This window comes from Eutrigla gurnardus, assembly GCF_963514095.1.
Source record: "Eutrigla gurnardus genome assembly, chromosome: 9".
In the NCBI taxonomy this organism is placed as follows: Eukaryota; Metazoa; Chordata; class Actinopteri; order Perciformes; family Triglidae; genus Eutrigla; species Eutrigla gurnardus.
Window position 1 is genome coordinate 17,629,105 of NC_139923.1, and position 120,824 is coordinate 17,749,928.

Sequence of the window (120,824 nt, forward strand, 5' to 3'; positions counted from 1 at the left end):
TTTCTAAAAAAGGGTGGGTTAGGGCAGATGTTCAATGTATGCCCTATAATAAAGTGGGCGTGCGGCTCTGATTTGGCTTTTATTTTTTATGAATGAGAGTAGGAGACATCCAGTCTCTGTGGGATACAGAATGAGCCAGCCTCTTCTGACAAATTGAAAATCACAGTGCCAGTTTGTATTGTGTGACTCATCCAGGATCCTGAGAGAAGAATGCATGGATAAAAGTGTTCCCTTTGTGGGGAAATTGCAAATTGCTCTGCCGTTGCTCTTTATGTGGATGACAAATTGGAGTGCAACTGAATGGAGCCAGATTTTTGCAAATACATAAATGTTTCCGGAGATCAGAAGATTTACAGAGACATTCAGAACAATCTGCAGTTTAACACTGAGAAACGCGTTCAACAAAAGACAATCGAGTAGCTGTACTAATCCGTTACTTGTGTAAATACAGACATTGTTTTCTCTTCATTTTTTATGTGTCTGTCCGGTTTAAAGTGCCGCATGCATGTGCATGAAATATCTCTTTGTAGTTGTCTGTTTCCTGTGCTTTGAAGTGGATGTGATGTACTCCACAGTGACACGGGGGCCTTGCAGACAAAAAAAGGGAAATGAGAGTTTGCTGGGAATCTGTAGGAAGCTCTCGGTCGTCACAGAGTCTGGGGTCGCCGGAGGATCTGGGCTCGGGCAGCAGAACGACTGGAGACTGTTTATGGGACATTTAATAGATTGAAGCAGCTTACAAGACAATTAAAATTCAACATGAGGGGCTCACTGTGCCAGCAGGCGTGTCGTATCAACCGGCTTTATGGGTGCTGTGGTGTCTGTGATGGTGCATTCCTCACAGTAGGATGTGATTTAAGGCACAGCAGCAGAGAGTAAACCCACGGTTGGGACGCTGCACTGCATGTGCCCTTGTTCTGCCTCATCCTCACTTTGACTGCAGCACATAAAACAAAAGTGTAGCCACAGTCGCTCCTTCTATGATCACCTGACCACAAAATCAAATTATCATGGTGCATGCTGGTTATGTGACCTCCATCTGCATTTTCTGTTGGACGGATTTCCACCCAGTTGTTTAAACGGCCTGGGCAGCGTTTTCCGCTCTGTAAGCATCTCACAGTGCTTTTTTCCCCCCACATGTGACCTGTTCACCATGCAGATATGTGTTATTTAATCCAGCATGTCCTCATGTATTGAGGCAGACGAGAAGGAGTTTGGCTATGCTTGTTTTTTGGGTGGGTGGGTGGGTGGGTGGGTGTCTCCCAAACGCATGTGATCACGTTTGTTGCGAGAGGGTTCGTGACTCACTGGCTCCAGGCTCAGGATCCTCGTCTGGCCTCTGACAGTGTTCCTAATCCCTCCCTCTCAGGCAGTCACACAGAGGTCCTGTGAGTCACGCCTTTACCGTCACCACGTCCAACGAAGAAGAAAAAAAGATGCAGATAAAACACAGTCTGCATGTCAATTGCATCTTCAACGCGGCCAATTTTGCTTGTTAAAGGATTTTTGCCTACTTGATGGTTGAAAGGCTGCAGTTTAGACAAATACAGGAAATAATGACTAACTAGTCAATTAATAATTAATTATTAGTAATTCGTTGTAATTTATCACTTACTCACTTACAATTGAGAGACCTCTCATCGACTGAATTTGAGTGGCGGAAAGTAGATTTGCTCCAATACTAAGTCGGCCTCCTGTATTCAAGAGCATGTTTGAGATTTGTATAGACTTGAGCAGCTCTTCATACTTGCTATACGCTATAGTTACTATATTTCTCTGATTAAAAACATACATATGCTACTAAACATATGATCCATTTATACATCACGATGTGTAAAGCAGTTTAAACTAGAACATATAAGGGACCATATGGTCCCTTATATGTGGCTATTTGGATTTTATTTGGATATATTTGGATATTTCTACGATTATTTTGGTATTGCTATTTTTACTGAAGAAAATTCAAGAAGTACTTCCTCCATCACTGGCAAATGTGTTCTAAACTTAAGTGAATGACAATCCGTGCTCGGCCTAAGTGTCCTTGACCAAACTCTTACATGAACCATCACAGTTGTCCCGGAAACTGCTGACTGCGCCTTTACCAGCCGACTCAGGTTACATGCCACAAGTCAGGCATCATCACCCGGATGGTATAACGAGGAAGAATGCCTGTAGAATGACCAAAACTAGCCCTGGGTTGACTTTTCGCACAGCTGCTGAAATGAAACCGATCCGCGTGTCCACGTGTTTGTGTCATTTACATGTCGTTTGCATATGTAAACCACTCCCGCCAATCGCGGCGCGGCTGCACCGAGACAGAGAGCCGATTGGTGGGTCACGGGCGTCCGGGGAGCGAATGGGAGAGCCGCTCCCCGCTAATCCCGCCCCCCCCCAGACACGTTTCCTTGGGAGAAGCAACACGGGCCGCTCGCAGGCTGCACCGTGTCCCCTACTTACACGCCGCACGTCCAACACATCAGCTGCTCTCCGCCCGACGCTCCTGCTGGATTTACCGCCGAACAACGGAAGAGTTGGACCAGCCGCTCCATCCTGGGAAGGTAGGCGCCCTTTCTCATCCACATCCCAATCACCCTGATAACATCACTGGGTATCTTTTGTGTGTGTGGAGGAGACGCGTTGTATTTAAAAAAAAAAATCATCCACAGGAATTTGCCGCAGACATGCTAATAAGAAACATTTATTTATGTTGGGGTATTATTATTATTATTATTATTATTATTATTATTATTATACAGCTGTAGCATGGCAGACTAGGGTGTGACAATTATCATCAGTCCTGTCTGCATTTCTGGTTTCATACGGTCAAACGGTGCCAAATTTAATAAGCCCGATGAGGAAGTCTATTGTGTCTGTTACCTAACTAGATTTAAAACCTGCATTTGGGCGCACGGATCAGATCCTTCACGTTATCATTATATATATATATATATATATATATATATATATATATATATATATATATATATATATATATATTTCTTTTTTTTGGGGGGGGTTGATGTTCGATCTCCGGATGATCTCATATAAATTATGTTTTTTGTTTTTTAAATCAGTTTGTGTGTGAAGTTGGCATCGCCCTTAGTGCCTCACCTACACAGGTAGATGAAGACATGAATTTCATAAAGGATCTATATGTATTTTAAAAAAGCATATAAGTAGAATCTGTTATCGGTAAGCATTTTAATTTCTCTCTGTAAGACTGCGGGCCTGTGTGGTGCATTCAAACTGCCTGAACAAGTTCGGCATGGGAATTCTTTTTTTTTTTTTTTTTTTACACACAAATTGAACTAACGCAATTATAAGGAATTCGGGTGTGTAATGGTATCATACATTTGCTAAGAAAAGACTAGTGCTTGCTTTCTCCCTGGCATTGTGTTAATGTGTTTCATGAAGCCCTCTTCTAAAAAAGCACAAACGTGTGACTGAGAAGATTGTTATATGATAGGATGATGCTGGGATATAATAAGACGCGATATGTAAGACAATAAAAGATTCCACAAACCTTTATGACAATTTGCTCTTGTACAGATAAAATGTGGTAATGCGTACGTTACATTTTCTTTAAAATGCAGTGCAGTACGTATATGTATGTATTGAACCTTGATACTGTATAATTCCAAGTAGTCTATATTTGGATATGAAATCAAATCTGCATTTTTCCTGTCTCTTTCCTGTGTTGTTTGGTAATTTGGCCACTGCACAAATGTTCCTTCATTTAGTTCTCACTAAAACTGGTCAACTTTGGTCTCTGTAGGGCAATATTATAACCCCCTATAGGAAACATCCACATATATGTTTTTTGGCTTCTCCCTTTGTGTTTGGTTAGAGCTTGTAAAATCCGTAAATCTCTGCTCCACCCTCCCCTGTAACAATAAGATCAGAAGGTGGTCGCCCTGTGACAAAGACCTGGGGAGCAATTAACTCTCCTACCCTCAAATTTCACAGGAGGCAAGAGACCTGCCAGGCGTTAACCACTCGTAAAACCAAAAATAATCGCTATGCTGAAAATGCTGTTCTCGCTTCCTTTTATCTACTAATCAATGAGGAAACATGTTGCGGAGATCTAAAGATCCCACAAACAAATTAAATATCCGGGAAGAGCATTTGGTCAGAGGAGGGGTTTTTTTTATATGCTAGGAGCTCTTCAAGTGTCACTTGTGTTGACCTGCAGTCAGAGGTGCTGGTCGTCATAGTGGCAGACCCCTTCCCCCTTTGGATAAACAAGCCAACACTGTTTATGAATGAGTGTTGTGGTGGGAGCAGCTGGCAGGCTGATAGAGCCGAAACAAGGGAACATTCTCAAGCTGGTGATTGTTAAATGTAGATTGGAAATATTTGTTCTCGTCGTGATGTGGAGATTCATTTGAGCAATTCCGAGGGAAAAACATAAAAAAAATTGAGCGCCCGAGGGCTTCGCAGGACCAGTGTGGACACGAGGTTGTTTGGTGTTTGCTTTGGATGGTGGCTAGTCTGTATTTACTGGCTCAGGTGTTGCATCTGCAAAACAAACAGGTCATTGTGGTCTCAACAACTGTGGTCTCACTGCCACCATCTGCTCAGTGCAGTGCTGTGTCGGTGCCTTTTATTCACGTGTGCTCGGTTCGAAGAGCAGGTTTTTTTTTTTTTTTTTTTTTTTAATTCAACACTGCATACATTTAAGTTGTTATATGACTTGAATTAGTTGCTTTTTTGCTACACTTTCTCATCTTCATCACTGTGCTGCATGCTGCTTTTTGTGCATTGTTGAATTATAGTAACCCTGACTTTATTGTCTCGTCAGGTCAGTGATGGTCAGTGCTAGTTAGAGCCTGCAGCCGAGGATGTCTGCTACAGATTCGGACAACTCCATTGACTGGCTGGCTAGTGACAATGAGGACAATGAGAGCGAACAGTCTGACTGTACTGAAAAGCACAGCCAGACAGAGGCTCCTTCATCCCCCAGCACCCGGCCCCACCTGGGCCTGTCTGACAGCAGCTGCCGCCGGAGCAATGAGGTGAAGGAGGGCGACGGCGACTGTAGCGAGGCCAGGGAGGCCTCCGGCCGGGGATTTGCCCCCAGCTACACGGAGGCGTGGGTCCGCACCTTTGGACTGTGTAAAACACAGCAAGCAGAGAAAACGAATGGCAAAAACACTCAAGCACTGAAGAGACCTCACAGCTCCACGGAGGAGGAGGAACGCAAGGAACGGCAGCTCATTTCCAACATGTCAGAGAAAAGCCGAACCTTCAGCAGAAAGGTGAGCACCCCTGACTCGTGTCTGCCTCCCACGGGAGCTGGTGCACAGTGTCACCAAAACCAGAGCGTGCCCTATCACCTATATCTCAACTCCCCTGCTGGTTTTTACAGTGTCTCGTGCATCACATTTCCTGTAAAGATGACACTAGTACTTGGAGCAGAATTAGTCATGCCTTCCTGAAGAACAAGTCACTCCTATCATGAGTCAAAGGGGGGTTAGGGGTTATCTAAATAATGTTCAGCAACTTTTATGTCAACAGCAGTTTGTGGAAACATGTCTCATATCAAATAATTTATAAAATGTATTTTTGTTTTCAGTGCATGGAGCTACAGTGCTACATTCATCCACTGTCGTCTATCTTGAATGGCCTTCGTTCAGGAAGATACAAAGAACGTAAGTCTGTCATTTGATATGTTTTTCTCTCTTAGAAAAATGTCAGTAGATCACAGTGATTTAACACAGCCATGTCACCGTCTGCCTGTCTTCCTTCTGTGTCAGAATAAAACAAGAACAACAGACTGGATAGACAACGTGCCGTTCTTTTTCCAGATTATGTATCCCTGAGATTTGAGCATGTCTGAAACATATTGTTTTTAGTGCTATCAAGTAACCACCAAATATTTCCTGTGTGTACACGTGTCTATCGTCTTGGATAAAGCTTCTTAGCAACTACACTGTTTAAAATGTCCCCTTTTTAAGAGTTAAAAAAGTTTTGGTTTTTTGCCAGCGGAAAGCAATATCCCACTTCAGACCTCGTTATATATTAGCTGCTTGGCAGAGGGGAGTGAGAACAAACTGTGCCCACAGAGTCTCCGGTAAAGCAGCTGCTGTTTGTGACTCCTCTGATAGACATTATTAGGGTATCTGGAAGATAGCGCCCTGTTCATGCAGGCTCTGAAAACTGCCTCATTTAGGATCATTGTCAAACCTTGTGTGACCCAACACTTCTTGGCCACGGAGGCAGGGAGTCTGTTCCCCGACACACACATTTCACACAATCCATCTGCTCCGCAGACTCAGCCCTGCTGTCAACACAATTCATGTGGCTCATGGTACAACTTTCTTCTTTTCCAGGACTCAGCAGTTTCCAGGAGAGTGTGGCCATGGACAGGATTCAACGGATCATGGGCGTCCTGCAGAACCCCCGCATGGGGTAAGAGTCCTCAGCATGACCCGCCCACTGTTCCATCTGAAAGGATGAACTCTATCATCTTCTAAAACTCAGTGTACATACCCTGTGTGTTTGTGGCACGCCATGTTGCCAGTGCAAGGCTTTTACTGATCAAAATCCCACCTACAATATACCCAACATACACTTGTATCAGCTTGAAATGCTGCTTGCTGTCTGTGGGTCAAAGTGGTGTACAACATTTCTGTGACACATGGCTCACAGTAGGTTGCCATGCAAGGAGCCACTACCCCCCACTTATTCAGGATAAATTCATTGCAGAGATGGCTGTGTCTCGCTATAGTGGGCATGTCGTTAAAAATGTATCAGGATACACTGCAGGAGCAACACACTTATGCCTACTAGATTAGCTCTCCACTGGCCAGACAAGGTATGATATTTATATTTAAACAGTCCCTGTATACAATGCTAAATGTTAAAATGTTGGTGTTTTACATCATAAAATGGCAAATTGCCATTCTCAGGCACTTCAGCATCTGATTTTGTATAAGTAGGAGGCGATATGGTAGAAATCAATACCACAGTATCAATAAGAATATATTTTGACTTGATGTTACTTGACAGAAAAGGCTTCATGTGTAAAGTAGAACCTTCCATAACACATTCAGCTTTTATGATTTCCTTTCAATCATTAATTTTGACTTTACATCAAATATTTCTATTCTTTATTTATCATTAATCTCTCCAAATGTATTTATTTAGTTTATATGTCAGAAATCCGTGAACAGTCCAATGCAATGTCTTCAAATTGCTTTGTTTGACCAACAGTCAACAGTCATTTAATTTACAAGCATATAAAAGCAAATTACATTTGAGAAGCTGGAACCAGTGATTAGCAATTATCCAAATTCTTGTCGAGCAATGTACTATTGAGTGACTCAACAATAAAACATTTGAATTGGACGACAGCATGTTATAGAATAAGAGCACATTATGATCACATAAACACAATGTTGCTGCACTTAAAATCTATCGATGAAAAGTCAGCCCTGTGTACCTTCTTCCTCGGCACCACTGGTACCTGTACGGGAAGCAAAGCATCCAGGTTTGCTGCTAGGAGATCGAGTGCTGCAGAGGCCGGCACGGACTAATTGGAGCCCTCACCCACCAGCTGCTGCCCTCATATGGGAGACAAAGAGTGGGTGTGGCAGTCTCCCTGCAGACAGCCGGGGCAGAGGCTGGAAGGTGGACTAAACCCCTCCCTCCCTCCGTCTCTCCCTGTGCCTGGTCTGTGTTGCCAGCTGGCAGCCCCTGCAGCAACACAATGGTAGATAGGATCAAAGTGACTTTTTTAGCAGTCACTGTTGCAGATAATCTTTCGCATGAATTTAACATGCCCTGAATGGAGTATAGCAGGAAGGTCCTGATCATATGACATGGGCTAATCCCTTACCCACCATCTGCTTTTGGCGGGTGGTAGTTAATGGGGAGCAGCGCTCAACTGCACACCTCAAACTGCGTCACCATGATTAAGTATATTTTTACAGTGATGCTGTCGGAAGGCCGCTGCGGCTTTGGTGTTTTATATTTAGAGGCGAGCAGAGCTATTATACGTCGGGCCACGTGTGAGCACAAAACATGTGAGAAATGTACCTAAGACGACAACCCCCCCTCCCCCCTCTATCACACACACACACACACACACACACACACACACACACACACACACACACACACACACACACAGTATAGGCTTTTCTTTTTCTGAGTGACTGTAACTGTTTCTAAACTGTTTGAGATTGCCTTTCTACTGTGTGAGCATGATTTTTGGAAGAAATATTTCTCAATCTCTCCCCCTTTCTTTCTTTCTTTTCTTTTTTTCAGGGAGAAATATATTAATATCATTCTTAAAATGGAGGAAATGCTGAAGAGCTGGTTCCCTAATGTAAAACTCCGAGACCAAGTCACCGTCACCCAGACAGAGGACATTGTTCCTACCAAGAAACTGAAGGTAAAGTTGTACAAAAGCAGAACTGTTGTGTAAGAGGTCTTTGGTTAGAAAAAGGCCTGCTGCCAAGAACATAGGGTGATGACGCAGTGAAAGAGGGACTAAAAATCTAATCTATTATTATTTAATCACAGGTCTGGGAGGGGGGGGGGATTAAAAGCTATTTTTACAGGAGGTATTACCACAGTCTCAGGTTCGCTAAGAACAATGACAGAGGAGAAAAGGTAATTTTGGAGGAGTTCTCCTAAGGGGATAAAAAAAAAGGCCAGAATACTCTGGAACATTCCTTCCTTTAATTGGTTAGGATTTATTTCTGTGGCTTATCCAGACGCACCCTTCCAAAAAACAAGAATTTCATGTACATTTTTTTCTTTTTCACATTGTAAAGATTTGAATATCCAAGAGTAAATTGGTGCAGTTTATATGGTCCTGGGTCAGATTCTACCACTGGGGCCACCAAAGCATTTTTAGGGGAGTTGCAAATCATTTTAAATGTTATAACGTGTATGTATTATTTATTTGTGAGATTAATTTAATATTTGTCAGGGACAATTGTAGGTATTCTAGGCAAACTCTGGCTCCTTTACAGTTTTCTTGTTGCTCAATGAACAACTATATAATAAACTACTAAATCATTGAAATTAAACCGTGTTTCTTTCTTTTCCAACAGCAATCCCCAGTGACCATTACTGCAGTTGTGAGCCCCGTCAGTGATCCTCCATCCGCCGTCAAAACCCTGAGAGTCACCGATCTCACTCCTCCTGGAGCCTACTCCGCCAGTAACCTGAAGTGGCTCCACACGTCACCCATCTGCTCCCCCATAGCAGAGCAGGCCCAGGCTGGCCCCAGGCACCTGCTGTCCCCCAGAGACCTAACGCAGGACAGCGCCGTGTCCTCCAGCACAGACAGCCACTCTAAGACGGACTCGGTGCCCAGAGGCCCTCCGCCGGGCAAAATCAACGCGCCCTGTCTAGAGAGGCTCCTTAAATCGACAGAAAGCATCATCATCCGCAAGGGGATGGGGGGCGTGACAGACAGCAGCTGGTCCTAGTTCACACAGACTGCTGGGTGTCCAGCTGTAAGCACCGCACAGCCCAGTCTAGCCTTGCCCACCCTGCCGGGAGCCAGTCAGCCCGCTTAGCCCATTCCAGCCTTCGGGGGAGACGGGAACCTTCAAAAGGGACGTCACGGATTCCACGTCAGTGTGGAAGGAGTGTTGATGGACATGTTGTACTCTCTGTATGGGAATGTGCCCTCTCTGACATGACAAGTGTCTGCTTTAGTTCCCTTTGTTGACTTATCTTTGTTTTTTTTTTTGTTTGCACTCCTGAATAGCATGTGAGAGTGGGAAGGATAGATTTCACATGCCGTGATCACCGGAGCTAGCGATTTCGACTGTTGCCACTGGCCTGTAGATGCAATAATACAGTTTGAGTATCTGTGAAACCACCATTATGCCTGAAAGGGAAAGAATTGCAGTAGATTTTTTTGCTGGAAGGGATTTTTTTTTTCCAGATATCCAGACGTGTCAGTGGTCTACATATTGTTGAGCTGAAAATGTGGGTGAAATGTGATGCTATTTTCTCGCCCCACTCCACCCCATGACTCCACTCTTAAGTTTTTTTTTTTTGATGTGACTGTTACTCATTTGTATACTTTATAAATAAGTCTTTTTGGTACAACTGTTCTACCTCAGTGGGCACCACGTCACAGTGAAGTGAGTAGGAATGTGAACGCTAGCTCAATAGCTGGACACCTCATCTGCAGCGAGCCAAACGGCCTCTGCCAACGAGGTCTGCAGTACGAGTCGTTCTGCTTCTACAAACAGAGGATGCTCTCTCCGAGGGGATACTGTCGTGGCCTGACTGGTGCCGTTGTAAAGAATGTCAACTGCAGATTTCTTTTTTTCGCGACTCTCAGTAGAAGGCAAACAGTGCCTGTAACGTCAAGCTGTGCCTGTAAGCCGGTTTAATAAAGAGAGAGAGAAACGTTCAAATTACCTGCTCCTCTGTGGGATGTACAAATCAGGACTTCTCACTCTCCTGCCATTTCCTGTATCGAGTAAATTATTCAGATCTTGCCAACTACTTTCTGTGGTGGAGTAGAACAATTCTTTTATTTTGCCACAGAACTGGACCGTATGTTAGACCAACAGAGATGGACAATGTAATTCTCTGTGTAAATCTTACAGATTGGTTGTCAATTTACCCTGAAAAGTGGCCTTTATAGTGTGAAATTTTATACTTTCAAAATAAATGTGGTTATATTTGTTTGATGCAAAATGGCTACAGATTGTTTTATTGTGAATTTTCTTAATACAGGCTGGTTGAAGTTACCTTGGATTTGTCTCAATTATGTCATAAATCTCTTTGTTCCAATTTCCCCTCCAACCTTTATATTGAGTGCAGTATTGAGCTGCACATTTTTTTTTAAATGTGAAGACACCGGAGGAAACACCAAATGTGTCAGCAAAAGGAATTTATTGTAAGATTCAACCGAGCTCAATAAAGCAATAAAGATCTGATTGATATCAGTTAGACCAATTATAGAGTGAGTCTTCTGGGAACACTGAAAGGGAGCTCACTTTCTGGAGGAATAATAAAGTTTATTGGTTTATTGTTTGAAAGGAAGTATGTCATTTTCATTAATTCAGTTCTGGTATACAGACACATTCGTGCTTCTACAGAAGTGCAGCAGAGAACTGCAGAGAACCAGCTCAGTATCATTTCACATTTCTCAGAAAGTGAGTGTGGGTTTTGTTTTTTTCCCCACGTACATTCTCACATGCCTGTTGACAAACCAGAAAGCAGAGTTAAAACCATGTGACCTGCCTGTAGGACACGGACTATGACAAAGCATGGAATAACACTGATAGAGGTACAAGCATCACTTTCAATAAAGAAACATTTAAAAACAAAGGAATGAGCTGGCTGCTGCAGAAAATTAGTAGATTATTGTCCCGTATTTCTTTTTAGTGGCGGTTAAATGCTCTTTCTAAAGTTCTGTGTGATACAAGACACATTTGTGTGCTGGATGTACTCAGAGCTTTGCTTCCGAGAAACTCCCCACACTGGCAATAGACATGAAATATTTCTGCCAATTACAAAATCTGAACCCGAATCTGAAACCAAATACTGACATCTATGGGTGAAAAATAAAACATCACGAGTTCACCTTTTGTTGCTCTGAAAACACAATCCCCCCCCTAGATGTATCCTTCATTATGCATTAGCTCTGTGGTTAGCACAGCTTGTCTTTTATTCTCTTCAGTAAGAACACAGTGTGTTCACAGAGGGTGACAACAGACGTTTGCAGCCTGGAAAACAAGCTGTCAGAAAGCAAAGGAGATTAAAAAACGGTCCACCATTTTTGGGGGGGATTTGTCTTTCTCTGAATCTCACTCAGTTGAGTCACGTGTCTCTCTTTCCAGATTAAAAGGGGTGATTGGCAGGAGGTAGAGAGGTTGATTACCCAGACTGTATTGTTCCAGCGCTGCCGCCCCAGATTCCCTCTCCCAGGGCTAATGGACTTGACTCACGTGCACAGACGACCTGACAGCATCCATATCCAAAGACTTACTTTTTATTTTTATATTTGAATTGTGATCCAACTAAGGAATGTTCTGTTGCTTGATAATATGTTCAACTGTAAGGACTATATAATTAGTTGCATTATAAGTCAATATTACTAAAAATAATTGAAATTGTTTTTCCATTTTAAAGGTTCACAGAGGTTATGCTTCACAAGTCGTTTGATGTCGTATTTTTTTGTCCAGACCACGTGCGAGCAAAACTACAAAGACTCAGTCATTACCGAAGGGGAAGAGATGGGGGCGTTTTGTTCAAAGCGTTTATAGTCAAGTGGGAGAGAGGGGGGAAAAAAGGAGGAGGACAGGTCAATGGTTCCAGTTGCAAAAAGCTGGAAGGAATAATAAATACAGCTTCATTCTCTCAAGCTACCCTTTCTTTGTAAAGTGGCCTTGATTTGAGCTCCAGCTGAGTGTGAAATGACAAGGCGGCATGGTGTTGAATCAGAGCCAAGGTGGAAGTGCTTCGCACTGCTGATTTATATGTACCGTCTCTACGTAAATCACCTCTCCAGTCTCGAGGCAGATGTGAAGTCAGCTGCCGATCAGTTAAAGGAAAACCGAGAAAAAAACCTTCTTTGTTCAATAAAAAGGTCTAATTACATCAGTACAGGCTGTGAATGAAGGGCAGAAAATTGCATCTCTTTTGAAAATGTCCTCAAGCTGTAAAGTTCATGGCATGAATACATCCTTCTGTAATGACACGATAATACAAGGTTGTGTTAAGGCGCGTGGATGTAGTGTTTGATCCTTGGATTTTAAGAAGGCAGTCTCCACCAGTCATCATATAAATGATATGCCGTGACCAAAACTGATTTGCTATCACCAAATAGTAACCTGGTAGCATCTCAGAAACAAGACAAGGATTCATTTATCTGTTTTGAACTCCCACGTCTCAGACCTTAAGGCTCACTCAAGTGGTTTGGACATGAAATTAAGTCCACTTGGAAAATAAAAACAGTAATATCTGCTCTTTTTGATGAGGAGTCCATAAAAGAAAAAAAAAAAAGAAAAGAGAAAAACAATTTACAGGATGTCAGAGCCGCGGGAGGTGTGACTATGAACAGCGTGTTTCAGAATTTTCTGCAAGAGTCACACATATTGATCTGATCCACACAAAGCAAGGAATGGACTCATTATGTTATTATGAACTGCACTCATTCACATCCAACGGAGATAATGGCCTCATCTGTCAGAGGACTGAACACCTTTAATTAAGAGACCTGTGAACCCAAAATATCCCCTGCTCAATTATTTGAGAGCAGGTTGCACACATGATGAAACAGCCGCAGCAATCAACGTTGTAAATATAGTTGCTTTTCACTGGGGAGATACAATCAAAACTCTGAGGACTTTGCATAAACACTGGGGAGGCGTGGTCATTGTCTCAGCTTCGGTTCATCAGGGAAACAAGGCGATTTTATGGGACAAAACTAATGTAGGCTTTTATTTATTATTTATAGTTTAATCCCACAGTATATATTGATGCGGGTGAATCAATACTGTATAAGGGAGGATTGTGTTTCTGGTCTCTGGAGCCAAACAACCACCAGCACATCGATCACTGATACAGACGACAACGGCCTCTACAATTCTGTTCAGTGCAATTTCAGTCCAATTGATTTTGCCATCTCCAATAGGTTATCCTCAACCCTTTCAGGAGGAAGAACACTGCTCAAAGAGTACCACTGCCATTCTGCATGGATTTTAGCAGCGGCATCGATTATGAATAGTATATTAGATGCCAGGTTTTAGATATTTCAAATAGCAAATTGGTGAAACTGGGTCATAGCAGTGACATTGTGTAGGGCATCACTTTGGGGTCACACTGTAAATACAACACAATAAAAGAAGAACAACTTCCATATTGGAATCCTGCAAACAGTAATGTTCCAGAAGGTGGCAGCAACTCAACATAATGGATGCCGACTGCTCTAAATCCCCGAAGAAGAAGAAGCAGCAGAAACATTACTTTAGCAGTGTCCAACCCCCCAAACAACCGAAGACAACATTGTATGTGGGAATGAATGCCAGCAAAATGGAATAGTGTGGCATTTCAGGAAAAACTGAAACTAATGACATAGTATTTCATTTTAAAAAAAAGAAGGGAAAAAACAAATGTGAAAAAGTATTAGTTTGGTTTGTCGAACAATTCTCCATCATGAACAAAACCAAACAGTCAGTATGTGTATAGATTAAAGGTTATATTCGAAGTTGAGCTTTGCAGAGCCTGCTGGATAAATTCACAAATCTGATTTAGTTAACTTTTGGGCACATCCAACAGCGTTAGTAATAACATTTCTCTTATTGCAATAATGTAGCAGAATTTGTGTCAGAGTTTTTTTAATAATTGTTTTTTGACCAAACTAAACTATGACATGGATATTTTGTGTGCCATATTGGATTTTTATTACATGTCTATGGTATTCTATTACTTTTTTTATATATCATAGATGTTTTTATGGCATACTATACCATGGTATTTTTATGCCATTTTTAAAGCCATACTATGATTATATTTCACTGACTTTGTCATACTATACCGTTTTTAAAGTGAGGGAGTGAGTTTAGATATTGATCAGTTTCATCACTGTCTGTTGTATTTTATGGTGTCTAATATTTTGTCATGGCCGAAATCATCACAATTATGAAAAAGAATGAGATCAACCAATCAAATTAAAACAGAAGCTCTGCAGCATCACCTGTCACATGTCTTGGGTCTAATCACGCAGGTATTGGGGAAAGCAGATTGATAAGGATGAAGGGGTTGAGATCACTAACAAAGTTGTCCCACTCTGTAACATATCAAGAGGACAGAGGCTAAATATGGCCACCCTTCATTAAGTCTCATTTCCAAGAATAGGGGGTAGACGGTGCCCTTGTAGGTATGAATAATGAAAGCAGCCTCCTGGAGCTCATTTCCAGAGAGTGATCGTCATGCTAAAGTATGGCCCAATGATCACACAGATAAAGTGAGAGGCTGGCATCCATGATTAATGCCCTCAGGTCTGTTTCCAGTGTTACACAACCTCCACATACTCTTTGATGGCTCTCTTCACTAAGCAACTACATATTTCACACAATATTCAGGTGACATGTGGTTGATTGCAAATAATAAGTCCATTCAGAACAAAATGTACTGAGTGATGCACCTTTGTCTTTTTGCATGTATAGCTGCAGACTTCATCTATGTCAAAGGAGAGATTCATACATTCTGACATGTAATATTTTGTTTCCACAAATGCAAACAAGACGTATAATTAAAACTGCAAGCAGTGTCGTGACGGGCCCTCACTCATATGCGGTCGTGGAGTGCCTGCGGTCACATGGCAGTGTTGCGGCCGCCTACCCCTGCTGGGCCACCTCTTGTGGCGCCAGTTTAGACAGAAGCGATCGACATTCAAAGCAGTCTCTCTCTCATGTGCGGTCGTGGAATGCCTGCGGTCACATGGCAGTGTCATAGCCGCCTACCTGTGCTGCAGCCGCCTCCTCGTGGAGCAAGTTTAGACACAAGCGATCAACATTCAAAACCATCTATCTCCCTGACAGCTGTCTAAAGTGCAAGCGAAGTGTGGAGCAGATGAGGAGCTTTTACTTGGAAAAAGTCACAAAATCAGTGACATTTCCTGTCGCCAGTAGGAGGAGCTCTTACTGTGAGTCAATATTACAGTGCAGATGTGTTCAGGGTGGAAACTTTGGAGCAGATCAGAGAAGAAACACTCAAGTTATAATAGTTTTGATGTTCGTGGCGAAGGTTCCACTGACAGCTGTCTGAGGTGCATGCGAAGTTTGGAGCAGATCAGACAATGTATAAAGTCATTAGCAGGTGTGGAAAGTTTCATGACTGTTGATTTGGTGTTTGACAGTAACAGAGGTCACATCTTCTCCATGCCTTCCTGACATCTCTCTGAGTCCCCTTAGTGTTTCAACTTCCCCTCCCCAATTTTTACAGTCACAGAGCTGATATGCATTTCATGTTGACTTTAGGCGGTGGCTCCAAGAGGCTTTTTTGTACATCTCCACATGGGCTATCTAGGAAAAAATATTTCAGGCGTGTACGCCCAACCTAAAGGGAGGGCTGTTACCCAGAAAAAGGGCATAAAATCAGTCACATTTCAACCAAGTGTTTCATCATATTGTTCAAGCCAGAGACAAAAACACCAGGTAATATTTAATGAAAAAAAAAAATCAAGCCTGAAAGCAGGAAATTTGGAAAGAGTTAAGATGGCAATTGTGGATTTTTAACAAAAAGGATACACTATATGTATGTCTTCACCTTGATTTACATTTCAAGTTTTTCTTTACATTCAATATTTTCTGAATTCTAATGTCATGTCTTATTTTACAAATATTTGGGTTGAAAGTACAGCAAAGACTGAATAAATAAAGAAATATATATAAATCGCTTTCTTTGTCTCTTATAAAAAACATTGCATGAACACCGTCCTCACATTTAACAGTGTGCAGAAAACATCAGTTCACAACCAGGAAAAGTTCAAATATCAGTTTATTATCTGAATTCTTTTTCTGAAATGCATGAAAACGTGCAACATGTGACAACTGAACAACACTACAAACATAACCCATCAGCCATGATAAATATATATGGATCAGTTTAATCATTTCCTTTTACATTCATTGATTAGTTGACAGATTTAACAACTGACTTAACAGTATGACATACGGGGTTCTAAACATCACCACTATTAACACTAAATTCCTACCCTACATATGGATGTTATGGAACTTTAAAAAACGTAATTGTCATTCATTTGTGGCGTTAATGTTTCTCTACATGGGGGGAACTTTTTTTTTTAAATGTTAGCTTATTGTTTTAGAATGATGAAATTTGATTCGATGGATTTCCAACAAATTATTTATTATGATTCATTATCTAATGGCTTGGAATATAGTGCATATAGCTGTACAATTGGGGCGGGGGCAGATTTGTCTCTGTGGTGAAGGAAAGCAGGGAAAGCCAGCTGCACCTCAAAGATCCCACATCTTCAGCCTTGAGCGTCCTGTTGAGATGAAACTGTCTCTGTAATTCACAAGATTGGGAAAGGGAGGAGAAAACGGGTCGTAAGATAGAGGAAGAGCACAAAAAACAAATGCCCCCATAACTGCCCTCCACCTTCCACCTGTTGCCATGCAAGGTGCCACCTTCCCATCAGGATCTCACACACACACATGCAATCTGGGGTTCAGTGTCCTAACATCAGACATCGAATTATGCGATGTAATTCTGCACTTTGCAGACCAAACAAACAACGCTGAGCTGTGAATCAGCCGTAAGCATGTATGCAACCTTCTAACATGTACACTACCTTTACCACATGATGTCCAGTAGGGGGCGGCAGACTACCAAGCCATCTTCTGAGTTCTATAATAAAGGGATTTACACTTTCAAACTGAATTTCAGCCTGCTCGGGTGAAAGCTACCACTGCATCTCATTGGTCAAGCCATCGTTAAGTCTTTGAGAGAATATTTGAAGGACCATCATCTTCTGGTCTTCATGGGGTCGGTGTTGACGTGGCAACACACTGCTGTCAGGGCGCCTACCTGGCTGCTTCTTTGGGCCTCATTCAGCCTCTGTCCAGCGTTGTCAGACATGACGGAAAGGGCAGAACTACATTTAGAGAGAGGGGTGGTGAAAGAGACCAGGACAGAGACCAGGTGGTCTAGGTCAGGTCAGCTCTAGCTTACTTCACTGTGTGAGACTGGCAGACGGCGAGCCTCTGGCCCTGCAGTCGGGAGGGGATGTTGTGATCGGAGGGCTTTCCCCTTTGCATTAAGTAGCTCCTAAACCACAGCACAGCTACCAGAGCAAACCTCCGCTCACACCCTGCAGCGGGTAAGTGTGAGGATGGTCCCACATGCAAAAGATTTCCTCTGCACTACGGCTCCTCAGGTGGGAGGGCGATAGAACCACTACTTATTTGACCTCAGGTTGTGACCATCATATATATTTTTTTTTTAGTGCTTTTTATATACCACCCCTCTTTCCTTCTTGCCCTCAGTTTTGTCTCTGTGCTGGTTGGCTTTTGGGTACACCTCCCTTCCAATTCAAGAACCCAAACTACCAAGCCTCAAGTGGAAAGGTGAGAATGACACTGGTACTACCACTAAGTGATGCCAAAATCAGAAATGTTCAAATCCTGCCTACACATTGGGGCTTTAATAGCAATAACAGACAGGAAGCAAACAAACCTTTATTTCACACTGTGTTGCAAATTGTGCAATACGTATTGATTGATCTGTATTCATGTATTGTTAGACATACATAGATTGTTGTGGAGTGTAAGGAGCCATGGCCTCCTGGATTTTATCTGGTCCTGGGCTACATCGGTCTGCTGGACTTTGTCTGCCTCCTCCTGGCGTTCCTTGGACGCAAGCTGCCGGATACCTTCAACGAGGCGAAGCTCATCACTTTCAGCATGCTGATCTTCTGGGCCGTGTGGATCTCTTTCATCCCGGCATATGGTAGCTCTCCAAGGCAGTTCACCTTGGCTGTGGAAATATTCGCTATATTAGCCTCCAGTTTTGGATTGTTATTATGCATCTTTCCCCAAATGTTCATCATTTTAATGCAGCCTCAGAGAAACATTAAGAAAGGCATGACTGGAAAATATCTCACATGAACTTCTTACTTGTTGTTGGTGTTATTTTGATTGATTTCCAAGCAAACACAAGCACACACATTAATACGAAATTATGAAAATACTTAAGATTTATGTCCCTTTTGTAGATTATGGTCCCATTAGAGTAAAATAGACAAAGCAGGATATGCTTTAGGGCGTGGCTACTATGCTACCAATGCAATTAGCTACTAGGATTACTTTAACACATTAATTTATCTTGAATTATAAAGCTAATTGAAATTCTCAAAATATTTTAAATTGGCACACTCATTAAAAAATATTTCAAAATTGTGTCGGTTGTCAAATATCTTACATATTGTAACTGAGCAGATATTAAATAAAATCTACTTTGCAGCCTTACTGGATAGCTGTACTGAAGAGGGAATTGTTTCCGTTTCCAATATAATGAAGTGGCTTAATTAATGAATCATTCTGATGGAGGTGTAACTGGAGTTATTTGAAAGAGTATTCAATTTCGGCAGAATATTAATTTTTAGGGTTATGATCCATCCAATGAGGGAGAGTAATTTGTTCCATCCAGCCAAGTTAAGGTGAAAGTCATTTAATCATCATGTAGGAGTAAAATGTCTTGGAGCTTGATATGTGAATATCCGACTACTCGATTTTGGAGGTTATTTTAAAAAATGTTCAAAAGTTTTCAGCATGTTAAGAACTTTGGCATTATTTTAAGCATACATGATGTTGAAACTCACAAAATTAAAAAAAAACACCATATTGTATGCCTTCTCTGTCCCACCCAGAACAATTATTATTTATGTCTGGTGGATCATTTAAGTGACAATTGACCAAAATCAGCAATAAAATATTACCAATTGTATTCCTAGTAGCCTGTATGTAATTATTGAACGAGGATCATGCGGAATGTTTTTTTATATTCTTGTTTATACTATTTAATTGGGGAAGGCAGTGTTTGGGGCTGTCAAATTCCATAAGCCTCTTACAGTCTATTGTAATTTAAATGTAGCAAATGAGGGAGAACTGGACTTCTGCACCTCAGGCTTTAGAAAATGTAACATGAGACAGGAGACTTACCAATTACAGCTCAAGTCGGGACAATCACAGGAAATAGAAGCGTGCCTTACGCAAACCACACCACAAAAAAAGTACCCACACTTACTCACCCTTAAAAATGAAAGTTTTGTGAGTTGTTGTGAGGTGATAAAGGGGGGGAAAAAAGTTCACACAGTGCAATCACAAGGTAATTTTGGAGCAACACAAAGGCCCTTAGAATCAGTGTGAGAGTCACTGGGGATTAAACCTTATTTTAATCATCACATTGTGAGATGACACATTGTGAGATGACACATTGTACGTGAAGACTAGAGAAGGCCAGAATGTGCTGGGCCTTCATAGCAGTTGCTTGGAGGCCTGAAGCAGGCTTCAACTGCAGATTTCTTGGCTTGGTTCTGCTGCTTGCCCAGGAGAAAAGAGAGAGAGTGTCCAGAGTCTGAGTTGCTATTTGTTGAGACTCAGAGTTAGCTCAGCCTATTGCAATTTCTGGATTCAAAGTACAGTTCGACCAATCCCATTGGAGTCTGGAGTTCCCAGATGGGTGTCAAGAGATAAGGCTTCTCTCTGGTCATCCCAAAGGAAGTAGGGGCAGGGAAGAGTTTTGCCAGAGCCCTGTGCAGAAGGTGGCTCGAATGTCTGACAAAAGAAACTGTTTGCACAACAGAATCCTGATGGTCTATCCAAAAGGCCTCCAGGATTGCTGTAGGAAGACAGTTTCCTGGGGAAAAATGCCAGCACATTGAGACGCGCAGAGATGACCCCGCCATCAGCAAAGTCATTTGTTTGTTAGGAGAACAACTTACCTGCTAGGTTAAAAGTTAATTCCTCTGAATTTGGTTTGAAAAGGAATGGAGGCATCTTGAGATTCAAAATGAAAGTGTATTTCTGGAACAGAGACTGTGATGGAGTAAATTATTCCAGGAGGTACTTTGTTTAACTTACCATCAAGATCAAGGGTCCACCTGTAGTTTCAAACCATCTAAACCCATCCTGCATAAGTGTGCCAAAGGATGACTGGTCTTGCACGCCCAGTGCTGGATGTGATGCTCCAAACCACGCAAGCAGGTTTGTCCTGCAGTGGATCCAGATAAACTGGAATTCTGAAATGGTCCATAACTGAAAAAGGTCAGGGCCATCTGTGTAGCAACACCTTTATCGTCGTCACAGATCCCAACCCTTTAACTTACCTCGTTACTTACAGATTGACAAAGTCATTAGTTTGTTAGGAGAACAACTTACCTAAGTTAATTCCTCTGAACTTGGTTTCAAAGGAATGGAAGCATCTTGTGAATCGAAATGAAAGGGTCTTTCTGGAAGAGAGACTGAGTAAATTCTCCATGAAGACCTTTGTTTAGAAGTCTGTGTTTAACTTACCCTCAAGATCAAGGATCCACCTATAATTTCAAACCATCTAAACCCATCCTGCATGAGTGTGGGAAAGGATGACTGGTCTTGCACGCCAAGTCCTGGATGTGATGCTCCAAACCACGCAAGCAGGTTTGTCCTGCAGTGGATCCAGATAAACTGGAATTCTGAAATGGTCCATAACTGAAAAAGGTCAGGGCAATCTGTGTAGCAACACCTTTATCGTCGTCACAGATCCCAACCCTTTAACTTACCTCGTTACTTACAGATTGACAAAGTCATTAGTTTGTTAGGAGAACAACTTACCTGCTAGGTTAAAAGTTAATTCCTCTGAACTTGGTTTCAAAGGAATGGAAGCATCTTGTGAATCGAAATGAAAGGGTCTTTCTGGAAGACAGACTGAGTAAATTCTCCATGAAGACCTTTGTATAGAAGTCTTTGTTTAACTTACCCTCAAGATCAAGGATCCAGCTATAATTTCAAACCGTCTAAACCCATCATGCAAGAGTGTGGAAAGGATGACTGGTCTTGCATGCCGAGTCCTGGATGTGATGCTCCAAACCACGCAAGCAGGTTTGTCCTGCAGTGGATCCAGATAAACTGAAATTCTGAAATGGTGCATAACTGAAAAATGTCAGGGCCATCTGTGTAGCAACACCTTTATCGTTGTCACAGATCCCAACCCTTTAACTTACCTCTTTACTTAAACTAATGACTTTGTCAAGCGGTGTTAGGAGAACAACTTACCTTAGTTAATTCCTCTGAACTTGGTTTCAAAGGAATGGAAGCATCTTGTGAATCGAAATGAAAGGGTCTTTCTGGAAGAGAGACTGAGTAAATTCTCCATGAAGACCTTTGTTTAGAAGTCTGTGTTTAACTTACCCTCAAGATCAAGGATCCACCTATAATTTCAAACCATCTAAACCCATCCTGCATGAGTGTGGGGAAGGATGACTGGTCTTGCACGCCGAGTCCTGGATGTGATGCTCCAAACCACGCAAGCAGGTTTGACCTGCAGTGGATCCGGATAAACTGGAATTCTGAAATAGTCCATAACTGAAAAATGTCAGGGCCATCTGTCTAGCAACACCTTTATCGTCGTCACAGATACCAACCCTTTAACTTAGCTTGTTACTTACCACTTGACAAAGTCATTAGTTTGGAGAACAACTTACCTGCTAGGTTAAAAGTTAATTCCTCTGAACTTGGTTTCAAAGGAATGGAAGCATCTTGTGAATCGAAATGAAAGGGTCTTTCTGGAAGAGAGACTGATTCTCCATGAAGACCTTAGTTTAGAAGTCTTTGTTTAACTTAACCTCAAGATCAAGGATCCAGCTATAATTTCAAACCGTCTAAACCCATCATGCAAGAGTGTGGAAAGGATGATTGGTCTTGCATGCCGAGTCCTGGATGTGATGCTCCAAACCACGCAAGCAGGTTTGTCCTGCAGTGGATCCAGATAAACTGAAATTCTGAAATGGTGCATAACTGAAAAATGTCAGGGCCATCTGTGTAGCAACACCTTTATCGTTGTCACAGATCCCAACCCTTTAACTTACCTCTTTACTTAAACTAATGACTTTGTTAAGCGGTGTTAGGAGAACAACTTACCTTAGTTAATTCCTCTGAACTTGGTTTCAAAGGAATGGAAGCATCTTGTGAATCGAAATGAAAGGGTCTTTCTGGAAGAGAGACTGATTCTCCATGAAGACCTTAGTTTAGAAGTCTTTGTTTAACTTAACCTCAAGATCAAGGATCCACCTATAATTTCAAACCGTCTAAACCCATCATGCAAGAGTGTGGAAAGGATGATTGGTTTAGCACGCTGAGTCCTGGCTGCGATGCCGACCGTTGGAGGAACTCAAGGTTTGCATGTATGAAATCATTCATAGATGAGGATCGAACTGGGTCCAGATCATCAAGATATGGGATTATGTTGTAGAAAAATTTTTTTGACAGACATCTGAGCCACCTCCTGCACAGGGGTCTGGCAAAAGTTTCCCTCTCCCCTACTTCCTTTGGTGACTAGAGAGAGAAGCCGTATTCATTGACACCCATCTGGGATCTCCAGACTCTGAAATGATCCGTCCAACTGTATTTTGAACCCAGAAATCACAACTGGCTGAGCTGACTTTGAGACTCAACAAGCAGCAACTCTCTCTCTCTTCTCCAGCAAATTATTTTATCTGCTCTTAACGACTACTGTTGACATAACGTTTATTTGACTAATTTCCAACAAGTCAGGAATAATTAAGAATTTGAATTTAAAAGTGTCAGTGGCTTTCCCAGTTTTAGACCATGAATGTGACAATACTTAATTTGCTTTGAGATAGACATGGCATGATTGACAAAGAATGTAGACGGATAATGATGGAGAGATTTAAATGATAGATAAGAGATGATGAGATGGAAGGAAATAAACTTGAAATTATACATACCTTTGGTAGATCTGGAACAAACAAAAAGTTAAAGCGAAACAAACTACTTATTGAAAATCATTCTGATAAAATGGTTCATTGTCTGATACATTTCTGTAAAACAAATGTATTTATTTATCGGTTTATTGTTGGGTTGCATTCTAAACATTAGCACCTAAGGATTCTCACTGCATGTTGTAATGAGTATGATTATATATATATATGTGACAATAAAACTATTTAAATTGAGAGACCACAGCCATGATTGAGCTGTATCGATTCATTGATAGACAATTCCAATAAAAAGGATACCCACCGTGTGTAGTTCTACCTTAAAAAAAAAAAAAAAGTCACTGCACAATATTGACACAAGCTGATATTAAAAGGCACGGAGGATATGTAGATACATATAGAAGCTTTAACTTGTCCACTTGATATACATAACTTAAACGGGTGTCAACAATAATCGGCATGTATTATTATTATTGTATACTGGGCATATGGTGTCATTTGACGCATTGAAAAATATTTCTACCAAATTTATTTGAACCCTCTATTAAGTTACAGTCTATAGATCGGTACCTAAGAATCTTCATTCGATCGACTACTATGCAACATTAAAACTTTATTTGATTTTTTAAACAATCTGATAAATAAGAAGGCTCGGCGGCCAATGAAGAAAACTAAAATCAACATGTTGTGTAGATATACCTGGAAAAAAAAGAAAAGAAAAAGTTATTACGCCAATACTGACACAAGCTGGTAGTAAAGGCACAAGATAAAAAACGGATCTATATCATAGCCATACTGATATCACTTATATTCTGATCATGTTTTCGTTTTGATTGTCAAATGTTTGTTTTCCTCGATATTAATTACAATATTTACATGACATGATATACATCATACAAATATGAAAACACAAAAATAAAGCACTCAAATCTTTCAAGTTCGAGGGACATGAGGAAGCACAGCTCATCTTGCCCTGCCCCTTAATTACATTATCTCTTATAATCTACAGTATAATTTATGTATAGCTCCAATATCGTCATGAAATAGTCATTATCCAAATTTGAATATGAGCTAAATATCCAACGCAACAATAAAATAAAATAGAAAAAAAAAAACACTTTAAGGACTCATTGAAACTTATTCTGATTCTGTTCATTGTTTTAATACTTATCTGTAAACTTCATTTATGAATCTGCAGTATTTATTGTTGCTTGAATTCTGCAGCTATGAAACTAAGACATTAATCAAATGTTGTATTGTTTATCACGGTGTATGATGATATAACTTGATTTGAGATAAAGATACACATGTGGCACGGTGGTCATAAAGATAAATCAGCAATGTGATAAATAGGCCAAAATGTTAGAGCTGCCTGGAAATAAAAAGTTAGTGCACCAATACAGAGATAGAACAGTCTGGCACGACAGTCATGAAAGAAAGCTATTTTTTTGGTTTGTCCCGTAGAGGGCCAGTCTTCTACGCGTCTCTCTGGCTGAGTTAGTCAGTAAGTCAGTGATCGTAGTTGCAACTTTGGTCCGTCTAGTGAACTACGTCACCAAGCTGCGTTGCTAACGAAGCTGCATTCACGGTCGTCTGAGAGAATCGGAGCAGCAGAAACGGTCACATTGGAGACTCGAGCCCAACACACAGACGTCACCCCTGCCGAGTTTGTGATGTGAAATGTGAAGCTGGAGACGTGGACGCATCCAGAACACACAGAATACGAAGGAGCGACAAGCTGAAGAGTTTATCATCGTTTATCAGTCTGAAAGCTGAATCCACCACAGAAGCTGTAGCTAGCGTTAGCGCGCCTGCAGCGAGCGTCTAAACAATCTAACTTCACACCTAATAGACAGCAAAACTATAAGTGAAGGATCACAAACTTCATTCACATGTAAATGTGATTAATTGGCTCGTTAGGTTGTGATTGGAGATGATCATTTACTATGATAACCGTTTTCGTTGGTTTAGCATTTTTACTAGCATTAGCCAACACCTGAAAAATAACAGGAAATACTTTCAACTTTATGGGCTTGTATCTTTAACTTTGTATAAACTGTATAAAACACTGACTAGTGAATGAACTACCATATAATGAGTACTTTGCATAATTAGTTAATCTTTCAAACCAAACATCTTAAGGTACAAATACATAAGTTTTATTCTTGTTAGTAAATTTGTAATATTTTACTGAAATGTAGCTGAACCATGTTGAGTTAACTCATCAATCACCTTTATTCTTTATTCATTATGTATTTATGATTTGATCATTGTGTTTTTCTATAATAATAAAAAATATAATATTTAGATTTATTTCAATATATTTTTATTAAATTAAATTCATTTTAATATTTAGATTTATTATATTATATAAATAATAAATAAAATATATCCATCTACAGTATTTATTGTTGCTTGAATTGTGGATCTACGTAGAAATTCACTAAATGCATGGTGTACGTGATATTTGAGATAAATATACACATACGTCACAATCAATGCGATAAATAGGCAGACACGGCTGCCAAAATAAAAAACTTAAAATAAAAGTACACTTACCTTACGTAGATTTACCTGGAAATTAAAAGTTATTACAACAATACTGAGAAAAAAAAGGCAGACACGGCTGCCAAAAAAACAAACTATTAACATAAATACAAGACTTACCTTATAGATCTCGGAGATGTTCGAGTTATTGATCGATCGATTTATCAATTTATGCTCCTGTCATACTGATATCGCCTATATTCTGATCTTTACATATTTGTTTTCTTTCTTTGTTTCTAATTAACATTACTTGTTTAAACGCATTATGATTCTGTTCATTGTTTAAATTATTTTTTGTAAATGGTGGAGTGATGGATCGATATAATTTTTAAAGTCATCCACACTATCATACTAATATCAGCTATATTCTGATAATTATGTATTTATTGTCTCATGGCATACATGCCGACATTCATTCTGATTGTTGATTTGTGTGGAGAAGTTGAGGATCTATAGAAATTAATCCTGTCATCTATCAATGTCATACGACTGTCTCCTATATTCGAATTATTATGCATTTGTTAATTTTTCTCTAAATCCGAACTGTCTGATTATGTTCATTATCTCAATTATTTATAAAATAAATGTACCTAGTGCTTGAATTCTGGAGTTATGTACCTGGGAAATGAATAAAAAAAATCATGTATGTATTGAATGTATTTATATATTCCGATCATTACGTATTGTCTCGCTACATGGCATAAATACTCATTGACATTAATTCTGATTATGTTAATTATTACTTCTGCAGAATGAGGACATAAAGTTCTGTTGTTGTCCAGGGATCAGACTGGCGGTCCTAGAGGGACCAGCAGGACCTGCTGGGGGTCTGGGTCTGTGAAGTCCTGCATGGTGCTGGTCTAGAGTTGGACTCTCTACAGACTGTAGAGACCGGTGCTGCTGCCCGACTGTGTGAAGATGATTTCCACACAGTTCAACAATGAAACACTGCTCTGCTTCTCGTAGGACTCTGAACATCCACATCATCTCCATGCCGGCGAGCTCCTCAGACCGCCTTCTCCACACCATCCTCATCTTCTGAGCCCCCCCGTCTGCCTCCGTTGGGGGCTTCGTCTTCAGTAACGATGACTCAGCGTTCTCAGAGTGGATTTCTTTCCTTCTGGTTGTCTGACGTTGCAGTGCTGCAGGAACACAAACATCAGCAGGTGAGCTGCTGCTGGCTGCTTCTCCTCCCGCTATGCTGCGAGAGGCCAGCCCAACTCCACGAGGCTGGACCTCTATTCCAGCCACACGATTGGTTCATCACAGTGCTGCCCTTGTCGTCATTGGCTGATCGGGTTGTCTGTCAGAACATGCAAGGAATGAGTTCAATCGCCATTCTATTGACCGCATCTCACATTTCTAATCGAGGAAATCGATCGCGATAATTAAAACGCTAACGTTTTATTGCCCGACCATCACCAAATGTTGTATTTATTATGTTAATTATTAATAATTAATTATTATTTGAGATAAAAATACACTGTTTAATTTTATTAAATAAAATATATTCATCAAATATTAAAATATAAAAAAATGTATTCTGACTATGTTCATTGTTTCAATTATTTTTTGTAAATTAAATCTATCCATTTAATTTCTCTGAATTCAGCATTTATTGTTGATTCAATTCTGGAGCTATTCATTTTAAACAATTAATCAAATGTATTATTATTGTTATTATTATCATCATTAATTTAGTGCGTTATATATAGATTCTAAAACTTTATTTGAGATAGATAGATATATATAGGATATGGCACAGTGGCCATGTTAGAAATCTGTAATTGGCGCGGCGGCCATATTGGAAAGCTGTAATTGGCACGGCGGCCATGTTGGAAAGCTGTAATTGGCACGGCGGCCATGTTGGAAAGCTGTAATTGGCACGGCGGCCATGTTGGAAAGCTGTGAATGGCACGGCGGCCATGTTGGAAAGCTGTGAATGGCACGGCGGCCATGTTGGAAAGCTGTGAATGGCGCGGCGGCCATGTTGGAAAGAGAGTCATGGCACGGCGGCCATGTTGGAAAGCTGTGAATGGCGCGGCGGCCATGTTGGAAAGAGAGTCATGGCACGGCGGCCAATAAATAAATGACACCTACCTTTTGTAGATCACGACGGAGATGTTTGAGTGATGGATTGATAGAATTTTTAAAGTCATCTATCGCCGCCATACTGATATCAGTTCTTCAGTAATTATTATTGTTTGAATTCTGGAGTTGTGTAGATGCATTAAAGGAGTCATCACCTGGAAATCGCAATTTCTCTTGTTAAAACATGCATATCTGTGTTTGACCTCAGTTGAAACTTGCCTGAAAGGCTGGAGTTTGAAAGTGGCGCCGTTTTTTCGCTTCTGCTCTTTTTCCGAACAGGAATAGCACACAAGGGTGTGCATTCCTAAAGCACGAGATTTTGATTCTGCGCCTTCGGTGACGTCACCGTGGCGGCTACTTGCATAAGCCCACTCCTCTTTCACCACCCAACCCCCCCCCCCCCGTCCGCTACCTGAAATCGCCGAAGCGCCGCCATTATGTTTTGGAGTCTGCATGCAGGCAAGCCCCCCCGGCTCTGTCCTTCCTGCGGCGAATCAACGCGCGCCTCATTACATATTATACAATGCACATCCGGACCAGTCAAAACCTCGCGCGTAATCTCGCGTGATAAAATCGCGGTACGAAAAAGGGTCAGAACAAGCTCAATGTTTGATTAAAATTTTTTTTTTTTTTTCTAATAAGTTTTACTAATTGATCCAAAGCGATCCAAGGGGGGCTGGATACGTATAAAACCAGGTGATGACTCCTTTAAAATAAATTAGGCAGACACGGCTGCCAAAATAACAAACGATTAAATTACGACACTTACCTTGATGGAGATGTTGTTGTTGTTCGAGTTATGGATAGATAGATTTATGAATTTATGCTCCTGTCATCTGATATCCCCTATATTCTGATCATTACATACGTCTTTAAATGTTCCCCTAAATTACATAGCTTACTCATTTCAACTGATTCTGATTATGTTTGTTTCAATAATGTTATGTAAACTAAATGTATCTACAGGATTGTTGCTTCAACCATTTACTTTACTTACAAAAATGCACAAAAATGTGATGATGTATCTTTTTATGGTATTTACTGTTACTTGTATTGTACCTAAGACATTTACAACATGTATAGTTTATGATGGTGCATGTGATGATATAAGTTGATTCATAAAAAAATATACACATATGGCATAGAGGCCATGAAAGCGGTATTTGATCAAACAACAAGGCAGACACGGCTGCCAAAAAAACAAACTATTAACGTAAAAGTTCACTTACCTTATGTAGATTTATCTGAAAATAAAAAGTTATTGCAACATTGATAGAACAGAACGTTTGTAGATTTAAAGAGGCACGGCGGCCACATTAGACATTCATTACATGTAAGCAACGTTTGAGATCTATATTCTATTATGAATTTATTGTCTTTAATCTTCACCTAACTACTCATTTCAACATGTTTCAATTGTTTTTTTTGTAAACTTATTTATCTACATAATGGTTGCTTTAATTCTTGAGCTACATACTGTTTTAAAAAATGCACAAATGTATTTATTATTGTGTTTGTGATCTAATTGGATATAGAGATACATTGATCAATCAACAATGCGATACATAAGCAGACACGGCTGCCAAAATAACAAACTATAAAGATAAAAGTGCACTTACCTTACGTAGATCTACCCGGAAATGAAAAGTTATTACACCAATACTGACAAAAGCTGATCTTAGAAGATAAATACCTACATAATCTATACATTTGTGCAGGCTAATATTTTAATGTAGGGTCGGGCGATTAACCGGTTGTGATAAATCATCGCGATATAACTTTTTTCTCGATTAGAAATGTGAGATGCGGTCGATAGAACGGCGATTGAACTCATTCCTTGTGTGTTCTGACAGACAACCCGATCAGCCAATGACAACGAGAGCAGCACCGTGATGAACCAATCGTGTGGCTGGAATAGAGGTCCAACCTCGTGGAGTTGGGCTGGCCTCTCGCAGCAGAGCAGGAGGAGAAGCAGCCAGCAGCAGCTCACCTGCTGATGTTTGTGTTCCTGCAGCGTTGCAACGTCAGACAACCAGAAGGAAAGAAATCCACTCTGAGAACGCTGAGTCATCGTTACTGAAGACGAAGCCCCCAACGGACGCAGACGGGGGCTCAGAAGACGAGGACAGTGTGGAGAAGGCGGTCTGAGGAGCTTGCCGGCGTGGAGATGATGTGGATGTTCAGAGTCCTACGAGAAGCAGAGCAGCGTTTCACTGTTGAACTGTGTGGAAATCATATTCACACAGTCTGGCAGCAGCACCGGTCTCTACAGTCTGAAGAGGATCCAACTCTAGACCAGCACCATGCAGGACTTCACACTCCCAGACCCCCAGCAGGTCCTGCTGGTCCCTCTAGGACCACCAGTGTGATCCCCGGACAACAACAGACCTTTATCTTCTAGTGTGAACTGACGATGTATACAGAATGTTTTGTCTATTTATGGGTTTGTTTCTCAAAATTTAAATCAGTTTGAATCTACACAAAAAGGGAAATATACAGTGAGGTAGTTTTTATTTTGTACCTAGAATGTATTCGTCCTCGAAACTTCTGACTGGTCAGAATTAAGATTTTAGTTAACTTATGTATGGCCATTTTATTTACTTGAAATTCAGCTTGATAAATGTTCTACAGTGTGTGATATTCAACATCAGAGAGAAAGTACATATTTAAACTAAAACTAAACTAAAACGTCATAGCTGCACGAGTAAAAAGGAACATTTTAGCTTGAAAGAAATTTAAAAGAATGTTTCTCTAAAAATCACATAACTTCTCTAAAAAAAGTTTTGAATTATTTTTAATAATCTACATGCATATAGCTACAGTATTTACTGTTGCTTGGATTCTTGAGCCATTTAACTAAAATGTTCTACAAATGTATTTTTTATGATGTGTATGGGATGATATAACTTGATTTATGATGAATATACACATACGGCACAATCAATGTGATACATAGGCAGACACGGCTGCATGTTGAAATGGCACGGCGGCCATGTTGGAAAGAAACTGGCACGGCGGCCATGTTGGAAAGAAACTGGCACGGCGGCCATGTTGAAATGGCACGGCGGCCATGTTGGATATTAAAATAAAAGACCACTCACCTTTTCCCTGGAAATAAAAAGTTATTACACCAAAACTAGGATAGAACAGTCTGGCACGGCGGCCATGTTGGAAAGAAACTGGCACAGCGGCCATGTTGAAATGGCACGGCGGCCATGTTAGATATAAAAATAAAAGACCACTTACCTTTTTCCTGGAAGCAAAAAGGAATTATTATAAAGGAAATATTATAGAACAGCCTGGCACGGCGGCCATGAAAGAGAGAGAGGTGGATCGATATACAGAGTGACTGATTGGTGGGCTCGGCAGCCAACAAACATAAGACCTAAAATAAATAAAGACATTTATGACGCCTTATGTAGATGGCAGCGGCCATGTCAGTGATGTTTTTATATTTTAAAACTCTTAAAACTACCTCTTTTCTTTGGCTTCTGACACCATGTAGGTGTTGATGTTATGATTTTATTATTATTTATTTTATCACTTTTATCTTTCTACTGTGTACTTCATCCATATTGTGTCATCTATTTATTGGGTTTTATCTTGCTTTGCAGCACTTTGGAAAACCTTGCATTTGTTAAAACCCATCCATCCATCCATTTTCTACCACTTATCCTGTATTTAGGGTCACGGGGGGGCTGGAGCCGATCCCAGCTGTTTGTTAAAATCGTGCAATATAAATAAAGTGGATTGGATATTGGCGTGAAGAATACAATTCATTTTTCATTCAACTCTTGTCATATCAGTCATATTGATACAACATATAATCTGATTATTATGCATTTATTGTCATTAAATGTTTCTCTTAAATCAAAACTACTGATTTAAACTTTTTTTGATTATTACAATAGTTCAATATATTATATATTCAATAGTTATATAAAAACAGCCTGACTGGTCAGAATCAAGATTTTAGATTGGATTTGGTTATTTTATTGATTTGAAATTCAGTTTTATAATGTTCTAATTACAGTGTTTGTGTGATGTTAAACTTTGGAGAGAAACTAAATATTTAAAAAAAAATGTATTTATATTTTATTGTCTTTACCTTTATCTCTTCTAATGCATTTTTTTGTATTTGTTTATCTGACCATATTTATATTCTGCCGTGAAAAGCACTTTGTAAACTGCCGTTTTTAAAAAGGTGCTATATAACTAAATTAATTATTATTATTACTTACTTGGGGGTGAAGTTAGATTGTTTAGATGCTGGCTGCAGGCGTGCTAACGCTAGCGCTAGCTACAGCTGCTGTGCTAACGCTAGCTACAGCTGCTGAGGTGGATTTAGCTTTCAGACTGACGGTGATAACCTCTTCAGCTTGTCGTTCTTCCGTATTCTGTGTGTTCTAGACGCGTCGACGTCCCCAGCTTCACGTTTCACATCACAAACTCTGCAGCGGTGACGTCCGTCTATCCGGCTCGAGTCCCCAACGTGACCGTTTCTGCTGCTCCGATTCCCTCAGACGACCGTGAACGCAGCTTCGTTCGCAACGCGGCTTGGTGACGTAGTTCACTAGACGGACCGAAGGTGCAACTACGATCACTGACTTACTTGCTAACTCAGCCAGAGAGACACGTAGAAGCGCGGCTCTCTACGGGGCAAACCGAAAAAAACAGTTAAAATAAACAGTATGGCACGGCGGCCATGATGGTGATCGATAAATAATGCAATAAGTAGGAAGGCTCGGCAGCCAACCAAGAACACACTATTAAAATAAAAACAGGACACTTACCTTGTGAAGATCTCGGCTAGGTGGCCAATCAGTCACCTTCCATTTTAATGTTACCTATAAAAACAGAATTATGATTTAACAAAAATAAAACTTGTTAACCCTAGCTGTGGGAATGTAGCATGGCATCGATGTGGTGGCCATGAAACTATAATAAATAAAGATAATAGAGTAGAGTAGAAATCCTCAGGTCTAAAACAGCACTTCATATGCATTTTCTAAAGGTGAATCATCTTTATCACAATATCATAATAACAAAGTAAGTCTGATAAAATAAGTGTAAAACAAACATGGACCCCTAAATGACACTGAAGCTACAAGGCCCACATCCTGGTCCAGCAAAAACCACCAACACCATTCACTAAAACTCTTAATACTTAATACTATTAATGTGATATTTAGCTACATTCTGGCAGTTTAGTAAGTCACAGTGTCATTCCAATCAAAGACAGACCATTTAAATCCATAGAAAATAAATTAACTCCAATTAATGACTAGCTCTAAATGTTTGTAGCCACCAACTAAAGGTCCAGCTACTTAACCCTGTCCCCCCTCCAGGTCCACCAGAGACCTGAAGACCAGATCAAACCTTCTATCTCTGTCACTTCACTTTAACTTTTTATTACACACTGTTGTAAGTTAAATATAGTGAACTTCACCTGTCGAGCATGTGGGCCTCTATGAAATTTGAATTGTTACTTCCTGGTATAAGTCACTTCCTGCAAGGCTGTGAATGGATGAGCTGCTTCACAGTGGGCGGGACTTAAAAACCCATCCAACAAAGTGTGTCCATCTATCTAAAAGCCCCCTTCTCTTCATTATATTGATCTATATTCATGTTTCAATAGTCTCTCACATCTAAAGAAATCTTGTTTAGTTTTGTTTTCCATTATAGTGACAAACGCTCTCTATATATTTAATATTATATTCAATTAATCATTACCTTAAATACTAATGATGCTTCAAAAGGTGACAGGAGCTCAGCAGCAGGAAACTCTTGATGTTTTATTCATTTTGATATCTCTAAATCCTTCATCAGCTGCTTTATATCTCCAACATACTCCATACTTCCATCCACAGATCATCATCTAAACCCGTTTATTTAATTATGGGAATCAGTGTTTATCTCCAAACATTTAAACAGCAGCATCAAATCATCAAACAGAGTTTTTTTATTTAATCTTTCAACATTCTCAAAAACAGTTCAATCAATTTAATTGTATTGGTTTCCTTGCGTGTAAAATTGTAACTAAAGCTCAGCCAAACTCCAAAGTCACCACTGAATATCTTTATTTCTTCAAAATATACATTACCGTCATGTTCTTTGCAATTATTCCTACCATATGTTCTTGTACAACAGTTGCAATAAAATAAAAACATGGAATAAATGATATCTAAATGACTGATTGAATAGAAATCTCTAACTTCCATCACGTTACTTCTTTTCTTTCCCCATCAGATGCTGTTTTGTATTCTTCTCTGGCTTCAGGAGAATAATGTAACATTTGGGAGCAAACAGGCAGAACAGCAGACCAAAGCTGGAGGCCAGGATGGTGAAGGACTCCACGGCGAGCTGACGTACGCCGGGACGAAGGCGAGCCACATGGCGCAGAAGATCAGCATGCTGAAGTTGATGAACTTGGCCTCATTGAAGTTGCCCGGCAACTTCTGGGCTAGAAACGCCAGCACGAAGGACAGGCACGCCTGCAGGCCGATGTATCCCAGGATGCACCAGAAGGCGAAGCTGGAGCCCAGGCTGCACTTCAGGATTATCTTGGAGCTTTCGTAGCGGGAATGGTGGTGCGTCGATGAGCCAGGCGGCGCAGATGACCACCTGGATCAGGGTGCTGGCCAAGATGATGACCTGCTGCTGCTTGGGCCTTAGCCACTTCATGAGGTGGGCGCCGGGCCGGGTGGCGGCGAAGGCGGCCAGCACCACCAGCGTCTTCACCAGGATGCAGGAGATGCACAGCGAGAAGGTGATGCTGAAGGCGGTGTGGCGCAGCATGCAGGACCAGGACGTGGGCTCGCCGTCATACACCAGGCAAGACAAGAACCACAGCGTCAGGGCCAACAGCGTGAAGAAGCTGAGCTCTGAGTTGTTGACGCGGACGATGGCCGTGTTCCTGTGGTCGAAGAAGACGGCGAAGACCACCATGGTGAGGCAGGCCCCCGCCACCTTCAGGGCCAGACCCAGGGCATCATAGGACAGGAACTCCACCTTCTTGAGGATGCAGGCCGTTCAGTTGCTGTTGGACCAGAAGGGAAAAAATGTGCACTCTATTGAATCTAAGGGGAAGATATAAGATATTAGTCAAGTACCACCTGACTCACCTCCACCTCAACCTACAGAACTTCAACAGTTGGCATCTGATGAAGGTAAAACATTGGGAGCAGCTTGCCTCACCCCGATGCCACGCCCACATTATCCCATCCTCCTGGATCACCAGCTCCTCTCCGGCCGACAAACTCGATGTTGCTGGAGGCAGTGCTGGAGCTTTAAAACAAATACATTGTATAAAATACTTGAAAGCAGAGATCTTCAATCAGGTCCGGGACACCTAGTGGGTCCGCAGAGTTACTGCAGGGGGTCCCCGGAATTATTTCTTCCAAAAATTTAAATATGTCCAAAAATACACCATATCATGAATACAACCTATATTAATCAAATATAAATCTTCCTTGTTTCTCTATAGGCCTTGGGGGTCCCTCCACCGGGTCTCTATAGGCCTTGGGGGTCCCTCCACCGGATCTCTATAGGCCTTGGGGGTCCCCAAGTTAGGGTTGGGGTTTATCTCCGGAACGGTACATCGTAGAGACGCATGAGCACCAAAGGAAGTTTGTCCAGTTTTGGCCAGTTCAATGCCATCAATTAGGAGGGGGGGAGATGTGGCCCCTCCCAACTTGGACTGCTCCACTTTTTGTTCAATATGATTGGCTCAGCCTGACCCTCGGCCGGGTCACTGACTTCCCTCTGAAGTCACAGAGAAAACGAAAAAATGTTGAAACGAAAAAAAGGTGGTGGAGATGAGAAACAAATGGGTGGCGTGGATAATTTAAATAGCTGAAAAATAGTGTAAATTAACAATCCACTCTCAGATTAATATTTAGGCTATCATGCATGTATGCCACTACGTGATATACACTGTGCAAAAGCTTGTTTTGATTATGTTATCAATGGTATAACTATTGCAAAGGGATTATGAAAAAATGTCAGTATAACAATGATAGGCCAATTTACATTACATTACATTTAGGTCATTTAGCAGACGCTTTTGTCCAAAGCGACTTACAATACGTACATTTGTCAAAAGAAGGAAAGAAGGAAACCACAACGAATCATTGCCGATAAAGTAAGAGCTAAAAGTAGAACAAGTGTTAGGTCCTCATCTGAGTAAACTAGTAGTTCAAGAGCAACAGTGCTACGATCAGAGTGCTATAGGTAAGTTTTTTTTTTTTTTTTTTTGGGGGGGGGGGGGGGGGGGGTCAATTTAATTCTCATTTTCATTTCTAGGAACAAGAGACATTAGATATGGAAGAGACATCTTCTAAAAACATGTTAGAATGCAACAGAATGTGGGAAATTGCATGATCTTTTGGTCTTTTTGAAAGCTATAGTTGCGAACAATAACATTAAGCATTCTTGGTCCATACATCTTTAATTATTTATTATTTGTGCTTGGCTTTATTTTTCAAATTATGTTTTTGTATTTGCATTGCTTTCTTGTAATGAATCCCTTTACATCTACCGTTAATCTGATCTCAGATGTCTTTGTTATGACCACTAGGCGGCACCCTTGTGAAAGAAACACAAAGTATCACTGGAAAGCTCCTTCTCTGACCACAGTTACATTTGTGAAAATAATACAAATAAAGGTTACGTGTCACTAGCCAATGCAATGATCTCAACGCGATGGCATTAAACAGATTCACTTCAGCAGATGCCCAACACGGCCATAAGAGCTATCATGTTTACATTTCTAAAACATGGATTATGATTATGCTTGCATTAGTGTGCCTTTTAGTGTAAAATCATGTTAAGAGTCAACGTTGTATGTCATATTTCAGATTCACCTGCAGGTCATTTACAGTAACATTGTTAGTCATTGGAGTATGCCTGCTTCATGCAGACCACATTACATAGTACAGTCTGCCTCCTGACACATCACCAAAGACATATGCATCTCTTTCAATGAGCGACTTGGTTTTGTGTTACACGTATGCAGCTTGGATTCGTGACAGCACTCCTTGTTCGTCTGTGTGGACCACTCATCCATCACATCATCCCAACCTTAAGTCTGCAGGAATCCCATGATCCCATAACCCTGTCACTGGTCGACCACAGAATTGATCCCAACATACCAGCTGTGACTCTGTTACACGAGACGCTCTAGAACTAACTGTACCAGTTGACTGGAAACCGTGTCATTTCACTCTCTATCAATGACAACGCTACAAAGGACTCAGGTCGTATTTCAGTGAGACATGGTTGAAATATTTACAGTCAGCAGCCAGGAGAGAGACGACACAGACGAGTGACCTGAGCGCACTTTAAATGTTTTCTCTCATCTCATCTTATGCCAGTAAATCACGGCCCGTCACTGAACAGAAACATCCATCTGTACAGTAGGATGACACTGTGTGTGTATGTTCTAATAAGGACTTGTAATGTAAGTCCACAGTGTGACTGCTCATTGCTATATATTAAGCTTTTTGCTCTGAATGACATTGAAAATTCACATTCAAAAGGCTTTAAAAATGCATTGTTAAGAATATTATGTATAGAAGGAAGATGCTTGCACATGTCAATTATATTGAAGAGGGGAACAGCATCTATCTAGAACAGTATCTCAACAGACTTTCTTTTCTAATCTAGTATAGTACTATAGTGTGTATTAGAAGCCTATCACATGTATCCTGTTTCCTGCTGTCATGTACTATAAGTTGTTTCTTGTAGAGACTTAAAGGGGTAATACACCAATGTATAGGTACGTTCACTCATCATAAGTAGGTGTTGATGTTTTAAACGTTGTCATTTCTACTTATTTGATGTCTGCATTGGATAGCATATGTTCACTGTGTTTTTACCTTATATTCCGCTTCATTTAATTTGAAAAATGTAACCCAACATGGTTGTCCCTGCTTGGGCTCGGAGACTATTTTTAACAGAGCCTTGGTGACAAACTGGGGTCATGAAGTCTGAAAGTCGTGGGTGTTTATCAGGCAGGGAGGTTCAAATGAATGGATGTTATTGGTTGGATTATGAGAAATGTAAGATCCAGGGTTTTTTGGATCTTGACCCACACCAAAGCCTCTGTTGCTTTATTTTGATCATCTTTATTATGTGTTTCTTCTGAGTCACCCAATGTTATGGAAGTGGAAAACTAAATGCCCTCATACTTTTATATGCAGTAGTAAAAAGCTTGTGTTCTCATGGTGAACATTACTCAATTCTGTAATGACGACAGAAACACTTCAGATTTACAGATTTCAAACTGCTCACTTGTTGATTACGACTCCTCTTACCATCAGTGTGTAATTGGCCTACATAGTGTCGCTGCCAAAAATATATTTAATTCAGGTCAAATTATCCCTCCAATCGCTTTCAGCTCAACTGGGCCCAAACAACATTTCTATTGTGAGAGCAAATGATTGACCAGCAGCCAGAGGAAAAATCAGTAGGAGTGCACAATTGTGCATCACAATTAGTGCTCATTGATCTACAGAGAAATAATGTATTTATTGTCAAAGGCCACTTGTATTTGTGTATTGTGTTTTGATAGGAACACTGGCTGATCACGTTGTACAAAGCCACAAAAAGAGCATTATGGATGTCTTGAGGGATGAGACTGACATTTAATCATAGCTGTTCATTGAGATAACTGTCAAAGAGACCATTTAATGATGAATTGTCCCTAAAAAGGGGTTTAATTGCGCTGACTTATTCTGTTATTCATCTTTGACTTTTATATTACCAGGAATTATTTTACAAGAGATACTCGACCAAGGTAGCAGCTGTACAAAATCATCCATCCATCGTCTACCGCTTATCCTGCATTCAGGGTCGCGGGGAGCCGATCCCAGCTGACATTGGGCGAAGGCAGGGTGTACAAAATCATAACACAGAAAATTCATATGCACTATAAAAATATTCACAATACAACAAAAGGACAGCTGTTTAACACAGTGGGCTCTCAAGAGTAACAAGCCCATGCCTCTATAACCACTTCTTTATTACGCCCCCATCAATGAATGTTTCCAGTTATAAGATGCATAGTGGGACAATTCTACCCAGATCAGGGGAGCTGGAAGTTTATCTAGCATCACATTATTTCTAACCAATTAAACTCAGCAGAGCCATTTGTAATGATTGAAATGCAGTCTGGAGCTCTTGCTCTGCCTGCACTATGGAGGGAGCATGCATATAAATTACAGTGTCATCGGCATAAGACAGTGCCATTATGAGCTTTTATCCGAAAACGATGTTGTGTTCTAATTTACATCATGATGGAGCCATTTGTTACTTTATAGACTCACAAAGAAAACAATCATGTTCAGTAATTTATTAAACAAAATTTCAATTTACAATACATACAAGAACAGAGAAGACGTATGTGTTTAAAACAGTGAATGCTCCTTTCTATGAGCTAGGATGTGTAATTAACAGTGGAATCAAGACATTTGGCTGAAATGATATTTACACCATAAATACATCATAATCTAACAATTGCCTAAAAATTCAACTGTGAAATTTAAATGACTGCCACACTGGACACGAGTAATTGACAGCATTTAAAAAATATCCTATTAAATACAGTAGATAGCTCTGTATATGTACAGGCTTCAAGCAGATTATTCTGATATGGCAAATGAAGAGGTTAATGGTAAACGACTTGTTTACACAGCTTGTTAAGCAGAACAACATGTAAACATTTGGCTATGCAGATCTGCTACCATCTTGTTTTTCAGCTTTGAACACCTCTTGAGAATCCACACAAGCAGCCTGCACATTAAAAATAAAAGCATCTAACTCTGTCAATACACGGATGCTAAACAACAGCTGAGGGACTTTTAAGACTGAAGTTATAAGAGGAAGCCGCCTGCATTCTTGTGGACGTGCTAACATTGGCCTCTCAGGTTCTGTCAACAATAATCCAGTTATATCTTCTCATGCCAGAATATTGCAGCTTGAATTTAGAAACGGCAGAAAGCGATCGAACATACGGCAGACGGTCTGCTGGTTTTGGAGGTCACCAAGACGAGCAAAGCTGCCTTGACCAATGAAAACGCTGCATTTTTATAGCAGTCACTCAAACAGATGATGTAAGATGACTCTTCGTGACAAGTAACAGCTGCAAAAGTGTGCATCACTATTTCGCAACCGGAACATTGTTAACCAACGCACTCGTTGCTCTCAGGAAGTACTGCTTCTTTTTCTGCTCCTCGGCCTCCTCTGCAGGATTTCTTCTTCATGGTCACTTTCACACTCCCTCTGAAACGATCAAATGCTTGTAGTGAGAAACAGCTATGAAGCTCTTTGTGTGGTGACAGGTGATGAGAGGTCATAGGAGCCCACAAAATGTAAGGATCATTTATTTATTCATGTTAAAAAAAACTAACATAGATGGACAGAGAAGAAAGAAAATGTTGTCGAAGAAAATTTATTATCTCACAGTTTGCGATTTTGATTGTGGTTAACCTTTCTTATTCTGATTAGGGGAAGTATTTCACTTTGATCCTGAGAGAGAGAGACCTTTTGGCCTCACCAGGACAAACTCTGAGATAATCCAGCTATCTCACATTGATTGATCAAAGCCTATTGAAAGGACCCTGTTGTGACATTGTGAATAGAAGCCAGTCCTGTCCACCTTCGACTTCTCAGGAAGTCTCTTTTCCTTAGGAAACATGTGTATTGAGTCAATGCAAATCCACTCTTACACCTTTCTCTGCTTGCTTCATGTAACTGTATCATTGTGAGTCCCGCTCTAGCCAGAAAGGATTCCACAGCTTTGTTGTGAACTTCTTTCTCCACTGACAGTGATTAAACCTCATCTGAACCGGCCACAGAATTGGACCTGAAGAGTTTTTCTTCCACACTGTCTAACCCAGTTTCCAGGCTCTGTAGGCTCATATGTATCACACAGGCTTTAGAGAGTGGTATCAATCTCCTCAATTCACTTTGGCAAGAAAGCAAATATGCCAAACTCCCAAACCGTCCAGACTGAGGCACTGTTAAGCTTTACAAATGTTATTTCTTACCCCTTCCTGCTTCGGCATCTTTTGGCCTTTCTTCATCATCCGCGTTAAGTGATTGCACAAAGCCACAATTCTGAATGACAGCTGTCGAACAGATAGAAGCAAAGAGAAAGAGTCTTGAAAGTTACCAAGAGCAGCAATTTTATAGAACCACTGTTGGCAAATCATTGAAGTGTACTGTACTTTACCTTCCATCTACGTCTGGCATACTGTCTCTTAAAGTTCTCCAAGTTGACCACTGACAACCTCTTCACCATGGCCTGTCTGGTATTCAGAGGCTACGGAGACACAATGGGATGAAGTAACAGGGTATCTTGCATGTTAATGTTAAATATTCAAGCACGTTCAAAAAGCATCATGCTATAAAGTTCTAGTCCGATTTTTACATTCAGATAACATACCAGAAGAATTTGTTAGCGGGATACATAATAAATAGTGAACATTTATTTCAGTGTTTCGACAACAGTGGATCATGTCAGAGTTCACATCTAAGGCTCAAAGTGTGAGGCGTGTACAGAAACGTCTGCCGTGATGCTAAAAACGCTGACAAGGAGGTGACATTTGTTTTTGAAACACGTGGTCTTATCACACAAGTTGTTTTTTCCTGTCGGCTCATAAAATGTCCCCAAGAAAGAAAAAGAAAAGTTAAATAATAAGGTAAAAAGTTAATACTGAAGTTATAAATAAATTCAACCTTTAGTAAAAGTGCACATTTGAATCTATAAAAAATAATCTGAAGAAAACAAACACATTTATGGCTACACAATAACTTTACAAATGGATAACCTTTCATGAAAAACAATATACATATCATCTTAAACATAAAATGGAATGAAAAAATAAATCAATTAAAAAAATGTCAACTAATGATACATTCCATTGAAGAGAAAATACATGAAAAAACACAACTGATATTTATCTTCATTATCATTACTTGCCAGAATAAAAAGCTACCAAACTCAAACAACAGCATCATCTGTTAAAAGCACTCAAACTTTAGAATAATTCCTGCTGTTGTGCCATAAGTATGCTATTTTAATGTTATAGTTTGACATCTTAGGAAATATGCTTATTAAGAATGCAAATTGCGTACTTCCTCAAATTCCTATTCCTACTGTTACTTCAACTGAAAAGTGTCGACGTACTTCAGAGTTCACACAAGAAAAATAAAGCAAATGTTAAAACTACTCAGAGTTACATTCAAAGGTTTGTGCTGCAGAAAGAAACAATGCGTAGAATGACATTAACAGCCTTATTTAAAAAAAATAAGGTCAATTATCTTCATCGTGTGTTAGCCAGACTCTGGGAGCGGCTGTTTGGCCTCGGGGCAACATTCCCTCCCGCAGGACGGATGCAGCAGCTCCTTCAGCGCATGCTTGAAGTCCGTATTGATACTGCTGCTGTGGATGCTGCTGTGGGCTCCTTCCGGATGCAGAGAGCTCATCACCTCCTGCAGCCACTGGAGCTCAGAGTTCAGCTCCTGCCTCAGAGCGTCCTGCTGACTCTGCCTCTGGCTGTATTTCACGCTGACGCTCTCCAGGCTGGCATCTATAGACTTCACGTCCTCCTGCAGCATCTTCCTCGTGGCCTCCACTTTACGGAACTCGTAGCGGACCTGGGACAGCTGCTTCCTCGCGGCCTCGCTCTCCTCCTTGTACCAGGCCTCCTTGTCGTTGTAGATGGAGAGCAGGGCTTCTATGTCGCCCTGCAGAGTGTGGTGGGCGCCCGCCACCTCTGACAGGCCCGTCTCCATCCGACTGACGTCCTCCACCACATGGCAAAAACGCTCAAAGTTTGCGTACGTGTTGTTCTGCGGCATGCTGGAGTGGGACTGGATGGTGTATTCCTTTAGACGCATTGTCTTCAGCTGCTCCGCTTGCTTCTCGGCTTGAAGGGCAGCACTGTCCTCTTCCATGTGGCCACAGGACTTCAGACAAAGGGGTGAAGGGGGGGGACACTGAGTGAGAGGCTGCGTCATTGTTGCATCTCGAAAAACACACACAGCGGTGAATATCCCTGCAGCCGGAGGCACTGTAGGATTAGTGTGTGACCCTACAGCCAAAAAAAAAAAGCCATGGCAGGTAAGAGCGCCACGAAAACGACCAACATTCCCGTTCAGGATGTTGCGTTTCCCGGCTTCATGCTCGTATCCAAACAGGACGAAGTCTCCACAGCAAAACGCCATTCACATGCATCTCAGCAGCTGATATCGGAGCAGCCTTCTTCAGCGTTACAGGTTGTTAAATGTCCATGCCATTCAAATGAATTAGTCACATCGCTTGCTTCGGTTCAATCTCTTGAATTTCTGGAATATTTCTGAGTGCAAAAGACAGCTGTACGAGATGTGTGGAGTGCATTGATAGGTGATCAAATATCCTCAGAGGGCGTGTGGTGCAGTGTTGGAAATAATAAACAGTGACTGTGTTGAACTTCAACGAACCAGAGCACACATGATGTAAGTGTGGGAACATTTTGAGCACAAGGTCAACATTTTTTTTTTTTGGCACATCTAATAAGAAACAGACCTGTTGACATCACATGTTAAACGTTGTTTTTACACGGACAGGAGGTGGGGCTGACGGCAGTTATTGGGTGGACAAAAACATGCTATGACACATAAATCAAGCGCCTACCTTAATCCAGTGATGGTTGAGGGCGTCTTGTATGGTCATCCGTTTTCTAAAATGAAGAAAAGCGCAGCTGAATAAACAGACACAGAGCATGGGGAGTGGCCGCGGTTTAGGATGTGAATCTCTTAGGAATATGATCCCGGATCACTTTCACAGTTCTATTGGGTTTCCTGGAGGTGAAAACATGTGCACAAGATCACATGGCACAAAAAAAAGACACGCAGTGCTTAGCTTGTGATTAGTTTGCAGTGCAACTAATGTTTATTTAGCTTATTTTATTGAGTGCATCACATTGTGTACCAAAAACAAATGTGCCTAAATCCTTGCTCTAGATTCCTGGGGACTGGACGGCCTTTCATTGTTATTTGGATCAGTCTGCACATTATGTGTACTTAGGACTTATTGCAGTGAAACACTGGGATATTGGGATTTGTATTGGAATTGTCATTGAGCTCCAGCTATTTGTCGGTTCCATTACCTCGTGTCCTTCTCCAGGAGCTGTCGGATGAAGCTCTTGGCCAGCTCGCTTGTATTGCTGAAGAGCTCCTCGTCAAAGTCGTAGTCCATTGCCGAGATGTTTCCTAGCGTTTCCTGCTTCGTGTCGCCGAGGAAAGGTGACGCGCCGCTCAAGCTGAAACATTCACACACACACTCACTTAGGCCGATAATCACGTATTTAGCTTTATCGTTCATCACGTATCATCCCAACTTACAGTATATATGTGATGACTCCGATGCTCCTGTGAAAAAAACAAACAGCACAAGGTTAATCCAAAATGATGCAGTGCAGCGTGTCGTATGGAAGCCAGCAGTCAGAGGTAATTAAAGCTCTTACCACATGTCTGCCTCCAACCCCAGTGGCTCATAGTTGACTATCTCTGGAGCTGAAAATAGACAGAAAACAATCCCGCATCACAGCGCCAGGCCACACAACGAGCAAACACATCGCCTATAAAATCACTTACCAACAAACTCAGGGGTTCCAAAAATGTTTTTGAAATCCGCCCCAGCTTCTATTTTGTGTGCCAGTCCAAAGTCTATGAGTTTGATGCGGGGTAGAGGAACATTCCTGTCCAACAGCATTATGTTTTCAGGCTGAAGTGCAAAAAACAAGCATTTGTCAGCAGATTTCTACTCATACAAACTGGGCGATTCATAAACAATGAGTAAAACAAATTACCTGGTTAAAGTCGCCTTTTGCGCAAGCATTAAAGAAAAACATTGGAAGAGTTACAGTCATACTTTTTAGTGTGAAACATACTATTGTTATAAAAATATTAAAAGGAAAAGTTATTTTGACTTAAAATTCACTTTCTTGGCGAGAGTCAGCGAAGAGATGATGAATACCATCATGTTTACACGCTAACTATGAAGCTTCCGCTAGCAGCTGGCTGATTCACTGTAGCTTAGCACAGAGACCGTAGACACAGCTAGCCTGCCTCTGTCCGAAAGGGAAATATTTGGCACCTCTAAATTTAACTTATTTAGATTTGACATAGTTTATTCATTTATTTTTTCAGGCGGAGAGTCTGTCAAGCCTTTTTTTATTATTTTTTATATTATAAAGAGGAAATTGGGGGAGAAAGAGGGGGACGTCATGCGGGAAATACATCCCAGGCTGGAATCGAACCCGGGACCACCGCGTCAAGGACATTAAGCCTCTGTACATGGGGCAGGTGCCTAACCACTGTGCCACCAGCCACCCCGTGTCTTGTTTATTTAATCCTTAAAAAAGACAATTTATGGGTGTGCCGGACTATTTCTTGGTCAGAACCACTGCAGGAAGTTAAAAAATAGTTCAGCACATAAGTCTGTGAAAAACAACAATTTGTCACTTTTTTGTATAGATTCAACAAACTAGACACACGTTGCAATACTAATAATTCAACAATTCAACATCAGTTCACTGTGTTGCTCTGGATTCCTATAAATCAACACAAAGGTCACAAGCTCGGTAACATCCACGCTGACTATAGACCCCCTCATTTCACAGCAAATGCTCAGCCCAAATGAAAGCACAGATCTGCCATTGTGAAGTGAAGGCCACGGCCTCGGGCGAGTTTGAATCGAGCCCTTCACCGTCTTCTTTTCCCTCAATTGCCAAATGAAAAGCATTAAGAACGAAGAGGAGCTGCAGCTGCAGAAGAAAACAGGACAGCAGCGCGGGGGCGACACTGCTCTCTGAGAGTCAGGAGATAACCTTGTGGTGTCTGTATCTGAGAGTCTGGACTTCAGCCACAGAAAACAGGAAGGATGTGTGATTGGGAATAGCGAGACATTAAACACCTGCTATATATATTTGACATCAAAGCCACGCTCGACCTTGCACGTACAGTTCAGTAGCTGTAAAGGTAAAGAATATCATCTTCATCACGAGGCAAATATAGATTTACATATGATGCACGAATGGAGCATACCTTCAGGTCAAAATGTACAATCCTATTGGAGTGGAGGTACTGGACTCCGTCTAGGATCTGTTTGATAAACTGAGTGGCCTCCTCTTCACTGAGAGACTCTTTCTGAGCCAAGAAATCGAACAGCTCTCCTCCAGACACCCTGTAACATAAACACACACACACACACTCAGACACACATCCTGTGGGCTCAGATAATCTGGACTCTTGAACGTTATCTAGTCCTCAGGATTTGGATGCTCTGGTTCGGGATGCCTTAGATAGGTTTGTTTGTGGCAACAATGTGCCCTACTTAGTACTTAGCAGTCATTTATTTTCACAATAAAATACTTAAAAAGCTGTGGAAAATGGGTCCTTTGACCAGTTGACTGCCTGTAAAAATTATGTAATTTTATATTCATGCATCCTAATAGACTGAATGAGCCACAGTGTCTCATCCTGCATCAGACAACTGTTCTGCTCACCCCTGCTTTGATTGGACTGAGCTTTCTTTTTAGTCCTAATTATGCCCTCCATGTTGCCAGGCACTTGCTGGACCCAAACGGAGGTCGTTCGAGGCCTCTTTGCAACACAAACCCTTATTGACTCAGCTCTTTCTGGCGCATGTGTGTAATCCTGGCAAAAGGTTTTTCAGCAAACACAGATTTCATTAAAAGTACACATAAATAAACTCACAGGCTAGAACGTGGACTCCAAAGATTCTGGATGTGTTAAGGTGCAGCGCTGTATGAATGAAGTTGTTTAACATTGTTAAATCACGCGGTGACTCACAGCTCGAGGATGAGCACCACGTCGGTGCGGTTCTCGTACACATCATGTAGCGCTACGATGTTGTTGTGCTGGAGCTGCTGCAGGATGTCCACTTCCCTCTCGATCTCCTCTCTTCTCACGCCACGTCTGCTGGCCCGACTCTGGCGCTTCTTGATGAACTTGGCCGCGTACTCGACGCCCGTACTCCTTTCTATACAGCGCTTGACGATTGCAAACTGGCCACTGCACACACAAAAAGAAGAGAAAAGTTACAGACGACATGTATCCTTAATTGCTTTTTTGTTGTCTCTCTCGTGTGTTGAGCATACTATAGCTATAATCTTGACAGGAGAAATATTTTCAAGTTCTTAATTAACAACAGGATATGGCTACGGGTGAAGACAGATGTTGGGGAGGAAGCCGTGTGTCAAAATCAGCTGAAATATTGAGGTATAGTCCATCACTTCCTGTTTCCCTGCCAGACAGAGAACAATCAGATAGGCAGGCAGTGTAGACAGAGCTGCTGTCCTCCCACTCAAGCACTCTTCCTGCCAAGTTTCTAGCCATCCCTCGAGAGATCGGTCCACTGAAAAAATCCCAAAAACTCGGAATATTTCACAACAGAGGTGTGGCTTAGAGACCGTCTCTCTGTGGATTATTGTTTCACTTTTCACTGTGTCCTTGTATTGCATGCTGCAGCCATGTGGTCATGGGATCTGGTTAGAGTTTCATTTCTGAGCTATAATACCCTAAAATGTGCATTTAAATTCTAACTACACAGTAATTTCATTCTGAATTCACCCACTGATGGACTGAATGTGAAAACATCTCCCTGCACCGTCTCCCAGTTAAATATATGTGGGGAGTCTCCATGGTTTTATTATCAGACCAGCACTTGTAATCTCAGTCTGCTGCCACTCCTAACTGAAGTGGGCTGACCTGCCCACTCTATACACTGGGAAAACAAGCCTCTCAGTCACTGATCCCTTGTAACAGGCCACGGAAAGACATGAGGGCGAATATTGTGGCAGAGCTGGCAAAACGGTTCTGAGTGGGGAAGATGAACATCATGTTTCAAGACAGAAGAGTAAAATTCAGTCAAGAATGCTTACAGAGTTGTGATGATTGCATAAAACAAAAAAAAGCCTGTGAACGCATTCATTTAAAATACCATTGCAACTTATTCAATGCAGCACAGACACATATTTTTTAAGACATTTTGAGAGAACGCAGAGAGAGGACACAGATAATGACTGGCAGGCATATGTTTTGGTCATAACTGTCCACACAGAGATTCCAGAGTGGCTATGAGAGGCTCTCCAGTCTGTGTCCACTATCATCATGGTGTCTATAGTGGGCTAAGAATAGCAGGCTCGTTCTCCACCTGCCACATCTCTGCTGCTGCTGGAGGAGGAACAAGCCTGCAGAGCTGGATCTGCTGGATCAAGTTGTCTTTGTACAACACAGAGTTGTGCAATGAAATGTTGTCCTCCCATATGTACATAAGAAAAGCACACAAGGAAAAAAAAGCAAACCTATAGCCTATAGCTCCACCAAAGGCTTTTTTTTCTTTCTTTTTTTAAAGTTGCATTTCGCAAAAACAACAGCTGCTGAGGTGTATTTTCATGACAAGCCCAGATCTTCAATGACTTCTTCAATGACTAATAACACCAAGAGGCTACAACATGTTGGACAGAACATCCAATATTATGCAATCGAGAACAGCAACACTGCAAACTATGGCCTCAAATATCTAAATCAACATTTCTTTGAGACATTCTGAAAAGAAAAAACTAGATTATAAGTGTGACAGACAGTACAGTAGTTTTAATAGCAGGGCACCTATTTTGGATCAAATGAAAAAGGTTGATTTTCTCCCTTAGTATAAAGAGGTACCTACTCTATATCTTCTATAAGCCTTGGGACTTATTAGTAAGTTTACTATCAAGGGGACAAAAACACTGTGAAGATCCCGTGTCGGCGTGAACATGACCCTACAGAGAATCACAATAGTCTACAAACACGCACATATCGCAAAGGAAAGATAAAAACAGGGGGTGGGCGTGGGTGCTGAACCGGAGCAGCAGTGTGGAAATCTGAAATCCACCCCTGAGACATCCCTGAAAAGCTGACCCTGTTCGAGAGGACTGTGGTAATGTGTGAACTGAGGAGGAGGATAGCCCACTCCATTTGTTTGCAAATGCAAACATCACCTAAGGGGAGGATCTGTCACATGACAGGATCAGCAGCCATGTCCTTGATTTGCCTGCTAAACAAGACTGAACAGAATGAGCCCTCGTGGTGTTTGTCGGAGCCCAACTGACAGCCATAGGGCTTTACCATAGTGTTGTTACGAGGTGCCGAGTAACAGCGGTGAGAGGGGGGCGATGCTGTGAGTGGTATTAGACAAGGGGCCGGGCGTGCCGGCTGTCTTAGCTCTAAGCCGTCCAGTGGGGCCGAAAGTACCATCTCCCCGCAGAGTTTCCACTTCCAACAGCTGAAGGTCATTATCCACAGCCAAGGTTGGAGGAATGCTCGGACAAGTGGCGCCAGCCCAGTATTGAAACACTCTCCTGACTGAACCTCGGCGTGACAAAGACAGCCAGAATCGTGGATGGACCAAGCCCAGTCCCGATCCACCCTACCATCTGTGATCTCAAATGTGAAGAAGAAAGCAGCTAAGACTTATAAAACATGACATCATTTCGATGGTATTACGTAGTGTAAGAAAACCTTTATCTGCTATTGTCATGAGGTATCTCAACATATATGTCCAAGAAGTGTTCAATTCTGTGGACTAGCAGGGTGACCTCTGGGTCCAAATGGGAGTGTCAGGAATGTTGGAGAGGTCATAGTGGAGTTCTCTCCATCAGACGGTACTGAATAAACACATGTTTCCCCAGCAGGAATGACTGTTCTTCAGAGCTGACTACCTGCATCCATGTCCTGCCCCTTGTACATGCATATTATCCACGCTAAAGATACTTCATGTACAGCAAATCCCTTTTGGAGTAATTCTAGCCCTTTACAGCGTTCATCATCAGCAGCACCTGTCTGCCTCGCGACAGTCAGCTCTTTTCATTTCAACACATCTAGTCTGTGAAGGCTGCGGCGTTAAGTGTGTTAAGTGTGCACTGCTGTCCTTCCTGCGTTATCTCGACAACAACCTTCCGCACACTGAAAACATTTCTGCAATTAATTTCCTTTCGCAAGAAGGTGGCTGGTATTTCTAGAAATTACAAATCTAACTGGTGGCACCAGATGAAAAATTATGACAAATATTCCTCCTGATGTCAGAGTATCACCAATGTAAGTAGGGTTCATCCTCTGGGGAATCTGAATGTCTGCACAGACTTTCTTGTTGTTGAGACATTTCAGACCAACATTTAAAGCTAAAAACACCACAAACCCACAACTTTCTGTTCTAACCAATGCAAAACCTGTAGAGGATGTAAGTGCACTATTTCTAGATTTGAAAGTTAGGAGGAAGTTTACAAGTCTTTTGTTTGTAATCAGGCCTTCACAGACAATGGTGCATCCTGTGAATCTTGCTGGATGATGACGAACAAAAGTGATGCTCATTCATTCGTGACCACCACGTCATCGCCGTCTAGCTAAGGCAGTGAAGGTATGTTCAGGGTGTTTTGACCAAACATGGACAAGAACGGACCTGTTGTTGACAGGTAGAGCTCACATGGTCCACCATCTGCCCTGACCGTCGCTTGTATAACATCTCAACACAGTCTCACCAGTCTCTTGGGGGGTGTGACAGCTGTGGGCTCACACTTCCTACTGTATGTCATCACCCGTGTCATCGCTCGGATGGTAAGAAAGGTCAGTAAACACATCTCAAGCAAAGGGTTGTTTTGCAGATTGGTTTACCCAAAAGCTCACGCCAGTAGTGGAAAGAGACGACGCAAGTCAGTGGGCTGACGCAGTATGATCAATTAACTTTCCTGTAACGAAATGGCTCAACAGTTCCACAGAGCATCTTAAATATTTGATGTCCTCACCCTCTCAAGGGGAAGATTGAGTAACAGTTCCAGTGGAGAGAGGTCTGAACCCATGAGGCTCTGAAGAGCCGTGGGCGGGGTGGTCTGGAGAAGAAGTGCGAGCAAAAAAAAAAACCCCTCGCTGATGAATTGGTGGGGAAACGTACAGTTCTGCGACTGCGCCATCTGTGGCTTTTTAACCACATTAAGATGTCTATTTCCCATGACAACAACACTCACAGAGCTCAGCTCAAAGTAGCTGTCTTATCAGGCAACATGTTTCCAGCTCGACCACAGCCAGCGATGCTGTCAACACACAACACATTTACACCCCACGGGGCTTTTTTACTCGTCGTACTCTCCAACGAGGGACTATTTTTCCACCCTTTAGAAATTACTTTTAATCAGTTTTTATCAAAGAGTTTGTACACTAAACTCATTCAGTACTCTTTAACAGATTAGTTCAAATCCATTAATAAGAACAGCTTTTGATTTGCCAGGTCGAGACCAGTATGAAACTTGATTTGTCCTTTTTGCTCTTTAACTATACAATAATACACAAAGTTTACAAATGTTAATACATTCCTACTAAATGCATTTAGGTCCCTTTATTCTGCATCTTATTCCCACAAAGAAAGTATGATTTATTAACCATTAATAAGGCATTAGATGCAATTTATAAGGGGTACGTTATTTAAAAGAAGCACCTATTATCATTTCAGCAGATTGCCTGTTAATCCTAATAATAGGAAATCCTTTCAATCACAGAGGCTTTTGAATATTTCATGGGGAACACACAGAGAATCTCAAATACAATGAAAGTTTTACTGCTGGAAGCAACACTTTGCCTCCACAGGCGTGTAAACGCAGCTGGAGCATCCGTTTCAACAGCAGGTCTTGTTTTGTTTTTTCTATCAGGGTGTGTCAAAGAAGCTGTGCAGTACATGGCCAGCAAACACCAGAACATAGTGTATCTTTTGATTCACAGTGAAAGGTTAGAGCTCAGACACTTTCCTTTCACAAGCTCTCTCATCCGTTAACGAGTGGCCGGAAGCCAAAAGCCGTGCTTCCTTGTAAAGTGAGCGGGTGGCTTCCTCCTTTGTCGGGTCCACACCGCCAACTTCCTATAATCTATTTCCCCATGAGAGCCAGGATCCACTACATCTGGCTGAATGAACACTCCAACTCAACACTCGACTTCAACACATTGATGCACCACCCAGAACCAGCTCGGGCAAGAGCAGTAAATCACATTTTATTCTCTTTCCTGCTTCGGACATATACTTCCCAAACACAGCCTGTTTTCGTAGATTGCGTTTACTTTTGAGGCTTAATCTCTCGCTGTATACGCTAACCTACTCCAACACGGCGACACTCCCCATTTCAAGCTTCGACAGGCCAGCTGTTTGCATACCTACACACACACACACACACACACACGCACGCACGCAGGACCACTGTGTCAAGAGTCATGCAGGGGAGAGCTGAATCACACTCTTGAGTCACACAAATTAAAGAGGATTATTTTATTTAAAAAATCTGCCGCAGGTTTCAGAAAACTCACCTTCCTAGTTCTTCTCCAATTTCATAGAAATCATCCACATGCTGTTGCTTGAATTCCGCCATGCCAGGTGTCTTCATTGATGTAGTTTATCTCCTCGGGGTGCACCTCTAAAGCCTTTCTATCCAGCTTCTTCCTCTCCTCCCAAGTCCACAAGTCCAACCCTGCTGACACAAAGAGGTGTTACTCTTGATTTCTGACTATAGTAATGAAAATGTTTACATGTTCCAGCTTGCATTGCATTCCATCACAGAGTTGTACCAACTTTCACCTGGCTGTTGAGAAACCCTTAACACTGGAAGTTTAGCAGCAAAGGAGTCTGCCTTTCACTCGTCCAAAGACTGATTATCGGCTTTTAAACAAGCACAACTCACACAACTGTGCCAAGCTGAGCGCCGTTACAGTGGCTAGTTCTGGTGATTATTACGGGATTATTAATGAAAAGAAAAGAGCATTTGGGGTAATTAGAACAGGATATGTGAAATTTGCTGTTGTGAAACATTTTTGTCTGGCAGAAATGTTGAGATAGGCAGCAAAAGTATGCTTTGTAAGTATAAAGAATGACCATTTTTACGGCTATGAATTAGAATTTAAAAACAGAATAGTGATTAATTGTACACTACAGGGGTGAGCATTTCTGTTCATACAAAAATGTAAAGAGAAAAAGCAGAAAAACCACAAACTTCCTATCTGATGTCACACTTCATACAGCTCCACAAACAGACCTTATGCCATACCTTCTGTCAGATGCAGAGCCAACACTAAGTTCCCAACGTCTCCTACAGCCGCTCTGTTCTCCTCACGGCTGGAGTTCCTGGAGCGTCTCTGTTGTTTTCTGTCACATATGGCAGCACCATCAGGCTTTTGTGTCTGCAGAAGTCCCTCCCCCTGATGGCTCTATTATGAAAGTGCATGCATGAGAGAGACAGGCTATCAATAAATATGACCGACACCATCTGGTGTTTATTCTGAACAAGTATTTAAGGAACTGAGGATTACTTTGTTTTACTTCTTATAAACACCTGCAGAGGAGTCAGATCACACTTAGTCAGCCATTGTTTATTGAATGACTTTAAACCGTAATGACAAAAGCATCGTGGCGTATACTTACTTCTGTAACATAAAGGGTTTTGCATTTTTTTCATCGTGTTATGATACAGATTAACCATTAACAAAAAAGTGAAGTGCCCTATAATCTGAATTCATCTTGTCCTTACACATGTGCAATACATTGCTGGGGAAAGCAAAGGAAATGGGGAAAGTAAAGAAAAGGTGATAACATTAAACGTAGCTTATTCCATGTGAAAAAAAAGAATTAAATGCATGCAATCCAGCATTAGAAAAGATGTGTATTAAAATATGAGCAAACCTGCTGTATGAGCCCTCCGAAAAAATGAATGGACCTTTAGACGGCTTTTCATTTTAAACCAATCAAAGTTGAATCTGTTGAGAGACCCGCTCTCATGAACAAAACTAAATCTCTACTCCTACAGGTCTTTTTCATTCACATTACCATCACGAACACAACCGCACGTCTGCCATTTGTCCACAAGTTCAGGTGGTCCAACAAATACCATTAGGCAGAGAAAAGATATTCAATTATGCAAGAAAATTCTGTCGACAGCAAGAAAAGAAACATAAAAACAAAGGAAATTCAAAGTTATTACAAACTGTAAACAATATATCAGCACAAGAAAAGGTGCGAAAAGTGAGAAAAACGTCTTCCTCTCTTCCCATCGAAACAACAGTTGTACCACTGTTGATTATACTTTTCTATCTAAGCAGGTATATACTGTTTCATACCGGTCTGTTTCACAGTAGAAATTGTAAAACAGGTGTAACAGAGAACAATACTGCTAGAGAGTAAACTGTTTTCTGTAAGTACCTGAATGTGGAATCTGCAAAGACGTACACGTCTAGAAAACGAATGGGCTGGCCAACATATTGATATTGTGATATATCGTCTTACATTTTGAACATTGTAATAAACCAAAGTGTTGTCTTTCACAGCCATTTTCCAATACAATTAATATGTTAAAACCATACTGTGTGGAGGGTACTGGTGAACTAGTGTAAACACTGGATGGACAAATGTTATGCTGCCACACTGAGGACAACAGAAGAAAATACATCAGAATTGTAATCCCAGCATAAGGAGTGTACTGCATATCTTGCATAATAGGGTTTAGTCAGAGGAACTAACAACTCCCACTAAAAAAAAATCAAGAACATTACGAAAACAAGGTAAAGCAAATCAATGTCAATACAACTTTTTTTTACAATACTTATACCAACATAGTCAGATAATCCAGTAATTTGTAGGGATCCACTGATATTGTTTTGAAGTCAATGCCAAATTTAAACATTCTCATAACCAAATGTCCAGTGGCCGTTAGACAATCATTTAAATATTAACAAAACAGTGGTACTTAAGTAAAAATTAAGTAAAAAGTAAAATATTATTATGCGTGTGATCATATGGGAAGATTTCTTTTTTGATCCGAGGTTTGACAGGATATCGTTTGTCACCCCCTAGAGGCTGGAATGATATGTACAATTTCAGAATGACTAAGTGATCAGAAAGCTCAAAGACTTAAATTTTAAGTTTCAGCAAAATTTGAATTTCAGCATAAGTGATATAAGTGCATCAAGAGACACATGGATGAAACACAAAAGATGTGTAAAAAAAAAAAAAGGTTTGGTAAACAGTTTTAAGACTTGTATCAAAGGGACTGGGGGCAGAGAAAGTAAAAAAAAAAAAAAAAATACAATTAATCCTTCAACAGGCAGAAAAATCGTCAACTATTTAAAGATCACAGCCATGTATAAAAAATACTGATTCGGACTGCAAAAGTGTAGCTTGGCATTGAAGGCTGAAGAGCCGTGAATAAGGCATATTGTTTGGGCTGTCACATAAACACACAAGCATACAACAAATAAAGCGTTTACAAAAAAAAAAAGAAAATTTGGCAGGAATACTGATTCGGAAAAACCTTCGGCTTGTAATGTTTTGGTGTTTTGATGCGATTTCACTCAAAATGTACAGGAAGTTGATTGGTCCGGCTCTGCTTCGGAGACAAACTCCGACTACGATTTGGGAAGAAAAAAAAATCCCTTTACAACTGCGACATCTGACTTGCACATGGAGGTGATCTCTTCGTCTTCATACTTCAGCGATAACCTTAACGTCAGTTATCTTCCTCATCGTCGCTGACGAAGCTGCGTCTGTCCTGACTCGTCTCTCTCTCCCTGAGGAAGGTCTGTCTGATCGCCTCCAGCTCGGTCAGCTCAAGACGGACCTTCTCCAGATGGAAGGAGCGGCGGTTCTGGATTTGACGCATGGGGAACGGGTTCATGTCCACGAAAGCAATGTTCATCAGCTTCCTGGGGGGAAAACAGACACAGTCCGATCAGTCTGGGAAGGTTTTCTATTCTGTGCTGTGCAGATTTGACATCCTGTTGTCCCTGTTTCATATATTTGTATTAGATCATTATATGACACGCATTTTCTACTATTATGACTAGTATGATCAGTGAACTGATGCAGACCTAGCAACAAAAATTGCAGTTGCCGTACCTTGAATCCAGGATTGTGCTTGTGAAGTATCTAAGATATTTAAAGATGGCTGTGGAATCCTGCAGCTTCAGAAACTCTTCCTCTTTGTACTTGAAGAGAGCGAGTGCGACGCGAAACATGATCTGTAGAGAAAAAATGATCAAAGTCGTGAAATCCATCTCATAACTTTCCATGTGTGACCGTATAACGTAAGACATCATCCCTCTGACACGCAAAGCCATTTTAGAAGACCGGAGTGTTCTCTATCTCTTTTAGAGGAACATCTGAAGATGCAGAAACTCACAGTCCTTACCGTCCGACTATGAGGCAAAAGCTATTTATTTATTGAGTTAACAGCTGAATACAATTTCTGTGCAATTTCCATTTCAACGATGGATCAATTAACTGATATGAACCCACAGAGAATTGTCACCTGCAGTCAACTTATTGTTTTGGTGTTCATGCCCACAAATGTTTTGTACTTCATCCCTCTGACTGTCTTCAGCCACATTGGGCAGCTATTTATGTTGATATGATATGTAAATAGCAAAGCTTTTAGTAACTAGTTCACCATGACATTTTCAGAAGATAATAGATAAGACAGCATGTCAGTGATGTGGCCACAGCTTGTTTCCATCCAAAAATCAGTTAATGAAGGTATAATGCTGCATGAATTCATTTTTAATAAACTGGCTCTTCAGGCTAATTGGCTGCCAAAACAAAAAGCTAAACAGGCTACGAAGCTATTGTACAGGGGAAGAAGAACTACAGTGTTAGGTGATTATGTCATCTGGGTTCATCACTATGAGTGACCATTTTCCATTACATAGATGCATTTGACCCATTGTTAATGAAACATAATAGATAGTGGAGCTTCAACTTTGTACAGCCATAACCCTTGGCAGTGTAATAGTGCTCTGGACAATTGCAACTGCTGGTTAGATAAGGAGCTAAATTGGAACTTCTTCATACCCACACAGAGCATCCTTATCTCATGTCTTCGACAGAGCTCCGTCAGCATGTCCACACAGAAATCTGGCTGTGTAAGCTTACCTTTGGACCTTCATACAGAAAGGCGTCCCAGATCTTGAAGAGGATGTCGCTCACCACACTGTCCACAAACACCACCAGGAACCAGTTGAAGGTGATGAGGGAGAAGTCGACCTTGTGCTGCTCAAAGTGGGCGTGAAGCCGGGGGAGCTTCTCACTCATCAGGTCTTTGAACACACGCTGGTCAACCTGAAAAGTCACAAACAAACATATATTTACATTCTTTATTGCAAATAGGAGGTCTTGATTTTGAGAAGACACGATGAGGTCAAATCCCACAGCGAGAAAGAAAGCAAACAGTGCTGATTACTGGGCTGCATTCTTTCTACGATTAGTCACGGGCCGCACAGTCACATGAACATGACATCACCTACACCAGAGAAACATGTAAACTCTGGTAAGGCAGCATCCTGTCCCTGTGTCTTCCAAAGCTAGAATATAACCTTTATTACCTGCGAGCCTAGCAGAGTCTTGGTGTAATAGTCTCTGGGCATGAAGACCTCCACAATGGCTATAAGGCTCCAGAAGGCGTCCTCTTGGTCCAGATAGAGCAAGGCAATAGCTGCCAGCCTGTAGAAATCATATGAAATAAATATTACTGGTTACAAGGCATAGAAGGACAGGAGAGAAACCAGAATCCGTCCCGTACCTGTTTAGCCCCTGACAGTAGCCGATGTCTGGATTCCTCCAGGAGAAAGCCATCAGGACGTTCCTGAGCTTCTGGATGCCACCTGCACTTGGGGAGGAATAGTGCTTGTTGTTGGGCAAAGTGCGCAGCAAGTCCAGCTCGATCTGCTTGGAGGCCGGGTTGGGCTTGTCCCGGGCCACATTCAGTAGGGTCTCATAGTAGTCGGGAGCCAAGTGGTCACGGAACTTCTTGACGTGGAAGAAGACGCACCAGCGCCACACCTGGGAGCGGTGCTCGTGGGGCACGCCGTAGCGAAACAGGGCCTTGAGCTCAGGGGAGCGGACCAGGTCTCTGTTCATGGTGCTGGCCAGATAGTTCTCCCACTTGACACCGATGGACACCTCCTGATCGGTCATGGACAGGGACTTCAGCTCCAGAGCTCTCACCTTCGCCACCAGCTTCTCCTCCTCTTCCTCCTCCTCAGGGACCGTCTTGAATCCAAACGTGTCATATTCACTGAAGCAAATAAAAGGAAGGGAGTTAGAAAAATCTTGGATTTTCAATTCATTCCAAAAACCCTTTTAGGGGAAACCCACATTTGCTTTAACTTGTTACATCACTTAGGGATTGCCTGAATTTCAACAATACATTTTGGCGGATCACAAAGGACATGCCTGAGCTTGCACAGAAGAGCAACAGCAATAGCAAACAAAATACCATAAGTCAGTTGACACATTTAACCCTATGGGGAAACACCAGTGTCATTTTCTCTCCTGCAATGGATTTTCTCTTGATTAGTTGTTAGATTTTGATAACTATGAAACTTTTGGATTTTTTATATTCAACTACAATGTGATATAATCTACATTTATAATAATAATAACAATAATAACTTTTAATAACTTATTCATATAGCACCTTTAAAAACGAAAATGAAAAGTGATTTTGACAGAGCAAAGCAGAGCACAAAAATCCATACACATCAAAAGAGCAAGAGAAACAATGAGCTAAAAAGACAGAATAAAGACCATAAGATAAAAATAAATTAAAATCTAATTTAAAAAATAAATTAAAAAGATAACGTCACATAAAAGCAGGTCTAAAAAATGTGTTTTAAGAAGGGAATTAGCCGTTAATCTTTGCAAAACATGTACAAATCTTAAAATGTACAAAAACAACATTTAAATTATTATCTTTTTATTTAAACAGAAGTGAAACATACCTATCAATATGAACAAAACATAAAAACACCTATACACGAATGCGTTTTGGTGAAGGTCATACCTGACAGTATTTGGTTTAAAGATGGGATGCTCTTGCTGGTCAGAGCTCTCTATCTGCAGCGCATCCTCTAGTAATCTGGAGATGACCTCTCTGGCTGGGCTCTGCTCTGAAGACGAACACACCGGGTTCTTCACTTCTTGAAGCAGCACCAGATACTTACTCTCCACCTGACACAGCTTGGCGTCCAGGGCCGTATACTGCAGCAATGACAAACAGCAGCTTTGTCAGCATAACCGACAGCAGAAAGACTACCATACATTTCACGTTTAGGTAGCACCAGCTAAGGTCAGTACTGGACTTCCCCTACAAGCTACTCAGACTTCCTGTTTCTATTAACAGAGTAATGCACAATATACCCACAAATGCCATTGTACCTTTGCTTCTAAAGTCTTTTCTCTACTCTCTGCGTTTCTGCGTAGTACAGTCAGCTCCAGGATCTCTTTGTTCAGGAACTTGTTCTGGGATTTGTAGCCTTGAAGACTGTCCTGAAATTGGAGAAACATATGGCCAGTTAATCAGACTATAAGATAAAGAAATTCATTTTACAACAGTTTCTATAGTTCTATATACTTCCAGGTCTGATAATCTGTATTATTTCTATCAACCATATATGTGGTTTAAGTGTTTCCTTCTGTACCTTGAGGATGTCCACCTCCTGCTGATCTTTGTTGGGTGGTAGTGAACCGTCGTTTGGATTGCCGCTTGGCTCGGAGCTCTCCTGGGACAGCTTGATGATGACTTCATCTTTGGCCTGGATGGTCTCCATTAGCATCCCCAGCTGGTCGTTTATCTCCCCCACCTTTATCTTCAGGCTCTTCAGCTCTTGTTGCAGACTCTCCTTCTCCAAGGCGAGACGTTCCATGTGGCCACACAGGGACTGGATTTGTTCGTCTCTTTCCTGAAGCAGGGTCTCCAACTGGGTGATCTCTTCCTGGGTTACTGCCAAACCTTCAGTCGGGTCTGAAGCCACAGATGATTCTGGAGCTGGAGCTGGGGCTGGACGGGACACTGGCTGCCTATCGTACTGGGAGGTTCTCAGAGTCTGCTGCAGAAGTCTCACCAGCTCCTGGTTGAGTCAAGAGGATAGCTTTTGTTAACATATGGTCTTGCACGGTAAGAATTACGCCTTAAAAACTAGTAGCCTGGTTAGCAGAAAACATTGACATGTTGAATTCAATGTTTTCCCTTCTGGGGCAAATTCACAAATATGGAAAAAGGAAGCTGAAAACTGTGAGGACAGCTACATATTCTGTATGCTGAGACTTTAGTTGCAGAACTGCTGACCATTACATTGCATAATCTTTACAGTTAACACTGCTGGGTGTAGAAGCATATAAAGCTTAATGTAAAGTTCCACTATATTATTAACTGATTAACTTCTGTACTAACATGTATACCTTTGCCCTGATGTGGGGGTGCATGTGGTCTCACACAGCTGCAGATACAGTAACTGTCACATATAATTAAACATAAGGTTTTAATTGACAAGCGTTTTCTAATAAAGGTAGAGGATTAAAATGAGGTAAGGCCAACATTGTTTCTTTCAGGAAACATTGTCATTTTATTCAAACGCGACGAGCACCATAATTAAGGGCGAGTATGTGGGAAAATATCTCTTTCTTTTCAACGTTACTACTACGCCCAACATTACCTGGAGGCCATAAAGAAGTCGTAGTCACAATGCAACCTCAGCTTCGGTCCACTTGAACAGTGCCAGTGGTGACTGCATATTTCCACAGATACAGCCAGCTGTGTCATTTACTCAGAGTAAGTAAGTGGGTTAAACCTTGTTAAAGTTTGACCAATCGGCTTGTCTCAAAACACTAAACAAGAACAGAGAGCGCTGGAGCGCCGGTTGTTGTTCGGAGAACTGCCGTTTCCTCGTTTCTCGCTTGAGCATGACTAATCGTTTGCGGTCTTCCTGTATTAGTGAGAGCATCAGGATTACACTAAACCGCTAAGTTAGACACCGCAACCTCAGGCTTGTGCTGAATTTAATAAGATGAGGGTAAAAGCAGTCTGGTATTTCCTCCAATGTGGATAACTCACACAAGAAGTCAATCCAGGTGCTTTACAGTCACCTAGGCTGTGAAAACCAACTCTTTACTACATTCATGTTGAGATATAAAAACAAGGCCTTTAGTAAAATGACTAACAAGAGAGAACGGACAAGAGAGGCATCTAACAGGGCTTTCTGAATGAAGCTATGATGCTTAAAATGAAAGTAAAAACTACTGAATCCTTTCTTTTAGCGATAACAACATCCATCCATTATCCTGTTTAGGGCCGCATTCCAACTTTAGAGTCATCAATTAACCCATCCTGCATGTCTTTGCACCTTGCAGCCATTGTGGGAGGAACTGTACCTTCTGACTGGCCAGCTCTTCTCGGAGTTGGGCCTGTTCCTGCTGCATGCGGCTCAGTTCTTCCTGTTGGCTCTGGAGGCGAAGCTGCACCTCCAAAGGTTTGCCGCCGTGACACTCCACCGGGGAACTCTCGGCACTGCGCGTCTCAGTGTTGCGCCCGAACCTCCCAGAGCTCATCATGTCTCGAAGCAAAGGCTTCTTAGGCCGCGACGAGTTGCGCACAAAGTCAAAAGTAAACGCTGACCCAAAGGAATCTGAGAGAGAGGAGATAAATATGCAATAAATGTGACTCAGGCGGCCGGGTTTGTCCATTTGTCAGAGTAGTGAGAAAATGAGTGGAGCAATAACAGACGATGCTCGTCTGGAGAATGTGAGCCGAGTGTGAGTATTAAAGCCTGGCCAGAGGGTGAATAATGCAGCAGGGAGCGGACGTACGTCTGTGTGTGTCAGGATGATGTTTCTGTTCGGGGAAGTCTTTGGGTGGAGCATCCACCAACTCCCACTCCTCCGCGCTGTTGTTGCTGTTGGTGTAAAACACACTGCGTCTGCTCTCACCACCTCGGCCCGTCCGCAGATAAGACATGGAGTTCCTTACAGAACAGAAACCAGAAGAGAGGGTGAATAAGACCAAGAACGTGGAGGTACAGGGTGAAAGCTTTTCCAATCCACAGGGATCAAGGACACACTGCCTCCGCTACTTTGTAAATGGTAATGTGAGCACAAGCAGCCTTTGTTGAGGTCTTTACACTTTACACACATTGGCCAACACACCTGTAGCTGTATGCTAACACATACAATTAAATAAGTAAAAAAATAACGGAAACGGAAGGCATTCTCGTCAACCCCAAGATACCAATACAGACTTGTGTTTTCACACTTGAGAGTACTGCAACCACACGACCACGTGTTTGCAGAAGAAAGCAGTTTGTGCCTTCCTCACACCTCGTATACAACACTGACGTGACAGAAATGACCTTGGCCTTAAGTGCTGCATCCGTTTACAGCGACCCCACAACGGAGTCACTCAGCCTTCATGAGCAGGGCGGCAACGCAAAGCCTCTTTTAGCATCACGTGTCGAAGGTTAGCATCTTCGAGCTTCAGCTGCTTCTGCCATGATCACGTGTTATAACAGCAGAAACACTTACGTATGTCAAAATATGAGAATCATCACAAAAACACAACAGACTGGTAAATAGTAGGCAGGATCGCCATGCACCACTCCTTCCATTGTGTTTTGCATCATTTGAACAGATGTGTTGTATGGCCCAGAAGGGGAACTGTTGATGGATGAAAACTAGAGCAACTAGTAAACTATGGATGCAACCATTTCCTCTACAGCAGTCAGTCACCCTCAGCATGAACTGAAGAGGTCTTTTAATCTACACGGCTCTATTGGGGCACAGCAGACAAACTAGTCGTGCCAGTTTAGCAGGAAAAACATTTCCTTTTTAGATCATTTTTATGATACTTTTATGATCCTACTAGGCTGCAGAATATTTTTGTCCAGCCTCACCTGAGTTCTGTACCGAAGTTCTTGAGAGAGAAGTTGAGGGGGTTTGTGGAGGCAGCAGAAGGCCCTCTGGCTGATTGGATCCCCACCAATCCCCCGCTATCTGTTTCTGTCTCCATGGCGAAGTCGCTGCGGACATTCTCCATGCTGTCACTGAGCTTCTCATACACGAGTGCATCTGAAATTAAACACATCAGAGTCCATTAGAACAACATAATAGCAATATAGCATTAATCATATCACCACTTCTGCTGCAGGACCGCAGCTGTGTCAAGTGTTTGATGAGGAAATGATCCTGAATGGTTTCCAAAGTAAAGTGAAGGAATATATGGCCAGGATGATATTTACAGCGAAGCAGGTTTCAGTGGTTTCAAGAGAAGTTCTCTCTGACCACCAGAAAAATCACATTTCTAAACCAAGAAGAACTAAATATAAAGTTTCCTCTTTGTGTGACATTAGCCAGAAACTTGTGGGAACAGTCTATATAGGGCCATAACAGCTTCACAGTTCAGCTGTCACACCAAAGAGGGGAGCGAGTCGCCACCAAATAGTTGTTGTTACACTGCAGTTAAACTATGACGATGATCAAGGCAGCCTTTGCTCTGATAAAACATGTGAACCGACGTCCACGGAGAAGGGAAACAACCTTTTGATGCGCTCTAAACCTGTGCCAGCTTTAATTAGAGCAGCAAATTGGTTTGACGTGTTCCAGTACGGTTTGTTTGGGTATGCCGTATCTAAACCTTTATACTCAGTAGCTATAACCATATATTCCTGGTTATACTGTGCAGAGAATCTGATGACGGCTATTAAAAGAGCCATGCAAAAAGGACATCAAACATTTAATGTCCTCTGCATAGCTAGAGGGAAAACTCCAGTTGAAGAGACATGACTGATTTCACATGTCTTTCCTGCCACCACACGTTGCATCACAGCTGACTGACAAGGTCAATAACTTCCGAGACGCAAAACACAGTGTGTTAAAAAAAATAAACAAAAATGTGTCATGTGTATTCACAGTTTGTTTCATTCTAAGAACTTATATCTTGTCTGACATCATAAAACCTTCAGTTCATGGTCAAAAACATTGTTTCTGTATGTATCTGGATCTCCACGTCTCTCACTGGCTTCAAACATGGATGTTTTTTTACATTTTCTTCTTAAAAAAAACAAAAAAACAAGACAAAAACAAGACAAAATTGACCACATGCAAAACAAATTTCTACATAATGCAACTTGTACTCAACTGTCCTTCCAGTGAAACCATGTGACTTATCTGTCTTCAGAAGAGCTGGTGGTCAACACCCAACCACTATTATGTAAAATTGATTACAAAAGCATCATAACCAAAAGATAAGAACTTCTCAGTGAGCAGTTAACAACCTATTGTGTATTGTAAATGCTGTCAAGCTTTATTCATTTGCACACGATTTTGAGAACACTTGAAAACAGCAATCACTTCTCACAACAAGATTGTTCCTTCAAATGAAACGCACCCCAAATAAAGTAAATAGACTACATCCTTCTGCTGTTTGCTGATTTCTCTCTTTTTTTTTTAAATCAGTGCTCGACATAACCACTCCTACATGCTCGCTCAGTAGGAACTCAGGATCCTGGTAATGAAATACCTTGACTTGTGTTTGTAGCTCTTGTGTAAATATTAATCCATCAGATAGAGGTGTTTACTTTCAACTGGTGTCTGGATGTGATGGGACAGAGCAGTGAAATTGGTACATTGGTGTGTGTGTGTGTGTGTGTGTGTGTGTACCTGCCTACCATTGTCTTTGCCTACGAGGCCGGTGGGAGGGTAGGCCATGGTCGGGGAGCTCCAGCTGTCTCTCTGACCGGAGCCTCGCGTGCTGCTATATTCCCAACGTTTCTGCTGCAACTGCTGGAGCCAGTAATGCATCACCTGCCTGCTGGGGGCCTGGAAACACACACACACACACACACTCAAGTTTACTCACAAGTAACACAGTCAGTCCGATAGATAACGGCGATCAAAAGGTTAAACGGCAACTCAAACATCAATATCAATGGGGAGACACTCGTTGGATCCGAAATCAACAACAGCTGTGGAATTAAATAAAGCATATGAAAACAGCCCGAGTGCACTTTAATAACAGGTTACTATTAGGATCGGTCATGTGAATGAGCACAGACGCCGGTTTCGGTCTCAGTTCCAGCCTCGGGCGATGCAAGCTGTTTGGTATTAACCATTCATACCATCTGCTGAAAATGTTTCAGATTCAGTGGGCAGCCAGGCTGGGTGAGACCAGAGAGGCAGGGTGAGACCAGAGAGGCAGGCTGAGACCAGAGAGGCTGGCTGAGACCAGAGAGGCTGGCTGAGACCAGAGCCACCTGTCTGGGCACTGAAACCAGCCAGGGTCATGTGACAGCAGGGAAGACACCATCACATGAGATGGCCCTTTGAAAAGCAGAGGTGTAATTTGGGCGAATGAGCTCATGTGCATGTAAATCAGTGCCCCCACCCCTCCCCCATGTAAACAGTGGGTTGACAGTGTGTTTGGGCCAATCAGCTGATTAAGCTCTTGTCTGGTAAACACGGTGATGACAGCCTATCTCACTTTTTTTTTTTCAAGCCAGTTCTCCTTAAAAGTTTTCAGATCATAAACCGTGTCAGCAGAAACATCCGCACGTCTGACTTAAATCAAAGCTGAGGATGAATGAAGCTGATGGGTGTGTCTGCGTCCCCACGACGGGAGTGGATGAGACAAATGACAGCAAAGCGGCGCAACACATGCAGAAAAGTTCCCCTACCTTCAGGAGGAACTCCTTCCCGGCCGTGCGGATCTCGAACTGACCCTCTTCCCCCTCCACGTCGTAGCTGAAGCACGCGTCGCCTATCTCGATGTGCCCGAGAGGCAACGCGTCTTGCGGAGTCTTGAAATAATACAAATAACATTTCCTCGGGTCGTAGACGAGCCACCTCGGCTTGTAACCCCTCAGGGGCCCCTTGCCGGACAGTTTGTTCAAGTAGCCGCAGAGCCTGGAGGCCTGCTCCTTCGCCCCCTCGGCCTCGGCCACGTCCACGGACCGGTAGGCCACGAGCCGCGGAGCCGTGCAGGAGTTCGCGTCGCCGCCATCCTCCTCTTCGTGCATGTTTCCTCGAAGTTTCTTCTTCGTGCGGCGCAGCGGATGCCCACTCCTGTTTCCACCCGCATGACTACTGCCCTGCCTCTTGGAACCGGGGAGCATGGGAGATGAAGTTTATTTTGAAGGGTGACGTGGTGCGCGCGCGTGTGTGTGTGTGTGTATGTGGCGGCGATACCGCTCGGGGTCGGTGTTGCTTCAAATGGTAAACAGAAAAGAAGAGTAGTTCCTGGGATGATGTGGAATAAAAGACGTATTCAATTGGTGATATAGCCGAATTAAAATAGTCACATTTGGAGATGATAAAATACTCGAAATCGCCAAAATTGTAAATATAAAACAAAATGAAGGTCAGGTGAACATTGCTGGATTCATCTGTTGGGGGGGTTACAATGATTACAAATAAAAGTCTTGCATTTAAAAGTACTCCTATTAGCAAAACGTAAGTATACTGTAAAAAATAATTGCAAGAATGGTTTCTGTCAGTGTCATTATTATACTATTTTATTATTATTAACTGTATGTTAAATTAATATTATAGAGCAAAAACTACCTTGGACTTTAAAATGTAGTGGAGTATAAAGTGAAAGAATTCAAGTAAAGTACCTCCAAATTGTAAATAAGTATAACAGTCAGGGGCGTAACTATCCAGTGTCAGTGGGGTATGTGGGGCAACAATTTGGGGTATTTTTGTTATAAAAATAAAAATGCATAAATCAATAAAATCAAATAAATAAAACAAATAACTATCATTTTTGTCTGTTTTATATCTGTTTTATCACCAATGTGTAATCTGTAATGTTGACATACACATAACTAGCCTCCATGTTATTGATATGGAGGTCTTTAACAGAACAGAGTGGACTAAACTTGTTTTTGGCTTACTTGTTGTTTATGAGGATGCTTGTTGTATCTTCAGATTTAAAGGTGACAAGACGCCGTTTTGTTGTAATGACATTTACAGGCATCCTGACTTGTGACCTTTTAAAGGCCAGCGTCCCCCACATGTATGTCGCCAGAAGATTAAAATAAGATTGCACAACCCTTTTGTTTCGTAACTGTCTGATAACGCTGCTTTATCTTCCATTTGCCTCACAGCTGCTGTGGCTAAAATACATTTCTATGTTGTTCACACGCTGCTAACTGATCATTAGTATAATTGCTCATAACAATGGATCTTAACAGTCACAGAAACAGTGGTTACATTTGACCCTAAACCTCTCAACACCCCCAGAGGAGCACATAATTACTCATAAAGAAAACCTCAACATTATTCTTGAGAGCATGTTGAAATTCTAGGTCATGGTCACGCAGCTACACTTAGTCATACATGGAACATCACAGTGCCACTATTGGGTAAACGTTGGCGGGCAGATTTTAGATATTATGAAAAGTGGAGGTAAAAGAAAGTTTGTAGATAATCAGAACCACATTTATCACACTCTCAGAGACAGGTTTGATCAGCTGCCTATAAGGAAAAGTAGCAGTGTTCCTTCTGAGATCAGTCTTGGATACATATTATCACTGGGGAATGCTGAGATCTCAGTCTCACACTGTTTCTGTTTTTTTGTCTCTCCCCCACAGGGAGCTCTTACTCCTCACCACTGAGCAGAAAGCAACAGAGAGATGATTCACCGCCTCGGCCCCGGGGGGAATGACTTAGCCATTATTTATGACAACCTTAAAATCAAGGCTGGGAAATATCTCACCTCATTACAGTTTTGTTTATCGCCCTAGAAAATCTCTGTGAATCCTCCCAAACATTTCCATTCCTTCACACATTTGCTCCTGCAGCTATCAGCCAAATTCATTGCAAACCCGGGTCAGAAAACGCAGAAGATCAATTGCTGACGCAACTCATCATCTCCCATTACAACAGTGTCTGCTGGCAGAACTAACGCACTCATGTGCACATTTAAACCACAGCTTACTTTCCGTTTCTCTTCAGGAAGCTCCTGCTTTGATCAGCAGCGCTTAGACGTCTCTGTCATGCAAATGAGCTCTATGAACTCTGCAGTGAGCAGCATGGTTTTCCAAGCCAACGGAAAAAAAAAAAATGTGTCTGACTGTAAATGTCATCCGTCTAGATGTACTGTTGGGTCATACTCCCTCTGAACACCTTCAGTTGGGGGCTTACAGACAGTTCAGAAGTTGAGAGGAGCATTTCACTGCATGCTGAAATGACACACACACTCACAAGGACAGGTATGTACTCCATCTCAACTTAAGAAGTAACTCGCCTCGTGATTACAGTATCTGAGGATTTATTGTTTCTGTTGTCTTTATTGTCATCTTTTTCTAGGGTTTGGAAGAAATTGCTGCGTATACAGACAACAAAAACCCAGAACTGAGAAGATCTGCCACTATTCAGGGTCAAGGATAAAATCCCCCGGCCTCAGGACCTGTCTGACGTTTTGCTTCAAGGTAAGGCTACTAGATCCCCAGAACTGCTTTCCCCTGCTGCTTCAATGGCTAACTTATTAAACTTCTATCTCCATGCAAACTAACATTTTGCTTAACATCCATGTGTCGAGGGAGAATGGACTTTGGACATTGTGGATCATGTTAAATTAAATGATTGAATATGGAGTAATGCAGTAAAGAGATATTGTATTGTACATAAGTTGAAGTAAACAAATGAACGTTATTTCCTGCCACAATGAGATAGCTCAGCTATTTTAGGTTGAGGCCTCTTGTAAAATAACCAAATTAGACAGTTAACATGCAGCTGCAGTGCCAACGTTTGGCACGTGAACGCTGGTTGTCTTCACCGGCTGTCTGTGTGGCTTTGATTAGGACCAGGCGAGGATGGAGCAACAGGAACCACCTGTGGACTCTAATGTTGAGGCGACTGAAGGAAGACTCAGGCAACTGGCTTCAAAGTGGTTCGTGGAGACTCAAGTGCCGCTCATCGTCCACAACGGTTTCTTTCCTACTTGGTTCCTGGGCTTCATCACAAGAAAGTAAGTATTCATTGAGGACACATTTCATTAAATGGACAAAGTAAATCTCAAGTGGGCAAGATTTGTTTCTGTCAAACTGATGTTTTGTAGGCTAAGAATGAACTTTAATGCTCAGTTTTAGAATAATATCTTTGTGACAACAAAGATATTCCATTCTCTGAAGTGCTGCTATTTCCTATTTTTATAGACAATTAATATAAACTACAAATTAAAAACTATTACATAGTAGACAAGCTTCATTTTTAATACACAAGGTGGGTTTATATAAGTGAAAATATATTCACGTGTAAGTCAGAGTGTACACTGGTTTCAGTGACATTTAAGTTAATCAGACATTTAGGACTTTATGCGGCAGACTTACAGTAGACACCTACATAAAGATCACAAGGGACGGTTTCGTCAGAACCCGTGTTTTGGTAAATGGCAGGTTTATGGAAAAGAGCTGTAACCAAATGGATTTTCCTTCGCTTCAATGTTATTTCCAAGGTAAATTACATGAACCGCACTTCTCTGCATAAAATCTGCCTCACTGTTCCGATAAATTCAGGCCAAATTGGGCTTTTGGGAAACCCATTTCAAAGTTTGTGTTTTAAAGTTCTTTGTGGTCTTTCTACAGGGAGACCGAAGACATACTCAGAGAAAAGGAGCTGGGCTGTTTCCTGATCCGTCTCAGTGATAAGGCCATCGGATACATACTGTCCTATAAGTGAGTATTGGTTTGCTCTGAAATACCTGATTGTGTATTTTATTCCTTATCTGGACTAACATTTTTGAATGTCATTTTCACATAGTAAGCATCCCCTCTTTACATGCGTTATTATTCATTAGAATGCTTCTAATCTTCATGATTTATTGCGTGTTTATCTTCACGAATAAATATTGCTTCGACAATTTTTAAAGTACAGATGTATTTATATATCTGGGACGGCTTTTAAGATATTTGTTTGCAATTACTAATATTTATGGACATCGAGGCTCTAAAAGTCACAAATGGGATGATTCAGCTCATTAATCTAACACAGAATAAAACACTATACTTTTTGTCCTAACCACAGAAATTACTGTATTTCAGTCATTTTAATTCCCATTAGAATTATTATCACTTTTCAGCGAAAGGAAGTTGGTTGTTTTTTTTAAAAAATGTAATTAATTTTAATTTCCTGTTGCAGAGGCAGGGATCGGTGTCGACATTTCATGATAACCCAAAGTGAATCAGGGCAGTTTGTAGTATGTGGGGACACTGAACGGCACGCCTCGGTCTCTGATCTCATAGAGTACTACAAGACGAGGCTCATTCAGCCGTTTGGGGAGTACCTGACATCTTCGTGTTTTGAGGTGAGACAAAACTCCTCGGTCCCCTGATTAAAGTAACATCGATCGAGAATGAAGCTCTAACTGGTGATGTGTTCTCGCAGGCACCGGACAAACAGCTGTATGATACTATCCAGGTTAGCCCCACAGAAAAGCCATCTGTCGGGGCTGTGAACAACATACAGGAACCACAGAGTAACTCGAAGCAGCCGCCTGCACGGCCGCCGAGGGGCAACAGGACACTAGAGGCGAGTACACCTCACTCAATCATTCTAACTTATATGTTACACTGACATGGTTGCTTTATTCATGCCTCCAAACTGACCTTAAGAACCTGGCTTGTTTTTAAAAACAGGAAGTACCACCTTTGCCTCGGAGGAGCAGGCTCCTTGATAGTGGACCGCTGAATGACCCGGACAGGGTTCTATATGCTCAGCTCAGGAAGCAATCACCCAGGGAGATACCAAGATCCCAACATATCTATGCGGACAATTACTCTGGAGATGATCCGGGGAGAGCTGGGAGATCCACAATCCAGGATCAGAGCAGGTGTAGTCCTCCACCTGAACCTGTTGAGTCTGTTTACTCCGAGCTCAGCCTGCTGGACAGCAAGAGCAGGTCTCTGCCGCTTCTGGACAACGGCTCTGACGGCGAGCAGTCTTACAGGCTGAGGGCGTCCCCCCACACACCACCAAGGCTCTCCCCCAAACACGTCAAAGCCACTCGCTTTGACCCACTGCCAGAGAGGACAAACCCGTGCAGCCACAGCCTGGAATACATGAGCGACAGTGCTGTCTATCACCTAGCTGGCAGGCCTGGTAGCCCACACGCTATGACCTCTGGGAGCAGGTACGCTGAGGCCCCCAATGACGATACATACGAGATGATTCCTGACAACGATGACACACATAAACCCAACAGCAGCACGTATGAACCTCTGGAGGACATGAGACCCAAACATAACCACTCATCTTGGGGGTTAAAGGTCAGTAATGTCGTCAAAATGATTTCAGTTTGAAAGGTTGTATTTAATGTTCGTCGTATTTATTTACTGATTATTATTTTTCCTCTTGTAGAATGAGAAATGGAAATGGCTGTTCCCCGAGGCCAAGAGGAAATGGTGAAGAGATTCTTACCAGCTACTGTTGAACACTACATTACACTACAGTGATGCCTAATATACACTCTGAAAGATGATCATGTTCTGTAGCTTTGCTTTTTAATGTATTTATTTTAAAATATTTTCTTTTCCACATTTAAATAAAAACGTATCCAAAGGGATTTTTTTTTCCTCAGAGAAAAAAGGGTGTACTGTCTTTACTACTGATCTTTAAACATATTTGAATACCGGCTGCTACCATCAATGCTGCAACACATTCACGGAAACTTGGTTTGCATAAATATTTCAAATGCGCTACAGCAATGAGGAAGTGTGTCAATGATGTTGAAATGTAATTTATTATCTTCTATCATCTGCTGCTTTTTTAACTGTCTAATTATAGTTTTAGTGGATGACAACTGTGTTATATCGTCAGCCATTCATTATCAGTTCATGCATCAGGTACAAGGGCTTCACGGAAAAAACAACTTTTGCAGAGACATTTAACAGTGTCTCTGTTGCCTCTGCTTGCAACTCAATACATATCAGAGCATGGTATAAACCAATGTTAATTAATTCTTTATATACTGCTGCGTATACTGGGTTTAAAAATGTTGATCATTTTTAAGAAAAAGCAGAAATGTAAGAAATCTTTATCTGCCGACTGTAGAAGCACAAAGCACCGTCTTACATCCCATCAACTTAAAACAGACAAGACCCCGTGGAGTGAAATCAGTGTGAGTTTCACACACTGTTTGGCCCCTCTTCACATATACAGTTGCTTACAGTAATGGCTGCTTAACAGCCCCGGTATCACGTCGCACCAGAAGCTTCTCTGCAGGAATCATAATTAAACAGATGTTCTCTGTGAAGACCGGTAATTAACGAAGCCACAAAATCAGCACTGTACTGGCCTGAATATTCGATGCTGCCCTCATAAAGGTGACTGGAGATAATGGAAAAATTAACTGGCCGCTCTGATGACTGAACACTGTTAAACTGACCTCAACATCAGGCAAATTAAGACACTTCAACTTTTCCTTATATTTTATAGCTGGATGTTTTGGTCTCCATCTCCATGCATGTGTATTTTTTATTTTATTTTTTTTGTCTGCTGTCATACACAAGATCCAGTATGAACAATCGACCATTAGTTGCAGTAACACAGTAAAACCTGTTATCACCAATAGCTAACACAGGAAGGACTATTGCCTAACAACACACACAGTCTATGTCGGGTTGTTTGTTATGAGTGTCCCAATTTCTACTCTTCTGCTCTCTGCATTTGTCAGACTCAGCATCAATAAACCAGGTCATACTTACTTTGCAGCCATCGCACATTCTGCATGTATGGCTGCCCATTCTGCACGTATGGTTTGCATGTATGACTGCTGCAAACCTACAGCCCCGAAAGCAGGATTAATCAATGAATATGACCTAGGCCATTTCCTGCAGCTTTCCTGCAGAGATTAACTGCGCAGGATTTAATCATGCTTGTGAGTGCTGAGGCAGCTCACTCCTAATGATCGCATCCTTCTTAACAAGATATTACAGCTCATATGATGGGCTATGGGACTCATTTCCTGATCTTTACTGTGCACGCTCCTCGATCATCATGGGTGGGTGGAGGAGAACTGGTTATATGGACCAGATATCACTGAATTCATGAAAGTTGCAATTCTCAAACACACACACACACACACACAAAACATCAAGACAGAAAAAACATTTATTTAAAGTAAGACAAATACCTGAAGTCACATAAAATACTGTAACATGTATATCCAAAAGATGGCTGTATTTAATATGATAATGGCCGAGGCAAAATAAAGCTACCAACATTTATTCAGACAACAGAGCCCTTCATCTAACTGGAGAATAGTAAGATATGATTGTCATCATCATCAGTTCCACAAGCAAAAAAAAAACAACAAAAAAACAACAACTCAGAATGTTAAAATACACTGCATGTATAAATATTGCATAGCTCATATAAAATAGCTGTATGCCCTTAATGCCGATGCTGTGCTTTCATTCACTTCAAGCTTTGTCCTTAGCCCTATAAATACTAAATATTTAGCGTGTTAGGAAGACTTGACTGGGGATGTCTCATGTGCAATACATTGTAAGTAGATGAGCATTTTATGCATCAATCCAGAATCTGGCTCGTTCTAGACTTGTTTTACCAACCATTTTATACGTGGTAAAAGAAGAATATATTTTCCTCTGCAGTAAAGACATTCCTTGGAATTCAGCTTCATCCTTCCTAAGCAGTCTTCACTGAGGATGGAGAGGTCTATTTTTTGGGGTGTTTTTTGACGACGGGGGTTGGAGACAGGCACTGTGCTGTGGCCAGGACAGGATACACATCGGGTCCTGGGGTTTACCATGCTGCCGACCTTGGAAACCTTCCACGGAGCCCTCTCAGATTCGTATATGGAATGTACTAGAGTGACAAAAAAAAAAGACAATAAGTCAGCTTTAGTGTGCATCTAAACATACTGAGTTACTGTATATGTGACTGTAAATACACAGGAATCAGGGATAGATGTGTTCAGCATTCCAGTGGGGACAGACAGTGGTGACGCCATTAGCATATAAATGAATGTGCATAGTGGGGCTCAGGATTAGTTATGCAGTTAGGTTGACAGTTAAATGATTAAAATGGTCATCAGCCATCTGGGAATGAAAACGTGTGTGCTGTGTGTCATCCGACGTTCCCCATACACTTAATTACCTTAAAAAGTCTGGAGCCCTAGTGATCATATTTTCAAAGTCAGCAAAAGAGAGTTTGTTGTCTCCGTCTAAATCGGCCTCCTCGATGGCTTTCTCACACACAAGCTGCACCTCTTCAGGGGTCAGCTCCTCCTTGGTCAGCTTATTTAGAGTCTTTTCCAGGTCTTCTTTGCACAGGTAATTATCCACATTGTAATCTGAAGGCAACAGAGATTGGTGGCCAAAACACCCCCACAAAATGGAATTCACCGATTTCTGGGAAATTTGAAACATTATAATGGAATATTTTTGAAATCCGTCATTACCGTATATTTTGAATGCATATATGGCCTTGAGTTCTCTAGGAGCCATTTCACTGAGGACTGAGAACATGTCCACGAATTCATTGAAGCTGAGATTCCCCATCCCGTCCTCTGAGAAAGACTCTACGATCCTGCTGCGGAACGGGTTCTCCTACAGACGAAGGGCATGAAAACATGGGATGTTACACATTAATGCAACTGAAAGATTCACTGCAATACATATATGTGTGGTTTGGACAAGAAAAACAATATTAAAACTATAGGCTTCATGTTGTCAGTGCATGATCTGCAGAGGTAAAAACTAGCTGATCACAGGGTTTAACCACAGACTCCCTCTCTTGCTTTTATGCTGAAGCCAATATTTTCTTCTCCGTTGCACATAAGTAATTTGCTACTACAGATTTTGCATCCCGTGTAATTAGCTGATTTGACACTCTATACCTCTATGCCATATATACAGTACACACAACTGTTGTTGAGGATGGTGACCCTGTTTAAAATCAATACAAGCTCAGCAAAAGAAGCCATTCATAAAGCAGCCATCTCAAGCAATGCCATCTGTAATTGCATATCTTAATACATGTCAGTGCAGCCTGAATCATCGAGTCAACTCAGCACAGCTCATTAAAACTCAGCAGGATATGAATGTATTTATGGTTATGATGCTGTAGAGCACTTTGGGTGAGAGTGTATATTCTGGCTCTCATCTCTCCTGCCTTGCACGGTCTCTATCTTCCTCACATCCTTACAAGCTCTGCAATCATGTGACAGTTTTACAGGAAAGGGAAAGATTCTCATATAGAATCGTGAGGTACGTGCGTCTGTTGCGCAGGAGAAAAAGTGGAGGTAAATGTTGCTGCGATGTTATGCAACATTTCTAAGATTCCTGGATGTGGTTTTCAAATGGCAGATGCTTAAAAATAGGAAGTCGTGCGTCAGTCAGAATAGAAAGGCTGAGCGTTTCATGGCACATTAACTTTAATAAGCTCACAGAATGTGGTGTCGTGCAATCAGATCAGTGATGACGACAGTTAAAAATCAATTCTGTCCGCTGGAAGAGAGTGTGTATTGATTAGGCATCTGCCCACGCGAGAAGTGGGCGGCACATTGGTTTTAGTGTCCCTACGGCACAACCTAAAATAAGAAAACACTACACAGGTACATGCTGCTGGTAAACAACAAGACTGATCCATTAGGAAAGAGTTAGAGGGCCACTGAGGTACTGTACCTTTAACTCTGGCATGTTGACTATTAAGGCTAAAGGCACTTTACAGTCAGGATCATTGGTGTAGTCCATTGGAACAAGATGTGGAGCCAACTCATGATATCTGCCGTGCAACCTAGAATAAAATAAGAAATATAATTAGATTTCTTTTTATGCTTCTCGTTTACTACGATTTAGAAAAGTACAAATCTGCAGAATACTTAAAACAACAACTTCGATTTCTCAAACACCTGAAACCTTAAGATGAGATATACTTTGATATTTTGATGCACATTTTACATGCAAAGTATGTTTTTTCCTTTTTGAAGAAAAGATAAAAACTGTACGCAACCCGAGGGAAATTGAGGTTCATATAGAAGTTTGTAATACAACTTACACTAAGATTACATAATAAACCTTTGGTTCTCTCCCATCTGTCTCTTTTCACTGAAAATGTAATTTATTATTGAGAATAATGTCAGTGGCTGTGTGAAGGTTAAAAAACAAACACAATGGCAGGAAGGTGGGTTCTTATCTACAGCCTCCCTTTCATTGTGTCCTTTGACTGATCCTGTCATGGCGTCCCTGCACTTCCAGAGCAGAGCCATTCATCAGCAGGGACACTGGTCTTAGAGGACAAACTCAATGCAATTAAATAAGATGAACATGTCAAAAATGATGGTACACCACAAGAAATGAATGAGTAAACCTGCAGGTCTTTTGTGTCATGACCCTGGAAATGCATTTGGACTGTACGCTTCTGCAAATTTGGCTCATCAAAATTAGGTTTTACATCCAGAAATACAAGATACCAAAACACTGACATAAATCTGAAGGGTTCAAATCCTTATGACCGTCAGTGATAACGTGTTTCCTTGATGGCACATAGCCGTGCTGTAACCATTGCAGCCAGAGACAGAAACAAGGAGTGTTTTATGAAGGTCATAAAGTGTAGAACCCAATTACGCCCTCTGCTGATTATCAATTTTGTTTCCAGTTCGCTGATGGCCTTGGAATCAAAGTCAAGCCAATATCACTGATGAGGAACAGGTGCATGCAAGCTATTTGTTAATATGGGGAAAGGGAGAAAACAATTAAAACATTTTGTTCTGTTGGAAAGAAAAATACAGCATGAATGCAGTGAAATGTTATGAGGAAAAATAAAAATCAAGGAGAATCTTGCTGAAAAATACGTGGATATTAGTGTTGTTTTGATGTAGCGTTTACTGCTTTACTGCACAAATCAGACCCCAAATTACTGTAGACAACGTTCATCTTTTTTTCTAATGTTACACTGCAACATTCTTGAGTATCAGCTTTTCATTTCTTTGAGTAGCTGTTTATCTTCCAACATCTAGAACCACTGATAAAAGATCCTGAAACATGAGCATCGTTGGTCAATTCCATTAAAAACAAAAGCGAGCCAGTTGTTTAATTTATGCCCGTCATCAAAGGGGGCGAGTGACGGAGAGAAATGATGCTGATACCTTCACCCAACGTCGCTACGAGCAGATTGATATTTATTTAATTTTCGTAAGCGTTGAGGGGTGCACATGTCGAAAGAGGTAGAAAGGCGACACTGAAAACAACACCATAGTCAAGAGGTCGACGTAACGTTCAAAGGTTTAGGTAACATAGTGATGCAGCTGCAGGACAGAACCATCCAGATCTTCATTAACAAACACCTGAAGATTGGAAGCAACCTCCGTGAACAATAAATGCCATGAACCACCAAAATAGATTTTAAATTATTATTTTTTTTATCTTCCTCTTTTTGAACAGCACCCAAATACGACAGATCACGGATGCCAATTAAATCAACTCCAGCATTAAGAGGGAAGCAGTCTGCTATGAGGACCTGGACTCTTACAGGAGCCACATGCAGTCTGAAGTGGTCCTCTTTTTGATACAGTTCACCATTTAAAGCAGCACCATAACAACAGAACAAGGAGGAAACATGAGGAAATAAAGTATATTTTGGTAATAGCATTATGTGTATAAGGTAAACTTATGGTTAGAGCAAGTGGCTTACAACTGAGCCCCATGTGCGGGTAAAAAATAAATAAAGTAGGATCAGAATCAAGAGGATAGCTTATAAAAATCTTACCGCAGAATTTCTTTGCGGGTGAAAAACGTACAGTCCTGCAAAGAGAGAGAGACAGCATGTCAAAACACAAATAGGAGAAATAAAGTATTGTATTACCAATGATTTATGATACAATAACCATTAACATCTTTCATAAAAGAAAAACATTCAATGACACATCTGTGAGTCACATAAAACAACACTACGCTTTCAACTGTCATCACTAGTCGAGGTGACCTGGTGTCTCTTAAATGATGACGTGTGTGTGTGTGTGTGTGTGTGTGTGTGTGTGTGTGTGTGTGTGTGTGTGTGTGTGTGTGTGTGTGTGTGTGTGTGTGTTGTCATCTGCCACTTGCAATAGGAACGATGTGGCAAGGGGAACATGATCTGCTGTTGTTGGACATGCACGTGTTGGAGGACCTTCACTGAACATTTTCTTTTAGCCATTCTGTCTGAATCTGTATGAGTTGTGCTCCTGAGCATGAGAAGCAGAGCCCGCCAGCTGGTTTATGATAATTCGATATGTACAGAAACATCTCACCATCATGCTATGTCACATGATACATAAAGCCTCCACATAATACAGGTAAACAAGCGACGTCGAGTGGGGGTGTGATAGCTTGTGAGGCTAGAAAAATAAGATGAAAATTTGATGCCCAAGACAGAATCGGAAGCGACCAGAAAGCAGCGGTATGTTGATAAGGAAGAGCAGCAGGAGTAACCAGAGATGCTCTTGAGAAGTAAACCGTCTCCTGAGAGTAGAGTTTCACAGCATGTCACACTGGCTTGACATCAATTATTGAGTCCACACCTTACCACATGACGAACATGTGCATGTGAAGATGTGTTTCTTCCCAGGAAAAACACACATTATTGTCACACGACAGGCTGCATCTTCTCAGATATAGAACCACCAGTTAATTAAGTCAATTAAATCAAAACCTTCTACCATTCTCACCCAAGACTGTAAACAGCACTCATAACTGACCACACTTTAGTAGGAAATCGATGGTTGCCTATTAATGGGGACAAAGGCTGCCTGGTATTAATGATCAATATCAAACTCATCCATTCTCCCACAACATAAAATCCAAGACACGTGGGGTTCCACTATCAGGAGTAATTTGATTCATATCAGAAAAAAAGAAGATAAATATTGATGTATAATAGTCATGGAATGGTAATAAAAAATGCATGCTCTTATTCCCTTCCTTCTACTCATCATTGTGCTGCAGGTAGACGGACTTACCTGGTAGGCATCAAGCTGCTCGTCGGTAAATATAGTTTGCTTGTTGCCCATCTTAATCAGGTGATGTGCTGCTTGTACACATCCACAACACTGAACGTCCGAAGCCTTTTCACGACGAAAGGCATTTAGGGGCTCCGCGGCAAAGACCGAGAGTCTCCGCACAGGATGGCTGGACGATGCTGCAAACTCTTAAAACAGCTTGTTGTTTTCCTTACACGATATGGGGTCCGCCATGACTGAAAAACGTAAAAATAAAATAAAATAAAAATAAAAAACATTCAAAAAAAATGAAAAGAAGAAGACCAGTGTCCAGTGTCGCAGCCAGCGGGGGTTTGTCTGCGGACTAGTCCGAGAGCTGGAAACGGATCCGCTTCTCTTTAAGCAGCAAAGCACCCGGAGTCTAGTCAAACCAATAGGAGCTCAGCTAAATAAATAAATAAAGAATGACATTATTATTTGGGGTGAAAACAAGTGAGGTGTTATTTGAGTGGTAGTAAATGTAGTATGATCTATTTGTATTGTTATTATTATTATTGTTATTATTATTATTATTATTATTATTATTATTATTATTATTATTATTATTATTATTATTATATACTGGTATGTGTATACGCACTGACATAAACCTTCAACTTTGCCAGACACCTCCCATTAACCCACGTTCCATATTGTCTTCTCCCCCCAAGATACATTACACTGGTGAATGAGTGCTATATCGACAACAGAACTTTTAATTGGCACAGAACCTGTTGCACGGAGACGTCTAACAAAACACCGCAAGCGTTCTTGCATCCACGTCCTCGTCTTCCCCCTGACAACACCAGTCTCTGCTGCTGTGCTGCTGCTGGACTGAAGTCTGTGTCATCCACCTGCGTGCTGTTGCAGCACAGCAGCGGGTAGTGACCGTGTCCTGTCAGCACCCCAGGACAGATGCCAGCATCACACTCCCCCCCCACCCCCAAAACAACCACTGCTTTATCTTTGCACTGCATAGTTTAAAACCATCGCTTTTTTTTCGCGACGGGTGGCTTTCTAAGTAGCAAAGTTGCCCAAGATGGACTCCAAGCGAGATAAAGAGCAAGGTAAGTTTGTGATGGATAGCTTGTTGCTACGTCGCTATGCTAGCCGCTAACGGTTTAGTGCTAGCTAGCTGCGGCTTCAGCTAAAATGTAGCTAACAATATCGTTCGTGACACGGCATTTTACGTGTGTCACCATTATCAGAGGGGACATGATGAATTACCTTTTCATTAAATAACCCACCCACTTTTATCTAGCTGAATCATCCTCGTGAAATCACGCAGCCTCTGGTAACGTACAGGTAGCTACTAACGTTAGCTGACATTTACAAGCTGTCAAGCTAAGCTAAAACATCACCTTTATGTATGTGTGCAGGTGTTGACAAATTGCGAGATATGGAGATATTTGGTGGCCCAACTTAAACGACTGCCCCCTCAATATTGTAGTGGTGTTATAGTACCCTGTCTGCCAGTCGTTATATCATTTACATATAAAGTAAATGCATAAACTAATCTGGGTTAATCTGAAAATAGACCACAGCATAATGCTTCTTGTCAGGGATTCAGTGTTTCATTTGTTCAGGCTCATGAAAGAGTTTTCGTGTAGTTAGGACTGATTCTGCCTCAGGACATTTAACCCAATATAACCTCCTCCTCAGTTGTTATCATGCATGCATGCAACTAATACCATCACAGAACAGCAAGGCTGCCTTTAGGTGCTTCTCTCTGCAGCTGACAGAGGGCCAGATATGAAATTAACGGTCTGTTGAATTTGGTATTCACTATTTAGAGAATGCGGTTGCGTGGGCTGTTTGGTCGTTTCACCCTAAACAGAGCAGACACAATGCTTCCAGCATTCTGCTTTTGCAGCGCTGACTCACAACTGCGATTGTTGTTGCATGTACAAGAATAGAAAACAAGTGTAACAGGTTCGTTATGCTGCAGTCTTATTTCTCTGATTCTTTCAGATGCAGACTGTGACAAGGTAACCGCTGTGCTGCTCAAGTCGCGTACAGGAGAATTTGATCTGGAGTCAATACTGTTTCTCAAATTGAGAGGACTTGGTAAGATTTAATTAATACATCTACTATTTAAACGTTCAAAAGTGCATTGATTTTCATTTGTTTTTATATTATTGTGTCTAATGGTTATTTGTATGTCTTGCAGGAATACACGATCTTGGCTGCCTTGGGGAGTGTATGAATTTGGAGAAGCTAGACCTCTCTGGAAATAACATCACAAATATAGCTCCTCTGGCATCTCTTCGGCTTCTTTCTGTGCTTAGTTTGTCTGCCAACAGGATTTCCAATTTAGGTAAGACTTCAGGAGCAAAATCTTCTTTATTTTCATGCTGTATGTTCACTTATCAATGTTTTTTCTATAATGCAATGTTATTGTTTTTGTACTTTCAGAGCCCCTGCGCAGTTGTGATAGTTTACAGCACTTAAACTTGGCTGGTAATATCATATCCAGGTATAACCATATGACTATTAACCAAATGCTTACCCTGGAGGAATAGCAATGTGAATGTCACATATTACAGCATTGATCAAATAGTGTACAAACAATTTAAGCTGACTTTGCTGTTAACATAAACACATAAATCATCTCTAATCTGTTTTGTTTTTCAACAGCATTGAGAACCTACACTGCCTTCAGCCTTTGAGAAAACTAGAAAACATACGTTTTAAAGACAATACTTACAATTATTCTAATCCAGGTAATTTTTTGTGTGACTTTATTTAAAAATATCCTCCTGATGGATAACAAATCTTGAGCTCACAGTGACTTTCTCTATGCCCAGTGTGCAGGAACGTAGCATATAGAAACATAGTTCTTGAGATGTTCCCCAACATCAAGGTGCTGGATGGTAAGACTTGTTTTCTTTTAGTCTTTTGCATAACATTAACACTTAAACTCTGTTTACAAAATGTTTTTTTTGTTTTTTGTTTTGATTTAATTGTAGGTGAAAGAGTAGTCGGACGTGGGAGTGACTTGTACCAATTATGCAAAGACATTGACGATACCATCAAAGGTACATGTGGTAATTGTTTTGTTATTTATGTCATGACTGGTAACGTGTTATTACATGCCATTCATCAGATCATAATCAGTTGTTGAACGAAGTATTCATTTTACTAACTGCACAATTTCTTTCTATAAATGTCTAGCTGGTTTATACAAGAATGGACAGCTTGTTGAACGTCCTGATTGCAAACCATGGGTGGAGGATAATTATTGGGAGATAAAAAGATCAAACAATGCCATTATTGAAGAAGCCTACAAACAGTTTAATGGTAAGATTTCTTTTTTCTTTTTTTTTAAGAAAAGTGTTACATTTGATATACTGTTGCCAGTCAACTGACCTATATTGTGTGTTTACAGTGTGGTATCCTATGTAATCACTGACCTATATTTATTTTTCTTTAGATGTACTTCATGAATGCAGACTCCTCAACAATAGAGCCACTCATGTCATTTCACAAACTGAAAGATCCATGAGTCTGAAGAAGCAGCCAAAGCAGTATGCTATCTGAGTTGGGCTATTTAGCTTTTTTGTTGTAAGATATACCATGGCTAATGTACTGTAGGTTTTTTCAAATTACGAAGCTGTATCCAAATGCTTGATCGGTATCCTTGCCAGACACACATGCTTACTGTTGCAGTGTGAGGTTGTTGAAATGTTATCTCATCCTATGCATTGCGTATCGGACGATACATATAAGTGGTTTGAAAACCTTTCTCCATACTGACACCCCTCAGTTTGGTTCAAAGATGTCTTTACTTGCACAGTGTGCATTTTGTACCATGCTGTAGCCTGCATTTATGCTGATAGATATGCTGCTTAAGAATTTATATAAGTTTTAATAATTAAGAGCTTTTTCCCATTTTGCATTCCTGGATTATTTGGGGAGTTAATGTGTCCCATGCTATAGGCTTTCTTTGTAATGTGAATGTTTGCAAAACTTGATTGAATGGTTATGTCAGCTGTTTCTACTTGTTTTATACCATACATTGTATTGTGTACAACCAACTTTGCAAATACAATGCTTATAAAGGTGTACGTGATCTCTTTGATTTTTACTCATATCTACTAAGTCTTCTTTGGAACGACTGATGCTGATACTTGGAACATACGCAGCTAAAGAAATTGCATGTTGATGTGATGTGTCAGATGCAGTCCTCTGCCGCCACCTCGTGGTGGTTCTGCAAAACTTACACGACAGTTACTTGAGCAATCTGAATTAATTTGACTTCCATCTATTATTATTTTTCTTTTTTTTTCATTATGTGGTATTGTTTTATGTACTCGAGACACGTACATGAAAGTCAGTCCCCTAAATCTCATTGCTAATCCCGGAAGCAAAAACACGGAACCAAAATAAGAGCAGAGCATATCATGTCGTTAACGTTGCATTAGGTGTAAAATTGATGAGTGTTATAGATTTAATTGAACATAAAACAAAGTTGAACGCTGCTACTACAAACTATTTGAAATGGTCATGATCACGTTAACAAATGTGTGATTTTATTTACTAAGGCTTTACTTTGGTAAATTAAAAAAACGGATATCCGCTTTGCATTCTGGATCGCTTGACGGCTGCTGCTGTTGCTGGTGCTGCATCGACCTTGGCTAGTAAAAGATGGCAGGGAATGCGTGGAGGTCAGCGGTATGTACGGGGAAACGATGTCAATCATTCATAAGTATTGCACCACACGCATGACATTGTGTTTAAATTGATCAAGTAACGCTAGGTCGACAGTGAAAGACTGCAGGCTTACTAGTAACCTTACATACCAATTTAGCTAGGCGCTAATGCTACTTGCTTGTAGTTGCTATAGCAACCTGACTCTTGACCGCTGTTTCGCTAGCTGGCTAGTTAGCTAGCATTTTACAAGGTGATTTCGTTTAATTGCTAGATGCTTTCTTTTATAATACATTGTTGTAGAAGTTAGTCTAAAGCTCACGTGAACAAATGTAAAAATGGAATGTCCCTCATCTACAGATTCTTAATCTACTAAAACAGTGGGGTTTGTCGCTCAATGGCAAGGATAAAATCAAGGCTAAGGAAGTAAGTTAAGCGTTAACGTTACGTTTCAAAACGATGGTTATCCTTGTTGCGTTTGGAAAAGAGCTAACCCTAGCAATCTCCCTCCGCAGTAATAATGCTATTCAAATCTGGAATGGACATTTTGTTTTACCAATTCGTCCGGACGCCTTTGCTACTGCATGTCAATAATTTCTGCAATTCAACTGAGCAAAGACACCATAATGCAATTTACTGTAAGCTGTCAGTTGTGTTTCATAACAAAAGGGGACCTCTTGCCTCGTTTTTCCTATTGTTAATCTATATTGCTCTCATTTGGGGTGATGATGTTTATTATCAGTCGTGACAAATTGATTTATTGATGCATTTATAGCATTACAACACAGCTAACTTGCCATTTAACAAGGACGGACAATTCCTGCTGTTAATTGGATCGAGTCTCCTTACAGAAAGTTTGCAAAGTGCTCCCAAGTCCTACCTACCCATCCACCCATCCATCCATCTATCTCCATCCATCCATCCATCTATCTCCATCCATCCATCCATCTATCTCCATCCAGACATTTATCTCGGTTTCATGTAATCGTGCTGCTTTTCATGTTTAGATAAGTGAACAACATTGCTCTGTTTTTAATGGTTTCCCCTATTGTCACGTACATACAACAGAACAGTATTTGTGACTGTATTTGTCAGGTCTCAAGGGTGGTTGGAGCTTTGAAGAACGAGACTCCCAGGACGTTCACGCGTGGAGTATGTATCTTTCCTATAGAGCTACACAACAAAAATTCTGAAGATTTTTGATGTAACTTATTGCTTGTGTTAAACTGTGACTCTGAAGTACATACTTATTATTTGTTTCATTGCCTGATATGTGTCTTCGTTCTGCCTCACAGATTAAAACTGTTACTTTAATCCCTGGTGATGGAATTGGTCCAGAGATCTCTAATGCTGTCATTAAGATATTTGAAGTAGCCAAGGTTAGTACTGTCACAGAACAAAACATCATTGTTCTCCAAAAACTTTAACCAGCAAAATTATGTTTTAGGTTGCAATAGATAACACTTTATTTCAATTACTACCAGCACTTAGTCATGAAAACATTAAATCATGAAAACAATTAAAGTCTTGAAAAAAGTGACATAATGTAAACTAATCTAGTGATCTATTTATCTAGGCTCCCATTCAGTGGGAGGAGAGAAATGTTACAGCCATCCAAGGGCCCGGTGGAAAGTGGATGATCCCCCCTGATTGCAAAGAATCGATGGACAGGACCAAAATTGGCCTAAAAGGTAACCGGTTTAATTATGACTAAAACAATTTGTGTTTGAAAAAGCTTTATAAAGTGAGTGACTGATACTTTACTGTTCATTCCAAACACAGCACATTGGTTTAGATCTCACCCCTTAAAAAAAGAGTTTCCTTTTTGTTTTGGCAGGTGAACTACTAAATTATTTTGACATACTTAACAATCTACAGGTCCTTTGAAAACACCAATAGCTGCTGGCCATCCCTCTATGAACCTGCTGCTGAGGAAAACCTTTGACCTCTATGCCAATGTGCGCCCCTGTGTGTCCATTGAGGGCTACAAGACCCCCTACACTGATGTGAACCTGGTCACCATTAGAGAGAACACTGAGGGAGAATACAGTGGGATTGAACATATTGTAAGACCCTTTAACAGATTGATATATATTTTGTTATACTTCACACATTTTACCTGAATGTCTCATGGATTTGTATATTTTCAGATTGTTGATGGAGTTGTACAGAGTATTAAGCTCATTACAGAGCAAGCCAGCGAACGCATCGCAGAGTATGCATTTGAATATGCCAAAAATAATCAGAGGGCCAGTGTTACTGCGGTTCATAAGGCCAATATTATGTAAGTTTTATTCAGTACGAATTACTTGAAGGAATGTGTCTTTTTAAAGTGTACTAAAAAATTAATGGTCTCTCCTCTGTTGACATTTTTTATAGGCGCATGTCTGATGGGCTTTTCCTACGAAAATGCAGAGAAGCTGCTGAAAAGCACAAAGATGTGAAATTCACAGAGATGTACTTGGATACTGTGTGCCTTAATGTAAGTCCCAATAGCTTTAGTTAAGGATTAGTTTACTGTGTATGATGTTGTTGAAGTTTTGCATATTCTACTGCATTCTAATGCATGTTCTTATAGATGGTACAGGATCCCACACAGTTCGATGTATTAGTGATGCCAAATTTGTATGGAGACATCTTAAGGTAAGTAACCATCTTAGATCCTGAACCCGTTGTAGTAATAAGAGATAGTTTCACCATTGTTTTTGTCCCTCAATAAAATGAACCAAAAAGCACATATTTACATACATATTTAATTGTTCAGACAGCACAGTGAACACACTACACATATTCTCGATACACGAACATGCATTTACACACTATTGTATATTAAATTATGTCATCTTGTTTAATGCACATATAGAAATGAGTTGGAACCAAGCAAGTAATGCAGACTGTGGATTCAACCAGAAATATTCTAACAATGACAAATTCAAATAAGCAATTTAATTAATCAAATCAATTGAAATCTCAACTAAATACTGTAGATATGATGGCAAATTTGTGGTGATGATGAGTATAAGCAAATTGCACTGACGTGGTCTGCATTAGTTATAGACAATGTTTCTGGTATGTATGTGAAATCAAGCTATCAAGGTCAATGTATATGCACAAGAACAAATCTACAGATAACTGTATATGTCTACCATTACAGTGATCTTTGTGCTGGACTGATTGGAGGTCTTGGAGTGACGCCTAGTGGAAACATTGGTGCTAACGGTGTCGCCATATTTGAGTCGGTATGTTCTATTTATACCCATTTGTCTGTTTTTTTTTACTTCTCAGTGACAATCAAAGTACATATTGCACAGTAGAAGCTTGTGATGTGTGATGATTTGAATAGACTTGCGTTTATATCGTGCCTTTCTAGTCTTCTGACCACCCAAAGTGCTGTACACGGCAACCCAAATTAGGATCACATGCTAGTCAGCAAACAACAGGGAAACTATGCAACAAGATATTTGCCTTTTGAGATGTTGCCTTAAAAGAGGAAGACAAATAAACCCTTTACAGAGTGCAGACCTCCTTTGTGTCCAAGAGTTAGCTAAGACACACCAAAGTGTCTTACCTTTTCAGAAATATGAACCATGATGATTGATTGGGATTCATTTCTCCTGTCAGGTTCATGGAACGGCCCCAGATATAGCAGGAAAAGACATGGCCAACCCGACCGCCTTGCTGCTCAGTGCAGTTATGATGCTGCGGCACATGGGCCTGCATGGCTACGGCCAGAAGATTGAATCCGCCTGCTTTGACGTCATTCGAGAGAAAAAGGTAATCTACTTTTCAAGAATAGAAGATATGCTGTGTTGGTTTTGTGTTCATGTTTTAATTCGCAATGATTTTGTCATCCATCAAGGTTCTTACAAAAGACCTGGGAGGAAACTCAAAATGCTCAGAGTTTACAGAAGCAATATGTCAACGAGTGCGGGATCTGGACTAAAATGATACTCTTGAGACCACGAGTTAATTATTGGGGTCTTTGTATCCCATGTCACGTTGTACCTGCACAGCTTAAACCATAATATGTATTTTAAAAAAGACTCAAGAGTGAGAAACTCTAAATGTTTTATTTTCTCTGCACAGTCCTAAAACTCTGGTACAACAGTAATTATATATGTGATATGCATTTTATGTCCTAAACTATTTAATCTATGGTGGATATTGTCTATTTATTGGCTAAATTGGCACTCTTGTCTTATGTACTTGACGCTGTTATTTTGACATACGAAAAGATCCGTAACCTCCATGATCACTTGAGAAACACTTAAAACATTTGTCAACAAGTCAAGCTCTTAAATTATGCTTGTGGATATAGTTCACATTCATGAAAAGAAATCAACATAATCAGGCTTCTGTAATATGAAACATGCAGATGTTTTGCACGTAGTCTTCATGTTGTACTGTTTATCATGCTGCAAATATCATGAATGTATAAAGAAAAATAAATATTACAATGACATCAGACATGCCAGACTTTTTATTTTGTGTTGTGCAAATGAGCTGTTTGGCATAACCCATGTCAATGTATAAACTATATACTGAATACCCCATAATTACACAAAACACTGTGAAAGATCCCATGGCTTTAAATACATTAAGGATACTCCATTTATTATGTTATATTGTCCATTGATCAATGTTCTGCTAAATTACAGGTCTTCACTTCATTTGTTCTCCCTGGTTTGTTACAAATCTCTCTGACAAGAACAACTTTAAATGACAACTAAATGTTCATTCATGTCCGTTTATTCACAAAGATAGTTGTATAACATGACATCACATTAGATATGGTTAATATCAAGAATACAGCATACCATTTTCCATTATCTGGATAACATGTAATAGCAGATTGCCTTCAGTGTTCAAAGCATTGACAAGAATGTCCTCTTGACCCCAATGAACATGGCATTCACTGCTTCCTCTGTGGAAACAGGAGGGCACCCTGACATTACATGACTAATAACAGGAACAATGCACCCATGTGTTCTGTGCAGGACAACATGCAATGGTGGGTAGTGTGAGCTGGTGACCTGAGATATGCAAGTTTCTCACAACCCTGACGTACGAGAAACCCTCTTTGTCTAAATAAATATATATTTTTAATTGAAACTCATCATTCACACATTAAAGTAAAATCCAAATCAGATAGCCTACAACACTTTACACTTTGACTAAGTGAGTTACATCTGATATATTTGAGTCTAGTTTTCCAAAGGTTGATGATTTGGGTTTTTATGTGTTTTTATATGAGCTGCCTTACAATACCCTTCTGATATTATAGTCCCTAAATGAAAGAAAGACCTTTCTTTCCATTTTGTTTTAAAGTTATCTAACTGTCTTATGTAAAAAAAAAAAAAAATGTACATGCAATTAACCCTAATTACTAAATGTAATTTTGTGGTACTTGTACTTTTCTTACGTTTTTCCATTTCTGCTACTTTTATACTTCTGCTTCACTACTTTTTAAAGGGAAATAGTGTAGCCTATCACATCAATATATTACCCCCTACCCCTCCCCTCTCTCCCTCAGGTCCGACGACACTTCCGGCCACTCGCCTTTTCGCAGCTCTCCAGAAAGTTCTGCAGTGTGAAGCGTTTATAAGAACCAGCCATCTTCCTTTCCCAGCCTGAGCGGAACTCCAGCGAACGCTAGTAGGGTAGTACCATTGTCTGAAAGGTAAGTACCCTATTCCGTCATTTGAAACACCATTTAGCTGTACGGCTAATAGATGCTAACAGTTCCATTCAAGCTCAACGTGTAAGCTAGTAATTTAGCTAACGTGGAATTGACGTTTAAACCACACGTGCTGCGTTTCCTCGCATTATCCCTTCGAGGCTTAACGCCACGCAACTCTATTCTAGCAATCGGTAACGATTTGTTTAAGTTTTTCGGGCGTTCAGGCTCATGTGAACTCTCATTTAGCTTGGGTACGACGTCGTTAGCTAACGTTGAGTTTTTAGATTTTGACAAGAGGCTAACTTGCCACGCTAACTGTAGCATTCTGATCTACCGGTATACCTCGTTGCTAATCTGTTTCTGGTTTGTTTTAGGTTGTCACCATGGTTCACGAAACCGGCTTCTACGATCTACTGGGTGTCAATCCCAAATCCTCCCAGGAGGAACTCAAAAAAGCCTACAGAAAACTCGCGTTGAAATATCACCCCGACAAGAACCCCAATGAAGGAGAAAAGGTAAGTTAGCGCTAGTGGCATGTAGCTGCGATATGCATGCAGCTGTTTATGGGGGTCGTTAGAAATGCCCTTTCTAATTTTACACTGCACGCCCCGTGGAACTGCCCCACCGGGAACTTTCTGGAATGATCTCCCAGTTCCTCTTTTTTGGGAGTGTAACGCTGACGTTACAGGAAGATTAGCCCTTCTGACACTGATTTGTTGAATGCACCACAATGTCAAGACGTTGTGGAATGCGAATCAAATTAAGGAAGTCGAAAATATCTTAACGCTCCAGGGCTCATTTAAGCTGATTGAATTCGGGGAAGCACTTTGGATCTGAAATATTACAGATACCAGCCATCTGCACATTCATCATCGTAACATATGCTGATACACCAGTAATCCTAAAATGTCCGAACTAATGAGTCATTATCACTAAAAATAGGAGTGCATTGATTAATTATTAAGAACACTTTAAATGCAGTATTGCTTTCAAAAACGTTTTTGTTTTTTATTACCATAGTTCAAGCTCATATCTCAAGCATATGAGGTGCTGTCAAATCCAGAGAAGAGATCTTTGTATGACCAAGGAGGTGAACAAGCTATTAAAGAGGGAGGCATGAGTGGAGGAACCTCCCCGATGGACATGTTCAACATGTTCTTTGGAGGTGGAGGAAGGATGCAGAGAGAGAGAAGAGGTAAGGGTTTGAGTGATCTAGCAGTAGGTTGTTTTATATATTCAAATACCCACAACTTGCATAACTGTTTGTGCATATATGTGCTTTTCCTGTAGGGAAAAATGTTGTCCACCAGCTTAGCGTCACACTGGAGGAGATGTACAAAGGCAACACCAGGAAGCTTGGACTTCAAAAGAGTGTTATATGTGATGAATGTGAAGGTAAAAAATTGTTTTTTTTTTAATCCCAAATACAATGAGAATGGATCACAAAAAAGTTCAGTAAACGGCATTCTATTTGTACAGGTTATGGTGGTAAGCAAGGTACCTTGGAGAAGTGCTCAACTTGTAAAGGAAGAGGGGTACAAATAAAGGTGCAACAGATTGGGCCAGGCATGATTCAGCAGATCCAAAGCATGTGTGCAGACTGCCAGGGACAGGGTGAGAAATTCAACTCTAACGATCGCTGCAAGAACTGCAATGGACGCAAAGTAGAACGCAAGAAAAAAGTTCTTGAAGTTCACATCGACAAAGGTATGTTATCCCCCCCCCCCTCCTGTGAGATGCTTATGTTTTATCATTAATGTTAATATTTTGCAACACAAACTTAACTGAAGATGAACGTGTTGTGCAGGTATGAGAGACGGTCAAAAGATTTCATTTAGTGGCGAAGGCGACCAGGAACCTGGATTGGAGCCTGGGGATGTGATTATTGTTCTGGATCAGAAAGAGCATTCCGTGTTCAAGAGGAAAGACAATAATTTGACCATGAAGATGGACATCAAACTTGCTGAGGCTCTGTGTGGTTTCAAGAAGACCGTTCAAACATTAGACGACAGACTGCTCATTATCACCTCACACCCAGGTAGTCGACTGAGATCAGCTTGTCTTTACCGCCGTCTTGTCTGGTAGACAGCATTTGTAATTAAAACGTTTACATTTTCAAATCAACAGGTGAAGTAATCAAGCATGGTGACATCAAATGTGTTCAGAACGAGGGCATGCCACTTTACAAGGAACCTTATGAGAAGGGACAGCTTTTCATTCATTTCCAGGTAAGATACACCGAACACAACATTTCATTTGAGTGTGACAGAAATCTGGATTTAATGTTTTATAGAGAATTTTAATTTCAGCTAATTGTAATTCATCCTGCAGGTGGAATTTCCAGAGAAAGACTGGCTTCCAGAGCATCTCATGTTCCAGCTGGAAAGACTGCTGCCTCCCAGGGAGGATCTAGAGATTAGTGATGAAATGGAGGAGGTGCAACTCTGTGAGGTAGATGTGCAGAGACAACAGAGAAGTGGCGGCGGTGAAGCTTATGATGAGGACGAGGAGAGTCCCAGAGGTGGAATGCAATGTCAGACGCAGTGATCATTTCAAAAGAAATCCGTTGTAGAGCATGTGCGTTTTTGTTGTTGTTGGATTTTGATTTATTTCTAAACATGCCTTTTTTATGTTGTTTTTCCAAGTAATACAAACCAAATGCATTACATTGTTTTATGGTTGCCAAAGCCACTTTTGAGCAACTATCCTGGTTCAGTAATATGCAAGTTTAGTACCCATTTCACACATCATTTGTGCTCCCAAGGTATTGAACTGTATTTTGGTGTCACTGTCTTATGTTCTCTATTTAAGATCCTTGTCTTTTATATCCATGTATGTTCCCTAAGAAATCTGTCACGTTATTTTCAGAACCTCAAAGAACTACTATGCTTTCTGTGAAGGTAATTTTCAACCATGGCATTTCGGTTATATTTCTCAATAAAAGTCTCCAGACTCCCAACTTTCAGAACATTTCTTTAATGATATTTTACTTTCATCATCTTGCATATTAAAAATGTTGCTAGTTTATAAATGTATCATAGTTGGACATCTGTACAGTGACAGAACCTGCCATTAGTGGATTCTCAACTTTATTGTAATCAATGGAAATGTAAGGGATTTCTCAACAGCATGGCTTTATCACAGACATTAAGTATGCAACGCAATCCCTTTTAGTGTTGCTTCCTCCGGAAAGAACAACCTGTAAAGCAAAAACAAAAGTAAGTTAGCTGGCCTTACAAACATCTTAAAGTAGAAGGCAATAATTCATCTTTTGGGGATTTATTTTTTTTACCCTCTGTCAGTCTGGCCTTTCCTCCTTTTGACTGGCACAGCACAGTTGCACATCCCACACAGAGTACCACTGTCTGTGCATGGCTGAATACGGTGGTGATCTTGTAGCAGCCTGCAAAGAAACATTTAAACTGTAAAACCATGGGGCCAATATATTATGAATGCACTCAACTGATTTTTTCCATCAATATTCAGCAATATAAAATGTCTAAATAGCTGCAAAATACATGACATGAGTAATCAATATACAAACAATGAAATGGTCTAAAATAGTTGGTCTTTTTTGGTTTCAAGTATACTTTAAACACTTCCAGAATGACGTAAACCTACTGTACCTGGGCACTTCACGTCCATAAAGTAGGAGTTGGGACTCTGGACAAGTCTTTTCTTTTTATGTTGTCTTCTCTCATGGTCAATAGTAGGGTGGAGGAGGTCTCTGGCCAGCTAGCGTGAAAACAAATCAGATGTGACGTTTAATTTGACAGGCATTATTCTAACATTTACACCACAGCTTATGGACGTGTTAATAATTACAACGCCACTCTTGTGACGGACTAGTTAAGTATCTTGATATGATTTAACCTATTTTACAGCGTCACCGCAAATAGATCCAGATGTTGGCTAGCTAACGTTTTAGCAACACCACGGACGTTAGAAAAACACGAGTTCACTGTAGTTTTTTTACCATAACAGTAACATTGACAGTTGTGTTCCCATGTGGTGAGCCTAATCGCAAAACGGGCCTTGTGTAAAAGAAAATACAGCTACCGCTACACACTGATCGCTGGCCTGAAATTACTCCGCAACAGGCTATATATCGCACGCGCGCCTGATACGGTTGTGTTTCAGTAAGTAGTCGGCGCCCGTGCCAGACAGAGCTAACGCTAATGTTAGCTAACTTTCTCGCCATGTGCTGCGGGCTCCTACGTAATCAACAACACAACTTAGGAGGCTTCAGACGGCGAACACAGCCGAGGTTACACCGTGGGAACTTGACAATAACAACCATCGACAGTTGACAACACCGTGTATTAACCCGAACAAAAGAAACGAGACAGAAAACTGTAACTTACAGGCATTTTCACGGTGCTAGGCTTGCTTTCCTGTGCATACGTGGGCTGATGGGTAGAAACAGGACCCGTGCACTTGCAGGAACTGTGGTTGCCAGATCTGCGATGTATCACATATTGCGACATATACTTAAAAGTTCAATAATGCCCTTCATTGAAACATTGGACGTTATTTCGTAGTAATAGATGTAGCCTTGTTGAGGATCCAATTCAAATATTGCGCTTTGAACATTTCTTTTCATTTTCTCATTAATCATTTAACTGAGAGGAAAATGTTAACTGCATCACATATTTTTTCTTCTTTTCTTTTGTATTTGATAAAACGGCAGGTTTGTGTTTATGTAGGACCTTGTTCAAATAATTAATTACCCATAATTATATGGTTATAAGATGTAACCTTGGTCACCTTATAATTACATTGATCATGAAGCACACAATAAAAGGAGCGTAAAAGCGATGTTTGTAATGTTTTATATTTATTGCATCCAGTAATTGTTTATATATATATATAAAAAAAAAGATAAGAAAAGAGGCATAATGTAGTCCTGGCCCGCCCTCATCCCTTTAAACGACATAGACCACAATGCAAAGCAGAAAGTGACGTCACGCACATCGGCACCGGTCTGCTGCCAGTCTGCCACAGACAGACAGCTGAGGATTTCCAAACGGGGGATCCCGGCTCAATAAGGCCCTATATTATTGCAACATCGGCGTCTACGGTGCGTTTAAATGGCGAAAACGTACGATTATCTGTTCAAACTGTTGCTCATCGGAGACAGCGGAGTCGGCAAGACATGTCTGCTGTTCAGATTCAGCGAGGACTCCTTCAACACCACCTTCATATCCACAATAGGTGAGTACCCCGTAGCCGCCCCTAAAGATACATCCAACACAATGCATGCCCATATCAGCAGCATGCAACGCTTTACTGCGTTGGTCGAATACAGTCGTGTTATGCCTATTTTCTTATATTACACAGACCCACATTTTTAAAGGGGCAGTAACTCCCAGCAAGACAATGGGACTGAGAGACACATTATAACGAGCTCCTGTCCTTGGGGGCTCACAGACACCAGTGAGGTCAATTATAGAATGAGATCAAAACCATAGTCACAAGGATTGATCCTCGGGAACCTTATTGGAACGAGAGGCCTTTTTCCTTTCATGCAGAATGTGTTTTTATATTGTGACATCTGCCATGAAGCCCCACACTATACTGCAACAGCTACTTTGGATTTGACATTGAATGATATCACCCTGCAACCATGGCATAGGATTAACAGTCCATTAAAAAGTTATTTTTTTCATTAAGAGCAGCTGCTTACCGCAGGAGTGCTTCCATCTTAGACACGGGCAAAGTGTTTTATAATTCATTAATGCAGTAGGCATTATAGCGTCCGTCTGTTTGTTTATTCAAATGCAGGAATAGACTTCAAAATCAGAACAATAGAGCTGGACGGAAAGAGAGTCAAACTTCAAATTTGGTAAGTGTTGTTTGAGTAGGCTTTTTTCCCTCTCTATATTTAAAAAAATCTGAGTGTGGCACCAATCTGTGCATCGATTTGATGATCTTAGGGACACTGCAGGGCAGGAGAGGTTTCGCACCATCACCACAGCTTACTACAGAGGAGCAATGGTAAGTCTGCACTCCATCCTACAGTTCCTCCCTGTGGTTTTATTTTACATATCACAGGATCGGACACTGTTTTTCTTCACAGGGCATTATGTTGGTCTATGACATCTGCAACGAGAAGTCCTTTGAAAACATAAAAAACTGGATTCGAAATATTGAAGAGGTGAGCTCTGAGTTGAAACTCGCATCAGTACTTAATGTATGCGCATGAAGTGAGCTTGTTTTTGATAGATATTGCTGTCTGATATTGTCATTGTGTAACGACATAAGCATGACGCTGCATAATTTGTCTTTTAATGTCTGCCAGCACGCCTCGTCTGATGTGGAGAAGATGATCCTGGGTAACAAATGCGACATGACTGACAGGAGACAGGTGTCCAAAGACAGGGGTGAAAAGGTGAGTCTCTGCAGCCAGTCGTCATTAGCAAGCAGTTCCAAATAAACAGAACCGCTCTGCAGTTTTGACTGACAACATTGTATTTCCGTCTCATTTAGCTAGCTATTGATTATGGAGTGAAGTTCTTGGAAACAAGTGCAAAGTCGAGCCTAAATGTAGAAGAGGTAAGCTATTTTTTTCTTTACCCCTGAATTATCATCTAACACGGCCATTACATGTACATTTAACATGTGTTTTTTGTATTTGTTTGTCATTGCAGGCTTTTTATAACATTGGAAGGGACATATTACATAATCTGTGCTCAAAGACAGTAAGTGATTCAGATATTCTTATAATAGATTCCACCAGGGATGAGGAGGGGGGACACTTTTATTAATAACAAACTTATATTTAACATTCGTGCTGTTTGTCAGATAAGAGGAGCTGATAAAAATGGCGATATGCTCATTTAGGTTCCTTTCGATGATTCCTTCACTCAGAAATTAAGCTTTGCAGACAGTAGCGAGTGCTTGTATTTTGCCTCTTAAGCCCCTCTGGACCCTTTGTACCAGCATACCAGCATATACAATATTTCCCATAAAGTATGAGTATGAGCAAATGTTTTAATTGGCATTAGTTTATTAATAGTACTGCAGTGAACATGACATTTCTATATTTTTGAAAGCCTCACAACCAGTTTCACAGTAATGTTTATTTGCTAGATTGATATGAATGTAAATGCAGGAACTAAACCTTCACACTTGGGAGGTGCGACACTTAATGTGAAGCTAACTTTTCTCCACAATCACATCTTTCCTTGCTAGACGGACAACAATGCCGGAGGGTCAGGGAAACCAGTCAAGATCACGGACAAAAAGTCGAAGAGGATTAAATTCTTCAAGTGTTCACTCCTCTAGGCCGCTCGGCTCGAGTGTTCACGGCTCTTGCGGGACTTTTCGTTTTTCTGGAGGGCTCCGGCCTCCCAGGCGGCCACCCAGCAGCGGCAGCAGTAGTATTATTGAGTGGGCCTTACATCCAACTGAAGCTCACGGGTTCATGAGAGGTCGAGACGCCATCCTCATCTGCTGCTCGCCAGGAGAGGATCAATAAGGAACGAGGCCTGATACTGTACATCTGCTCATGCAAAAAGACCTGTGCGTGATCGTCAGCATTGGTTTGTACAAGTGTCTGCTCACGGGAGGCAGTGATTCTGTCTGCATTTATAATACCTCTGTTGGATGTCATGAAAAAAAAAATACTTTATTCAATATAATAAAGTTCCACATAGTTGTCTTATAAATGGGGAAAAAAAAGAAAGTGTTCAGATTCTTAAAAAAAAAGAAGTTGTAGCATCGTTTTATACACACTACCTGTTCTGTTTACTATGATGATGCTGTCAGACGTATCACGTCTCAGCATTGATCATTGATTGTCATGTCTGTATTAATTCATGTATACTTATATACCTATTATAGGCTGCTGTTGCACTGGCATCGTTTCTATTTGTTGTGTGCCTCGGAGGATTCATATCGTTGTGATAGAAAAGACAAAAATATGTATAATTATTACCTACTGTCTTTTGAAGGACGCCTTTATTTATATCCTGTGTCAAAAATGAAACTGTGAAAGGTAGTTTGTTTCTTGGGAGCTGTACCTAGCTACATATTGTTATGCGATTGTCAGTATTTGCATGGAAGTTACGGAGATACCTCTGAGTGGAGCATCGTTAAGCACATAATTATGTTTACAGACAGTATTTAAAAGCATCGATCATATTTACGTTGGTATCTTTGATGTTCGCATAGTGTCATAATGTCAGCACAAATAACCGATGTGTATATATTTTATTTCCACCTTAAAATGTAGACGTCCTACATGGAAAGTAGACTGGAGAAAGCTGTATTGTGAATGATTGTAAGGTACTGTATGTTACACCACTGGAAGACAGTAAAGAAAGTGAATCTTTAAAAGTGAGAGCTACGATTTTGTTCCACTACTTTGCATCGCTAACTAGCATTAACTGCACAATTGAAAATGTTTGGAGTTTGGTCATGATTTTCATTACTGTCATTCTATTTTTTCATCTTTATTGTGAAATCATAAACTCAATCAGTGATCTGCCTCGCCTTCCCCTTTTTGTGGCTCTTATTTCCTTTCCAGTGTATCATCTTCTTTCTGCTCGGCCTTCGCCTTCATCCCCACGTCTTCCCCTGACACCCGGCAGGCTTCAACCAGGTCTCTCTCGCTGCTGCAGGCTCTCGGATCCTTGGGAACCACCTTTGCTTTCCCCTCCACTGCATTAAAGCTCTGCGATCTTTGAGACGTTAAATACTTTTCATCAGCTACAGTCAGATAGTCCGTAGCGTCTGAGAGGTTCCTCTTGGCCTTCATCTTTGTTTGGTCTGCCGCGGGTTCGGCCGTTGGAACGGGATCCGTCTGATCCTCCTCTTTGTTGAGCCCCCTCGGTCCAGCGCTCGCTTGAAACTGCTGGGTGAGAGCCCTGACTGTTGACACTTTAGGCATGTGACCGGGACTGCTGGGGTTCACCTGGTCCTCTGGTGTTTTAGTGGCCTGCTCCACGACTGACTTGTAGTCTGCAGTTTGCACATCGTTGCCTGCCTCCGCTGGGTTGTAGATGATGCTGCTCATAGCTCTCTTCTTTGTGATGGGGGAGGTCTGGCTTTGGACTTCAGTTGGGAGGTATCGCAATGATTTAGTCCTCTTTGGGGAAGAGGAGGTTCCCGGTGGCAGTTGGGCCTTTTTCTGGGGTTTGTCTGCTTCACCAGGCGGACTGATTACGATGGTACTCATAGCCCTCCTCTTTGTTAATGGAGAAGCAGGTTGGTCTTCGACTGGATAGTATCTCAAGGATTTAGTCCGTTTTGGTGGGGAACAAGGTTTTAGTCTATCTAGCAGCACTGTGCTGCCTTGGTTCATGCTGGTTAAAGTCTCTTGACTTGATCCTACAGAAGGAGGCTTTTGTTCGCATGGAGATATGAGAATGTCCACGCATGAACTTGGCCGAGATCTCTCCAAACCACCAACCTCTAAGTTCTGACCGCCATCCTTCGGGTTGAGGGCACAGCTACTGGAGGCTTGTCGCAGACTCTTCTGTCTTTCCACGCCAGTTTTGGCTGCGTCGTCCGTGTCCTTCTGCTTCGCCGCATACTCCTCCATGTCCATGTGGAAGCGGTAAAGGCTGTAACCATCGGCGCTGTTAATGCTGCCCTGGCGAAGTAGGGAGGAGGGATCGCACACAGAGGAGTTTCGTGAATAGGTTCTGGTCAGCTCCAGTCTGTCCACCCCTGCAAGCTTTTCGAGGGCGACCGCCATTCGCCCGTGGATCTCCTCCAGCTGTGCCAGGCGCAGATCCACAGTCTGCAGGGAGGCCTTCATAGTGTTCTCCCTCTCGTTCACCTCCTCCAGACGCATGGACATATTCTCAACCCTGCCAGGAACACCAGAAAAGCAACGTAAGTATCAACTGTAATCGGCATCCTTGGAAATGTCCAAGCCACGCCACGCACCTTTCTGAGGTAACCTTGATGCGTTCGTCGCTGGAGGACTGCTGCTCGTCCTCTTTCTCGCGGAAATATTCCTCCACACACTGCTCTTCAAACTCATACAGACATTTAAGCTCCTCCGGATTCAGCCTGAGCTCTGGAAGAAACAAATCATGACACAATATCAGTCAGTGGGTTCTATAACTGTATATATATATATATATTTATGGGCTCCAGCATGATTTCTGGTTTTGTTTTGCATCATTAGAAGTGACTAACTGAGTCCGCGGTCCTTCTCGTCCAGCTCGCCGTCATTTTTCTTCTTGGCACAGCGCCGGAACAGCCGGTTGAAGAGGATGTAGAGGTGGCTGAAGATGATGAGGGGCGGCGGCAGGATGGGGCGGTCATGAAAGGTCATGATCAGCTGATACCGCTGAAACTTCCACACCTGGTTAGAAATGGACTTGACCTCGAAGAAAGTGTTGCTGTGGGACAGGAAACCGAGAGCGGTGAGTATAGCAGACGTGGTAAATAACAAAGTAGTTAGGTATTTGGGGGGAGGGGGGGGGGGGGGGTTATACTTACTTGAACACTGCGATGAGCAAGTTGACCAGAAGAATGTTTGCCACGAGAAGGTAACAGGCCATAATGGCAGGTGTGAGCCAAGCCCCGGGGATACACGGAGGCAGTTTCTTACCATCCTCGTCATATAAATGTTCGCCACATGGAGCTGCAGGGGGGGGAAATACAGTTCTAGCCATAAGATGTAATTTAGATCTTTAACGAACCGATTTGAACTGCATTCTTTGTTTGAAGGCTACTCACGGTTGATTTCCATCGCATAGACTTGGAGAGACATGGAAACATTGAAAGCGTTAAAATCAATCAACATGGGATTTTTATATCACGCTTCTGTCAAGGTCAAGCTGATGCCCAAGAAAAAGTGGGCTTGAGTTGTCAAATAGTTTTTTAACAACTTGGGACCAATCAAACACTAAAGTTAATTGCTGCGCTGTATATCTCTGACTTTTTTTAAAAGTATATTAAAACAAGAAGAAGTGTCATCAACTTCCTCTATCAACAACTGTTTTATAATCCTGCTTTTTGAATAGATGCTTGTTGCCTTCACCCAGACAGAAGAAACACAGACAGAACAAAAGACTTAAAGGCAGATGATCATGATTGAGGAGATCTGATGATAACGCCTTTCCTGCTCATCCTCAATGCAAAAAAATGATTACCATGTATTGACATGTACCAGCAGAGGGAGACAAAGTATTGAGGTAGAAACTGTGTAATACATTGTTAATAAACATCACAGCATTTTTAAGACATGCAAAATAATGTAACAATGATCATCTGCCCAGAATCAGGAAACAGAATCTTACTATGAATTCTAGTCTTACGGTCTATCGAGTCCGCAAAAACCTCTCCGTAGATCATCCAGTAGGGCATGTAGAAAATGTTTCTGGCCAGGCGCCATGTTGGCTCCTCGTCGGGGTGAAGGATTGCTTGCCGAGCCACCCCGAAGCTCATGAGCACCACCAGCATGATCACCACAAAGTACATCATATCGATCATCTGAAATAAGCAAAGCACACATTTGAACTCTGAACTTCTGTTTATTCCATCAGTGTGCATGTCATCACGTCATGTCGTTTATTACCATCTTCCCTATCATCATCACGTAGGGACCCAGGTATTTGTTGACTCCGAAGATGTCCAACACGCGAATGTACCAGAAGATGATGTCTATGCAGTAGATGACCCTGCCGTAGCCCATGTAGGGTTCGTGCTGCAGCCGTAGCATCAGCCCGAGGAGGAAGGTGCAAATGGCAGCCAGGTCCGTGATGTTCCAGTACTCCTCCAGCCACACGCTGATCTTCTGTTTCAGCTTCCCCGGCTCCGACATCAGGATCTACACACAAAGGGTTGAAATGGTCACGCAGATGCCACGAAATCCATCAATCCATCCATCCATCCATCCATCCAGCCATCTTCTACTCGGCTTGTACCTGTCTGACTTTTTCTGAGCCAAGTGTGAGGATGTATGCAATGACAGTCCACTCTTGAAGAGATGGCCATCGCTCCATTTTCACCAGGATTATGTAGTTGTACAACATCAAATAGCCCAGATAGCAAATCTATTGGAAGAATAAAAATGACAGTTGCAGTTAAAGACACTTCATTCTTAAGTTAAAAGAAAAGATTAGATGATTATGATTTACATGAAGGCAACTTACAGTGTTGAACCAGAATTTGGTGAATGGCGCGTTATAAAACTCAAACAATCTTTTGCCAATTGGGATTTTGCGGACATTAGAGCTGCCCTCCTCTTCATCCCCCTTTCGGGAAGTTGCATCATTTTCCTACAACGCAACAGCAGATTCTCTGTTTGAGTGAAACATTTTTCACTTTTGACAAAGAAACATTATGTGATAAATGAGTTAATTACCTTGCTGGATTTAGTGTCGTCATCCTTTTCTTTTCCCTGTTCTTTGTCTCCGGGTGCATGATAGGATGCATCATCTCCGAGACGGAAATCCAACAGTAGAATCAGAGGTGGAAAGAAGATTCCCAGAATAACCTGAGAAAATGATCCGTTTGTTAACACACAGTGACACAGTGACATTGATTGTTGTTATTATCCTCTTTTTATGGATGTCTAAAAGAAAGCATTTTGTGAGGTTAACCTTGAGGCCGGGGTTTTTGCCAAACCTCAAGCAGCCCATCCACATGTCGGTGAGCAGCATCTGGCTGCAGGTGTGGGCTATGAAGTCACGTTGCTTAGCAGCCACAGCCAGCTTCAGACAGGTGGAGTTACTCCAGTTGACCAGCTCATACGTCAAGAGTTTCATGGCTACCTGTTCATCATGCTTGTAGGACTGGTCCAGCAGCTCGTAGGCAAGCTGGCCAAATTCTCTATGAAAGCGAGGGAACAAATATGTTTATTTCTGTTTTGCATGTGTGATTGAGCTCACAGAGGTGAAACCCTGTGTGAGAGATGTGATATGCACTGACTTTGAGTTGTTCTCCAGGTCCTGGGAGATGTCGTCCACTAGTTCACTCTCAGAGCACTCATGGGCCATGGCTTTATACAATTTACAAGCCACCAGGGCTTTCGCCATAGCTTCTTCTCCACGCTGCCAGAGAAAGAGCGCCATCTTCTGGCGCTTCATCAGCACCGCCCACAGCATCAGCTCATGGAAGGGGAACTTGAATCGACAGACCTCGGGGTCGTCCGCGTCGATTTCCACCTCTTCCTCTCTCTTCTTCTTTGGCTTTTTCTTGCCTTTTGACCTTGGTTCATCATCCTGAGAAAAAATATGATCGATTATTATGCTTTTATTGTTTCAGGTACTTGACAGATTTTGTTGCCGATAGGATACACCACCTCCATTCCTAGAAGCTTCAGAGCCTTTGGCTGCAAGGAGAAAGAAAAACATGATCATTAATACCAAAATGTTACTTAATATGATGAACGAGCCATTATCAATTATTTGATTCCACTCATGTGTACCCTTTTTAGTCCATACAAATTATTGTAGAGGTTGCGGAAAGCCTTCCTGGTGTAATTGCTCCTGTAAGCTCCACCCATGAAGCACTCCAACACCAGACCAATATCAATCACAGTGATCTGATAATCTGGAGGAAGGTTTCCCTGCAAAAATAACAGAATATTATACAATATAGCAAGTGTCTTAAGATGATATAGAACATGGAAAAGTGTTAGACATTATGCTTCAATAATATTTAGTGGGAAAAATCATTTCACCTTTTTGACGTCCCTAACCACAGCATTGAGTGAATTAGCAGGGCCAAGTTTCTGGAGGAAGAGAGGAGAGAAGGAAGAAGTATATAATTAATAACATAATTCATTTTCATATTTATCAGATCTGCATTTTAAAGAGAATCTGACTTAGTGTCATTTTAATTTGCGGTAATGTGACAGGCCCACCGTGTTGTATAACTCCTCCAGTCTGGGGATGGTGAGGAAGTGATGAATATTGACTCCATTCTCAAGGAGCAGTTTGACAAAGTCCACCCTGTCCAGCACCAGAGCATCCATCATAGCCTGCTCCAGAGAGTTCACCTTCCAGACAGTAATACAAACGTCATATAATCTCTCACAGCCTTCATTATATTCTCATATTTATAACTGAAGGGGGATTTTTTCTCATAAACCCCACTCTTACCCAACGGATCAACTCCAACTTCCTGGGGTCTGTTTCCTCTGGAGGCTCAGGCTTCGTCTTCCCCTTCCCCTTCCCCTTCTTGCCGCGGGCTTTGTTTCGAGGAACGCTGGCAGGACTCTTCTGCTTCTCTTGGGCTGGGGCTGCAGACGTCGTAGCGTTGGCCATGGCACCGGCCGGCTTACCAAGCAGGACAAGTTTTTCTTTTTACTATTAGTATTACTTGACATTAAAACATTGTGCATCTGAGAAACACAACACCATTTATAGATCTTTCTGTGCTTCTGATATATAGCGAGGACACACTGTTGTTTTCCCCTGTTTGAAGACATATACAATATCTCTGCTTTGAATATAGGATAGGGTTTTTTTCAACAATTTGAAGTAACAAAGGTATAATCAGTAGAATGGGTGTGTCTGCAGCTGCTGTAATGTTTAATTAATGGCTGTGGTTCCAGCAGCCAAGCACACCGTCCTTAACAATAAAAGTGAGCAAACTGTTCCAAAATAATTAATCTCTGCACGAAATCCATCCTTGCCAAATGTGCTGTAGTGCTCTTATTGAGGATGATTTATTTAGATGTTAGCACCACTTACTGGTAAGTTGTGACCATAAACAAAGATGTGATTGCGAGCGATATCCACTCTGTTCCAGGCCAGAGCCAAACTGAGCTGGTCGGCCGCCGCAGCGTTGGTGCCTGATGCAAAAGAAACAGGAGAACGGAGGAAGCATAGGGAAAACATCTCAATGAAGTGAGAGCAAACACACATGATGGGATGTCTAAGTGTGATGCCAACAGACCTTTTAACAAGGCAGTAAGAATGGCCATTTCAATATCTTGTTGTCCCTCAGAACCCATTCGAAAAACTGTGATCTACATGTGAGAAATAAAACAAAAAGCCATGAAGTGAAGCCATGCACTGGAGGGATTGAATCAGACCGTAATGATCCACGAATGGAGCTGTGAACATGTGGTGATGAGCTGATGGGAGATTCTTTCAGCCTTTCACGGCAGGCTGGCCCTAGCACAAACAGCTAATGTTACTTGTCAGACAGTGATAGTGCTCTCCTTGTCTCCTTGACTATATCGAATGAAATTCCGCTGACGGGTCCGTCACATGTGCAGCCGTGGTAAATGGGATTAAGTCGGCATGAATATGTGGCACGGCTCCAGAGATCTCGGGATGCGTTCATAATGAAGACTGAAAACTCGTGCTGCACGGATGCATCGTGTGCTTTTTTTTTTTTTCCACACAAACAGGGAGACTTGTATGATGGTGAACTCTTAATTCGGTTAAATGTTGCAACCTGGTGTTACGTCACAGCAAATTTCAGTGTCTTTATTCATCTAACCCAGCTGTTCACATGGGATGCACTTAGGATGAAAGGATTATTTGGGGACCAGACTGTGACACTGATTCACCTGTAGGTTAGTCGTGGCACTTTAGATTAAGAGCAGGCAAAAGTGTGGCCTTTTGGTTGCACATGAAGAGCTCTGTGGTCACATTGTCTGGGTCGGGTATCAGTGGAAAACTAAATGCCCACAGCGGTAAGATCTTCTTGAAAAAAAAGGAGTTTAAGTTGCTTATCTGAATGTGTTGACGCATTAGGCAGTCTAATACATTTGGGATAGAGGATGCAGAGTCGCTGGCGAAGTGGTAGCACTCTGAGGACTGGAGAAAAAAAAAGGCCTCGGGAGCGGAAAGAGAACCTGGCTGAGGATTAGGGGAGATAGATCCTCTCCTCCATCTGTGTGCTGCATGCTTACTGTGAAGGGATGGAGTAAGAGCCTCTACTAAGTAGGTGGTAGTGTGCGCTGATCTTTCCCACCCAAATGTATGGAGTGTGGAGATTATATCTGGGTATTACAAACTACTAATCACGTCACTTGTGGAAATCTGATGGAAATGGTGCACAAATGCTGCCACTTTTTATGCGCCAGGTCTCCAGCAAACACTTTGGAGGAACACTCTCCGCTCAGGGATTACTCTGCTCTCTGTGAAGACTCTCGCCAGTGTGTGTGGTGCTTCACCGTGGGGCCGTTGCATTGCTTGTTCACACCCACCACCGCTCTACAGCCGTGTGCTTATGCATGAGGGTTGGTGATGCGGTGAAGCTGCTGAATGTCCCAGATTAACACGAACATATGACACATGGCCGCAAAGCGGAATGACAAGCACGTTGTGGGGATAATGTTTATTCAATATGTTAATGGAAATACACAGATGAGTGGGAAGGATGAATGACGATGGAGACCAGATGCTTCACAACTCAGGAAGATTTATTGATCAACACACAGACATGTTATTTTCAAATACAAGATCATTTGGAGGAATATCTTGACACTTCATCAGTTTTATTCCTCTACTCACCAGTTCCCTCTTCTTCATGCACTCCATCACCATGAGCAGGATCTGTTGCGACTGGCTTTTGCTGTAGTTGAAAGTCTTCTGAATAGTTACCAAAAGTTGCTCTCTGACATCATCGTTAACCAGGCTGGAAGAGAAGATTCAAGGATGACATTTCTGCTCTTTTACCAGCTTTAAAGGGCAAATCCTCTAAAAATCTCACCCTCCGTCCTCTGAGAACTTGTGTGCAAAGGAAATGATGTCAGAAGCGCGGCCGCTGCCGTCGCACACCACCACGGGGATGGGGGGCTCGTCTCTCAGACTCTCCAGTGCGATGGAGATCACGTTGGGACCCCCCTCCACTATCAGACACACTAGAGGAACCCCCTGACCCAACCCTGGAACACACAGCCAAAAACAATACTCCTTTAAACCATCCATTTATCACAAAAGTGTTACGATAACAGAACTTTGAGAGGAAATGTCGAAGCAGAACACGTCGAATAGACACCAAGGAAGGGAGGGAGTGAAGTCAGCAGTGACACTTGAGCATCCCTTTGCTGTCCCTGCCTTATCCGAGCTCCAGGCATAGGATGACAAAGGGAAGCCCACAGGCCACAGAGGAGCTCTCCGTCCACATGACCAACAAGACTCTGGCTCACAGTCACACACACACCTCAGAGGATGTTTCATGACCGGAGCGCTGTCTGACTTACGCGTGTTTATCTTCTGCAGGGAGATATGCTTCTCCAGCAGCCGGCGGAGTTTGACCTCGGAGCCGTACTTCCCACAGGTGCCGTTGTCAGTCAGGATGAAGTGCGAGTGGCTGTTGTTGAGCACAGCCAGCTTGCTCAGCGGGTTTGCCATCGTCTGATAGGGTTTGTTCACCTGGAAAGAGAAGAAGAAGTGATCTTTCAAGAAGAAATATTGGTAAGAATGTTTTTTTCTTCTGGAAACTAAATACAGCAAATGGTCTCACATCTTTTCCGATGAGATCCTCTTTGTTTTCCAGGATCCCCCATGGAGCAATCCCTATAGCGCACACCTTTCCTCGTGACTTGGAGGAATGCTCCTTTAAGGCGTCTCCCACATGACGCATGACCCCTAAAGGTGTAGAGAGCAGAATATAGCAACATGAGGACTCTTTTAACTGCCTAATGGGACTACATCATGGGACACGCTGTGGTTCCTGCACACAAAATCCACACAGATTGTCATTTGCGATGAATTTTTACCGACAAAAAGCTCTAATTGCAGTGCTTAAATCTGTGACAATGGGTTGGTCAAATCTCCCTCAGGAAATTGCAGAAAACGTATTACGTAAATGACAATTTCGAGCTTTAGATAATCTTCTAATGTCACAAAATCGTTATTTTGTTAAGTGAACGTTAAAAGCATTATCCTCAACTACCAGCGTCCTACCCGTGTTGACTCCACCCGTGAAGATCCAAGCGCCGGTGGTGACCGCGGCTTTGATCAGGCCTTTGCCGAACACTTGCTTGAGTTTGGGCTGCAGGTCGAAGTTCTGGAGACCTCCGTGTACGGAGATGAGCAAGGTGGGCAGCTCCAACTGCCAGTCCTTCACCATCAAATGCAGGAGGTTGTCGGGTTTGGTGTCATAGGAGACTCGGATATACTGGGGAAAGGGAAAAGAACAGTATTGGGAGTTATTTCTATTAAAAACCACACTTTTAAGTGATTTTTCACTGCCGGAGGCTCACCATGGCCTTGTTGATGAATCCTCCGCCCTGGAACTCGACTAAGCCATAGGCATCTGTTGGGTAGGTCCTGGTGTGCTTGATCACGCTCCATTTATCCTTTGGGGTGTCAATATGCACCAGCTGGTTCGCTTCCTCTAGTGAGTTGGCACCCGCAGGGATGGCCACGTGCTGCGTATTCAGCTGACCACAGGCACATCTACATAGATCACAGAGCAAACACGTCAGTCCTGGGCCCTGCGTGGATGTAGCTTTAAAAATGTGTGTTGATGATGAAGGCCTGAACAGCGTACTATGCAGTTCTGAATGTCTAGAAGCTGTGTCCTTTCCTTGAAACACACATCGCTCAGGCTCTTTCATGACTTTGCCCATTTCTGGGAAATGTGTGCCTCGGCGAACAAAGGCTTTCACTGCCTGGCTGCTCCCGGAGATAGTAACCGTGTCTGACAATACACTCTAAAAAAATCTGTTCTAATCCCAATACATGTCTGATAACCTGTAGTCGTAGGTGCCATTAATAATACATTATAATTATTTTTAAATGAATTTAAAAACATTCCCCATAATGAATATGGTGCTGACTGTATATAATTAACATGATGTTTAAAAAAAAAAAAAAAAAATCTCAAAATTTGAGAATACTGTCAGCAAATTTAAATCAATTTCAGAGTGAATTTCAAATGATAATGACAAAGCTGCTGTTGTAACTTAAGGTCACATGTTTACCACAATTTGTGAATAAAAATGTAAAAGGCAACGTGAAGAGCGTTAATACCTGGTCGGGTCCTTGGTGGGAAATTTGTGAATACATTCTCTTTTAGAAAAGGTCCTCTCAATCCAAACTTTCTGTGCCTGTAAAGAGAAATATAAGAGAGAAAGAAATGTTAGTTCACATGGTTTCATACCACAGTCACTGGGAGATCTAAATGTCCATGATCTCTTGGTTGTAATCACGGTTAAAAGATGAAGACGACCTGCAAAGAAATCTGGTGAGAGGAGAAAATCCAAATAATTTCCAGTGAGACTTTGAAATACAGTTCTGGTATCAACAGTCGATGCTGACTAACACCTTCCATTGTCTAAAGCTTGACAAACAGCCAGCGGAAGCATCATACAGAAGTACTATGCCCACAAACTTGTCAAATCCTGCTCTGATGGCCGTCTGATGTTTTTCCAGCGCCGAGCAAAAATACCAAAGCAGAGTTTTTCTAAAGGCCATTGTTGACAGTGGAGGCCCAATTAAAACTGAAGCATCGGAAGCAAATCTTTCCAAGAAAACACTTGGATGTTAAAGTGGAGAAAAAAGAAAAAGAAAAATAATTTTAATTTGTAGCAGCATTGATAGCTTAAAACATACTCAAATAATCTCTATTTGAACTTCAGCAAGTATGAAGTCATGGAAGTATAAATGAAAGACATGTGAGTCTTGTCTTGTGATCACAAGTCCAAATAACACAGTAGAGTTACTGTTCTCACTTTATCTGCACAATTGGTCTCAGCGAGCAGGGCGGCTTCAAAACCCCCAAACCATCACTATGAGTTCTGTAAAGAAAACATTTTTTTTTTTTTTTACACATGTCTACACACTATGAATACATATGTGTGGCTTGTTAATATACCCGATAGTGTCAATGAGTTTATACCAATATATAAATATACTCATTAAAGAGCCATCTAGCAATGGTTGAAAAGTGAAAAAGAACAATTAAAATACACTATAATCCTATTTATTCCTATTATTTTTGTATTTTCCTTTTAAAAATCTCAAACTAATTGGTTGCATAAAGACAATTTGAATAGAATTTGTAAATTAAAAATAAAGTCCGAAATAAAGTCCGACATATAACGTGGTTGTTTCTGTCCGTCTAGCCTCAGCAGTTTTGCCACGTCCCTGAATTCACATTCCATCACCTATAGACCCACGTCTCTGTAATAATGAACTAATTCTGCCATAAAAGTAATGCAATAAAGAGTCCGAATGTAGATGCACTTACAGGAAATCTTCCATCCAGGCTGCCGAGTCCTATCTGCGGTGCTGCTGGAGCTTTAAGCCCAGAGAGGAAGTCTAAAGGCTGCTGCTCCTCCAGCAGAACGCTCTGCCGGTGCTGCACTCCCAGTCAAGTGCTCTCATTGAATCCCACAAGACATGAAACTTCTTCACTTTATGAGGGCCGGTTAAGATGATGAGCATGTGAGCAGGGCCTTTGTTCGCCCAAGTCTCATGACTCCAGTTCAAGGTAATCCCTTTGGGAGTCCCATGACCCCTTCTCCATGCCCACAGGGTATTTTCATCCTTCGCTTGAACAAGGCACAATAAATCTACTTTGATAACCGGCCCCTAATCTCCCAATTTGTTGAAACTCCTTTCTTTGTGTTCACTTCACAGTGTGGAAGATCTTAGCTTGTGTGCGAAGACGGAGACGACCGGCCAACGTAAAAGCACTGCAGTCTCGTTCAGAGGCTCCCCAACTTTTCATTCGAAACATTTTCACCCCCTCCAACGACTTTGATTTCAACCCCATTTGCATAATTGAGAGAATTGGATGCAGGCATTCTTTTGGAAGGCGCCTTGTTAAGACATGACTGGTCTCCAGTTGGGGGCAAGGTCAGTCAATGCTAATTGCAGTTAATCTCTATTTCCATCCACCATGTTTTTATGGAGGAAAAGAAAAACACTTTTTCCAAGTATTCTCTCTTTTTGGATTTTGCTGCATTTTTTAAAAAAGTCTTTGATTTTGTATCATAAATACAGATATTATTGTGTGTAAAAAAAAAAAAAATCACATTTAGCCTCCTTAAACCGTCGTAAACAGATCATCGGACTATCAATAGGCTTCTGTTTGTGGAAGGAAACGTCAAACAGGCCCTATTTAGATTAGTTGAAAATGAATCCCTTTTTCTTGTACATGCTGGACTTAATGGAGTAATTCAATTAAACAATTTGAAGTCATTAAGGGCTTTCGGGACGCATGCTTAAACAACTAGAGGAAGGCATTAGGTATGCTAAACGCTGAGACGGAGTTAACGAGCACAACGTTGTAGACATCCATTTAAAACCTTCCTCGTGTGAAACGGTTTAATAAGCTCTCCTTTTATGGTTGAAGTGAGCCGTTTGAGCGTGAATGTAACTCACAGTGATAAAGACAAGTTAGGTTGGTGGTTGATGACTCAGAAAGACAGACAGAGAGAGAGACAGAGAGAGAGAGAGGCCTAGCATCTCCCCCAATGACCCCCTTTTTGGTAAAAACGCACGTGGGCCGCTGTTAATTATAGCCGAGGAAAACAAAGCACATTTCCAGAAGGGTTTGGTGAGCATGTCACAGTTCCTTCAGCATACTTAAACTCATTAACCACAGCAATTAAAACCCCAAATCCAGTCAGCAAACAGCTGCCTCGTTAGGAGCTGCCTTTGAGCACTTAACAACAAAAACACTGCAGAATTAGATACTGCAGGATCAGATTGTGTCACACCAAGCAAATTAACCAGACTTACGACAAGCCTCTGAACAATAAACGACATTCTTTTTTTTTCTGAGGAAATGGTTCGTTCCGAACAAAAGGCAATTGTGTGAAATGGAAATCATAACTGCATGATTACTGAGGTCATAAAAAAGGTATAACATATGTACGACCTCTTTTTTTATTTATTTATTGCTACACTGATACACATTCATGCATGTTTATACTGATACTGTCGATACACAGTACGTCGCTCTGGTTTTACATGTATCTGATTGTCTCTATGAATTAATACTGGTGGAAGTATTGCACAATGAGGTAGACACTGTGTTTTTGTCAGTCAACATGTATGCCATACATTCATGCCTTTTTGCACTGGAATCACATGGTCCTGGTCTCCTGACTCTCAGCTTCGTGAGCAACCACATCACAGCAAATTTGTTCCAGTGAGGCTGTAATTACACAGACCATTCAGCTACCAACCGTCATAAGGGAAAGGTACAATGACGGCTGTATTTCCGTACGTTGACGTCTGACCTGCTCAGTTTCCGGTGCATTTGAAACACATAATCGTTTACTGTGACTTGATACAGTTAACAGAAAACTACTTCTGAATATTGTCGTAACGACGGACTCCACACAACAAAAGCCTCATCAGCACAAGTGAAATGGATCAGAAAGGATTTGGGGGTCCTAATGGAATGTCACCAGGGTTGAAGATAAAAGCAACTAATTGCTCAGCTTCGGTATCGAACGGTGATGTGGTTGGGGCTTGATGCGATGTGACAAGAAGAAAACCCACGTAGACTCTTTCGCCATCTAAAAAAAAAAGATATTTCAGACTCATGGTCTGACCCACGTGGATCGAATAAAAAGCCGCCTTTTACATATTTTCACTCGAGGGGCCGAGACATTTGGACAACGCGACACACTTGAATTATAGGCTCTGAATAGGCAAATTTGCATTAACTGTGAAGCGAGCTGTTTTCAGTCGGCCCTGTTTGTAAATGCTCTCATTGTTCCTGCTGGGGTTTGAAAATCCAGTTAGCCATCACATGAGGCCAACATGTCACTGATTATCGCTAAGAGTTAGGGAGTCATAAGACATGTTTTAAAGCTGCTGCTTTGCCCCGAAGCAACGTCTGACTGAAAAAGAGAGCACGGGGGAATTAAAATAAAGATAAGACCTCTGGAAACTAACAAAAAGTTTCAAAAATTGTTCCTCGCCTTAGGAACAGTAAAGGGACTGCACACAGTTTTAAAGGTTGTGACAGTAATCATATGTAAATGGATTACATGTCATATTATATTGTAAATATATATATAATTTTTATTAAGTGCAACATTCAATTAATAGGTATCATCTTTAGCGTTTGTGTGATTCTGCAACATAAACATTCGAAATTCTATGACATTTATGTGCTTAAATGTAGGTTAACTTCCAAGACCCCCTTAAAAAAACAATACTGCAATTTTGAAATAAATAAAATAAAGTGCGTCAACAGACAGCCAAGCAGTAGTAAATATATAAAAAATGTTTTATTAGAATTATGTGGGGTGTTAGAGATGTGAATGAAGTCTTCCGTTTCCCTTTGCTTAGACCACACTTTTTTCTTTTTAATATAATCCATTTGGTTATTACAATTTAGGCACAGCAACCAACTAAATGTGCATTTATGAAACTGGATTAACTTTATAAGAATTCTGCAACATTTGAAGCTCGTACTGGTTTAACTTTGTTTATTTTTCAGAAGCTTTGCAAACTCGGCCCCTGAGCCCCCCTGACCTGAGCCGCTTACGTCACACAGTCATATGATCTTGCAAAGTCTTGAAAATGTATCCGGGGGGCTGTTTGTTGGGTTAATCACATTTGGATTGATTTATTCTTTTATCGATATAACACATTTGTTTTACGGGTCCGGTTATTATTTAAACCCAGGCTGCGGATGCTTTCAGGTCATTCCCTTCCTAAAAATAAGTCACTCAATCTCAGCAAAAGAGGTAAAAGGTCAACAGAGGCGTCTTATTTGCTGGAGAATAGTGTTTTTTTGTAGATAGAACAGAGAGAAGTTCATTTGTGGCGATAAGGCAATATCATGTGGACATATTTTACTGAATGTGGTCTCTGTTGTAGTATTTAGACTTTTACCCTCATTTCTAATCATGTGCCATCCACGCAGATTCAAAGAGATATCACTCTATTTCTGATGCACTATACCACGGATGAAAAATAAATCCTTCAAACCGTGACCTACTGTAAATGATGAAGAACACGCCTCTCATTTGAATAACGTACATAAATCTGTGATTAAAGTCTATAATGACATGAGGAATATGCAGTATATGCGTCAATAAAAAAAACAGACAATGTTATTTCTCAGCAGCTCTGTGCAGCAAATTCGTTTATATTTAGCAACATATCGGATCTCATTAAAAGTGTAGTTAGGGCCATGACATTGCTGATGGCTTTACAGAGGAAAACCTTGTATAAAAAGGCAGGGGATTATACAAGAATATTAATCTCGCCAAATAATGCCTGCTGTAATTTATAGAAATCCATCACACTAAATGATTTTAATGATGCCAGTGTCATCCCACTGTATATACATCAAGAGCCGGGCTGATTCAACCACATGGTGAGCAGTTTTCCACAGAACACTGTGATGTTGATTATGGATATGGCCTGTAATCTGCAAAGAAAGAACTGAAAATGTAATGAAAGATCATACTATGTTTTATATTTCACCGTTAATTTTCCATCTGTTTTTTCTGGGAAGCGTTTTTAATAATTTATTTGAAACATTTTAAATGGACCGTCCTGCGCTTACATGCACACAACAAAAGCACAGCAGCGACATGAACTGTGTTAGTCTGCAGTGTGCGTGCTCTAATCCCAGCATGCACTGCTAGTTGGATTGGGAACAGAAGCATGCATATAAAAAAAAAACGCATCCTTCTTGCTTTCAAGGACACGTTAACGGGAGTGTGTTAATCACATGAAAGCAGACTTTAGAAATATATAAACGTCCTTAATCTGTCATGGTCGTGGCCGTCCCTACTGGACCATTATGGAGGATTAAACTGCAGCACTGGAGTGAGCCGCTCTCGAAGCCTGTTCAGCTTCAAACACCACTTAGCAGTAAGTTTGTGGGGCATGGGTTGCAGACCATGTGCACACCAGTAAGCGACCAGCAGTCCTGAATGGTGCATGTCATTGTGCCATAGGGTGGGGAAATAATTGCTTTGGGATTGGTTCGGAGCTAATGTGGCCAGATCATATGGCTTCATGTGACATGCTGCGCAACACACGTCATTCTCAGAGTAGTCATGCTTTCTGAAGAGCAAAAGTTGCAAAAAAAAAAAAAAAAAAAAAGTTACAGCCTTCATTTATAGATCACTTTTAGAGAACAACACTAATTTTACTTAAAAAACGAATATTAAATCACTCCAGGTTGGATCCAGTTCATGAAGGTTGAGCAGAGTCACCTGTTGAATGTGAAAGAACAAGCTTCTTCTTACCTTCTGGGAGCCAGATGTGGTGCGTTTGAGGGAGGCCCGTTTAAAGTTGCCACCCTGGCCCTTGGCGTCCATGTTGAAGACTTTAAGAACTCAAGTCAGACTCTCAAAAGGGCTCCTGGGAGACTGGCGACAGGTTCAGGGTTCAGCGGCAACATCAGAAACACAAACCCTCAATAACCAGAATCAAGAGAAGACAGCAACCTCTGGATTCACGCCTCAAAAAAACAGACAAAAAAAAAAGAAGTTAAAAGTTTCACATGGTTAAAGGTTTCAGCGTTTCTCTCTCCTCTCTGCAGCGTACACCCAACTGACAAGACAGAGATCCCAGCCAGGGATATAAATCACTCGATGACACACTTGACACATAGACCCCTTTCCTCTGCTTGGCATCCCATAATCAGGCTTAATGCAGCCAGCTCTTACGAAGCCTCCGAGTCTAATGGATAGAGATTTAATAAATGGTTATTGAAGGTAAATCTACTTTGGCACAACACAGCCCCAAAACAGGCTTAGAGAGACCATGCAAGCTGTGAGGCTAAAGTTAGCCGGCGGGAAGCCAAAGGTTGTCCCACCAGATGAGGCTCAGTGTGTCTGAGGATTTTCCCATCAGGTTGCATACAGAAAGGTAGAAAGAGTGTTAAAAGAGGCGAAAGGCAGGATTATCACACAGTCATTTGAATCTACATGACATCTCGAGGAATATTCTCACCAATGATTTCAACCTGCACACCTTCTACATACACTTCTTTAAAATGTGTTTATTATGAGGACAAAAACACTGTATTGTTCTGGAGCAGCTGAAGTTGTGTTTCCATTAGAATATAACAGAATATAATGCCATGGTGGATTTAATCTCATCCTCATTAGATGGTAACATTTTACATTTAGTTTTGTTCCATAGTCTCACAACACAGATTCAGAGCAGCTTGATGTTAGTATTGTTAAGAGTTTGACCTCTTATATAATACCAGCAAAATTGATGCAAAGTAAAACTATTAAGGCTTAAAACCAACTGAAACCTGTTATACAATCTCATTATGACATTATGAATGTTTAGCTAAAATGTGATCTGTTACAGGATGTTAAATACACAAAAAGAACAAAGTACATTTTAATGTAGATTTGGCTTTTTCTTGTAATCAGGCTAAAAAGTATCTGAGCTTCACATGGAAAAATATTCCAGTTTTAGTCCATAGAGAGATAAATTACAAATAGATATACAGCATCTCCCCCTACTGGACATCAACTGTAATGGTTATAAAAACATTTATCATAGAACATTTGAAATGTATCATGGAAACATATAGTGGAAACTATACACAGTAGCAGTGTGCAAGACCTATATTTGTTTTACAATTAAATAAGCTCATCAGACGAAACCCATTAACGTCCACTTCATTGCCCTTTTAGTGTGGAGTTACTTTTATTTCTTTATTATGCAAACAAAATAGATTTGAAAGCAACATTATTGACACTGCAATCAAAAAAATATGTATTAATGGGAATGAAACAACTTTTGTTTTCAAATTGAGGAAAATTTTGATTACTGTTAGCTGAATCTTGTGGGCGGGACATACAGTGAAGACACGTCTCTATTGGTCAGTCTCGATCGGAGACAGCTTGGCAACACCCACTGATTGTAGTGATGGGAATTACAACTCTTTGAAGGGAGCTAGATATTATGGGTAGTGATCTGCATTGTAAACAAAAAACAACAATATATATATATATATATATATATATATATATATATATATATATATATATATATATATATATATATATATATACACAGTATCAGTATGTATGTATACCTATATATATATATGAAATAGTATATCAGTTCATTCCAGCATTATATATATTAATTAAAGTATGAGTATGATATTTACATTGAGTGAAATATTCATATCTAAAACTATAGCTGCACACTTTATATCTTGATATACTTTCCATCCAAATATCCATTTGAAATCAGAATGCAGTTCTGTGGATGTGACCAACGTTTGGCTAAACAGCATGACTGAGCCACCAGCAGCACAGCAGGGTCTACGAGGATAAACCAAATGCTTCTCCACTAAACGTTCACAGAAACACATTGTGACACACAATTAAAGTGCAGCAGAAGCTAAGTGCAGCAAAGACAAGTAATCCACAGTATGAAAACACCAAGTAGCCTATCTGCTTAACATGAGTACGTTAAACACTTGCCTGTTTTGGTCAGTGAGGAGAGTTGGAAGGTTTCCAATGGTCTTTATCTCAAACTTGGCAGAATGTCCTGTCCATTAATGAATTATTTTTTTCCCCCTGCTCCATCCCAGCCATTTGTCTGGATGTTGTCTGCCTCTAAGAATGGATAATGCGTAATTTCTCCTAGTAAGCAGACACAAATGAGCTTTATCATCTGTCGGGGCTTTGCATATGAGCAGATTATTTGTCTCCAGGAGAAGGTAAAGCAGCAAATGGAGCAGAAGCAAGGACGGATATCGTTTTGAAAAGTGTGTTCAGACGAAACAACATGACGGAGAGATGTACAAGTGCAACATTATGTATTTTAATGTATGAATGATGCTGGTGTCTGCAGAGGAACCTTCTTTAATGCAGTAATGCTGAGACCAGGAAAGGCTTCCCCAAAGAGGCAATCAAGTATATCATATGTTGTCATATCTTCATTTGATTAGAGGAGCAACGCTTGCTTTCCAAGTAGGCTACATAATAATGCTGCACATTTTTATTGTTATTTTTGTTGTTGTTGTTGTTGTTGTTGTTTTTTTACAGTTGACACATTTGGTAGTTTGTAACAGAAAACAGGAGCTATTGGAAACCACAATATAACTACAACAGGGTGTTGACATCATATCTTTTGACTTGCAGCAGATACTATTTCAAGTAAATCCAACCTGACGTGAACGCATAATTTAACAGAGAACGTGGCTGCCTTCCAGACGGTACTCAGGAAATAGATCTCCCCTGTGCCCAAATGTATGTTAGGGCTCGGTTATGTTATGAACGCGTTATTAGCAGCAGTATATCAGCTTGCAGAACACGGTGTACAACCGTGCAAACCGCTGACTACTTGAAACAAATGGAAGGTCGCGCGATTCCTTAGAAAAACAATTCCCCACTCCGACCACAAGAGGGCGCGCCGACCTCTCTAATGGCCACGGATTACTGTGCATTATCTCTGACCATGGGGGTCACAGAGTGCTCGTAAGAAACACTTGCTGCTTAAATACAACCAGGTTGTCCCAGAGGTCATCCACCAGGGGGCTACAGCCAAAAGCAGGAGCAGAAATCTGCATACGGAGATCCTCTCCTTGTCTATATCAGACTCCTGCTTCGCTGCATCAAACTCAATTTACATTCAGTTGTTTTAGCAGATAATTTGTTAATGTCTCGTGTGACTAATGCCATCATTTAAGCCAGATGGGATACAAAAAAACAACAGCTGGAAAGCAGGTTAGGGTTGAAACGACTTCCACATGCAATACTCTGGAAGGAGATTCGTTCAGGGAAGAGGACGCGTTTCAATCCGTACACTTCAGCTGTGTTGTGGAAGTCCCTCTTTGTTTCACAGTGAACCTGCGAAACGCTTAAAGGCACCACCCGAGGCAAGGACATCCACGCATTTAAATGATGGGGGGGGGGGGACACACACCAAACAAAGCCAAACAAAGTCTTTGTTTTATTTATCAAGGTGATCTGTCATGACCTACAGTAGCATAACAATAAAAGTTGTGTGTTTTTGACTCCTGGTTGCTAAGGAAACAGACGACACCCTCGTGAGACCTTGGTGCTTCAGGTGTGTTCAGTCCCTCAGTGCTGCAGAGGAAGGCAAACACGCTCCGCTAACAACGTGCACACACGGCTGGACAAGTGTATGAACAAGAAAGATAACACAACACAACACTAGGGGAGGACGTGTGAGCGCTGACATTTCATCTCTCGACAGACGGAACGCACCGCCTGAACTTAAGGGCAGGAAATGGTCGTTAGCGGTTTGTTTTGAGTGGGTCGTGTTAGCACATGTTCCGTCTGCTCTCGTGCCTTTCCATGGTAGCACCTTGTGCTCCCCACATAATAACCACTTAGAAGGTGTGACATAGTAAAAAACCTGATTTGTTGGTCTGAGACCCGACGAAAGGGTTTATTATAGAGGTGTGGAGCAGTCACGGACTTAAGTCAAAGACACTGTCATCATTATGAGATACTGATATTAAGTCATCATTTAGCTGGTGGTTGTTGATGATATACTGGGTTGTTTGGGCACAAAAAGTGACTGATGTTGCACTGCCCATAAATTATCCACATCCACATCAGATAACCTTTTGGCATTAAAAAATATTCTTTAGTTTAGTTTAGTTTCTGACCAAATTCAACTGTACATTTTGAGCATTTTCATTCCATGCTACCTTAAACTACTCCACATTTATCTGACAGCTATCTAAAAAAAATGATAGACGTGAACTAAACAAATCAGTCATGGGGGATTATTTTATGCAAAATTACTATACTTTTACTTTTAATACTTGAAGTACATTTTGCTGATGATACTTTCATACTTTTACTTAAGTAGGACTTTAACTAAAGTATTGTATTTTGCCTACTCATTGTTACATAGCATAACTAGTCTCATACTACTACTATTTAAATTATGTGTCCCTTCAGCACATGTCATAATTACACTTTACTGACACATCCTAGCTGCATTCATTCAGACATTTTATATCTTGGTTTTGGTCATTTATAAATATCACAGTGACATCCCATCTTAATTCAATTCAATTCAATTATTTGTTACTATTACCATCTCAATGGTTTTATTGTTAATTCTCTACATTTGCTTATCTTTGTGTATATATATACCTTTGCTTTCGTTTGCTGATCTCATTAGATGCTAAACTGCATTTTATGTGAAATGACAATCTTATCTTCTAATCCTGTAGTTAATGGATGACAAAGTGACACAAAGCCACAAAAGGCTGCTGTAGTTTAGCTGTCAGATGGATGTAGACATGCAGAGAAATGGTGTAAAGATAAACGCTGATTCTGGAAACTCGGTTTCTTTGTGGCAAAATAATACTTCAGTTCTTCAAACCTATTTAATTACGCAGGTAAAGTATGTGATACATGTGTGTATGATACAGAGGGTTTTTAATAGGTAAAGAAGGAATCCCCCCTGTGGGTCAGTAGTCTCAGCAGAGTCATTGCCAGAAAGAGGATGTTTACAGTGTCTGGGGCTCAAGAGGGGGCAGAATGTGGTGAAGGGTAAACTGTTGAGCCATACGTGACTGAAGCTTACGACTTCTGAGGACATCGCCGATGTTCTGTATATGTTTATAGGAGTGGTCCCCCTGTACTCTGCCGTCAGCACAAAATGAATTTCAGAGAAGTGGGCGTGGCAGACTACAGGGCTACTTGTGGCAAACAACCATGGTGAACAAGGGGGCAGGCTCGTGCACTCCCAGCTGTCTGCTTCTGCTCGGACTGGCTCATTGCACGCCACTAGAGCAAAACTGTTCCTGGAAACCCGCCCCCCCTGGGACAAAACGCATTCCATGAATGGTGCAGTTAAAACGGTCAGCCAGCGTACATAGCTTTATCCTCAGTTAGCACACGCTGGCGTAAGTCATTTCCAAGATTGACCCTGGGGGCCCCAAGAAAAGGTTAACGGGGAATCCATATGCTGCAAAACAGCAGCTCTCTTGACCTGCAGGAAGTCACTCCAACCACTGACTTCATTTCACAATATGTCATACTGACGTGAACAGTGGCTCCTTCCTTTGCTTGGAGGAGTTTCATAAACCTCCATGTTTGTGAATGTAGTGTCAGGGGGGGGGTAAGCACTTCCCAGGGAGCAGTGGAGCAGACCTTTCTCACTGGAGGAGGAGGAGGAGGAGGAGGGGGTGTTGAGTCCCGTGCTCAGCTGCGTAAACTTCCAGAATCCACTCATCGTCCAACAACCAAGCAGCCAGATGTGGGATTCACGTCTTACTTTTTCCGGAGCTTTCTAAGGGACTGACATGAATTTCATCAAAGGAAGAGGTTGCCCTCCAGTAACACACAAACCAAAGCCACATGACACGGTCGCCTTTGTGTCGGACCACTATCCCGGATAAATAAACGTAAATGTATGTCAGAATCGGATGTAAACAAGCAGGATCAATAGTCACGGCTGTTTGTTTGATTACCTCAGTGACCAAAGAGCTGCTGAGAGCAGGATTACTGACCGTTACGATCCAAAAACTCAATATTTTCAGTACGTCATGTGAGCCACAGGCTATTGTTAACGCCATGACTGACTGGGTTATACATGAAACACAGTATTATAGCACCCAAAACCACAGGATGTAAAGCAGTGCAGACGTTTAGATGGCAAATACTCCAGAACACGTGGATGTGGGTTAATGGGCTGAATCCGTTTAA

The 120,824-nt window shown here is 41.3% G+C and overlaps 11 protein-coding genes across 13 annotated transcripts; 6 read left to right on the forward strand and 5 right to left on the reverse strand.

Moving 5' to 3' along the window:
- The first annotated feature begins 2,402 nt into the window (after window positions 1–2,402).
- On the forward strand, window positions 2,403–9,574 carry ciartb (circadian associated repressor of transcription b). Its single transcript, XM_084018110.1, has 6 exons — window positions 2,403–2,558; window positions 4,802–5,258; window positions 5,576–5,651; window positions 6,333–6,411; window positions 8,272–8,398; window positions 9,066–9,574. The coding sequence occupies exons 2-6, from the start codon at window positions 4,842–4,844 to the stop codon at window positions 9,444–9,446; spliced, it is 1,080 nt and encodes a 359-aa protein (XP_083874236.1). The 5' UTR covers window positions 2,403–2,558; window positions 4,802–4,841; the 3' UTR covers window positions 9,447–9,574.
- Window positions 9,575–39,425: 29,851 nt separating this feature from the next.
- Window positions 39,426–53,374, reverse strand: dapk2b (death-associated protein kinase 2b). 2 transcript variants are annotated; one of them, XM_084017998.1, is made up of 12 exons: window positions 53,218–53,373; window positions 52,484–52,644; window positions 46,949–47,170; window positions 46,181–46,319; window positions 44,729–44,858; window positions 44,599–44,647; window positions 44,477–44,503; window positions 44,242–44,394; window positions 43,767–43,812; window positions 41,322–41,411; window positions 41,137–41,217; window positions 39,426–40,369 (listed from the first exon to the last, which is right to left on the reverse strand). In XM_084017998.1, exons 2-12 carry the CDS (start codon window positions 52,558–52,560, stop codon window positions 40,292–40,294), a joined length of 1,092 nt encoding a protein of 363 aa, XP_083874124.1. In that variant the 5' UTR covers window positions 52,561–52,644; window positions 53,218–53,373; the 3' UTR covers window positions 39,426–40,291. The 2 variants fall into 2 exon arrangements, with proteins under 2 accessions (XP_083874124.1, XP_083874123.1); XM_084017997.1 differs by lacking the exons at window positions 39,426–40,369; window positions 41,137–41,217; window positions 41,322–41,411 and adding an exon at window positions 41,442–43,060 and having other exon boundaries at window positions 53,218–53,374.
- A 144-nt stretch (window positions 53,375–53,518) lies between these two features.
- On the reverse strand, window positions 53,519–66,094 carry tbc1d2b (TBC1 domain family, member 2B; the record flags this gene model as incomplete). The annotated part of the gene is made up of 13 exons (XM_084017996.1): window positions 53,519–55,864; window positions 56,058–56,179; window positions 57,090–57,275; window positions 57,539–57,656; window positions 57,736–58,230; window positions 58,999–59,195; window positions 59,373–59,483; window positions 59,636–60,064; window positions 61,365–61,618; window positions 61,800–61,954; window positions 62,879–63,053; window positions 64,652–64,802; window positions 65,657–66,094. 13 exons carry the CDS (start codon window positions 66,092–66,094, stop codon window positions 55,669–55,671), a joined length of 3,027 nt encoding a protein of 1,008 aa, XP_083874122.1. The 3' UTR covers window positions 53,519–55,668.
- A 59-nt stretch (window positions 66,095–66,153) lies between these two features.
- On the forward strand, window positions 66,154–71,555 carry LOC311018536 (SH2 domain-containing protein 7-like). Its single transcript, XM_084017543.1, has 9 exons — window positions 66,154–66,194; window positions 68,077–68,194; window positions 68,292–68,413; window positions 68,786–68,952; window positions 69,569–69,658; window positions 70,122–70,287; window positions 70,368–70,515; window positions 70,623–71,248; window positions 71,340–71,555. Exons 1-9 carry the CDS (start codon window positions 66,192–66,194, stop codon window positions 71,385–71,387), a joined length of 1,488 nt encoding a protein of 495 aa, XP_083873669.1. The 5' UTR covers window positions 66,154–66,191; the 3' UTR covers window positions 71,388–71,555.
- A 1,530-nt stretch (window positions 71,556–73,085) lies between these two features.
- Window positions 73,086–79,288, reverse strand: cib2 (calcium and integrin binding family member 2). Its single transcript, XM_084018553.1, has 6 exons — window positions 78,940–79,288; window positions 77,712–77,746; window positions 75,629–75,740; window positions 74,404–74,551; window positions 74,100–74,295; window positions 73,086–73,808 (listed from the first exon to the last, which is right to left on the reverse strand). The coding sequence occupies exons 1-6, from the start codon at window positions 78,988–78,990 to the stop codon at window positions 73,787–73,789; spliced, it is 564 nt and encodes a 187-aa protein (XP_083874679.1). The 5' UTR covers window positions 78,991–79,288; the 3' UTR covers window positions 73,086–73,786.
- Window positions 79,289–79,739: 451 nt separating this feature from the next.
- On the forward strand, window positions 79,740–83,038 carry lrrc61 (leucine rich repeat containing 61). Its single transcript, XM_084018551.1, has 9 exons — window positions 79,740–80,024; window positions 80,929–81,024; window positions 81,128–81,274; window positions 81,373–81,433; window positions 81,595–81,680; window positions 81,765–81,830; window positions 81,927–81,995; window positions 82,132–82,257; window positions 82,391–83,038. The coding sequence occupies exons 1-9, from the start codon at window positions 79,997–79,999 to the stop codon at window positions 82,495–82,497; spliced, it is 786 nt and encodes a 261-aa protein (XP_083874677.1). The 5' UTR covers window positions 79,740–79,996; the 3' UTR covers window positions 82,498–83,038.
- Window positions 83,039–83,542: 504 nt separating this feature from the next.
- Window positions 83,543–88,074, forward strand: idh3a (isocitrate dehydrogenase (NAD(+)) 3 catalytic subunit alpha). Of its 2 annotated transcripts, XM_084017521.1 has the most exons (12): window positions 83,560–83,631; window positions 83,968–84,033; window positions 84,703–84,759; window positions 84,903–84,986; window positions 85,184–85,298; window positions 85,486–85,673; window positions 85,758–85,891; window positions 85,987–86,089; window positions 86,186–86,250; window positions 86,762–86,846; window positions 87,229–87,381; window positions 87,467–88,074. In XM_084017521.1, exons 1-12 carry the CDS (start codon window positions 83,605–83,607, stop codon window positions 87,548–87,550), a joined length of 1,161 nt encoding a protein of 386 aa, XP_083873647.1. In that variant the 5' UTR covers window positions 83,560–83,604; the 3' UTR covers window positions 87,551–88,074. The 2 variants fall into 2 exon arrangements, with proteins under 2 accessions (XP_083873648.1, XP_083873647.1); XM_084017522.1 differs by lacking the exon at window positions 83,968–84,033 and having other exon boundaries at window positions 83,543–83,631.
- Window positions 88,075–89,150: 1,076 nt separating this feature from the next.
- On the forward strand, window positions 89,151–91,961 carry dnaja (DnaJ heat shock protein family (Hsp40) member A). Its single transcript, XM_084018152.1, has 8 exons — window positions 89,151–89,287; window positions 89,662–89,802; window positions 90,308–90,482; window positions 90,578–90,682; window positions 90,767–90,994; window positions 91,095–91,325; window positions 91,415–91,515; window positions 91,619–91,961. Exons 2-8 carry the CDS (start codon window positions 89,671–89,673, stop codon window positions 91,832–91,834), a joined length of 1,188 nt encoding a protein of 395 aa, XP_083874278.1. The 5' UTR covers window positions 89,151–89,287; window positions 89,662–89,670; the 3' UTR covers window positions 91,835–91,961.
- A 281-nt stretch (window positions 91,962–92,242) lies between these two features.
- Window positions 92,243–93,795, reverse strand: rps27l (ribosomal protein S27 like). The gene is made up of 4 exons (XM_084018153.1): window positions 93,652–93,795; window positions 92,914–93,022; window positions 92,580–92,690; window positions 92,243–92,486 (listed from the first exon to the last, which is right to left on the reverse strand). The coding sequence occupies exons 1-4, from the start codon at window positions 93,772–93,774 to the stop codon at window positions 92,458–92,460; spliced, it is 372 nt and encodes a 123-aa protein (XP_083874279.1). The 5' UTR covers window positions 93,775–93,795; the 3' UTR covers window positions 92,243–92,457.
- Window positions 93,796–94,251: 456 nt separating this feature from the next.
- LOC311019258 (ras-related protein Rab-8B) lies at window positions 94,252–96,661 on the forward strand. The gene is made up of 8 exons (XM_084018552.1): window positions 94,252–94,501; window positions 95,072–95,132; window positions 95,224–95,284; window positions 95,367–95,444; window positions 95,589–95,678; window positions 95,777–95,842; window positions 95,938–95,988; window positions 96,482–96,661. Exons 1-8 carry the CDS (start codon window positions 94,378–94,380, stop codon window positions 96,572–96,574), a joined length of 624 nt encoding a protein of 207 aa, XP_083874678.1. The 5' UTR covers window positions 94,252–94,377; the 3' UTR covers window positions 96,575–96,661.
- Window positions 96,662–97,789: 1,128 nt separating this feature from the next.
- On the reverse strand, window positions 97,790–115,541 carry trpm1b (transient receptor potential cation channel, subfamily M, member 1b). Its single transcript, XM_084018555.1, has 27 exons — window positions 114,399–115,541; window positions 108,196–108,272; window positions 107,424–107,619; window positions 107,125–107,338; window positions 106,682–106,806; window positions 106,419–106,590; window positions 105,926–106,100; window positions 105,727–105,850; window positions 104,156–104,228; window positions 103,951–104,051; window positions 103,357–103,533; window positions 103,119–103,253; window positions 102,936–102,986; window positions 102,681–102,821; window positions 102,555–102,584; window positions 102,182–102,474; window positions 101,854–102,082; window positions 101,616–101,747; window positions 101,404–101,529; window positions 101,176–101,304; window positions 100,827–101,078; window positions 100,567–100,741; window positions 99,986–100,006; window positions 99,746–99,890; window positions 99,440–99,645; window positions 99,185–99,317; window positions 97,790–99,105 (listed from the first exon to the last, which is right to left on the reverse strand). The coding sequence occupies exons 1-27, from the start codon at window positions 114,468–114,470 to the stop codon at window positions 97,803–97,805; spliced, it is 5,007 nt and encodes a 1,668-aa protein (XP_083874681.1). The 5' UTR covers window positions 114,471–115,541; the 3' UTR covers window positions 97,790–97,802.
- Between the last annotated feature and the right edge of the window lie 5,283 nt (window positions 115,542–120,824).

Bases quoted from the DNA above. Each gene is read 5' to 3' on its own strand.
- LOC311019258 (XM_084018552.1), top strand. From the start codon at position 94,378: ATGGCGAAAACGTACGATTATCTGTTCAAACTGTTGCTCATCGGAGAC. The intron at 94,502-95,071 runs GTGAGTACCCCG...ATTCAAATGCAG, and splicing joins CACCTTCATATCCACAATAG to GAATAGACTTCAAAATCAGA. The intron at 95,843-95,937 runs GTAAGCTATTTT...TTGTCATTGCAG, and splicing joins CGAGCCTAAATGTAGAAGAG to GCTTTTTATAACATTGGAAG.
- LOC311018536 (XM_084017543.1), top strand. The intron at 68,414-68,785 runs GTAAGGCTACTA...GGCTTTGATTAG, and splicing joins GTCTGACGTTTTGCTTCAAG to GACCAGGCGAGGATGGAGCA. The intron at 71,249-71,339 runs GTCAGTAATGTC...TTCCTCTTGTAG, and splicing joins ACTCATCTTGGGGGTTAAAG to AATGAGAAATGGAAATGGCT.
- dapk2b (XM_084017997.1), bottom strand. From the start codon at position 52,560: ATGAAGACACCTGGCATGGCGGAATTCAAGCAACAGCATGTGGATGAT. The intron at 47,171-52,483 runs GTGAGTTTTCTG...TTGTGTGTGCAG, and splicing joins ATTGGAGAAGAACTAGGAAG to TGGCCAGTTTGCAATCGTCA. The intron at 44,648-44,728 runs GTAAGTGATTTT...GTCTATTTTCAG, and splicing joins TGGAACCCCTGAGTTTGTTG to CTCCAGAGATAGTCAACTAT.
- ciartb (XM_084018110.1), top strand. From the start codon at position 4,842: ATGTCTGCTACAGATTCGGACAACTCCATTGACTGGCTGGCTAGTGAC. The intron at 5,652-6,332 runs GTAAGTCTGTCA...CTTCTTTTCCAG, and splicing joins TTCAGGAAGATACAAAGAAC to GACTCAGCAGTTTCCAGGAG. The intron at 6,412-8,271 runs GTAAGAGTCCTC...TCTTTTTTTCAG, and splicing joins CTGCAGAACCCCCGCATGGG to GGAGAAATATATTAATATCA.
- lrrc61 (XM_084018551.1), top strand. From the start codon at position 79,997: ATGGACTCCAAGCGAGATAAAGAGCAAG. The intron at 81,681-81,764 runs GTAATTTTTTGT...CTCTATGCCCAG, and splicing joins TTACAATTATTCTAATCCAG to TGTGCAGGAACGTAGCATAT. The intron at 82,258-82,390 runs GTAAGATTTCTT...ATTTTTCTTTAG, and splicing joins AGCCTACAAACAGTTTAATG to ATGTACTTCATGAATGCAGA.
- cib2 (XM_084018553.1), bottom strand. From the start codon at position 78,990: ATGGGCAACAAGCAAACTATATTTACCGACGAGCAGCTTGATGCCTAC. The intron at 74,552-75,628 runs GTACAGTACCTC...CTTCGTCTGTAG, and splicing joins TCAACATGCCAGAGTTAAAG to GAGAACCCGTTCCGCAGCAG. The intron at 74,296-74,403 runs GTAATGACGGAT...TGTTGCCTTCAG, and splicing joins ATATGCATTCAAAATATACG to ATTACAATGTGGATAATTAC.
- trpm1b (XM_084018555.1), bottom strand. From the start codon at position 114,470: ATGGACGCCAAGGGCCAGGGTGGCAACTTTAAACGGGCCTCCCTCAAA. The intron at 104,052-104,155 runs GTCTGTTGGCAT...CTTTTGCATCAG, and splicing joins TCTTACTGCCTTGTTAAAAG to GCACCAACGCTGCGGCGGCC. The intron at 102,987-103,118 runs GTGGGCCTGTCA...CTCTTCCTCCAG, and splicing joins TGGAGGAGTTATACAACACG to AAACTTGGCCCTGCTAATTC.
- idh3a (XM_084017521.1), top strand. From the start codon at position 83,605: ATGGCAGGGAATGCGTGGAGGTCAGCG. The intron at 83,632-83,967 runs GTATGTACGGGG...CCTCATCTACAG, and splicing joins GGAATGCGTGGAGGTCAGCG to ATTCTTAATCTACTAAAACA. The intron at 86,847-87,228 runs GTATGTTCTATT...TTCTCCTGTCAG, and splicing joins GTGTCGCCATATTTGAGTCG to GTTCATGGAACGGCCCCAGA.
- dnaja (XM_084018152.1), top strand. From the start codon at position 89,671: ATGGTTCACGAAACCGGCTTCTACGATCTACTGGGTGTCAATCCCAAA. The intron at 90,483-90,577 runs GTAAGGGTTTGA...CTTTTCCTGTAG, and splicing joins GATGCAGAGAGAGAGAAGAG to GGAAAAATGTTGTCCACCAG. The intron at 90,683-90,766 runs GTAAAAAATTGT...CTATTTGTACAG, and splicing joins TATATGTGATGAATGTGAAG to GTTATGGTGGTAAGCAAGGT.
- rps27l (XM_084018153.1), bottom strand. From the start codon at position 93,774: ATGTCGCAATATGTGATACATCGCAGATCTGGCAACCACAGTTCCTGC. The intron at 93,023-93,651 runs GTAAGTTACAGT...TTTTCACGCTAG, and splicing joins CTAGCACCGTGAAAATGCCT to CTGGCCAGAGACCTCCTCCA. The intron at 92,487-92,579 runs GTAAAAAAAATA...TTTGCTTTACAG, and splicing joins AAAGGCCAGACTGACAGAGG to GTTGTTCTTTCCGGAGGAAG.